At 45.8% G+C, this 136810-nt stretch overlaps 5 protein-coding genes and 1 long non-coding RNA gene across 8 annotated transcripts; 4 read left to right on the top strand and 2 right to left on the bottom strand.

The window, feature by feature from the left end:
- Nucleotides 1-8298: 8298 nt before the first annotated feature.
- LOC120702044 lies at nucleotides 8299-32615 on the top strand. 2 transcript variants are annotated; one of them, XM_039985825.1, is made up of 19 exons: nucleotides 8299-8905; nucleotides 9599-10007; nucleotides 10099-10170; nucleotides 10477-10539; nucleotides 11218-11403; nucleotides 11952-12318; nucleotides 12809-12900; nucleotides 17262-18011; nucleotides 18253-18525; nucleotides 24859-25014; nucleotides 25906-26309; nucleotides 26420-26888; nucleotides 27002-27352; nucleotides 28884-29703; nucleotides 29786-29844; nucleotides 30027-30488; nucleotides 31682-31720; nucleotides 31874-32060; nucleotides 32181-32615. In XM_039985825.1, the coding sequence occupies exons 1-18, from the start codon at nucleotides 8523-8525 to the stop codon at nucleotides 32054-32056; spliced, it is 5538 nt and encodes a 1845-aa protein (XP_039841759.1). In that variant the 5' UTR covers nucleotides 8299-8522; the 3' UTR covers nucleotides 32057-32060; nucleotides 32181-32615. The 2 variants fall into 2 exon arrangements, with proteins under 2 accessions (XP_039841759.1, XP_039841755.1); XM_039985821.1 differs by lacking the exon at nucleotides 32181-32615 and having other exon boundaries at nucleotides 31874-32179.
- A 17588-nt stretch (nucleotides 32616-50203) lies between these two features.
- LOC120654321 (pectinesterase inhibitor 8-like) lies at nucleotides 50204-50902 on the bottom strand. The gene has a single exon (XM_039931822.1). It carries the CDS (start codon nucleotides 50900-50902, stop codon nucleotides 50342-50344), a length of 561 nt encoding a protein of 186 aa, XP_039787756.1. The 3' UTR covers nucleotides 50204-50341.
- A 3596-nt stretch (nucleotides 50903-54498) lies between these two features.
- On the top strand, nucleotides 54499-54964 carry LOC120652833. The gene is made up of 2 exons (XR_005666659.1): nucleotides 54499-54569; nucleotides 54691-54964. It is a non-coding gene; the product is annotated as an uncharacterized LOC120652833 (long non-coding RNA).
- Nucleotides 54965-57153: 2189 nt separating this feature from the next.
- Nucleotides 57154-60563, top strand: LOC120702057 (U-box domain-containing protein 73-like). The gene is made up of 3 exons (XM_039985833.1): nucleotides 57154-58089; nucleotides 58537-58593; nucleotides 59254-60563. The coding sequence occupies exons 1-3, from the start codon at nucleotides 57349-57351 to the stop codon at nucleotides 60310-60312; spliced, it is 1857 nt and encodes a 618-aa protein (XP_039841767.1). The 5' UTR covers nucleotides 57154-57348; the 3' UTR covers nucleotides 60313-60563.
- A 935-nt stretch (nucleotides 60564-61498) lies between these two features.
- On the bottom strand, nucleotides 61499-66035 carry LOC120702066 (70 kDa peptidyl-prolyl isomerase-like). Its single transcript, XM_039985843.1, has 12 exons — nucleotides 65498-66035; nucleotides 65331-65417; nucleotides 63993-64253; nucleotides 63831-63905; nucleotides 63662-63742; nucleotides 63378-63572; nucleotides 62996-63261; nucleotides 62786-62911; nucleotides 62552-62698; nucleotides 62335-62462; nucleotides 62018-62138; nucleotides 61499-61922 (listed from the first exon to the last, which is right to left on the bottom strand). Exons 1-12 carry the CDS (start codon nucleotides 65853-65855, stop codon nucleotides 61716-61718), a joined length of 2052 nt encoding a protein of 683 aa, XP_039841777.1. The 5' UTR covers nucleotides 65856-66035; the 3' UTR covers nucleotides 61499-61715.
- A 41296-nt stretch (nucleotides 66036-107331) lies between these two features.
- Nucleotides 107332-108116, top strand: LOC120653009 (putative germin-like protein 2-2). Of its 2 annotated transcripts, none has more exons than XM_039931004.1 (2): nucleotides 107332-107449; nucleotides 107581-108116. In XM_039931004.1, exons 1-2 carry the CDS (start codon nucleotides 107332-107334, stop codon nucleotides 108114-108116), a joined length of 654 nt encoding a protein of 217 aa, XP_039786938.1. The 2 variants fall into 2 exon arrangements, with proteins under 2 accessions (XP_039786938.1, XP_039786930.1); XM_039930996.1 differs by having other exon boundaries at nucleotides 107332-107430; nucleotides 107541-108116.
- Nucleotides 108117-136810: the final 28694 nt, after the last annotated feature.

Genomic DNA, 136810 nt, shown 5'->3' on the forward strand with positions numbered 1-136810 from the left:
TCTTGTCTTTCGACGACAATCACTGCGCTGACCACCTGGGTCGTCGCGGCTACGTACAGAAAGAGGGGTTCGCCGTCCATGGGTGGTGTGAGAATGGGGGCGTGAGTGAGCGATGCCTTCAGCCTGTCGAGGGCTTCGTGGGCTTCGGGGGTCCACGTGAAGCGCTCGGTTTTCCTCAAGAGTCGATACAGGGGTAAGCCTTTCTCGCCGAGACGCGAGATAAACCGGCTGAGGGACGCTACGTATCCCATGACCCTCTGTACCCCCTTTAGGTCTCGGATCGGTCCCATCCGAATGAAGGCCGAGACTTTATCGGGGTTGGGTTCGATGCCCCGCCGGGAGACAATGAAGCCCAAGAGCATACCTCGAGGTACCCCGAACACGCACTTCTCGGGGTTGAGTTTTACCCCTTTGGCCCATAGGCAATCGAATGCATTCCTGAGATCGGCAACCATGTCGTCCGCCTTCCTGGATTTTACGACGATGTCGTCGACATATGCCTCTACGTTGCGCCCAAGATGGTCTCCAAAAATGTGGAGCATACACCGCTGATATGTAGCGCCAGCGTTTCTGAGGCCAAAGGGCACCGTGACGTAGCAGTACATGTCGAAAGGTGTGATAAAAGAAGTCGCGAGCTGGTCGAACTCTTTCATCTTGATTTGATGGTAACCGGAGTCAGCATCAAGAAAGGATAAAAGTTCACACCCCGCAGTAGAATCTACAATCTGATCAATTCGTGGCAAAGGAAAGGGAACCTTCAGACATGTTTTATTTAAACTAGTGTAATCTACACACATCCTACAGTTTCCATTCTTTTTCTTCACTAACACAGGATTAGCTAGCCATTCGGGATGGAATACCTCCTTGATGAATCCGGCCGCCAGAAGTTTCTGCAGCTCCTCGCCGATCGCCCGGCGCTTGAGCTCATCGAAGCGTCGCAGGAGCTGCTTCACCGGCTTGGAGTTGGGTCGGATATCAAGGGAGTGCTCGGCGACCTCCCTCGGTATGCCAGGCATATCCGAGGGGCTCCACGCAAAGATATCTGCGTTGGCACGGAGAAAGTCGACGAGCACCACTTCCTTTTTGCTGTCGAGGGTGGCGCTGATCTGCAACGCCTTGTCGTCGGGGTGGCTTGGGTCGAGGGGCACCTTCTTGATTCCCTCGGCGGGCTCGAAGCTTCCGGCGTGTCGGTGCGTGGAGTCCAAGGTCTCGCTTGCCATTCTGTCGAGAGTGGCTGTGAGGGCCTCGTCCTCCGCTTGAGCCTCCGCGTACTCAACGCACTCGACGTCGCACTCGTAGGCATGCTCGAACGAAGAGCCGACGGTGATGACGCCCTTCGGACCCGGCATCTTCAGCTTGAGGTAGGTGTAGTTGGGGACGGCCATGAACTTGGCGTAGCAGGGCCGACCAAGGATGGCATGATAGGATCCCCGAAACCCCACCACCTCAAAGGTGAACACTTCCTTACGGAAGTTGGCTGCCGTGCCGAAGCAGATGGGCAGATCGATCTGGCCGAGGGGTTGGACGCGCTTCCCCGGCGCCACGCCATGGAATGGCGACTTGCTGGGGCGAAGCTTGTTCAGTCCAATCCCCATGAGCTCCAGGGTGTGGGCGGCCCTTCGGGCCTAGCTACGCCTATCTTCTCTTTGTCATCACTTGAACCTAAAAGCCTAGAAATGTTCATCTTAACAATCATATTAGTCCAAGTGTTGTGTGTGTCATCAATCGCCAAAACATTATATTGAAATATGGCATGAGAGGCCATTTTCACTACAGCAGGGGAACGTGGAAGTCATCGTCTTTCCCCGAATCGCGGTGGTGCAGTGGTCGAATACTGTAGAAAGTACACTGTGGGGCATGACGTCGGGCGTGGCAGTCATCCTGGATGTCGTCCTTGGTCCTGCGGAGATCGCGCCGGCGTCCTGCCAACCCCTGCAGGCGGCGTGGTCGTCGCTGTTGGATGTATGGTCTTCCGTATGTGGCACTTCGTGGGCCTAGCGGGTCAGGGTCCGCGTACTCCAGCGGTGACGGGGCACGCGGCGGTCCCGGACCCCTTGGACGGAGTGCTGGGTGCACATTAGGAGGTCCGGGAGACACGTGGAGGTCCCGGATCCCTCGAGGGGGGAGGTCCGGGACTCCGGCTGCGAGTGATGGGCATTCCTCTTTGAGGGGCCTGTGGCGACACCGGACCTCCTCCCAAGCAGGAGGTGGGCCCGGGGCCATGCGTGTGATGAGGTGGATTCCGGACGGCCGGAGTTGGCAGAATAGTGCGGGGAGCAGTGTCGAGCACGCTGCGCCCCGCGTCACAGTGCTGCCACAGCGTCCGGGGATGTCGGAGCAGTGACCGGAGTTGGCGGATGGGACCCCGGTCACTGCCGCTGTGGGGAATGGCGGCCTGACGCCGTCTGTCCCGAGCACTGTGGAGGAGTGGTTGGCATTCAATGCCTCCGTATGGCGGGCGGTTGAGCGGCGGGACCGTTTGTCCCTCACACCGAGGGGTGGCCTCGAGCGAGGCGGAGATGAGTTACCCGCTCGAGGGAGGTCCGCTGCCCTCGAGCGAGGCGGATATGGTTTGCCTGCTCGGGGGTAGATTCGCTACCCTCGAGCGAGGCGGAGATCGTCCCGCGAGCGGGCCCGAGAGGGGTGCGAATGGGCCGCATGCTGGGCTTCTTTGAGTCCTTTACTTTCTTCCAGATTGGAAGGAGGCCGTGGGCCTTCGCAGGCCCAGTTGCCTTGACATGTGTTTGCGTTTTAAAGCGATCTGAGTACTCCGATTAGGGTGTCCCTAATCGTGGTACCCGACACAGAGAGACTTAAGGAAATGACAGCTTATATGATCAATTTACAAACATGAGAGAAATGATGAAACATGGTCGGAAAATGGATGAAGGAGTGCTTCTTCCATCGTTGGTGGCTCAATGAGGTTTGAGATAAATATTAATTAACATTTTCTAGTGGGATGTATCAATATTAGAAGACAGAAAGATCATAAGAGACGACGTGGCATTCCAGCTCGAGTCATATAATAACGTTCATGAGACAATAAATATTTTGTTGGCTACGTAAAGAGGTAGTGCAGCAAAAGTAGATGATGAGGCAGCATGAGAATGGAGAGAAAATAATTATGACACTTAGTGAGTTGCATCTATATAGATTAGGGCATCTTCAAAAATTTGCTATATTCTATTTGATAAATTTTGTGATTTGCCAACTCCTAAAACTATTTTTATACTATATCTATCTATCTATACTATAAAAACCAAAACAATTAAAATAGCTTCCCACCAAAAATGTTACGCCACCCTTTCAAAAAAAAAACTTTCAAAACATAAAGTTTTTAGGCCGTGTTTAGTTCCTGATGCTTGTAAACGCAAATTTTTTTGCGACGGAATCTTATCAATTTGAAGTACTAAATGAAGTCTATTTACAAAACTTTTTGCACATATAGGTTGTAAATCGCGAGACGTATCTAATGATGCTAATTAATCCATGATTAAACAATAATTAGCAGATGGTTACTGTAGCATTACTGTTGTAAATCATGGATTAAGTAGGTTCATTAGATTCGTCTCGTGATTTACAGCCCATCCATGCAAAATTTTTTATAAATAGACTTCATTTAATACTTCAAATTAGTAAAATTCCTTTGCAAAATTTTACATTTTTGCGTTTTTGGGTGGGGCCTTATTTGAAGTCGACGAAAACCCTCGCACGGAAAAAAACCCACCGATTCCACGATGTTTCTGCCTCCCCCATTCTTTTTTTTTCACCTCGCGGCGTACCTGTACCCCCCCACGCGCGATTCCCTTCCATGATTGCAGCGTCTCCCACGGTCCCACCGCGGCGTTGATCCCCTTCCTTCCCCTCCTTCATGCCTCACTGCGCCGGCCACCCTCGCTCCCCCGCCCCCACCGCGCACCCCTCTTCCCTCCCCTGTTCGATCGACTGCGCGAAGCGGCGGCGGGGCCTGCGCGAAGCGGAGGAGGGGGCCGACACGGGCGTGGGGCGGGGGGGGGGGGGGGGGGCTTCGCTGCCGTCTGCCGGCCCGCACGCGCCACGCCGGATCCGCGCTGGTGGGCAGTGGCGGAGCTCTCCATGCGGCACAGTGGGGCAGCTGCCCCACCTACCGCCGGCTAGCATTACCAGGACCCTTATCTTCCTCCCTTCCGGCGTGGAGGCGAGCCGGCAAGCAATGGAGGAGAGGTGTCCATCGTCTCCGACTCTCCGTGACGAGAGCAGAGCAGGCAAGTGAAAAAACTTTGTGACGACTCGACCTCCTGTCAACCTGTCGTCAACTCCTCTGATCACTCGCTCACGTCTGCGTCTCCGGCCTCCGCACATCCGCAGTCTGACACCACGCCGCTCGCCGCCTCCGTTGGAGCGTGGTCTCGTTTTGCTGCAGCCACTCCGACCAGAGGCACCCCGGCCGATTGGCCTCGAGCTGCGCGGCACCGGCGGGAGGCTGCTCTGATGGAGGAGGAATTGGTGGGGTAGATTGATCGGAACGATGCCGGCAAGCCGACGGCAGGTGCTGACCACCGCTGCTGCACTCCGTCTCCGCGCTCCAGCCCGCCGCGCCACCGTCCATTATTGCCAGTGCGCGCCACGCCACGCCGCCGCCCATTGCCGCAATACTCCGCCACCACGCTCCCGCGCCGCCACCCACCACCGATGCGTGCCGGCGCCGCGCCGCAGGCAAGCCTGCGAGGCGGCGATCTTGCCTTTCCTAGCTGCCCCAGCTAGAATTTTGGCCGAGCTCCGCCACTGCTGGTGGGAGTGTGCGGCGGGCGGAGCCGCGGCGGCATGGAGGCGGAGCGCCCCTCCTCCCTGGGAGCTCGCTACGCCCGCCCCTGCCCCTGCCCCCCCTGCGGCGGCGGAGCTCCATGCGCGCGGGCACCTGTCCGTCCCTGCCCCGGCAGGCGCGCGCGCAGGTGGGCCGGTGTGTGGCAGCGACGGCGGCGAAGCCGACGCCTGTCAGTTGGGGCGCAGGGCAGCGAGGCCGGGCGGTGGCGGCGGAGGAGGCCGCCGCGTCATTGGCGGCAGCGGGAAGAGGAGCAGCTCGGGCCGACTGCACCTCTCCCTCCCCCTGCCGCCGGCGGAGTGGGGCAAGGGCTCGGCCACGGCGCTTGGTGTGGATCCCGCCCAGTCGCCGCTCGCCGTCCACAGCAAACAGACCTGCTCGAGATCGGCGTCGCCGCGCGTAAGCTTGCCAACGACGCCTTCGTCCTCGGCGGCGGGCTCGGCTTCGGCACCTCCTTCCTCAAGTGGCTCGCCTTCGTTGCTGCAGTGTGAGTGCCTCCAATCCAGACGCCACATCTCTCCTAGGTTCATTTTGCGCATGTCTTACCTTAATTATCAGTTTTATACCCACTGTCTGCATTAAAAGGATAGTGTCTCTTACTTCTGCATGAGTATTTGACACTTTTATTGAAAATATATTATAGGATACAAATTTCAGTGACCCCAAATTGCCCAAAACATATTAAATGCTAATCTGATGGAATAAACCTGCTTGAGGAGTGCCGCGATCGTCGAATCCGTCGCACCCCCCGTCTTCCCGAACGTGCACTGCACCCGGATCCCCTCCTCCCCCCCCCCCCCCCCCCCCCCCCCTCTCGCCTCCAGATCACACCGCCGTCGCCTCCGCCTCCAAATCCATTTCTAGGCTGGTGCTATTGCTGTGAGCGAGCTCAGGTTGGCTATTTGATCAAGGAGCCGGTGCATTGTTTATCTGTTTACAGGAGAGCCATCAAGCCGGTGCATTGTACAAGGACATGGAAATTCTGACTCAATAGATACAGATCCTCCTGCTGCAATGCGATACACAGACCCCCAACCTGGATGTAAGTTAATTTGAATTTTGTTTACTCAGATAGCATCAGAAATATTTTATTTGCATCAGAATTATCTGAAATATTTGTTAGAACTGAATTATGTCTGCTAAGTTTGTACTTCATTCATCCCTACTAAGAATATCTTAACGCCATTTTGTCCCTAAGCACTGCAATTTATTTTTCTGGATGGGAATAAACACTAAAAAATGTTCTTATTAAACACTATTGCCTGAAACAATGAACCTCAGTATATCAAAACATTTTTATACTGTCTATTTGTCTATTAGAAAAGCTCAACTGCGGAATGAAGAAGTTCATAATGCTAATAGAAAAAATGTTGAGCCTGGTTAGAACTTAGATCCACAAGCTTATTCGCAGAAGTTATTTTGGTATCCTGTTTCATCAGTCATCTTGATGGCATCTTTCTGATTTTGTTTTTTTTGCAGGTACAATGGTTGATAGTGAGATCTGTTACCCAGCAGAATTTGATTTCTTCCTTTGCAGCTATGATGAGATCAAAGCATGTTTATATCACGGATAAAATTTAACTGTGTTCTTGAGGATTTTGTATCCTAAAGAATAAAGATTTGGTGATTATGGCAATACAGGGGCCAAGCCATCCTGTGCAGTACTTTGTGCTGCGAGATGGCAACAACTTCACAGCAGATGAAGTGTAGGCTCTCACGAATACACGTAAGCATGCTGTTACTAGCCAGTTTCCATGTTGCAGTTTGCGCTGTTTATGTGCATGACAGTTTGTTCTGTACTCCTGTTTGTCTTGGCAGTCATGCAAGCTCCACTAAGGTGATCCATGTGCAAAATACTTTTTTGTAAAGGACACATATTTGTTTACTGGTAATTGTTATTGGGTAATTATGTAAAGTTCATGAGAAGTTTTTTTTTCCAGGATGTTGTCATCTACACTGCTGATAACCGTAATGTCCATTGTGTAACCAAGGTACATTTCTGTTGTCTACATTATTTAAATGTTTCTTTTCGTTTGTTTTAGCGTGTACAAGGATGCATATGTAGCACTGTTGGTAGCTCAGAAATGCGTGAAAAGTCTGCAGAATTTGTGCACATAGCTTGCAGGTGAAGTTTGTTCTTAAATAATCAAGTATCATTTGATAATATTAAATGTTTAGTCTCACAATTGCATTTCTATCAACAGGGACTTACTAAAGGAAAGAACTGATGACACTCGCGTAATTGATGCTTTGGTAAACTATGGCAGGCACTAGGCTAAAAGACTCAAGTTTGTGGATTCTGATTCTTCTATGTGGATTGTGATTGAAGTTCACAATTTTGTCTCCATTAGACCTAGATGCTGAAATCTCTATTTTACAAAATATTTTAGATGCCATTAGGGATAATTTAGTTACTCTTGTAGATCTCATTCCACATGAGCATCACAGGTTATGGCTGAATATGTAATGGCTCATGGTCGCTGCGGAGAAGATCGGCGGGAAGGTACTCAAGGTCTGCGTCTGCAACCCGGACCTCTTCGCGCTTGACAACTCCCGGCTCGAAGGCGACATTGGCTACCGCATCAAATATATGACTATGCGCGTTGATGCTTACGGAGGGAATTCATTTCACCCGTATCAACGCACGGGTACAAGTTTGAGAATCATTATATACTTGATATAGAGTGATTGCTATAGTATCGATAAACAAGATTAATTTCTTTAGTAGTCATTTCTTGTAATGAAATTATTTTATAAATACATTTTTCTATGACACGTGCCACACATCTCCACTATCTATATAATTATCTGTCTAATTATCTGCACATGCTTCTACACATACCATTTACCTGTTTTTATAATTATATATTTTTATATTTTGTTGTTTATTTTCACCGCAATTGAGATTTTAATATTTGTTTTTATCATATATAGTTTCTAAAAAAAGCTTGTTGCAATTAAAATTTAGTGTGATTATTTTTTTACAATATTATTCTTTAAACATGTGCGTGCAGCACATGCACCCTATTAGTGCCAAGTAAAAAAACAGTTCCTTTCCAATAGTTTGCTATTTCAGACTTGAAAAAATGAAAAAAGGCAATAGGCAGCTTAGCATGCAAGCAGGGAGAAGACTTTATTTTCGTGGTCAGTACGCAGCATGCAAGCAGGGAGAGAATTTGCCAAGCCCTTTGCCGAGTTGTCAAATATGCGCGGTGAGGGAGGGTTTTTGCCAAGTTGCCATATTTTGCCAAGTCATTTGTCAAACTGTTGAAGAGGTATTTTAAGTGTTTTTTCTAAAAATTAAGGATGCCAACTCCATTTGCCAAACTTCTGGAGATGCTCTTATATAGATATGTAAAAACCCCGGGATTTGGACTTTGTTGGGTTTAGCTCCGCTAGGTTTTGTGTGACTAGCACGTTCTGGGCCTAAATTGAGTCGTTCATCGCGGACCCAAACTCGAAAGCCCAAAGCATATCGACCCACCAGTACCCGTTCATTCTCATACAGTCAGACTCACCGTATCCGCCGCGTCTCGCTCCCGCGCGGCCACCGGCGAAGTCGCCGCGCGGCCGCGGCCGTCGCCTCCCTCCACCGAGAGCCACCTCGCAGTGCCGCGTGCACTTCTCCTCCCCGATCCCATTCTTCCCTCAAATCCCCGTGCCCGATGCCGCCATAGCCAAAACCCTAAAGGCCTAAACCCCCCGGAAGGCCGAAACAATCATGGATGGGCTCGTGTCGGCGGCGCTAGAGGAGGTGTGCGCGCGCCTCGCGCCGGGGATCCCAGTTGCGGACCTCTGGCCCGCGCTCCGCGGCGCGCTCGACGCCGCGGGCCTCCCGCTCGGCCTGCCCGTCAAGCGCGCCCTGTGGGCCCGCCTCCACGCTCTCGACATCGTCAACCTCGTCGAGGGGGAGGGGATCAGGGCGACCGTCGCGGCCGGGGACCCTGCGGAGAAGGACGTGGAGGAGGCCGAGCGGCGGGGCGTGCGGCTGGTGGCGAGCGCGGCGATCAGGGACAACTTCCTCGGGATGTATGAACGCAGGTTCGCGAAAACGGAGCTGAGTGCCGTCCAGAAGGAGGCATTGGAGTGTGTGGCGGCCAGCAGGTGCGATGAGCAAATATGATTGTCACGCCTTTCATTTCAGTTTCATTTATCAGCCTCAGTAGCTAGGTTATTTGTGACTAGCAAACTCAGTTCTATGGAATGGAAGATTATATGAATATAAATTCACTTAATTTACCTGCCTATGTGGTTACCTGCAAATGATAATTTATGTGTATGTATTTATTTTGAAGCCATAGATCCCGTTACCTTTCTTCATGCATACACACTGCATAGAAATTTCTTCGAAATTAAGCACCGATTGTAGTATTTCTTTGCCTTCTATATAGTTTTCCCCAACCAATGCTCATCATCCCTTGTCTCTTTTCTTTTTGCTGGTCTCTGTTCAATTGATGTTAGTTTCATTTTGTTCAATTATTTCCATGTGCTTAGTTTTCAAATGGCCCACAAAAGATGACATGTAGGGAGCCTAACATTTATATACCTGATTAGGTGGCTCAGAAATCAGAGTTCTTAGCACGGTGCAATATGCTTATAAACACTGTCAGTTGTTTCATTCATCCACAAATCCACAAATTTGCATAACTGACACCGTCCAACAAAATGGTTATCTGCCTTTCTTGCATGTTTGTACTATTTCCAGTTTTTAATTGGGGTATGTTCATAGACAATTTTTTTTAGTTTCGCCTTTGACTATTTTATTTGCTGTTTCTCACATCTTTGCTTTTGTTATAGGAATTCTGGTGTAACGCAGAATGAGCTTTGCAAAAAATTTAAAATGAAAGGAAACAATTTCCATTTTATTGTAAAGAGTCTTGAATCACAGCGGTTAATCGTTAGACAATCAACTATCATAAAGATGAAAGATCATGGAGCTGATAGGGAAGATGCCTCACAGAATAAACAAGTTATCAATACCAATTCGCTATATCTCTCCCGATATGCCAAAGACATGAACATGACTTCACAACAACGAATTGAGATTACAAAGCCAGAGCTACTAGGGAGGAATGAAGAGACCAATGTAGATGCTTTGCAAGAAGATGGGACTTCTGGTGCTAACTCCAAGAACAATATATCTATTCATGATTATCTTCCAGCAATGAAAGCCATATGTGATAAACTTGAAGAAGCTAGCGGAAAGGTCAATTGCGCCCACATTTTCCCCTTTCAATCTCTACTGGTATTTGCTTTAGATTTTCCAGTTTGCTAATTTGCACAATTATTTCCTCTAGGCTCTTGTTGTATCAGATATAAAAGTTGATCTCGACTACAGGATGGCATATGGGCACAGAGCATGGAGAAATGTAAGCCTGCTTGAAATCACTTACGGAGTGTTTGGTTTGAGGAACAAACTTCTCCTGTATATTTTGATCAACCCACAATTTTGAAGGGATGCCATCATTACTCATTTTGTACTTGGCATGTGCTTATGAGGGATGGTAGATGAGATGGTGATGGGTGAATCAATCCTATTCCTCATACTAAACAAGTTGGTTATGTTTGGATGTTCATTCAACATTCTGCTCCTCAAACCAAACACGCCACTAGTTTACGTAATCTGTAATGGTACTCCCCCTCATTTTGTTACTGAGATGGCCTATTCCTCCCAGGTATTGCATAGGCTAAGAGATGCACAACTTGTTGAAATATTTGATGCCCAAGTTGATGATAAGGTGATGCTCATCTTTGTTGCTGTTTTGCATTTTACTTGCTACTTAATGCCACTTTCTACTTTTTTGGGGTTCATTCTCCCAGTTCCTGGTGCTTCCTGTCAGGATTGAAATGTTTAAACCTGTTACTCGGAAACTGTTGGGCTTTTAGAAGTATAATTTGTCATAGGATTTCCAGTTAACTTGAGTACTGTATACTAGCATAATTCCAGTTAACTTGAGTACTGTATACTAGCATAATTCCTTACCCTGGTTAGACGCTACCTTAAACTTTGCATATATTTTTGTACTGAAGAGGCAGCGATCTGCAATTCCATTTCTGATTAAGCAAGATTGAAAGAGTACACAAGGTGCAAGAGCTGATACTTTGTACATTTCAACCTAGATACATGGAATGTTATACCAGAGACCTTAATGAGAGAGAAAGCATAATCACACTCATCTTGTCCACCCTCCTAGCTTAGTTCTTTTGCAACTAGTTTCAGAACTGCAACAAATCTGACGCAAGATATTGTAGATTAGCTGGTTAGGCTTGTAACCACATAGATGATTCAGTCCGTACTGGTTCCCAAACAAAAAAAAGATTCAGTCCATACTGCACCATGCCTGCTTTAATGTTTTATTTTTCTGTTTCACATGCATATTGAGCAACAAGCTATAATGTTATTTTCCTTTTTTCAGGTTGTCCCCTGTTTACGTCTGCTGAAAAAATTTGATCCAAATGAGTTTCAGCCGAAAAGTACAGCGTCAAATTACAAATTTGGCAAAACAGGTCAGGCAACTGATCAAGTTCTGGAACTTCCATTAGAGAACTGTATATATGATATGATCAGTGCCGAAGGGACAAAAGGTATAACACTTGTTGAGGTACTTCTCAGAAACCTTATATTGGTACAACTCTGTGGTATTATATGTTTTTGATTGATGATATGCTACACTCCTTAGCATCTATTGGTGCTTCTATTTTTCTTGTTATTGCAATTGTGTTTCATATCTAGTTGTACACGTTCTTTTTCACCTACTATTCACCTGCACGCTCTTTTTCACCTACTATTCTTTTTCACCTAAAATCAGATTGAAGATATTTTGTTTTGCTTGTCTATCGACTTGTGGTTATGTTATTTATAGATATGGAAACATGAATAATTTCCCATGTAAACATAGAGAAGATCCTGGGGACAGAAATAGCATTCTTCTGACTCGGTATGCTTCCTAGTTGAAAAAGTAGATCCATGAGCAAAAGCTGCTGTCTTGAAGCCTACAATGTATTGATAATAGTTATCAGTGTATTGAGAAGCTTGAGTACACATTATTACGTGACACAGTTTGGTGTTTGCTTGTGTCATCTTATGTGTGATGATATTTTTCTTATTTATCTTGAAGTTAGTATAATATCTTGTAAAACTTCTCATTAGATTGGCAAACGTCTTGGACACAACAATTCCAAAAGGCTACATAAACGAGTATCATCCATGCTCAAAAAATTCAATCTGACTTGGGAAGCAGAAGTTCCAGACAAGACATCACAGTACCGAATTTGGACTTCAAAAAACTTCTCACTCTACAAAGCTGGTCCTGCTCTGCAAAGTTTTGGGGTGCTATCAGAAGATTGTGATGATGGTTCGGATTTGTGGTCCCTAGTTCCATCGAAAGAATTGGATCCTTCTAGTCCACATGACAATTTACTACTGCTTGAACAAGAGAGCCACGATGAACCAATTGGACATCATATCCAGAACAACCTTGATGATTCTGCTGGAGTTTGTCAATTAGTTGAAGAAGGTACAATGACATAGATTTGCATAATTATCTGTTTATTTTTGTTATCTTCTGTGGTTAATATCTCTGGGATTGCCATGCTGCAGTAAGAGCTTGCAGTGTTCTGATTAAACAATGACCTTTTTCGACTTTAAGATCACTAATAGATCCAGAGAGCTTTATGTTTTTTAATCCATGTAAACTTAAGGCAAATGTCTGACCGGATGCACCCAAATTGAGCAATATGATCCATTTCAAATCCTACATATCTTGTTTTCCCCCAAGAGTTCTATTCAAAATTCCAAATCATGAAGAAGGGCGTGTCCTTTAGTAGGTTATTAGATTCACAAGTATAGAAGTTATTTGGGCAACCAATAGTTATCTGCGTAATTTTTTCAAGTAATACAGTGTGTTGATTTTTCAAACTATTACCTATCTTTAGATTTTGTGCAATTTAGGTTGGAGACAAAATGTTATTCAACTCAATGTTAGTGATCACATGCTTTTCTTCTAGATAAACTTTCTTTGGGTCAGAGGAAGAGGCGACGGAGCCGCCCATTAACTTGTGATGATCAACGCCATAGAAGGATTCTGCACATGTTAAAGGTATCTTTCCAAGTATTTATTTTTCAATCAAGATTATTCATGATCCGTCAAATGCAAATGTGCTGTAATGTAAATTTATGATAGTTCTATATTGAATTGTAGCATGCAATTTACTCTATACTTTTTTCTCTATATTTGATGCACTCCCTGTTTCATGTTTTAGTTGCAGGTGTTATGGATACATCAGATGTGCTGGTTTTATTTATTATTATTAGTTTTTGTTGTTGCTACTTGTTTAGCTTTTGTATCCATAATTGATAATTTGAAACTGCAGAAACAATTTCAGTGATATTTTTTAATTTTTTTAAGTGTGTTGCCTTTAAGCCAGCATGTTTTATTAATTATTTTTTTGGGGGGTTGGAGAAAGTAGACTCTATGATTCAAGATAAATAGCCCTGATTTTTGCATATGACAGGGTGATGCGGTACAACTCCGCCTATGCTGACTGGAAGACTCTCTTCTGAGTCGTCTCAGCATAGCCGGTCCCAAGCCCGGGTAAAGGAGGAGGGTTGCGTTAGGTTTTGGCAAACCAGCATAAAAAATAGCCACTCTAATGGATTTGAAACCCATAAGAAACTCGTTGGGGCGTAACCCTCTTAGCGACGCGCTACATCGGAACCCGGGTGTGGTGATAAATGGGCAAGGGCCGGGTCGCCATCCCCCCAAGGGCGCGTTGTATCGTGACCTGAGTACGATGATAAGTGAGCAAGGGTCGGGTCGTCACCTGAATGGCGCGCTACATCTACGCCCGGGTGTAGTGAAAAATGAGCAAGGGTCTTCGCACTTCCCTTGACGGGTGCGAAGGGTAAGGAAGCTAGCCGAGCCAACTATGATTCGTATAGGTAGCTGGAACGTAGGGTCCCTAACAGGTAAGTTGCGAGAGCTAGTTGATGCAGCAATTAGGAGGCGTGTAAATATTCTATGCGTTCAGCAGACTAAATGGAAGGGCCAGAAGGCGAAGGAGGTTGAGGATACTGGCTTCAAGCTTTGGTACACGGGAGCAACTCCGGGTAGGAATGATGTAGTCATCTTGATTGATAGGAGCCTTAATGATGGAGTCGTAGAGGTTAGAAGGCAAGGCGACCGGATTATCCTAATCCGGTTGGTAGTTGGAGATTCGGTTTTGAATGTGATCAGTGCCTATGCCCCTCAAGTAGGCCTTAGTGAGAGCACCAAGATGCAGTTCTGGGAAGATCTAGATAGCATGGTTAGTACCGTGCCTACCAGCGAGAAACTCTTCATAGGAGGAGATCTCAACGGCCATGTGGGTGCGACTAATGTAGGGTTCGAGCGAGTGCCCGGGGGTTTTGGGTATGGTAGCAGGAGTCAAGAGGGGGAGGATGTGTTGAACTTCGCGTTAGCCTACGACTTGTTGATAGCGAATACCGTGTTTAAGAAGATGGAATCCCATCTTGTGACGTTTCGTAGTGGACAACACTCGAGCCAGATCGACTTTATCCTTGCTAGGAAGGAGGATAGTCGTGATTGCTTAGATTGTAAGGTGATACCTGGGGAGTGTGTTGTCCCTCAACACAAGCTTGTGGTGGCGGACTTTCGTCTTCGGGTACGTGTCCACCGGGACAAACGTGCCAAGATTGCGAGAACAAAGTGGTGGAAGCTTAGAGGGGAAGCGGCACAAGCGTTTAAGGAAAGGATGCTAGGTGAGGGGTCTTGGGAAGAAGGAGAAGACGTAGATGACATGTGGCTAAAGATGACAACATGTGTTCGGAAGGTGACCTCAGAGGTGTTTGGCGTGAGTAGGGGAGGCAAACAGGAGGGGAAAGACACCTGGTGGTGGAACGACGAGGTGCAAAGGGCTATTAAGGAGAAGGAGTGTTTCAAGCGCCTCCACCTTGACAAGAGTGCAGCTAACATCGAGTGCTATAAATTAGCGAAGAGGGTTGCAAAACAAGCTGTGAGTGTGGCAAAGGGTAAGTCGTATGATGACCTGTATCAGCGGCTAGGCACGAAAGAAGGGGAGAAGGACATTTATAGGATGGCTAGGATCCGCGAGCGGAAGACAAGAGACATCAACCAAATCAAATGCATTAAGGATGGGACAGATCGACTGCTAGTGAAAGATGAGATCATGGATAGATGGAGAGAGTACTTCGACAAATTGTTTAATGGGGAGAGTGAGAGCCCTACCCTTGAGTTAGATGACTCTTTTGACGATACCGACAGACGTTTTGTGAGGAGAATTCAGGAGGTAGAGATCGGGGAGGCTTTGAAGAGGATGAATGGAGGTAAAGCGATGGGCCCTGATGGTATTCCCATTGAGGTGTGGAGATGCCTAGGAGATAGAGCAATAGTATGGTTAACTAAGCTTTTTAATTTCGTTTTTCGGTCAAACAAGATGCCGGAAGAATGGAGGAGAAGTATATTAGTACCTATCTTAAAAAACAAGGGCGATGTTCAAAGTTGTACTAACTACCGTGGGATTAAGCTGATGAGCCATACGATGAAGTTTTGGGAGAGGGTTATCGAGCATCGCCTAAGAAGAGTGACAAGTGTGACCCAAAACCAATTTGGGTTCATGCCTGGAAGGTCAACCATGGAGACGATTTTCTTAATACGACAATTGATGGAGAGATATAGGGAGCAGAAGGACTTGCACATGGTCTTCATTGACCTTGAGAAGACATATGACAAAGTACCGATAAATGTCATGTGGTGGGTTTTGGAGAAGCACAAAGTCCCAACTAATTACATTACCCTCATTAAGGATATGTACAAGGATGCGACGACGTTTGTCCGGACATGTGATGGCAACACCAATGACTTCCCTATTAACATAGGCCTACACCAGGGGTCAGCATTGAGCCCTTATTTATTTGCTTTAGTGATGGATGAGGTCACAAGGGATATACAAGGTGAGATCCCTTGGTGTATGCTCTTTGCTGATGATGTGGTGCTAGTTGACGAGAGTAGGGCAGGGGTTAATAGGAAGTTAGAGCTGTGGAGACGCACGTTAGAGTCGAAAGAGTTTAGACTTAGTAGGACCAAGACCGAGTACATGATGTGCGATTTCAGCGCGACTAGGCATGAGGGGGGAGACGTTAGTCTAGATGGGCAAGTGGTGGTCCAGAAGGATACTTTTCGGTATTTATGATCGGTGTTACAAAAGGATGGCGACATTAATGAAGATGTTAGGCATAGAATTTCAGCTGGCTGGTTGAAATGGCGGCAAGCTTCTGGCATCCTTTGTGACAAGAGGGTGCCACAAAAGCTAAAAGGCAAATTCTATAGGACAACAATTCGTCCGGCGATGTTATACGGTGCTGAATGTTGGCCTACAAAAAGGCGACATGTCCAGCAACTGAGTGTAGCAGAGATGCGGATGTTACGGTGGTTTTGCGGGCATACAAGGAGGGATAGAGCCGGAATTAAGTTATTAGGGATAGGGTCGGGGTTGCACCAATTAAGGAGAAACTTATCCAGCATCGGCTGAGATGGTTTGGACATGTCCAACGAAGGCCTCTTGAGGCGCCGGTGCGTAATGGGGTTCTTGAGCGGGTCGATAATGTAAAGAGGGGTAGAGGTAGACCTAAACTGACGTGGGATGAGTCGGTTAAGAGAGACATTAAGGATTGGAATATCTCTAAAGAGATAGTTTTGGATAGGAGCGCTTGGAGACTAGCTATCAATGTGCCTGAACTTTGAACTTATTTCTTTCGGGTTTCATCTCTAGCCTACCCAAACTTGTTTGGGAAAAAAGGCTATGTTGTTGTTGTTGTTGTACAGGGTGATGCGGTACCTACAATCCCCTTTGTGTTTCTTATTTTTCTTCCAAATACCTATTTTGACTGTTCTATACCAATATGGAAGGTTTAAGGGACTGCATATTTATGACCATGCATATTTTTGTAGTCAACATGAGACAAGATCCTAATCCTATGATTGTTGTCTTTGATGAATTTCCACATGCATTCTTTCCCTTGTTACCCTAGGCAGTAGTGCAATACTCCTTCCATTCGTAAATATATGATGGTTCAAAAACTGTCCAGTCAAGCCTCCAACTTTGATAAACTAATTAAATAAACTGTATGGGTTGATCGTTTGGAAATGGTGTCATTGGATTCACCATACGATATGTTTTAGCAATATATAATAGTTTACAATTCTACTATCATTATCATATGAAATAACGTCCAAAGTTGCATATTGGCGGACGCCTCCCAACAGAGGGATTGATAGTGACTACTTAGATAATTCTCTTCTATTGTTTGTTTCCTATGAACAATTTTCTGTTTTCTATGTCCTTTTGTGTGCTTATCTTCATGTTAGTTCTTGGTGTGCCTTAAGCATGTCTAATCACATTTAATCATTATGTTTTCCTTTTTTCTTTTGGGCCCTTGCAGAAGAAGAAATTTGTACTAAAGGTGGAGTTACATAAATGGTTAGAGAGGCTTGAAAAGAAAGATGGAAAAATAATGGATAGGAAGACATTGACTCGCACGTTGAATAAGCTTCAGAAAGAGGGAAGTTGTAAATGTATCAAAGTTAGTGTTCCTTTGGTTACAAACTATACTCGCAGTCGTCTCATTGATGTAGTACTGCATTCTTCTGTTGGAGACTTGTCACCGGAACTTGTGGAACAGTTTAGGATCAGACAAAGGAACTTTGATACTGAATCTCGCGCAGTTGCAGCAGCTAAGGTGAAGCAAAATCAACATACGACTGCCATAACTGGTCTGAGGATTTCACGCAGAGTTAATGTTTATAAACCATTACTATTAGAAGCTATGTATGCTAATGGATTCATTGGTGCAAAGATGATTCGGGCAAAGCTTTTCCATAAATTTCTGTGGGCATATGTCAATGCTTCTCCAGATTGGTGCAATGTGTTTGGTTGTGTCAAAGAAGGGCATTATGATAAGAGCTTTAATCAATCAAACCTGTTATTTTCAATGGAAGCAGCTACGAAAGAAATGCCTCTTGAACTCTTTCTACAAGTTGTTGGATCAGCAAAGAAAATTGATAACATGATAACTTGGTGTAGGCTTGGAAAAACACTTTCAGAAATTCCAACCGAGGAATACAATCAGCTTATGGATACTCATGCCAAGGGCCGACTCTCACGTTTAATAAATATTTTAGACAAGCTCAAGGTAATGCACTCGATGTTCGTTTCTAATATTTGTAGTTAACCTTATGATAATCTAGAATCCTAGGTGTGATCCTAAAAACATTTACTGAGCACAAATCTGAAATGCTATTCATTCTGTACGTACAAGCTAATACCTGCTACATATGTAAGATAGTGGATATTTCTACATTGTTCAATATTTAATTGCATAGGTGACTAGGCTGCAGGAGACTGATGAAAACTTCTGTGGCTATCTTTGACAGCTGGTTCAGTTTTCCAAAGAATTCATAGAAGATGCTGGTGTACCTTCAGATGCCACTCCTACACATTCGATGGAGCTCAGGCCTTACATTGAAGAACCTATACCGAGAATTCTTCCGTCGGCCCAACTGAAGAATCATAGAAAAATTCGGCATGATTTTGTGCTCTTGAAGCAGGAGTTCATTAATGCCTATTGGGAAACATTGGAGTGTTGTTATTTGACTGCTGGCTTGGCTGAGCCATTGAGTGCCTTCCCTGGCTGTTCTGTTCCTGAGGTTTGTCACATCTGTCGTACATCATTAAGCATAGGATTATTACCTAATACTCGCCCTCCATTCTGACTAAATGTACTTAGAACTTGAATGCTCAAACTCCTCAACTTTGACAGCTAATATATAAATAAATAGTTAGATTTGTAACTATGAAAAGAAATACTTGACTGAGCTATGCGTGTTTGTTCTGGGGTTGGATTATCTTACTGGAACCGTGGTGGACGAGAACGGTACAAGGAAAAATGGTACCTGGAGGGACATATAGAGGAGAGAGAGAGAGGAAAATAACTTCTTACTTGCTTTATTTGTGGGTCACCAGCACTGCTCCTTATGTATAGAAGGCCAGCTGAAACAAATCAATTTAACCACTAAAGAGAAACTCCAAATCAATCTTATTTTACTGAACCTAACTCTTAAACAAATATCCAGCATCCTAAATCTAACTGTAGGAGGGAATAATGGATGTATTCCTCCAACCATAGAAGGGTGGGTATATATAATTCCTATACATGGGCCTCTAAATGGGCCTCTATACACATGGTCTCAATATACACCAACACCCCCCGCAGTCTGAACTATCGGCACAACGGTGTTTAAGACTGGACAACAAGAAAGCCAACACCCCCCGCAGTCTGAACAACCGGCGCAGCGGTGTTCAAGACTGGACAAGAAGAGAGTACAAATGGCTAATACCCCCGCAGCCACAACTAGCCACCGGCTACATTGAGGCTGGAGTGAAACTCCGAGAAGGTCGAGGAGGGCAGTCCCTTGGTGAAGATGTCAGCAAACTGGGAGATAGTCGGGACATGGAGTACCCGAACATCGCCGATGGCGACTCTGTCGCGCACGAAGTGCATGTCAATCTCCACATGCTTTGTCCGCTAATGCTGGACGGAGTTGGTGGAGAGATACACGGCGCTGATGTTGTCGCAGTAGACGAGCGTGCTCTTGGCGAGCGGGCTGTGGAGCTCCGCCAGGAGTTGTCGTAGCCAGGACGCCTCCGCCACGCCGTTAGCGACAGCTCGGTACTCCGCCTCAGCACTGGAGCGGGAGACAACCAGCTGCCGCTTGGACGACCAGGAGACCAGGTTGCCACCCAGGAAGACGGCGTAGCCGGAAGTGGAGCGACGAGTGTCTGGGCAGCCAGCCCAGTCAGCGTCGGTGTAGACCACCAGCTCAGCAGAGGACGAGCGGTGAAGCACCAGGCCGAGATCCACTGTGCCACGGACGTAGCGGAGGAGAAGCTTCAGCGCAGCAAGGTGTGACTCCCGGGGATCATGCATATGGAGACAGACCTGCTGGGCAGCGTAGGTGAGGTCCGGCCTGGTGAAGGTGAGGTACTGCAAAGCGCCGGCCAGACTCCGGTAGGCAGTAGGATCAGCCACCGGATCACCCAGATCAGCAGACAGCTTCGCCTGAGTGTCGACAGGAGTGGAGCAGGGCTTGCAATCAGTCATCCCAGCCCGCTCTAGAATATCGAGTGCGTACTGCCGCTGGTGAAGGAGAAGACCAGACGGGCTAGGCTCAACAGTGACGCCCAAAAAGTGGTGGAGCTGACCAAGATTCTTCATAGCAAACTCCTGCTGCTGAGAGGAGATGACACTCTGAAGCAACCGCTGACTGGAGGCTGTGAGCACAATGTCATCGACGTAGAGCAGCAGATAGGCAGTCTCATCCCCACGGCGGTAGATGAAGAGAGACGTGTCAGACTTGGCCTCGGTGAACCCCAATGTCAGCAAGAATATGGCGAACCGAGAGTACCAAGCCCGAGGAGCCTGCTTCAGACCATAGACTGGCGGGTGGTACACCTCCGGCTCGGCTCGAGAGGGAGCCGGAGGAGGCGGCGGCGGCGACGGCTTCGGTGTAGGCGTCGCAGGAGCCTACGGAGCAGGAGGCGGCGCCGGTGTCGGCGCCGACCGACGCCGGTACACCTGCACCGGCTGAGCGTATCGCTGCGGCGCCGGTGTCGGCGCCGAACGACGCCGGTACACCTGCACCGGCTGAGCGTACCGCGCAGGTGTAGGGGAAGGCACCGGGGCCGTGCGTGGCGCAGCGGGAGACACCGGGTCCCCGCGCGGCACGACCGGAGGTCCGGGGGCCGCGCGTGGCGCGACCGCGTGTACCGGGGCCGCGCTCGGCGCAGCATGGATCACCGGAAGCGGTGCCGGTGCTCCGGGAAAACCTGCAGGGAAAGACAAATAGGTAACGGTGGCTGAACCACCGGGTTAGTCGGAAACAGAGACTCCAGCTCGGGGTCAGGAGAAGGAGTGGAGGAGGTGGAGTAGGGGAAATCCGACTCGTCAAAGACGACGTGTCGGGAGATCAGGACGCGGCGAGAGGTGAGGTCAAAGCATCGGTACCCCTTGTGGTCAGGGGAGTAACCGAGGAACACACAACGAGTCGAGCGGGGCGCCAGCTTGTGAGAAGCGGTGGCGGAGGTGTTAGGGTAACACGCACACCCGAAGACCCGAAGGTGGTCGTAGCGAGGAGGGGTACCAAAGAGAGCGTGGTGTGGAGTGGGAGCAGGAGAAGCAGTGGACGGAAGGCGGTTGAGCAGGTAGGTGGCGGTGTGGAGGCTCTCAGCCCAGAAGCGCGGGGGCAGAGAGGCCTGGATTAGAAGGGTGCGCACGACGTCGTTCGTCGTGCGAATCATCCGCTCAGCCTTGCCGTTCTGAGGAGAGGTATACGAACAAGATATACGCAGCTGAACACCCCGAGAGAGGAAGAAGGAACGGGAAGTGGAGTTATTGAACTCTCGCCCGTTGTCACTGGACGGCCTTAACGGTGAGGCCGAACTGAGTGGACACCCAGGCAAAGAAGTGGAGGAGAGTGGGGAAGGTCTTAGATTTGGCGCGCAGAGGGAAAGTCCAAGAGTAATGAGAAAAATCATCAACAATGACCATAATATTTATAGCCAGACATGCTGAATACAGGAGATGTCCACAGGTCATAGTGAATAAGATCAAAAGCATTCGCAGCATGCGAAGAAGATGAAGAAGAAAACAGAAGTCTAACATGACGACCTAACTGGCACATGACAGAGGTGCTCAGCAGGAGCCCTAGTACATGGAACATCGGTACTACGACTGAGCTGAGCCAAAACATCGCGGCCGGGGTGACCAAGCCGGCGGTGCCAGGTGGTGGAAGAAGGTGTCACGACAAAATCAGTAGACGAAGAAGAAGTCGAAGACGGAGCAGCGGAAGCAGGGAGCCAAAGAATGTAAAGGGGCCCCGGGCTGTCACATCAGAAGAGTCAAATTCGATAGAACAGGAGTTGTCAGCAATAAACTGGCGAATGGAAAGAAGGTTGTGAACCATTTGAGGAGCAGCAAGAACATTAGGAAGACGAGGAGCAGAACCCACGGCGGTGACAGGAAGGCAAGACCCATCACCAACCATGATAGAAGGACAAGAGGGGTGTGAGGGTCGGACAGAAGAGGATACCGGCATCAGGAGTGGTGTGGAAGGAGGCACCCGAGTCGGCGATCCACTCGGTGCTGACCGGCGGCGTCACTCCCATGGTGCTGAAGGACTGCGCCAGAGCGGCCTGGTCCCACCCCCCAGGCCAGGTCGGCTGCTGGCTGGGCTGAGCGGGCGGGGTCCAATACGGCGCGGAGAGTGGAGCAGCACCGGTGAACATGGCCGCCGGCTGGAGCTGAGGACGAGGCTCCCCTTCCGGACCTTGGAACGGCCACATCGAGATGCTCCCTGACCATGGGTTGCTGAAGGATGGCCAGAGCGTACCTCCAGGGGCAGGGGCAGAAGCGGGAGTCGGCGCGCCCCGACGGCCCCCACCGGTACCGGTACCCCCAGAAGCAGGGCCACCAGTGCCACCACCACCACCTAGGGGTGGTAAAGGGCCCAACATTTTGAACTAAAAAATCTAAGGATCGGGCCCTAAAAGGGCCGGGCTCTAAACATATGTATTTTTGAACTAAAAATTTCAAGGGCTTTATTGGGCTGTGAAGAGGCCATTAGGGCCATGGCCCATTACCACCCCTACCACCACCACGTCCCCCCCCCCGCCGCCGACGTCCATGCCCCCCCACCTCCGGTCTGCCCGGCGGGAGCAGCACCAAGGAGAGCGGTGTAGGTGGACGAGGGCGATCCGGGCGCGAGACCCCTGGTGATCTCCTCGAGGGCGAGGTCGTCCCGGACCTGCAGGAAGGAGGGGAAGGGCCTCTGGCGGGCGATCCGGCTCTTCTGGTAGTCATAGGTGCTGCTCAGGCCTCGCAGGACATTGAGCACCAAGACCCGATCGGACACCGGATCCCCGAGGTCGTGAAGAGCATCGACCATGCCCTTTATCCGCCGGCAATACGCACCAACGGAGAGGTCCCCCTGCACAAAGGTGCGGAAGGCGGCGTCGAGCTGGAGGGCGCGGTACTCGGCGTTGCCGAGGAACTGCCCCTCGAGCGCCACCCAGGCCTGCCGCGCGGTGCCTCCGTGGGTTTTGACGAGATCCTGAAGATCTAGGAAGATGGTCCCAAAGATCCAGGACATGGCGACGCTGTTGAGGCGCAGCCACGCCACTCCCTGCGCCTCGATCGGCGTGTCGAGGAGGATGTGGTCGTTGAGGGCGCAGCGGTGGAGGGCGAGCAGGACCTGGTCCCGCCAGCGTCCGTAGGAGGAGGACGTCGGGTCGAGGAGGATGGTGATCAGGGCCCTGATGTTCTGGACGCCGGCGGCCTGGATGTGGAGCTGGGCGACCATGGGGTCGGTCGGGTCGTACCGGGCTCCAGATCCAGCGGGCGGGGCCTGGTGGGAGGAAGAGGCGCCGGGCTCGAGGACGTCGTGCCGGCCGAAGGAGATGCGGAGGAAGTGCTCCGCCTCGGCGACCCGGAGAGCGAGGGCGTCGGCCGTGGCGAGCTAGCGCTCCCAGGCGAGGGCAGCCACGTGGACCCGCTCCTGGGCCGCCGAAGCCTCCGACTTGGCGGCGAGGAGGGCCGCGGCGAGAGCGGTGTCGGCCTGCTGCCCGCGGAGGGCTGCGGCGGAGAGCGGCGCATCCGCAGGCGCCATCTCGAGGCCAGACCACTCGAGAGCGGGCGCGGCGGCAGCGGCAGGCTGCTTGCCCGCAGCGACGGCGTCACGGTGGGCGGCGGCGGCGGCGGCCGGATCTGCAGTCGGCGCCTGCAGCAAGGGCTGCAGGGCTGCTTGATCCATGCCAGCAGCCTGCTAGGCGGCGGCGGCGACCTGCTGTGCGGTGGCAGCTGCGCCCGCGGCCTGCTAGGCGGCAGCGGCGGCGGCGGCAGCGGCAGCTGGGCCCGCGGCCCTCCCCTGCTCGAGCTGCAGGGGGCCGGCGGCGGCGCCCGCAGCCCCGGCAGCGCCCGCGTCCCGCCCCTGCTCGAGCTGCAGGGGACCGGCGGCGGCGCCCGGCGCAGGCTCGAGGACCGCCAGGGCGGCGGCCGGCCCGCGCCAAGGGCCTGCGGCGGCGGCGGCGTGCCATGGGGCGACGGCGGCAGCAGATCCTGCGGCTGGCCCTGCGCCCCCCGCGCCGGCAGCAGAGGCGGCGGCGGCGGCTGCAGGGGTCAGCGTGCCCAGGGCGGCGGCGGTGGGGCGCCAAGCGGCCGGGACAACGGCGGCGGTAGCAGGGGAGGTAGAAGAGAGAGGGGGGAAGGAGGAGAGAGGAGGGGGTGCCGGCGGCGGCGGCTGGGAGGAGGGGAGGGAGGAGAGAGCCCTAACCCTTGGCTAATGATACCATGTAGGAGGGAATAATGGATGTATTCCTCCAACCCTAGAAGGGTGGATATATATAATTCCTATACATGGGCCTCTAGATGGGCCTCTATACACATGGGATCAATATACACCAACACTAACATGCTTATTGAGCTTGAGTCAAGCTAGCCTGCTTGTGGCGCCTAGCTTAAGTGTGGTCCCACATAACAATGTTGCTTTTAAATGGACGACTCTTGACTGTATCTTTTCCAGTTCACAGCCTCCTGCTTCTGCCATCAGGGTTTGATTTCAGTACCTTACATATCTACTATTGCTTTTAATTGACAAGTCATTTTTCACGACCAATTTCTGCAGTGCTTTTCCCAAAAATCTCACTACTGTTAGAGCTATTCGAAACACTAATTTCCAGGATCATACTTGTATCGTATTTGCTCTATTTCTTGTCTGTACCTTTTGACTATACATATTCAGCTCTGCAGCTGCAAGCATATTCATTGTTTGTTACATGTTAGAGTCGTTCTACTATCTGTTACTGAACCACATTATATTCACTGGAAGCAATACTAGCTGGGAGTGGCTAACTTATTGAGCTGTCTCTTCGATCAGAGATTTTATTTACATTGTACTGTATAATGTATGATGCTCTGTTCCATGAAGGTTTCTCATCCTCGTTCATGGAGCTCACTTAGAGTCATGACTACCGAGCAGCGACTGGAATTGCAACAGCGTATTATGAATGTCAGCGAGAAGGGTAAAATTCCTTTTAAAGACTGTGTTAGAATAGCAAGGGAATTGAATCTCTCTGTAGAGCAGGTATGTGTAATGTGTTTGAGATCTTCCCTATTTTCATTTAGTGATCTGAAGTACTATAATAATTTGATCTCATTTTGCATTTCTGTAATTCTTTAATCGAACTACGAAAGTTCTTGTGTGCTCGTTTATGATTTCTCCATGATATGAAAACTGACATGTGCAAGATTCATAAGTCATAGAATAAAAAAGAAAAGAAAAATCAGGTGCATCTCTGCTGCAATTATGCTTTTTCTCGTCAAGTGCTCTTTTCAGCAATATGAATAATTCAGCCATGCAGACGAACTGAACAGATCCATATATGGAATAGCTTAAAGCTACTCCCTCCATCTTTTTACTGGCCTTCATATATGGACAATGTCTCCAGTGTATGTCTTGATCATTACTTTTCCTGAACAATTGCAATAAAAGATATTGGAAATAGAGTTGATCTGAAGTATTTTTCATGACAAATCTACTAATAGTCTAATACTACTTCTATGTGACAAATTTTAATACTTGTTCGTATATTGGAGGTCAAAAGTTTGACTGCACACATTTGTAGACGACATATATATGAGCATGGAGTGTTAAATGGCATGGCGCAACCACCAAAATTCTCTTACAGCAATGTAGGAGTCGAGAGTGGAAATATTGCAATAACCAATTTTTTCATTTCCTGGATGAACAAACATTGTGGCAGACATTGTGACAGGACACTTCATCACAAGGAAACAGACAAATAATGCAAGACAGAGGGTTTACTACTTCACATTGTATCGTTGTCCTGTGCTCTCTCACTTTTAGATGCTCTATCTTTCCGCACTGATTGGCACTTCTATCTGTTTATTGTGTAATCTGTATATGGTTCCTTTTCAGTGTACTGATGATCAGCATGATTGGTTTCTTATGTAGGTGCTTCGCCTTTCATATGAAAGGCAATCTCGGCTTCGTGAACAGCCCAGCATTACTGCTAAACAAAAGCAGCGAAAAGTCAGATCTGGATTGACTTCTGAGAAAAGAAAGAGATCTGCTGATGAGATCACCCTGAAGTTTTTCAAACGAAAAGTACGAACTTGTGGATCTGTTGAACAAATATCGGACCAGTCTACTCTTGATGAGGAAGTACCAGAGACAATCTCTTCATCACCCACTGACCAAACAAACCAAAGTGATCAGCCAGTGTCCAGAATTGGCAGTACTTCTACACACCACGCAGATGAAGATGAGGAAAGCAGTCCAGTGATCAGTCGATCTACTATCCTAAGAAAAAGCTGCATGAGAAGTAAAAGATTCTTGTGGACATACGAATCCGATAGGTATTATATTTTTTTGGTGTGCCCATTCTGGTTTTGAAATTTATTCATAAACCTCAATACTGGAGTTTAGGTTATGCGTGATAGTCCTGATTTCTTGTTATTATTTACAGAAAACTGCTGATGATATACATCAGAATGCGTGCAATACTTGGAGCAAGATATTATCGTGTAGCTTGGAACTCTCTCTCTGACCTTCCAGCTCCACCAAATACATGTCGTAGAAGGATGGCCATACTATTGAAGGGAAATGAAAACATAAGAGGAGCTGTTATGTGCATATGTAACCTTCTTGGGAAACGTTATACTAGATACCTTGAAAAGGAAAGGATATCAAAAAAGAGAAGATTGCTTCCTCAGATTTCAGAAAGTAGTAATGAAACCAGTTTGGATTCAGATTCTGAGCAATTCAATTGGGATGACTTCGAAGTTCCAGAAATAAAGAGTGCACTTAATGAAGTCCTTGAATTAATTCGGACAGAAAAAGTGGACCAGACCAAGAGAGTTGGGGCCAAGAATGAAAAGAACAATAATAATGATAATGACGTCACGAAGAACACAATAAGTTCGCAGGAACTATCGGTAAGTAATTTCTACATTTAAGATCAACTGTGTGTGTGTGTGTGTATATATATATATATATAATTTTCCACTTAAGAATAATCATTACTTCTATTAATGATTTTCCGCTTCAGAATAATCATGCTACACGAGGTAAAACAAAAACAAGAACTCCAGTTCCAGAAAGTGGATTCTGTGCTCAGGAAAAAATCTGCAGAGACCCGAATGAAGTCCAACCAAGTGAAAGCAAGGATGTTCGCTGCAAACCTCAAGAAAAGATCATCAAGGACCACAGAAATAAGATTATTGAAAGAGGTGTACGGAAGTCATTGCCCGTTGCAAATGCATTGGAGCTTTTGAAGTTAGTATTCCTCAGCAGATCATCAGGATCAGATGTACAAGCTTCACTAGCAGCAACACTGCAGCTTTATTCAGAGAGCGAGATTTTTACTGCCGTTTCCCTTCTTAAAGAAAAAAATTTCTTGGTTAGTATTTGGAACTTATGTTTCCTTTGGTATATTTGTTCTCTAGTATGCTGTGCCCGACTTAGATATTTTGAAGTTTGACCCACCTGAACCTTACCAAATTTTGGGTCTTCTGAACTCGAGGTCCCAGGTGATGCCAAGGCATAGGCAAAGTTTGAATGTTTGGTTTGTAGGTTGTAGCCATACCAATTTGTGGGCAATGCCAAAAGAAAAGTGGTATATGTAGAGAGGTATGATTGGGGTAAACACCACACACACTAGGAGAGGGGGGTGGGGGGTGGGGGGGGGGGGGGGAGGGACAGCTATATACATCTAATACCCGCCTGCAGTTGCAGGGGTAGCCTGTCGAACACCAAGACTGGACCTAAACTCAGTAAATAAATGTACAGGAAGGCCCTTTGTCATTATGTCAGTGCACTCTATATGATTGGGGTAAACACCACACACACCAGGAGGGGGGGGGGTGACACTTGTATATATAGGCCGTATAGGCTTGAAGTACAAGTAAGAGAGTTACAAGACTTATACAAGTCAACTACAACTACATACATCTAATAGTATAGAAAGTCGTTTGGATTGTAGCCATGCCAAAGTTTGTCCAAAACAGTGAATGTGACATATGGGATCTCATACCATTTATTTTTTTTGTCGACAAAATATAGGCAGACTTGTTTTGTAGTTTTTATTACAAAGAATATTATGATGGAAACAGACCGTAAAACAGTTACGCCAGCTTCATAAGATAAATTCATTTCAAGTGTTATAACACATAACACAAAACTTAAAAAGTCTATGCAACCAACCAGAATGACAGAACCTGCCACATCATTTGCTGAGACCGGATTTATTTCCTTAATCTAAAAAAAGAACCTGCCACATCACCCACGAGAGCTCCACAGGCCGCCAGCAAAAAAACTCATCATGATCTCTTCCTCCATTTTGAGCATTGTTGGTGCTGCCAAATTTTCCATGGTAACGCGGAACTTTGGTGCCAATCCAAACTTCCAAACAGCAGCCAGTATTTTTTGTAATAGCAAACTTTGGCAAGGGTTAGGTTGGCTGTGAACAAAACAGCCCCTAGTTTATGCAGAATGAGAAATAGATGTCTATATGCTGAACTAAGACTTTATGTTCAAAGTTATGATTGATTTAATACCCAGTCCTTTTTTTTGTTTTATCTTGCAGTGAACTGTGATCTAAGTTAGGTTTTCTCAGTGCTGACACTTTGATACCAAAAATACACTTATGCTCTTATTGTAGTTTCCTTTGGCTTTTATTTTCCTTATGGTATAAGCAGTCGAACCACTTTGAAGAATCTTCTACGAATTTCTTAGGTTGTTCTGAGAGGATAATTTTTTTCCCTATTTGGCATCTTTGTTCATGCTATTTTAAATAATGCTATGAAGGATATGGAATATTTTATTGTTACCTAATCATATAGTGGAGTTGGATGTTACTCTTTTTAAGTGGCTTCTGATTCAAAGCCGGAGTTATTCTTGTATGTCCATTAATGTTTTCCCCCATTTCACAGGTTACTGGGAGTGGTGGGAAGCCATACACCCTTTCTTCAAAGTTCTTAACCAATGCTTGTACTTCACCCTTCCCATTTGGTTCAGGAAAAAAGGCTTCTGAATTTTCTAATTGGCTTATAACGCAGCAAAAGAATGCCAGAGACAATGGAGTTTATCTGTATCCAGATATACAATGTGGAGAAATTGTTCATCTTTTCTCTTTGCTTTCATCGGGAAAGCTATTCATTTTACCTTTCTTGCCTGGCGATGGAGTTGGCGAAGCTGATGAGCCTAACAGCTCTACCGTAGACACAGGTGGATTGGTTGACAGTAGTCAGAAGCGCAAAGCTGATACGATGAAACAGAAAAGCGGAAAGGCTAAGAAACACAAGCCTTTGCCGAAGATAGACAGTGACTTTTGCTACCGCCGGGAGAAAGGATTCCCTGCAATCCAAGTTGGTCTAGATCTTGAGAGAATTCAAACAAGCAATCGCATGCAAGAATTACACGATAAAGAATGCCTTGTTTTTACTTCAAGCAGGGCAATGATTAATGAGGATGTTGATTTGCATGCAGAAAGGCACAGCATGCCATCGTTTTCATATCACTCCAGTTCATACAGGCATTTATTGTCTGAATCTCACTTGGAAAACTCTTATGGTGGATGGCCTTGGGATGCTATGAAAAAATATGTGAAAGAGTTACCATCAGTATCTGATCACCAAAATGAATCATTCACATGGTCTTCTGATCTGTTCAGGAGTGCATTTTGTGTTATTCATCAAGCTGGCGAACAAGGAGTTACTTTAAGAGAATTGTCACAGGCACTGCATCCATTAGGTACTTGATACACTTATGCGCAAATATTTTTCATAGTTTCTTAATGACAACCATTGTTGTCTTTTTGTTCTTAACTGTGCAGCCATGCAATTGGTCTACAGAATTGTTGATACCCTCAAGAGATTTCAGCTGGCCATCGAGGTAAAGCTGTAACATTCAATATATGTTAGTCCTGTAGGTGTGGTTTGAATGCTACTGTTGTTTCCTCTGGTTATAAATGCATTGTAAGCATGTTACTCTATTCATGCTGCTTTCTTGTCATTTTTTTTCATTCACTTATACTCCATTAGCTAATGGGTGGGATTCATTGAATTGCTTCATAGGTCAATGCATATGACGGTGTTCAGATCATGGACTCGTTACATTTGTCAAAGTATCATATAGCCACACTTGCAGAATGCAATCCTTGCAGCTGCTCAGGTCCTCCAACTTCTCAAGTTGTGGATAATGGAGACCCCAAAAATTTACTGCAAGAGAAGCATACCATGCCTATTAATTTTCCTGGGCCTATAAAAATGCTTGGTGATGGGCACACGGTGACCATAATTAATGTTCAAAGCAAGTTGAGCTCACCTCATATTTACAGCAAAAATCCTGGGGATGACGAAAGGCCCTCTACTCCAATAGAGTACAAGGAGAGTAGTTGCTATCATGATTACGGAGGGCATATTTATCAGCCTATATTACCATGGATAAATGGTTATGGTAGCACTAATAGCTCTGTCTATGAAGGTTTAAGTCGCCGAGTAATTGGTTATGTCATGCACTATCCTGGAGTAATGGAGGTGTGTTTGCTTTTCTTTATACCTTTTTTCTTCAACAGAAAATTTATGTTTTGTTTGCTCGTGTGGTCTACAATAAGTTTTCCATTACGCTGGGCGACATTGTTGGCCACAAGATCCTTTATTTAGGAAAATAAAGTTCATTTTTTAGAAGAGTTTAGGTAGGTAGTATCTAGCGAAGGCACCAGGTAAGTTTTAAACAATTCTAGGAGTATACATGTTTGATATTTGAATTTGCATTAATCAATTTCAGCCCTGAGTTTCAAATTCAGGTTATCAAAATCAAGTTCCACACATGTTATTACCATCTTTGGAATTGTTCCAATTTTACAATGTGATGTTTGAATGCTTGAATATCTGGAATACTGAAAAATCACTTTTTTTTTGAAAATCTGATGGGAGTAATCTACTCATATTAGGAAACCAGTAAAAATAAAAGAACTAATATAATGCTTACGGATCCAAGATGGGGTATCCTTGTACTGTTAGCTGGAGGCCCACCTTTTTCCAATACAGTGCTTGGTGTTTTTGTACCTCATCAGTTTACGAGTGCTACTAATTTTTTATCACTTTATTTGTTGACAAATACTAGGCAGCATGCTTGTATATTGCATGCTCTTGAAAGATTCACTTCTGTGATGGAGATGTAATTAGTTATGAAGAGCATTTTGGTCACTCTGTATAAATATAGTGGACCCTTAGGCAACTCATATTTGCTCAAAGTTTACAAATATTCGTGAATGGGAGATTGTAGAAGTATTATCTATACCTGCTCTTACATGGGCCATATGCACCATATTTTAATATTTTATGTTGACTATAGTAGGAACAAATGTAAGCTGCCAGACAATTTGAGTTTATGTACCTTGTACTCCCTTCTCCATTGGATACTGCTCCTGTAAGCTTGTGCCTCATCCTGAAAACCTTGGCTCCACTGTTATAAAAATTTCTGGTGATGCATGTAAATGTTTACAACGCAATTATAGATACAAGACCTTTACTTGTCATGTGATATAGCTCGTTGGTCCTCATCAGGCTATCCTTTCAGTCTTGTCACTGAAAAATGACTCATTCGCAAACATTCATAGGTTATTGTTCAATTGTTCAAGTTTTTAAAATAAAATAAAGCATTTGTCATTATCAACATTGTTATTTTAAAGGTTCTAATTGTGTGCTTTGCTCTTATTGTCTTACAGGAGGATCTTATCCATCGGATGGATGTATTGAATCCTCAGGTATCTGGCCCATCCTGTACTTTCTTTTTACTGGTCTCGCAGAAGCGATGCCAACCAAATTTCATCAGATAGAAGAGAGTCGAAATACAAACATGTCCTGACTCGCTGAAATGCTGCTTCTTGTTTGATTGGCTTTGCATTACCCTTTTGCAGACTTGCCGGACCCTGTTGAAGAAGTTGTCACTCGATGGGCACCTTCACGTTGGGGTGTTTGAAGAGCCTGTGCCTACAGCTCCGACCATGCTGCGGGCCCTGTTCAAACAAGACCCCAGTAAAGAACCACCCAGCTGTAGAAAGCGCTACTTCGCTAATCCAATGAGCACATCCCTACTGTAAGAGGGTATGAACTTTGTTCCAAGTTCACAGTTGTGAGCGGGTCATGGCAGGAATGATTAGATGTTAGCCTCTCCGGAAGTGTACTATCCTTGTTGCTTACAAAACTGTGCCATCGCTTTGTCAGGTCGAGGTGTCATTTCCTCCAGTCCAGGGCCGAGCGTAGTCTCGCTCGCCCAATGTGGGAGCGAAGTATGCTCCGCGTCGGATGAGCGCACACGAGATGCCGGTCTAACGAGTTATCATCATTGCGTTAGGAGTTCGCGTAGATCATAGATGATCCCAGTACTAGTGGACATTTTGGCCCCGTAGGTGCTGGAGCTACGAGACACGTGTCAAGTGTTGAAGCGAGTCAGCCGTAACTGCGTTATATTTTGTTGATGTTCACGGCTGCTGTGCCGCAGTCGTTGGCCGCTGATCCCTGCGCCCCTCTGTGATGTCCATTGGAGTCATCACTCGCGAGACATTGTTCCTTCCCTTGGGGCGTTCCCATGAATTGGTTAGGAGTGAGGCTGGTCCATGCATAATCACAAAGTTTCCGGGTCGATGGGTTTGAGGAACATGGTACTGTCCTTGTGAGAGGTTTTTATACTGCGTGGAGGAAATTGACACCGCATTTCCAGGATGGGATTGGCCAGGATTGGCATTCCCGGATAGAATGGGATTGGCTGGAATTGGCATTCTCGGGGATCAAGGAACGGTATCCTTGACCTATTTAGAGCAAGTATTATGATGGACGGTAAGCAAGCTCATATCTACGTGGAGGAGAGAGAAATGAGGAGAGAGAAGAAGGTGGATGGTTCGCGAGATGCCTGCCCCAGTCGGCTGGGAGAGACTGCGTCCGCTCCTATTGGGTGAGCTAGTGTGGCAATAAATAGTGCTGAGCCCGCCACTGTCCTGCGCCCGCTGTAGCTAGCGGTCGCTGAAATTATAAGCCATGCTCTTATGGGATTGGCAAGCGTTTTGCATCTTCCATTAATTTTCTAAGCTTGGACCAGGGCTGCAGCCGGGACAGCCTGGTCCCCGCCACTGAGTCCCTGATCAGACGAGGATGACTACAATGACGGGCTCAACTCCTCGAGGACCTCCACCTTGCGCGCACCATCGGCCAGCAGGAGTGCCATGGCTGGAAGGGGTCCAAGTAGAGATGTCAATGGGTACTCGAAACCTGATAGATTTTTACTCTATTAGGATACGGATTTGAGTTAACTTCTAGACCTGTGAGTTTATTAATGGGCACAAAGTCCCACCATTGAGTTTATGAGCACGAGTTTGTTTCTACAATACCCCGACCTGTAAACTCATGTGCTTTTTAAATCCAATCCAACCTAATACAATTGTTATTTTATTTTACTAATCTTTAATAATCTTAGCGTCCCTTCTCTCTCACTTCTTATTTTGATGAACTCTCAATGTTTTGGCGGCGGGTAGGGTGTTGTTGCTTTGCAGTTGCAGTGTTTGTATATGCATATAATGGAACGATGGATATGTGTTGATGTTATGATCATTGAATATAAAACTTGATATTTAATTTTTTATTTTCTCTATTAATTTTTAGTGAACAATGGACTTCTTGCTCATTATGTACTTCAGTACGCTATAAATTTGATACTTATTATATTAAAATTGTTGATTATGATAAAAACTAGTATAATAAATTGTAGACCCACGGGTGACCTGTGGGTACCCACTAACCCGGGTTTGGGCACAAAGTTAAACCCATGACAGGTAATAGGTTTTTTAATGGGTCTGTATTTTATTCGCGGGCACGGGTTTGGACAAGCAAAACCCAGCGGGTTTAGACCCATTGCCATCCCTAGGTCTAAGGGTGGGGATCGACCAACTCAATCCTATGGTTGACAAGGTTTTGTATCACTGCCCCTGCACCGTTTTCACGGATTGGTTCAATGGAACGTTTGGTCAATCCTAGTCACGCCCATCTTTAGCTGTTGATTTTTTTCTTAAACACGCAGGAGATAAAGTTTATTAGACGTGTCATTTTATTAGACGAGAAATATAAAGTACAAACACCAATACAAATCCACACATGCCAACACAAACTCTTTAGCTGTCGATGACCGCTAACTTATGTGGGCCATACGGCGGGTGGTTTTCAGCCCTTTGTTGGAATGTGTACTCCCTCTGTCCTGAAATGTATGTCATTCTAAGATTTGAAATTTGTTCTCAAATGTATGTCATTCTAGGTTGAGAGTGAACCATTTTAATTGTGCATCGTTTTCGGGTCTCTCCCAATAAAAAGATGTGCATGCAACCATATAGGGGGAGGTACATGTGGGGGAGGTACATGAGAAAAGGCATGCTAGTTTAATTAGCACATTCCCAATACTTAATAATTAGGGATAGGAGAGTTTTTTCTACATAATCATAATCTGTCTTAAAAACTCTAGAATGACATACATTTCAGGACGGATGGAGTATTTCTGTAGGCTTCACAGGTGCTCATATCACATATAATAACTTGTGCGAAGACTCTGCAGATCAATGCCAAGTTGTCGAACGGGATATAAATGTGAAAACTACATCAGTAGTGGTATGTACAGACTTCTGTCAACATCGAGTTTATTTACCCCTGGTGAGGTTTGTTAATATACCCGAAAGGTTTAGTTAAGGTGATGATCAGGACATAGCAGTGCAGGAAAAGGGTGACACACGGTATGTTCTAGTTCCACTAGTAAAATTATGGAAATTAAAGCATAGCAAATTAGCAATGCAAGTTTGCTTTTGGTCTGAAAATATATGATTTATATTGTTGGTTTCCTAATCAACCACTTCGTTTTCAACCACCTAAGGCTACCTGTTGATAGAGGATCAGAGAAACTGAGATCACCAATATAAAACAATTTCTATCATTCATTGAGTAAGTAAAAAGCCACTGCAGTGCTCTCTTTATTAGTGTACGAGCTGTAGTAGCATATGTACCAAAAATCTTCCAATGGTGCACGTATGCCCATTTTCTTTATTTTGATGTTACGAGCCCATTTTCCACCAAGAGTCGGGGATCCAATCCCTACATGGGGGAAGAACTGCACGTCAAAAAAAAAATCTCTGTCTGCTGACCACTGACCAGCTGGTGGCCAATTCAAAGTCTACTCTGGTCAACTCTCTCGGTATGTGTGTGTCCATCACCCTACTAGAAGGTGACCTGATCGATCGATATGGCCACTGAACTACCGGACCGCTCACCATCCAGACGCACTGATCAGATATGGGCCTACTCTCTCGCCGTATAGGTCGCGCGTGACGACCCGGCAGGGGCGACGACCGCGTGACATCTGATTGGACCCAGGACTGAGGGCTAGACTCTGCTCAGACCTCATCAGGACGCCTTTACACTTATAGTCTCTACGCTTGCACTAAGAGCTAAAGCAAGGCTAATAATTTAGTTCATTGATGACTGCAAGTTCTTTGCAGGTCATCTCTCAGTCCACTTGTATAGTAGTTTAACTCTTCATCATTAATATATGGTCCACTTGTCTATCTCACCAATTTTTTTAGTTCTTGTGTCAAAGTTGGCTATAAGCTTACAACCCACTCTCTCCCTCTCTTCTCTTCTCTCTCCTCCACCTCATCATTCAGCCTGCTTTTAGCCCACCATAATACTTGCTCTAAGGCCACTCTCAGTGGAAATTTTATGGGCACAGTTACCTAGACTAAGAACTAGGTAACTGCGCCAGATGAGTTTTATGGTGATGAAATACTCCTCACATCTTATGAAACTCCATTCTTCTCTCTTTTTGCTATGTCAGCCAAAGTAATAGTATTTAATGTCATGAAACTCCCATCGAGACTTTACAGCGTGTTGCCTCTGAACATGTATAGTTCCCGAAACCCCGAACACCAGCAGCACGCTGACAAGCTGACTGGCGAAGCGATGAGCTCGGATGGAGTAGTAGTTTGCGCCATGGGAGATGGAGGACTACTGTGTTATCCCTTCGGCCGCCTCACTGGCTCACTACCCCTCTAGGTGTGGGAGCGTCAACATCTCCTACCCCTTCGGCATAGGGCCCGGCTGCTTCCGACAAGACTTCGAGCTTACCTGCAATGCAACCACACCACTCAGCCTCCAAAACTATTTCTGGGTAACAGCAGAACTCAGATCACTTCCATGTATGGCAATGGCTTCGTTGAGGCCCCTATGTTCTTCAACGTTTCCTCGAGATCAGGTACCAAGAACCACAGTATATCCTGGAACGCCCCAGCTAAGGGTATAAATATCTCGTCCCTTTATAATAATTTCTACGCCCTTGGCTATGATTTCAATGTCAAGTTGTTCGATCATGTGGGAAACCCCATCGGCTCCTGCATGAGTAGGTGCCGCGGCGAGGTACTGCCAAATCAAGGAGATTGTAATAATATTGGTTGGCAGCACGATCAGATTCTGGACACCCTGGCATCATCGCTTTCATGGCCAACAATTATCCTCCGCTGACCGTGAGTCCGTGACTGATCTTTTCTCAAGTTGGACAGATGCAAGCAAGATTATTCCTGGTTTGCTTGAGGTTGCCATCATGGACCAACCAAGCTGCGAAAGAGCGCAAACGAATTACGCGAGTTATGCTTGTGCCACCAACAGCTATTGTGCAAACGCGTCATACGGAGGTTACACCTGTGACTGCAACAACGACCAATTCAATCCTTACCTTTTGGACGGATGCATTGTGCAAAAAGAAGGTTCACTCCCTGCCTGCTTTCTTCTAAAACCTGAACATATTTTAACTTCAATCCTCTTGTTCTTACTCTCGGTTAATCTATTATGGAGCAGATTACAACCCCAAGCCTAAAGAACACTGCTTGAAGTCATGTGGGAAAATGAACATTCCCTTCCCCTTCGGGCTTGAAGAAGGTTGTTTTGGAAATGAAAGGTTCCAACTTAATTGTACAACTGGTAACAGGCTTTTCAGCACAGGAAGTGCACAATATCGCGTTATTAGTGTGTCAGTAGAAGATGGGACTCTGATTGTCAGCAACGGCTAAACAATGCAAGCGCCGTGAAAGAATTGATAGTAGTTAATACCGATGAACATGGAAAGTATGACATGGTGGGCCCTGTAGAAGATGTATTTGATTTTTCGATGGAATATGATATTGTTATAAGATGGGCAATAACCAACTCAACTTGTCAGAAAGCTAACCAGCTATGCATGTCGCAGCGAAAACAGTTCTTGCCTTGAAACCCATGGGGTAATATTTATGGGATATCGTTGCAATTGTTCTTGATCTGGCTACAGAGGAAACCCATACATACTGGACGGTTGCCGAGGTCACACACACTCTCTCCCTCACTCACACACACATAGTACGTGCCAAAGTACTAACATCCTCGTACCCAAAAGTTAAGAAAAATCATTCAATTTACATACTCATAACAGAGTTTTAATTTGTACACTAACCAGAAGACACCGACCGCGCTGAATACTCAGAACACATCCACAACCACTCCACTTAATTAGTACCACTCCACTCCCATTGTAATATAGAAATAAGGGAGCCTGCTGTGAGCGTCAGTCGCCTGTAAGGTAATCTACCTAGCGTGTGTAAGTGCTTGGGGTTTTCCGAAACGGAAAACCGTATGTAAGCTTGTTTGTGGAAATGGAGCAGTTTTTGCTTTGAAAATCCCTGTTTTGCCGTAGCCCGTTTATATGGGGAGAGTTTCTATGCTAAGGACCCTGTAGGAGAAACCTCTGTGTTGAGTTGCTTTCGTTTAGCCCAGGGAGAGGCGTCTGAGAGAGCCCGTGTCCATAGAGAAGTGTTCCCTTCGGGTGGAACTGCCTAGGGAGACGATAGAACCTAGCCTCGTATCACTGTGGCTTGGGTGCTGTTTGGGAAAGAATTAGCTGCTTCCGAAGCAAACTCACGGCGCGTATGGTGAGTACCGAATAGAATAGACACAACTAGCTGCACGCACGCCTGCTGAACCCTTGGCCTCGCAAGCCTGCCAAAGATCCTGAGAATCGCCCGCATACCCATACTTTACATATTCACTAATCACGCACTCATATCCACCATCCACGCAAGTCGCTATCATCGAATAGTGTAGAACTTGGGTGCCTGATCCATTCCCTGGTGAGTGCTCGCGCACTGTTCATATTCCTAATTAAAAGTTAAGCGTATACTTAGCCTATATATATTGCCAGAATACTGCTGCAAATAATAGCGTGAAAGCGACGCTTGGTTTGCTGAGAAGCTAAATATAGTGCTAAATATTTGCTTAATACTATTAAGAATAGTGCTTTACTCCTGAAGTGGTTCATCCACCTCACGAGTGGAATTTTCCTATTCATATTCTGAATTTAAATAGTACCTTGTATTTTGAATAGTACCGCGATTTTAAATAGTGTAAGCTAAATTTGAATAGTGTCATGAATAGTAACTCAAGATTTTGAATTTGCGGTTTGAATTTTCGAGTTCTTCGCTCCTGTGCCCCGTACTGGACGAGATCAACTCAACGCAGAGGTTTCTCCTACAGGGTCCCTAGCATAGAAACTCTCCCCATATAAACGGGCTACAGCAAAGCAGAGATTTTTAAAGCAAAAACTGCTCCATTTCCACAAACAAGCTTACATACGGCTTTCCCTTTTGGGAAACCCCAAGCACTTACATACGCTAGGTAGATTACCTTACAGGCGACTGACGCTCACAGCAGGCGGTTTATTCCTTTTGTCTTGTCCACTTCTGCACAACTTTTTTCACGTGATATTCTCTGGAGATATTCGGGGCTATAGTCTTCTATGCCCGAATGATTGATGTTGCAGACACAGGATCGAAGAACTCGGAAATTCGAACCGCAAATTCAAAATCTCGAGTTACTATTTATGGCACTATTCAAATTCAGCTGACACTATTCAAAATCACGGGAACTATTCAAAATATCAGGTACTATTAAAATTCAGAATATGAATGGGAAAATTCCAATCGTGAGGTGGATGAACCACTTCAGGAGTAAAGAACTATTCTTAATAGTATTAAGCAAATATTTAGCACTATATTTAGCTTGTCAGCAAACCAAGCGTCGCTTTCACGCTACTATTTGCAGCAGTATTTTGGCAAAATATATAGGCTAAGTATACGCTTAACTCTTAATTAGGAATAGGAACAGTGCACGAGCACTCACCAGGGAGTGGATCAGACACGCAAGTTCTACACTATTTGACGATAGTGACTTGCGTGGGTGGTGTATATGAGTGCGTGATTATTATGTGTGTGATTAGTGAATATGCAGAGTATGTGTATGCGTGCGATTCTCAGGATATTTGGCAGGCTTGCGAGGCCAAGGGTTCAGCAGGCTTGCATGCAGATGGTTGTGTCTGTCCTACTCAGTACTCAATATACGCGTCGCGAGTTTGCTTCGAAAGCAGCTAATTCTTTCCCAAACAACACCCTAGCCACAGTGATATGAGGCGAGGTTCTATCGTCTCCCCAGGCAGTTCCACCCGAAGGGAACACTTCTCTACGGACACGGGCTCTCTCAGACGCCTCTCCTTGGGCTAAACGAGAGCAACTCAACGCAGATGTTTCTCCTACAGGGTCCCTAGCATAGAAACTCTCCCCATATAAACGGGCTACGGCAAAGCAGGGATTTTCAAAGCAAAAACTGCTCCATTTCCACAAACAAGCTTACATACGGTTTTTCCCTTTCGGAAAACCCCAAGCACTTACACACGATAGGTAGATTATCTTACAAGCGACTGACGCTCATAGCAGGCTCCCTTATTTCTATATTACAATGGGAGTGGAGTGGCACTAATTAAGTGGAGTGGTGGTGGATGTGTTCTGAGTATTCGGCGGTCGGTGTCTTCTCTCCTCTTCTTGGTCCGGCTCCTTGAGTACGTGCGTATGGCTTCTCCTTTTATAGACAGGAAGAGCCTTCGGGCTTAAGGAAGTGCCTGGACACCCGGTGTCTTCAATTATTCTCCTTTACAGTTGCCTAGATAGCTGGACGGTGATGCTGCCTTCAATAATTGTCTTGGCTACAGTAGAATTTACTGTTTATTCCTTTTGCCTTATCCACTTCTGCACAATTTCTTCACGTGATATTCTCTGGATAAATTCGGGGGTATAGTCTTCCACGCCTGAATGATTGATGTCGCCGAATACTCAGAACACATCCACCACCACTCCACTTAATTAGTACCACTCCACTCCCATTGTAATATGGAAATAAGGGAGCCTGCTGTGAGCGTCAGTTGCCTGTAAGGTAATCTACCTAGCGTGTTTAAGTGCTTGGGGTTTCCCGAAAGTGAAAGCCCTATGTAAGCTTGTTTGTGGAAATGGAGTAGTTTTTGCTTTGAAAATCCCTACTTTGCCGTAGCCCGTTTATATGGGGAGAGTTTCTATGCTTGGGACCCTGTAGGAGAAACATCTGTGTTGAGTTACTCTCGTTTAGCCCAGGGAGAGGCATCTGAGAGAGCTCGTGTCCGTAGAGAAGTGTTCCCTTCGGGTGGAACTGGCTGGGGAGATGATAGAACATCGTCTCGTATCACTGTGGCTAGGGTGCTGTTTGGGAAAGAATTAGCTGCTTCTGAAGCAAACTCGCGACGCGTATGGTGAGTACCAAGTAGGACAGACACAACCAGCTGCACGCACGCCTGCTGAACCCTTGGCCTCGCAAGCCTGCCAAAGATTTTGAGAATCGCACGCATACCCATACTTTGCATATTCACTAATCATGCACATAATAATCACGCACTCATATCCACCATCCATGCAAGTCGCTATCATCGAATAGTGTAGAACTTGGGTGCCTGATCCACTCCCTGGTGAGTGCTCGCGCACTGTTCATATTTCTAATTAAGAGTTAAGCGTATACTTAGTCTATATAAATTGTCAGAATACTGCTGCAAATAGTAGCGTGAAAGCGACGCTTGGTTTGCTGAGAAGCTAAATATAGTGCTAAATATTTTGCTTAATACTATTAAGAATAGTGCTTTACTCCTGAAGTGGTTCTTCCACCTCACGAGTGGAATTTTCCTATTCATATTCTCAATTTGAATAGTACTTGATATTTTGAATAGTTCCCGCGATTTTGAATAGTGTCAGCTGAATTTGAATAGTGCCGTGAATAGTAACTCGAGATTTTGAATTTGCGGTTTGAATTTTCGAGTCCTTCGCTCCTGTGCCCCGTACTGGTATCAGAGTCTGGTTATTAAAATTTGAATTTTAGGGAATTCGTGATATATTTTAGAATATAAAGATTAGCCGAATATCTCAGTTGTTTTTAAAATGGAAGCTTTAGAAAATGAGATTAAGCAGTACGAGCTTAAACTAAGTAAAATTCCTGATGAATATAATACTTCTATGCTATGTGAATGGCCTGCAATTAGAGAAAAAGAAATTTATTTTATAAGAAAGTTAGCTAATTTTAAAAAGACAGCTAAAAAAAGAGAGCTAAATGATAAGAAGAACAAAGCGTTAGTTGTGATAAAGAAGTGAGAAGGTGAGTTAAACCCAAAAGATACACAGAATCATAAAGCCAAAAGGGAACCAGATACTCATAAAGGTAACATTATGATAGATAATGTGTTAAATGAGGAAAGACAACTAGAGTTTGTAAATAAACTTTTATAAAGTTATGAAGACGGGCTACTTCTTCCCTAGCAGAGTGAATTTGATATTCCCTGGATAAATTTGTATCATTCAGGCATGGAAGACTATACCCCCCAATATATCCAGAGAATATCACGTGAAGAAAGTTGTGCGGAAGTGGACAAGGCAAAAGGAATAAACAGTAAATTCTGCTGTAGCCAGAACAATTATTGAAGGCAACAGTGCTGTCCAACTGTCCAGGCAACAGTAAAGGAGAATAATTGAAGACGCCGGGTGTCCAGGCGCTTCCTTAAGCCAGAAGGCTCCTCCCGTCTATAAAAGGAGAAGCCAGATGCACGCACTCAGGTAGCCGGATCAAGAAGAGGAGAGAAGACACCGATCACTGAATACTCAGAACACATCCACCACCACTCCACTTAATTAGTACCACTCCACTCCCATTGTAATATAGAAATAAGGGAGCCTGCTGTGAGCGTCAGTCGTCTGTAAGGTAATCTACCTAGCGTGTGTAAGTGTTTGGGGTTTCCCGAAAGGGAAAACCGTATGTAAGCTTGTTTGTGGAAATGGAGCAGTTTTTACTTTGAAAATCCCTGCTTTGCTGTAGCCTGTTTATATGGGGAGAGTTTCTATGCTAGGGACCCTGTAGGAGAAATCTCTGCGTTGAGTTGCTCTCGTTTAGCCCAGGGAATATGGATATAAAAATTCCACTTGTGAGGTGGATGAACCACTTCAGGAGTAAAGCACTATTCTTAATAGTATTAAGCAAATATTTAGCACTATATTTAGCTTCTCAGCAAATCAAGCGCCACTTTCACGCTACTATTTGCAGCAGTATTCTGGCAATATATATAGGCTAAGTATACGCTTAACTCTTAATTAGGAATATGAACAGTGTGCGAGCACTCACATGGAAGTGGATCAGGCACCCAAGTTCTACACTATTCGACAATAGCGACTTGCGTGGGTGATGGATATGAGTGCGTGATTATTATGTGCATGATTAGTGAATATGCAGAGTATGAGTATGCTTGCGATTCTCAGGATCTTTGGCAGGTTTGCGAGGCCAAGGGTTCAGCAGGCGTGGGTGCAGCTGGTTGTGTCTGTCCTACTCGGTACTCACCATACGCGTCGCGAGTTTGCTTCGGAAGCAGCTAATTCTTTCCCAAACAGCACCCTAGCCACAGTGATACGTGGCGAGGTTCTATCGTCTCCCCAGGCAGTTCCACCCGAAGGGAACACTTCTCTATGGACACGAGCTCTCTCAGACGCCTCTCCCTGGGCTAAACGAGAGCAACTCAACGCAGAGATTTCTCCTACAGGGTCCCTAGCATAGAAACTCTCCTCATATAAACGGGCTACGGCAATGTAGGGATTTTCAAAGCAAAAACTGCTCCATTTCCACAAACAAGCTTACATACGGCTTTCTCTTTCGGGAAACCCCAAGCACTTACACACGCTAGGTAGATTACCTTACATGCGACTGATGCTCGCAGCAGGCTCCCTTATTTCTATATTACAATGGGAGCGGAGTGGTACTAATTAAGTGGAGTGGTGGGGGATGTGTTCTGAGTATTCGGCGGTCGGTGCCTTCTCTCCTCTTCTTGGTCCGGCTCTTTGAGTACGTGCGTCTGGCTTCTCCTTTTATAGACTGGAGGAGCCTTCGGGCTTATGGAAGCGCCTGGACACCCGGCGTCTTCAATTATCCTCCTTTACTGTTGCCTGGACAGCTAGACGGTGCTGCTGCCTTCAATAATTGTCCTGACTACGGTAGAATTTACTGTTTATTCCTTTTGCCTTGTCCACTTCTGCACAACTTTCTTCACTTGATATTCCCTGAATAACTTCGCAATTTTAGAAAGAATATATATATAGACACACACACACACACACGAAAATTCCATTCTACACTCGCTTGTAGCTACTCCCACATGTGCATCTCATCATATATTACGTATCTGACCCAACAAAGAGTATGTACATGGAGTATGTGATCATACTTGAACATCTGTGATGGTATATACATTAGGTATGTAACTATACATAAAGTATGTGGACATACTTATTTTATATACTAATAATAAGATATAATCATATATATTTAAAAAATAGGAATACTTTTGAATTTTTTCATATATATACCTTTGAAGTATGTGAGAATAACTATATGAACATACTCAAAGTGATAAATGAGTATGAGAACATACACACAATGGTATACTGATGATGAGAGAAGCTACACGCGAGTATTGAAAAAACTTGTCATATATATATATATATATATATATATATATATATATATATATATATATATAGCATTCTACACCCAGCCCCCAAACCTACCAACCAGCCCAAACAACCCCGTAAGCCCCGCGCCGAACTGGCCGGGCCGAGGCCTCCAATTAATCCCCCTCCCCAACCAGCCCACACTGCCACGTCACCACCCACCCCACACACCCTTCCCGATTCAAATCAACACGGCGTCCGCTCGCGAGTGGGGTGGGAGCGCGGCGGCCGCTAGCCGGATGGGCGCGGCGGTGGCGGCAGCGTCGAGCAATGTGGCGCGGAGGCTGCGGCATCGAGCGGGGAGCGGAGGCTGGGCGGTGTTGAGCGTCGTGGCGTTGACCATCTGCTGTTGGTCGTGCACAAGCAGGAGCAGAGGGAGAAATAGAGGTGAGACTCACATTATCTCTCCTCACCATCCCATTCGTAGAATCGTAGTTCCCATTTGTGAATCATGGTTCTTGACTTGTGAATTTTTTGGAGGCTAGTTCACAGATTTTTTGTGTTGTATTTGTAATGTTGAATTGAAAAATCATGTGCACGATGCAAGCAGGCGATTACTGAATGCTCAAGTGCATTGTATTGAGCCATAGGCTGTATTGTGTTTGGTTAGTCAGAGCATTGGAAGGCCACTACCTTTTTTTAGTACCATTGAGTCTATTAGTAGTGAAGTAGATATTGTTCCTTCTTCTCTCCCTTCAGTAATAGGGTTTAAGCTGCGGGAATCAGATTCCAAAAAAAGAAAGTTGTCATATTTACCTTAAAAATTAATTCAAGAGTTCCAGTGTTAAAGTAATTTTGTACTCCGTGAATGCAACTTCATAGTATATTAATGTTAGAAAAAGTAACTTTTTTCGATCCGTGCTTTACTAATAAAAGTAACTTTTACACTTCTTAAAAGTTAAGAAAAGTAATATTGTAGCATATTAATTTTAGAAAAAGTACTATTGTGGGCTACCACAACATATCGAATCATGCTGAATGGCACTCCAGAAAACCAATTAAACATCGCAGAGGACTGTTGACACAATGATCCACTGACCACTATCATCGATGTTATTCATTCTCGTCATGGACCCACTGCAGCGTGTCTTGGATCGGGCCATGTATGGGGTTACTACCTCCAATTGGAGTGGATCTGGTTCGCATCAGAACAAGTATATATGTTGATGCAGCTCTATTCTTTCAACCAACAATTAGTGATTAGGGATTAAAATAACGAAAATGATAATTTTCGAGTATCGAGCACCGATTTCTTTCGGATACCATGGGCGGACCCAAGGCCGGCTAGACTGGGCATCTGCCCGGGCTACTTGCTGTGCCATGCACAATGCTTCTTAGTTTCTTGATTAATGGTTGATCCAATGATCTGGAGGGAGATCAGCTGGGCTGGCTAAGAAATACTCTAGGATATTTTGCTTCAACTTGTTAAGGCTCAATTTGCATGTGTGCTCACCTTTCTTAACCTGTACTGTATATGCATATTCATGTGTACAGTGTACTAAACACCAATTTAGTTAGTTTCAAAACCCTGAGAGGCTATCAAATTTGCTTATTGGCCCAAGCTCTAAATGTTTCTGGGTCCGCCACTGTCAGATACTCACTCTGTTCGCTGTGCTGTGGCTGGTGGCTGATGCTGATTTGCTGTGAGAGAAAAGTACTGCTGGCTGACTGGTGACTGCTGCTGGTTTGGTGTGTGAGAAAAACACTGTTGGCTGGTTGCAGCGAACAGAGTGACTATAGCATTACGGGAGCTCACATCAGAAATAGACAAATAGTTTCTCAAATAGGGAGCTGATCGATCTGCCGCTCCAATTACAAATACAAACTGGAAGAGCATTCGGTTGTCCAGGGAAGGGAGCGCGCACGCGCACACACACAGCGCACACACACAATCGAATTAACTATGTGCGGCGGGTTCGCAGTTCGCCGGCGCACTCGAGGTCCAAGCTGGCAGAGCGCATCTCCGCCAGGATCCGCTCCAGCTTCCTGCGCATGTAGAGGACCCGGCAAGCGATGGCCCCGCCGATCAGGAAGGAGACGCCGGCGAGGATCCACGACATGGTCCGGTCCGACTTGGTTTGGTTGCGGACGAGGGCGCCGTGCAGGAGAAAGAAGACGCCCGCGCACATGAGCCCCGCGATCTCCCCGATGTCCCACTTGGACGACAGCCGCCGCATGAGCTCCTCGGCCTCGGACTTCATCTCCTGAAAGTGCGCCGCCTTGGACCTCATCTCCTGAAAGTAGTCGCTTTCGCCGCTGCTGTTGGTCTGTTGTGGCCCGGCTACAGCTACAGGGGACACGTATTTATAGATTCGGTTCGTCATGCCCACGCAGCAATTCAAAACGGAAGTGGAGTCCGAGCTTGAAGAACTATGCTGCAATCGGAATTGGATGTTTCGGTGACACAGCAGGGAATAGTCTGCATTGGGGAACATGTCTTCAGAAATCGAAATACAACCCTGGTGCCTTTGACAGTTCCCTTCACTAGGCTTTTGAGTTTCCACAGTTTTTACTTTCTGAATTTTTGGTTGAACCTTTGGTTTTAATTTCGTTGCTTTTATTAGTAGTATTGAAATTCAGGTTGGTCCCGTAGTGGAAAAAAGAAATCAAAATACATAACTTCTATCTGTCCATGATTTGAAGTTTACCTCGTCTCAAATAAGATCATGTTGCCGCAAACAAATTCATTGAATCATCTCTACCTTGTGATGAGTACTACTTGCCACAATTATACCGTGTTCTTAGGATGATACAACTGTATTAGGTGATTCCCCGTGCGTTGCTGTGAGATTTAACAGAGCTTTTCATAAACTATGATAAAAAAATAAAATAACTATTTAAATGAAACGCTATGGAGAGTATGCAGTAAGACAAATAAGCACTTAGATCGAGTTTGCTAAAAAAATAAAAAATTGTAGATTTTTCTAATAAAGAAAAGCTCGTATAATTTTGGTTAAATTTGAAATTTATATTGTAAAATCACCATTGAGGGGCCAGGCCCCTACCCGCCCATGTCTTCGCCCTTGCCCGCTTCCCTATCTCCGCCCCTGCAGAGGGAGGGCATAGTTGTGCTGAAGAAGAGCAAAACAATGGGGAAGATGAAGAAGGTTGCAAAATCCACTAACAACATCTCGTAGGTCAGTGCTGCCATGGCGAGGCGTAACACGAGGAAATTGAAATTGGAGGCGGAGTAGAATGGTTCGGGGGCGGATGGTTTCCGATCCTGCTCCAACGATGCAGACGTTTTATAAAGAGCTGGAAAGGCGGATGGTTCTCGACCCCGAGAACCCATTTTGTTGCCTTTGTGATCATTTATTTTGAGTGCAACACTTAATGTAGGGCAAGAAGAAAGAAAGACATGAGAATCAATTTATTTTGAGTGGAGCATTTGTTGTACGTAGGGGAAGGAGATAAGAAAGACACGAGAATTAAATCAAAGTGATTATTTATTTTGAGTGAAGCACAGAAGATGTGTGTACTACGCGCACAAACAAAATTGGTATAAAACTATTGTGACATGATGTTCCTGTGCAAGCTAATTAAGGTTTTGTTTCAGTTGCTTTGCTTCCTACGTGCATGCATGACGATACATGTGACTGTGAATCGACGTGCAACTTTCAGGCTTGATTATATTATTGCTTTGCTTCCTACATGCATGCATGACGATACATATGTGACTGTGAATAATCAACGTGCAACTTTCAGGCTTGATTATATTGATTGCCACAAGCTGGTGGAAAAAGTACATAGGTTTTGTGATCACTTATTTTGAGTACTGGAGCACTTGCTGTAGGGGAAGGAGATAAAAAGACATGAGAATTAAAGCAAAGTGAGCATTTATTTTGAATGGAGAACATAAGATGAAAAGACATAAACTAGAATGATGAATCACCGGTCATGATTAAACTTGGGTTTAAGATTCAATGGACACAATTTTGTTGATGATGTGGCGCAATGTGAGTTGAGAGAAATAGAAGTTAATGGTTTGTAGTGGGGACCAACTATATATGTTTTATAGATTACCTCTCATCACTGTTCCCTTCTCATCACTCAAAATACAACTGTACTACCTGTCATCACTGTTCCCTTCTCATCACTCAAGTTTGCTAGAAAGATCCTGATAAACAATACTGGATGTGGTGATAGATGTCCTAATTTGACTTGAGTACTTGACTGCACATATCCAACTCTATGTCTCAATCTGTGATTATGAAAACTAGAGTCAGACTTTGGATATTGATATTATTATCATGCGAACTTCTATTGTACTTGACTAGTAACATAGAAACCAATCATTATGATACTGGACTTGCTTTTAGTTGAAGATTTGAGCAAGATTAATTAATTTAAGAAGTTCTATATATAGAAATTCAATTTCTGGTTTAGTCCATGCACGACCTGTGTTTGCTGAGAACATGGCACGTCCATTGCTTCCCTCAATGGCTGAAATAGCAAACATACTCTTCCATTTGTAGTATGGTGGTATTTTACTGCTCTACCTAATTCGCACTTCCTGTGCTCAGTAGTAAACATGTTATAATACTAGTGCTTGTTTGCGACACGGTGGTGTGTCTTGACTACTTTCATCATATTATGTGTTTTCCTTTATTTCTAGTGACGCATCTTGCAATGTCACACTTCTTGATGTAAAAACATTGCACTTATTTCCAACAAATTAAAAAGAATATAATGTAAACTGAGGAAATTTGTTAAAAATTTTCCTATTTCCAGACTCAATTAGTAATTTTGTTAGATTCTGATGTGTGGTATATCAACTTTTACATCTAGTAAATGACTTGCTATGTTTAGCTAGAGTTCCACTGTAAGTTACATAAGAAAACTTGACCTCCCCGGCTACCTAGGATGTGCCACTGACAGTGAGGGCGTGCATGTGGTTGGAGCATGCTGAACCTGGGGTTCGAGCACGGGTGGGCTGGCTGCACACCGCAAGCCTTTGCCATCCGAGCCAACGCTCGGTCTCCACTATAAGTTACATTACATACATACCATTTTATTTTACGAACAAAGGTGGCATTCCTTATTTCAAACGCTTGACTATTGTCTTTTAATGGCAAAATCAATTATTACATTTCATTTGTCTAGTGAACAGACTCCCCGTTGGTCTAAAGAAGATTGTCGCTAAGCTAGATAAGCATGGAAGTACACCATCAGCTTTTGCAAAAGGTAGCTTCCGTAGTTGCCATCCTGTCAGAGTTTGACATGTTCAGGAAAAGGATACTGGATATATATATATTGGTGGAATGGAAATGCTCCCGGATCATCTGCTCAAGATTGAGAATGTTATTGTAAGGAAGGAGGCTGTCACTGCGATTTGTGGACACAGCGCAGATGAGGAAGGAAAGACAAATGCTCAATCTCATAAAGTGCCTGATTCCCTGCTGGAATGGCTTATGGTCAGTGACGAGGAAACTGGGTCAGTTACTCCCGAGGTAACTTAGGGCCACTTTGGTAGAGCTACATCTAATTCTGATTTTTTATGGAAGCTGATTCTCTGAGAAAAGTGATTCTGTGGCTGAAAATAAACTCTTAAAATCAGGATGACGAATCAGTTCACAGAATTAGGGGTATTTTTTCAGTTCCGAGCCTCTTAGTTCATTTCACAGAATCAGCAAAGAATCACTTCTCTTTGAAAAACTGTTTAACAAAACTCCTGCGGAATTCAGCAGAGAATCAGCTCCTGGAGCTCTGCAGTTTCCTTGGTTCATGCTAATTTTCAGAGGGACGCACGTAAGATGGAGCAAGTGAAGAACCTGCAGGACTTTAAGGAGCGGCTGAAGGAGCTGTCATTTCTGGTAGATTACCGATGCAGACAATGTTACATGCGGACGCGATTACAAACTATTCCGTACCGCACAGTTCTCGTGACTGGTGTGCATGGCTCCCAAACAGCCAGAGATTTACTGCTGTTTTGCTTAATTTTCTGGAGAAGTTCGAATTGTCGACTGTGATAGAAGCTTGGTGGATCACTTGAATAATGAAGTGAAGTTTCTGAAAACACAAATTATCTTGCACTGATGAAGAAATGACCTTTATTTGTTCTTGAGGAAGTAGGGCTAGCGACTAGCATTCGGTTTCCTTGGATTGTGATGAACAAATGACCTTTGTTCTTTTACTTATATTCCCAATTAATGATGTGTTTGGAAAGAAAAAAATGCTTTGTTTACTCAAATATTTTCTTCTGCACTGATGAACACGATGAATGTTGGATTCATTCAGCATTAATTGCATATGTAACATTGTAACTTCACTGCAAGAGAAAGCAAAGATCAGAAATAAAGCAATCAAAACCTACCTATGTACCATTTGCTGCTGGAAGAACCTTCCGATTATTTTGCTACAAGATCGTTAGTAAGCCTCGAGGAAAGTAAAGAGCGCATCGGCCTGTTGGCGATCCAAAATCCAAATCGTGGACGCGTCACTTCATGGACTGATGAGGAGGTTCGTGATGGCCGTGCACACGATGGCGATCTGCACGGCGTAGGCGCTGCGCCGCGCCACCGGCTCCGGCGGCTGAAGCCCGGCCTCGGCGAAGCCGCCCGTGCACCGGCGCACCAGCGAGTCGGCGTCGGCGGCCATCTGCTTCCCCGCCGTGTAGTTGCGCGCGTTGGTCTCGTCGTAGGCCCCCGAGAACGCGAGCTCCATGTCGTAGTAGAGCTTCTCGCACAGCCGCAGCGCGGCGGTCGCCCTCGCGTCCGGCGGCGGCTGCCCGGCGGCGAGCAGGGCCTCCACGTCGTTGACGGCGGCGCCGGCGTTGTTGACGCCGACGTTGGCCGCCACCTTGGCCAGGCCCCAGGCGTCGGCGCCGGGGCTGTCGCGGTGCTTGTTCAGCTCCGCCACGCAGAAGTCGTAGTTGACGCGCCGGTCGCTGTTGAACGCCGCCGAACATGTCTCCGCCACGGTCGCGTCGGCGCCGGAGAGCCCGTGGAGGGCGGCGAGGGAGGCCAGGGCCACCACGAGGAGAGCCCTCGATGGCCTCGACATGTTGGCTGCCGCTGAATGGTGGTTGTGTGTCCTGGATGAGAGATGAGCGAGGCATCCCGACTTATTTAGGGATCGGAGATGACGGCCATATTGGTTGGAAGTCTATTTTGGGCTAGTCTATTAAAAGTCAGCTAATATTTTCAAAAGCAAGTCAAATTCTGGATAAAAGGAACACCTACTTTTGCGCTAATCGATGATTTCAGAAAACACCTACTTTTTCGCTGATCGGCGATTTCAGAAGCTACAAAAACTTTTAATCACAAAAAAAAATATTTTGCACAAATTTTTTGAAGAAGACAAATAATTTAAAACAAAGAGAGTATTAAATTTTGCCGAGACTCCATCCAGTACCTGGGTCCGGCACTACATAGAGGAATGAACGTGTGGCAATTAACCTTCACTTTCTATTGAGGGCATGACGATAATACGAACGTGACGACCACCATCGTCACAAAACAGCAGATGCAATGCGGTACAGTGAATCAAAATGTGCTGGCCGTAGTGGCATTTCAGTCCACTCTTTATTTGACTATTTTGTTTAACTGTCAGGAAGAAACATGCTTATCAATGCAAAGTAAAGTGGATGGTTCTTCTGAAAAACTACTCGTAATACATAGTAGAAAAGTTATTCGAGTTTCGTTTTACACGTATTCCAGTAAAAATAAACTAATAAATGCATCTATGGTGTTGGAATTAAGGCCCCCTTCTGCCCAGCTGGTTTAATGGAGAGTGATAAGCCGAATTTAAAAAGAGGAAATTCTGTAGTTGACACTACCAAAGTTGCTTATTGCTACTTGGTCCTTGAAAGTTTAATCTTCCCTACTTGACACTAAATTTGAAATTGATTCCAATTTGACACGTATTTTTACCACTGATAGTGTTAACTCAAGGGCGAGAAGTCCATTTTGCCCCTCATGTGCACAATATAGTTTTGCATCTAATATTTTTTTAAAAAAAAATCAGCAAGTTGGTTCATATATTCTGTTTTTAAACGAACCATGCAGGAGAGCCGCTGATTATATTAAAAAAAACACAACGCTCAGACTGGACACCAAAACAACCAACATGACACTACCACCGGCCAAATGACGGCACAACTCATCTCGAACTCGATTCAAATAACACCGGTTGGATTGGAACATCAACATAGTTGCGCAACACAACTATTCTCCATACAAACCCATCACGCCACACCATCACTACCCAAAAAGAAGCCACCAAGCAGCAGACCTCACGAGTCGTCGTCCCCAATGATGTCCCGCACCAACCAGCTGCTGCCATACAGAACTAGTCGCCGTAGTTTGCTGCAAGCCAAGTAGCCACCACGATTCCTCCATCATGCCACCGTTGTCTTCATATCATGCACAGACAACTGTTGATCTCCCAACTCTAGCTTTACAATGGCAGAAGTCAGCAGAGGAGCCCACCGCACCACAACGAAAGAGCCACCGCCATGCAAGATCCCTCGCCGAAGTACCGCATCTTTTAACTACAAAATGTAGATTTCCAGAAGTGGATTGTATATTTATCACATAACTGCATCTTTTAGGCCCTTGTTTTTTCAATCTAATAGTAATTTCAGCCCTCCAATTAGGATGGTGTCCATAGAATTAATGAGGTGTCATGTAAGCAAAAAAATCCGATGCGGCATGTGATTTAAGGAAGAGAGAGAAGCAAAACACAAAAAACCGAGTCGCATGCAGGACACCGGGTCGGCGTCTCGTCTAGTCGAAAGAAACCAGAAACATTGGCGTTGGGTAGGTATCGTCGTTTCTTTCCTCGTGTTTTCCTTGTCACCTCGATCCATTGCGCCTGTGCGGCTGGACCTTTGTCCCGCCATGGCCAGTGTGCGCCTGCTTTTCCCGCGTACAAGTCCCTCCCGCCCACTGCCCTGCAATTTTTTTTGGAGCACACCCGAATCCTCTCGGCGCCAAAGGTTTAGCCCTCCATCCATATATCTGACCAACCCCAATTTTTCCCCATTTGCAAGCAGAAGAAGAAAGCTTCCAAATCCCTCGGACCCCAATTTCCATTGGCGAAATCCATCCGGAATCAGACATGCTCGAGGAAGAAATCTTCCCAGTTCCTGCGCAAGATCTGGCTGCTTTCTAGGACATAAACTGCCCTCACAGACTAACACCAGTCTTTTCTGCACACTTTGTCCTCACTCGTGCGCACCCGGGAAGAACTTTCCGGTCGGTCACCCATCCCCAAATTTCTCCGGACCAAGCACGCTTAACCTCAGAGTTCTTTAGAGATCGGCTTCCAGAAAAGAAGTTGCAACTTGTTGGTATGAGTATCCTATTAATCCTATTAAGCCCTGAGCCGTGATGTCACATACTCACCCCCTTAAGAGACCGAAGTCCTCGTCGGTCAGTCCCAAGCCAGGAACTTCCTCTCTTGGCCACGCCCCGTACGTCCAGTGCCAATGGCCCATGTGACACGTCCGTGCGTCCAGTGCCAACGGACCCTGTGCCACATTCGTGCGTCTAGTGCCAACAGCGCATCCCAGATGCCCGCGCACTGACCCGCCGCGCGCCCGTCCACATGCCGGTGGCATCTGCGCCCCCACGCGCCCGTGCTCATGCCCGTACACTTACGCCCGTACGTGCCTGTGAAACAGTGAGAGTCAGCTCTGATACCATTCTGTAACGTCCCACCTCCCCGAGGCCGGGCCTGCTTACATCTGACTGCTTTCTAGGACATAGACTGCCCTCACTGACCAACACTTGTCTTTTCTGCACATTTTGTCCTCACTCGTGCGCACCCGGGAAGAACTTTCCGGTCGGTCACCCATCCCCAAATTTCTCCGAACCAATCACGCTTAACCTCGGAGTTCTTTAGAGATCGGCTTCTAGAAAAGAAGTTGCAACTTGTTGGTATGAGTATCCTATTAATCCTATTAAGCCCTGAACCGGGATGTCACAAGATTGAATCGGCCGGATTTGAAGAAGTGGCGGTCGAGATCCAATAGAGACGTCACTGCATCGGCCGGCCTTGCTCCAGTCGCTGGTGGATCTCTCAGAGCGCACAGCGGTGCTCCAAACGCCGGTCCAGAATGGGCTATTTTTGTTAAGTCAATACGCCAGCCACAATCAGAAAAGCATAAGTTATTTGCACAATGTCAAGAAGGGAAGGGGCAAGGAAGGATGTGGAATGTGCTTTTGGTATTTTGCAATCTCGATTTAGTATTTTGAAACAATCTGCGCGTCTATATGATCAAGGGGATCTTCAAAATGTCATGCTAGCATGTATCATCTTTCACAACATGGTAATCGAAGATGAGATCGACAAGGATTTGGAGGACATCACTCTTTATTTGAATGAGACACCGAGTACTGCAACTGTACAAGAAGCTACAATATCTCAAGAACCTAACCTAACCTAGAGATGCAAGAAGTGATAGCGAGAAACACCATTATTCATGATCGTAGCACTCATAGATAACTTCAATCAGACTTGGTTGAACATATATGGCAGAATTTTGGGAATAAAATATAGTCAGGTGCATGTGCATTTAAACTCTAAGTAATTCATATTTTTCTTTTTCTAAAGCTTCTTATTTGGATATTGACATGCCCCTTTTTTTCTATTTGCAGATTGGGTCCTTACATTTTGGTTCAGTTGTGCTGGCTTTACTTAGGCTTTACGAACCACACTTACTCAGGTATAGCTCTTTTCAATCACCTTACAGGTCCCACTACCATACTCTTGCATTTGCATAGCCCAGCCCTCTGTAAAGCTTCTACCTTATTTTCATATTGATAGCCCTTATTTTCTTACTGTAGGTTGGGTCCTTCAATTTTGATGATGTTCTGCAGCTTGATGTCAAGATGCCACCTAAATTATTCTATCATTCCTGCTATCTATTATCTGTTAGCTTAAGTCTTGAAAATGAGTATTGGTACCTATATATCTCTTTTGTTGGTGTCAGCATGCTATCTAATGATGCCAACGTCCTTTTTATTGTAATGAAATTAATGGATGCTGTATCAGACTTGTCGTTATCATTATGGATGATATGGTTGATCGAACATCTCGTTGCATTTACTTGTTTTCAACGATGTGTTCTTTAATCGAATTGCATGATCTTTGGATGCATAGATGCATGGCACAATTGATCTTTCTCCTTTTACATGACATGCAAAGAGTCATTAAATTTTCTTGTCTATAAAAATTACCAAATATATTATATATTGGAAAGGTATTGTCTATGAGTGGTGTCTTAACTCTCTCTCCTCAAGACATCACCTATGCACACTATGGTTGGGGCTGGCCTTAATAACAGCATGCAAGTGCAACAAGTCAACCTGACTGCTCGCCATCGCAGCCCTGGGAGCTTGCGAACGGCCGCGACCGCCTCCCGCAGTCCCGCGGGGTCCCACGCCTGCGCATGCCCCGCAGTGCTGGCCACGCGCGTCGTCTGCGCCGAGGCCCGTCCTCGTGCCGGCGCCGCAGCCTGTCTCTCGTGGGACGCATGTCGCCGGTCGCGTCGCCGCTTGTGCTGCGCATCGCGTGGGGCCCGTGCGCCGCCGCCGCCTTGAGTTGGGGTGCCACCGCAACTCAATCTTTTTTTTTTTTGGGAACAACCACAACTCAATCTAAAGTTTTGGGGAGGTGATGTCAAAAACAAAAATAAAGTTTTAGGGCGAGGAATCGGGAGAGAGACGTGACATGTAATGAGAGCGAAAGGGGATGAATGGCTGAATGCTACACATTTCAGAAGGGGGAGAATAGTCTTTCATTCAACTTAACACCGTAAGTTGAAAAAAGATATGATAGTGTCAAATTGGAAATCAAATTTGAATCTAGTGTTAAATTGGGAAGATTAAAATTTTAAGGGTCAGCAAAGAAATGAGCAACTTTGGCAGTGTCAAGGTAGGAATTTTCTCCATTCTAAAGGCCATGAGATCGATTTCTGTGAGACCCGCTTATAGGTCTTGAAATATACGAGGGAAAAACGCAAAAAGCCTGGATTCTGCTAGCATACGAAATTAGATATTTTCCACCAGGTCAAACACTGAAGTTGTTTCTAAGGTTGACATAACTTCCATTCAACCCTTTTAAAATTCAACAAAAAAAAATAGTTCGAACAGAAAAAACCGGAATTCATGAACTCCAAATGGAATTTTGTTGAAATTTTGAATGCTAACGTACACATCGACAGACCTTTTCTTATTTAAAACTCATGAGATGTATGTAGGCAGTGCATTGCATAACAGATGCCTTTTACATTTAAATTCGTCCCAAATGTATTTACTATACAACTATCACAGAAGGTTCAACCAAAAATATTTTGTGGCATTGTCACTTCAGACATCTTTTAAAAGCACTAGTGGAGATGTACATGCCACATGCACGTATTTAATTTTTCTTCTATCAAACAATAATGTTATTTATTTTCCTTCCAAAAATAATACATGTCTTTCTTTTTCTTCCATAAAAATTATATCAATTATTATCATTCTAAAATAAATAATGCCGCGAATTATGGGTGAATGCATGTGGAAATGAAAGTAAAAGTATGTGCTAAAGGAAAGTAATATGCGGGTATAAGAGGTGGGTATAGAAAATTGCTGGTGTAAAAAGTATTAAGATTTTGGTGGAAAATATTAACGAAACCAATCTCCCCCTCTCTTTCGTCAAACATTTTGGACTGACAAGTGGGGCCTACGTGAGGGGTACGATGGGCCTAATCTTGGTGAGAAAGAGTTTCAATTATTTTAACTTTTTATAGATTGATTTATAATATATTATGTAGAAAAACATCCTTTATATATATATTTACTTAATAAAACGAGTTTGGTAACTATATTTGTTGAGAGTGGATTCTATAAAACATATGCAATTGGAGAACAAAGATGTTTACGAACATTTCATCAATTTTTATTAGAGATGGGAATATATATATAATATATCTTTTCCTCAAATCTCATTATCTAGCTTAAATTGTTCTGGTGCACACTTGATATAAAAAGCAAGATTAACTCACTTTGCCATCTGTCTCACCTTACAAATTTTGGAATTATTCATGCAAATTTCAAGTTTGCTTTGGTAATTTCAGAATTGTTTCAAATATTCGAAAGATGTTCGAAAAAGGTCTGCGGGTTTGTAAGTTTCCTTGTTTTGGGTGATCTCCTGGAAAGGAAAAAAACCAAAATGCAACTGATTAAAAAAGGAAAACAAAATTCAACTGAATACTAGTATGCATTTCCCCGGTTTACTGCTTCACTATTGATCCAAATCAGACTCGCTCCGCGCAAGCCTGCCACCTACCGACGGCATGTCAGCATGCCGTACCGCCGGCGGCGGAGGAAGCCCAATTTCCCGCCCCCGGCGAGCGGCGAACCTCGCCTTCTGCCCCCCGGACGCGGATATGGCACTTGCGCTGGCCGCTGGCGGTGCTGGCAGTCGAGGGACGGACGGGCCCTCAGCTGTTCGACGAAATGTCTCGACGGCCGCGCCTCGCCACGCCATACCATGTGGCATGGGCTAGCCTCAAACCGCCTTCGCCTCTCCTATATATTGTCCGGAACCCAACGGCGTCGTCGCCTCTTTCCCCCAGAAACAAACTCGCAAACCAAGAACCCTCCTCCACCGGACCACCGCCTCCTCTTCCTTCCCTGAGGCGAGGCGAGGCGCCGAGAGGGACAGGCGCCATGTCGGACGGATCTTCCTCGACAGGGCCGCAGCGTTCCCCGAGGGTGCCGTCGTCCAACGAGGAGAAGCTGCTCCGTGCCGTTGAGAGGGCAATAGCGAGGAGCTACGCGGCCAAGCAGGCGGCCAAGCCAGCCGAGGCCACCGCCAATGTCTCGCCGTGGAGGCGACTGTTCAGGAAGGTGATCAAGGAGATCAAGATTGGCCCTGCCACCTCCAAGAGCGCTTCCGCGCTGCCAAGAATGCGGCAAGAAGAGCGGGAGCGCCCCAAGAAGGATACCACCTGGCATCCGTCGGAAGCAGGCGCCGAGGGAGACGGCGTGCAGGTGGTGCACGCCGCTGACAGGCCTGGTTATGCGGCGATGATGAAATCCGCGTTGGCGAGAATTCAGGCTGGCGAAGCTGGCGGGGCCGAGGCCTTCGCTGAGATGGAGCAGGCGTTGAAGGGCCTCATGGATGTCTCGTTCAAAGCGCTGGACCGCCCCATGTTGCCTGCGGAGTTCATGTCCAAATGGTCTTGTGCTAATAATGTAAGTATCATGGAATTCTCTGGATTCTTGTTCCGATTCCAAGGTGTTCTGCTTTGTCTTCCGTTCATGCCTTCAGGGTGTTCTGCTTTGTCTTTCTTGGTTCTTTCTTGGTAGATTGATTAATTTCGGTAGCTTGGTTCCGTCCTTTTTGCATTGGCTTCTTGAGGACTGGAATTTATAGACAGACTAACTTCTTTTCTTTGTACCAATATAGTTCGAGATACTCATAGTTTATTTCAAATTCTTTGTGCTCCTACTGAAATAGTTCGTGAAAGAAGGCACATTTGCTTGTCAGTTGTGGTTCCTTTTAGTAGTTTCCTCTGTTTATTGCAACAGTGCCAGGAAAATTGCAGTTCCCTTTTAGTAGTTTCGTCTGTTTATTGCAACAGTGCCAGGAAAATTGGTCGAGATACTCATGTTCTTTACGTTACAATGATTTGTTTCCAGGAAAATTGGTCGCGTATGGATATTATTGCTGATCCGCTAATCCTGACGTCTGGAAATGTAAGCATCGTGTTCATTTCACCTTTTTTTTTGGCAAATTCTTGCTGTTACTTCGCTTTCATTTGGTCATATTACTATGCTGTGAGCTACTTTTCCATTTCTGTTGATAATCTGATTGTATACCGTTTCTTTCATTGAAAACCTCTTATTCCGTCAATATGCTACGGTGATATATGCCCTTTTATTTTTTCACATCTCAATATTCATCCACCATCTTTTTGGATATCATTTTTTTAAGTTGCTAAACTGATATCCACCACTTTGGTTGTTATTTGAATTATTTAACAGATTGTGTTGCAATGAAGGCACAAATAGTCGGTTTCAACATGTATTTCACTATTTTTTACCATTACCAGTGATCTCTGAAACTGCAAATATTCCTAGATATGCTAGTCTCACTGTTGACAGAATCTCCAGACTTGCAATATTTGGTTTTAATGAACTCTGTTAAGTACTCAATTGCCAGAGTCTAATAATGTTGGTTATATTATATACAATGGACAGTTCATATTTACTACGCAATACGTGTATTATATGTTATTGCTTATATTGTTGAGCCAAGGTAGTCTTCATTGTGTAATGTACTATTCTAAAATTTCTGTTCCAGTAGTTACCGATTCAATTAATGATGTCACTGAAGTTTGCCTTCTTTTATTGTAGTCCATTGACAGATTCTCCCACCAGTTGTCCTCTACTAATGCTGGCGAACGTTTACTCACGATTCCAAATCACCTCCTCCGTGATGTCATAACGGCATGGTGCCTTGATCACGCAATTCCTCCTCCATCCGCTCCTGCTACCTCAGTTGCCAGTGAAGACGCACGACCTTCAGAGGAAGAAATGCAGATGCTCCTTGAGAACCTCTCTGTGCATTCAGTAGAGCAGCGGGAGGAGGGTCTGCACAAGATCCAGCTATTATCAACATTCTCCAAAGGCGTCAATCCCTGCCTTGATCAGTGGCGAGATCTGCTCCCCAAGCTGATGGGTCTACACAAGAAGTGGAAGTCAACGTGGACCAGGGACCTGGAGGAAAAGAGGGTGACAATAATGCTGAACCTGTCTCTCCACAGTCCGAACCGGGAGATACTCGCTGAGGATGAACAACTTCCAGAAGCACTGATGGAAACCATTGAAAAGGCACTTGAGCTTGGATATCCATTAACAGTAACGTGCAAGGTATCTTCTTTAGTCGCCATCCTGTCAGAGTATAACACTTTCAGGAGAAAGGTTGTCGAGATGGGTGGAATTGAGATGCTTGGTTTGCTGCTTCGCTCAAGGGATGCCCTGCTACGGAATGAGGCCAGTGCTGCAATCCTCGCGCTCTGCACAGATGATGCTACAGCACTGAGCCATGTGCCTAATGCCTCGCTGGTGGAGTGCCTTTCAGATGGTGTGGTCACTGACGAGAGCTTACTGCTGCTTGAGCGTACTTTACATCGTGAATCTGTTCGAGATTGGATAGTTTCAAGTGTTGCAGTTCTGATGAAAGTCATCACCAAGCATGGAGTAGGGTATGTCACCTCCAGGGGCATTCAAACTGCGGTTGGTCTGATTTACCATGCTGTTCAGTGGGAGGACGGCAGGCGCAGGCTGGAGACGGCACGGACATTGCCAGACTTTGTTGAGGTTTTGAGAAACTTAAAAACAAAGGAAATGCCACCGGAGAGAGTCTTTGAGATTGACAGTATACTCATGATAGCATTTGCCGTCGCAGATTAAACTCATGTCTGTTTGAGGAATGCACATTACCGAGGAACCATGAACTACCTGCCGTGAGGATGATAGTGCAATTAGAACCCTTCTCTGCTCTGCTAACAGTGCAATCAGAAACCTTCTCAGCTCTGCAAATTTTCCTGCAAAATTGCAAATTATCACGTTTGGATACTGTAAATTTTCATATTGTTGTAAAGTTTGTGTCAGTTCACAGTTGGAATACTGCATACAAGTTGATCATGTATGCGAGTTTGTCATTTACCTGTCCAGGTTTCTGCGATTATAAATTGTCTTTTGTGATCAGAATGTTCTTAAATTTTGTGACACTAGACAACAGTTTCTCTGAGTTCAAACAAACCAAGCAAGTGATCAGTAGAAATATATTTATCTTTTGGGGGAAAATTCATCAAGTAAGTGTTGGGGGCAAGTCATCGCTAATGCAACAATTTCATCTTTTGTTGAACTAGATTATAGATTCAACCAGTATGCAGCTAAACTAAAAAAAGGAGCAAAATAAAAACCGTGACCAAGTGGTCTCTAGTTGTTAAACCTGTACCTACGAGACAATGGATTAAGAGATCATTTATAGAACTTGTACAGCACAACACTGCCAGCGACAGGATGAAGTCTTAGGCGCACGGCGCAAGAGGAAATCAATTCGACACAACCAAGCAGCAGAGTTTCTGCCCCTTTCAGACTCCACTGGTAAAACTTGGATCCAAACACCATGAAACACTGCAGAACTAACGGAGACGTGGTCCAGAGAGAGTGACGAAGGAGCTCAATTTGATTTTGGAATATGTTTTACAATTAGCTTTTGAATTAGATTGGTTTCTAGATTTAAATTTTTGGGATGTTCAGCTTTGCCCTTTTCTGCTTAGCCATCACTTCAAGTGCTGGCTTTCCGGTTGGCCAAACTTGCTTCCATTGTCTGCTGCCATTATACTACATTTTTCTGTCCACTCATAAAAAGTCCTCACCACTGCCTCCGGTTCAAATCGGATTTATTATCATTTTTTTAACAGACAGCGGTTAGTGAACACTGCCATTCTACTCCATGCTTCCTCTACATCCTGTCTTCTTTTTTCTTGAATGCTGGAACTTCTTGACGTTGGCATCGCAGCTATACTTTGCCCTATGCCACAACACTGTCTACTTTATGAACCAAAAAAAAGCATTATGATTTTATGAATTATGACTTTATGAAAGCTTCATTGGTAGCATATATAATAGTATATATATTATATATATTACACTAGTAAAGTTCACCGGTACAATTTAACAGTTCCTTTACCCTCAACCTCGCAGCTAAACAAATACTCTCGTATATATACGACGGCAAACACTTGTTCCACAAACAGCAGAGAAGGCAATAACTTCCCTGGTCAAGAAGTAATGCAGCCTCTCGATCAACAGTTAATGCAGTCTATTTCCTGAACACCACTCTGCATGTAGTAACCCACACAAATTGCAACCACTAGAAACACCAAAATCAACAGCCTCAGCACAAGCCACAGCGTGGAACCCTTGGTACCATCAGCGGTGAAGAACTTCCTAAGCAGTGCTGCTAATGGCCAAAGGCCACGCTTCTTGGTTCGCCCCTGACTTTCATGGTCCTTGAAGGAGCAACAACATCAAAAATCATGTTAGACCTATGACTGTCAAGGTAGCAGAGGTGCAAGGTGGTGCCAGTCTGGAGCAGGGAACTTACATTGCCTTCTGTATCTTCAACCTTGCTCAGTTTTGAAATCATATTGCCATACAATTTGGCATCCCTTCTTTTGTACTCCTTGACTGTCTCCTTCAGCCTCCTGTACCCCATCTTCACATCCCTGATAGAAAAAATGGATTGCTTGTTATGTGTATTAGCATTCAGGATGAGTTTTTGCATCAAAACAAATTGTGCAAGTCATAGGTGTGAATGTGCAATTGATGCCATCAACGTAAAGGTAACTTCAGTGCTGTATACGGTTAGCATGTCCAGAGCCTGTAATTTGATAGAAGTAAGTGACACAAGCAAAGGATTACCTGTTGTCTGGATCTATTTCTAGTGCTTTCTTGATATCTGCCTCTGCCAAATCAAGATCAACAAGATAGGTGTGTGCCTGTGCCCTTCTGTACAAGGCCTTCACATTTGTGCTGTCAAGTTCCAGAACCTGAATACCATTATTAATTGTCAGCACAGGTAAATATTTTCTTATCATGACTATGTAACTTCGATGGTTTTAGTTTCTGTGCATAGTACCTCAGTACACAGTTCCTTCGCTTCCTTGTAGTCTTTAAGTTTTAGTTTGCATGCAGCATTGTTGAGCTTGCAGCTTATCTTAAGTGGTTTTGAAAGTTGCTTCTCTTCTTCGCTGAAGGAACTATCGTACTCAATGAAGCTCAAAGCCTGATATAGAGCAGAATATAAGTACAATTTTTAACATAATGCAAAACTAGTGCAAAAGGTTCTTTTCAATGTGTACTTAATTATGACCTTTTTATATCTCTTAGAAGCTCTGGCATACTTGCCCACTTTAAACCACACATTCCCTTCATCTTTCTTCTTAGCAGCTGCTTCAATCTTCTCAGTATTGTTTTTCAAATCCCATGAGTCTTTTTCCTACACAAAATGGCAGGTAGGATTTAAATTTTCATTGGCGATCAATAATTGTTAAGCCAAAAAATTCTGTCATTGCACAGTAACCTTATCAAATGACACAAGCTCCACTTCATAGTAAACAGATGAGTTAGGTGGAACTACAGCCAGATCTTGAGCTGTTTCATTAGCTCCAAAGGCATGATGGGGAGGAATAGTCACCAAGGCCACTTCACCTTTCTTCATGCTAAGTACTGCTTTGTCAAGCCCTTCAATCACTTGATCTTCATCAGTCTTGAACTCAAATGGCTCCTCACCATCATGACCTTTCTTGACAAACAAGGTACCATCCGCCAACTTACCAATAAGTTTCACTGCAAAGCCAGAACATTATCATTTGCAGCCAATAGAAGAAGAATAAGAATGTTACCAAGATTCCCAATCTGAGATAATCAAGTTGAAAAACAATTCATCATATCTTATCATGTACCTCTGACAATTGCACAATCATTAGGACGATCATAGCCTTCACCCTCCTGAAGGATCTTCTTAAGGACCTTTTTGTCATCGCCTATCTCAGTTACTGTTTTCCAGGAAACCACTTGAAGGTCAATGCATAACGTAGAATTAGGCGGCACTGCAGCTTCCTCTCCAGAGGCTGGCCTTCCTTGTTCACCAAAGCCATCTGTATTTATCACGAAGTGAAAAATGTTAGCCATGCTTCCACCGTTACATTGCACCCGATATTCTTAACCAAATTGCAGCAAAACTCACACTGTGGCTTGACAGTAAGGAGGGCCTTCTCATTCTTCTTCATAGTCTTGACAGCCTTCGATATGGCAGGGCAGAAAAGCCCTGGAAGTAAGACAATATTCCTGCATGAGATACTGACCCTTGAAAGCTAGAATACATTGCAACAACTCAGAAATGGCAAGCACAGTACCATCTTTCACAGTGAACTCAACCCCATCGGATTTTGACACCACAGTTCCATCCTCAAGCCTTGCTTCATAATTAACTGTACAAAACATTGAATAAACCTTTAAAAAAATTTATCACTGAAAGGACAATGTTGAATCAAACAGAGTGAAGCATGGTACAGTACCAAAAACTTCATCAGGATCTCTTGGGTTCTCCCATTTATCTCCTTCAGATAGCACCTTCTTTAAGATGCCTCCATCCTTGCAAATGTCCTTGATACTCGCCCATGAAAGAAGCTCAACATCAAACTGCAGAGTGGCATTCGGAGGGATGACTGGTGGGGAGCCATCTTCACCATATGCAAGCTCTGGTGGGATAGTGAAAATAGCATTTTCACCCTTCTTCATGGTCTTGATGCCCAAATCCCATCCTTTTATAACTTGTCCTGTGGAGAGTAACAATATTATTTCCATTAAAATAATCATCATTTCACCAAATTCTCTACTTCAAGTACAGCTATGCATAATAAACAAGTAGAATACACTTTCTAGCAGTAAAATAGTAAGCTCCAAAGAACTAAACACACTAACCAGTTAAGTATAATAACTAGCAGAACCTCATAATACAAAACCTCACCTCATTCAGTGAAGTACAACTAGAAAACTCCCATAATACAAAAGATGAAACTTCCTTTTGAAGGAAAATCATGACGTTAGCATGGTGATCAATGAGTGACAGCAAGCACAAATGAGCACTACTAAAAGTTTTTAGTAAACGATCAACAATCTAACGGATGCTATGTGCTATCCTAAAATATAAATTAAGCATGACTCCAAGAAGTGATGTGATCAACTGATCATTTAATGTTTCCTTACCGGACAATTACAGAGATATCTCATCTTGTCTTTAGTTTCACAATAGTGATCATAAAGTATGCTCTGTCATCAATGGTTATGTGGAAAGAATGCAGTAGTGTTGAAACAATAAATCAGTCGTCCATGAAATGAACATTTGATGAACTACAGTACAGCACGTACTAAAGCACAATCTGCTACTAGTACTGCTACTTTTATTTATATTGTGTATCAGGTACATTGGATAATTCACAGAGTGAAAAATATTCATTTGAATCCAATTACCCTAGGGATTCATTCAACAATCAAGATCAAGTACAGAAATTTCAGGTCAATCCCTGCTCAAGGTACGCACATACAGATTCAGATGCAGATAACCCCATTCTAGTATTTGTCAAATTGAAGCATCGCAAGGCAATAAAGTGTGATGCTCTGTCAGTATCCTTCTAGTTGTGACCTACAAATTCGTTTGGTACTAACTTTCCATTTCCCAAAACAAAGCTTACATTACAAAATTCCACTGCCTTCACATGGTTTCGGATAACAAAAGCCCTTCGTTTGCATCACGAACTTTTACAAATGGCTGTACTAGTAGTAGTCAAGGGATGACTCATTTGATCATAGTTCCAAACACAGATAATAGATTGGCTAGGAGAGCCTGATGATACCGTGGCCCAGTGTGAACTTGAACGTGGAGTCGCGATCTCTGCTGGAGTCGAACTTGGTGCCGTCCAATAGCGTCCCCGTGTAGTGCACTGCGCGACCAGACCACAGTCAGCACGCAATCAGGTGCCATCAAAGAGCCGAACGCACCACGGAGGGAACTAAATCTCACCTTGGACCTCGTCGCCGGCGCCGGGGCGTTCCCACCCCTCGCCCTCCTTCACCAGCTTCTTCTTGAGCCCCTCCGTCCCGATCTCCCGCTCCTCCCCGACCTTCAACTCGGCGGGAGGGTGGTCCCCCTCCCCATCCCCTGCTCCCGCGCCGGCGTAGAGGTCCTTCATGGCCTCCTCGTCGTCTTCGCCGCCGCCAAGGCCGTAGTCCCCCATCCCCATCCCCATGGGGCCGCCGAGGCCGTATCCCCCCATCCCCATCCCCATGGCGCCGCCGAGGCCGAGGCCCCCCATCCCCATCCCCATGGCGGCCATGGGGTCGTACCCGCCGGCCGCCGGGAAGTCGTAGTCGTCGTCCATGGCCTCGCCTGGAATGGAAGCTTCTAGAAGGGGGGGGGGGGGGGGCGGGGGCGTGAGTGCGAGGGGCTTCTGGAATCTGGAGCGATGGAGCGTGGGCCGCGTGCGCCTCGCGGTTCCCGAGATCGATGCGCCGGCGGCGATTTTGTGAGCGCGACGGAGACTGAGCGAGAGCACGTGCTTGGAAGCGTGAGTGTTCCAGAGTGTTCTTGAGCGCCCGTGTTGCCTGTTGAGGCCGACAGGTGGGACCTGGGACCCATTCGTCGGTGAGTGAGGAGCGAATGAGGAGGAGAGCTAAGAAAAGGGACAGGACGGATCAGATGCTTCGTTTACAGGAAATGAGGAAAGCGAGTGTCGAGCAGCCAACGGTTAGCAGTTGCGGAACTCTCTCGAATCACGCTGTCAATGCCAACGGATAAACCATTTTTGCTTAAAAAAAGATTGAGACCGGAGGTCTGTTTTTTTAATAAAGATAAAAATCTGACTTCATCTCCTGACGTAGAATTAGATCAATTATTACAGCATTCAACTTACACCACCACGAACAAATTGTAAAACACTACGGCTTACGAGCAGATTGACAAATAAGAAAAGGTAAAAAAAACTATCAAACTGGACCAATCCCTCTACTAGATAACCAGCCCCTAGAATCGAAGAAGTCAAAAAAAAAAAACTCCAAAGCAGACAGGAGGTCTGCTTAGTTGGATGTTATAATATTAGCATGCTATAATCTGGGCATATCAAAATATAGGCATGCTAAACTTTTTTACTAAAACTGTAACAAATTTAGAATAGCATTTGGCTAGATGTGTTCTTTTTTTAATTTGTTGCCTTCAACCAAATTAATAAGTGCCAAAATTTGTAGGCTTGCCTATATTTTGGCATGCCAACAATTTTGAAGCCAACTCATCGGAGTCCTGCTGATGCTTGGGCTAAAGGTTGAGTGTTTAAGCACGTTGTATAAATTCATTATTCATTTACCAATACAATGCATACATATAAATTATCATATACATAATATATATAGGGTGTCTGGCAACTTATTTTCCCTCGAAGTTGCAACTCATGTGTCCAGTTGCAGCTTGAACCAAGAATCAATTACAACAGGATACCAACTAGTTGCTATATCAACTCCATACAGGTACAAAATGGTCTACATATATACCAGAAAACGGGAGGCTCCTGACGACATTTTTAGTCTGACAGGAACGCAACAGCAGGCTTTGAAAAAAATCCCCACTCGACTCCCTGTTAGGAACCAATTACTCACTCCCGAAACCCTATCTCTTCCTCCCTTGGTTGCCATTGGTTTAGTTGTCAAACTGCGAGGAATCCAAGGATAGATACAATTTGAACATACAATGCACCTTGTTGCACTTTAGTATTACCTATCATTGAATGACACGTATATGGATATAATTTATTATATATTAATTCAAAATATTTCAAAGTATTTTATTGATTGGCTTTCAAAAGTTGCTCCGTACTTCCATGAAGATTTTAATTGCTACTTCCTTGGCTCACAAATAACCACCCTTTGATGCAGACCTCAAATGACTAATTTTCACATACATGGTGCATGATATATAGGCGTGACCGTATTGTGATCAAAGAACAAAATGTCACACCGGTCAAGCTACCAGTTCACAGGTTCATCGCTCCAACCAGTAGTTCATTATTTATGCATATAATATTAATTTCTCATAACTTATTGAAAATATGAAAGTTTTCTACCATATCAGTCATAAAATACGCCCAAAAATTAGCACGTATGACATAATATATGAGGTTACACGGCAGTACCACAGTATTATATGGTCCAACAAATTAATAACTGCACGCACGAAAAAAAAACTAATTAATAACTGGTTAATTGAAAAAACCGGTTCACGGACACACCAATTCAATGACAAACTGACCCGTTCAATGGTTCGCACCGATTCAATTGCATGACCTACGTTTTGGTTGAACCGATTCGGTTGTCATGGTTCTCCGATCCAATTAATGAATGGGTTAATTGGATCCGTGCCATTATAATTGTATAAGTTTATCGATCTGCAATTACAATTCATATATTTGGAAATATGCCATTACAATTCGTTCTTTATTTGAGATATGCCATTTTGTACGTATTTGATGCTCTTGGGTCAACTTGCATGCCTCTGTTTTTTTTATGGTCCAAAATGCCCATGCTGCCTTTCTTCTCTCTACTTGCTGACAAGCGGGCCCCATGTCATCTTCTTCCTCCATCATTTCTTCCCCAACCAGCCAGACCTCAAGAGCGCTTGTCTGGCACTGGCAGTGCACACCACAGCGGCGATGAGCGGCGAGGCCGCGACCTCCTCATTGCGGTGGGCATCCATGGCTGCCAGCCTGTGCGAGCATGGGGCACGAGTGGTCGAGAGGGCAGCGCAATGAATTGAGAGGGGGAACCCCACCCACGTGTTATGCGCCGCCCCCGTCGCTGCACCCATCATCCCGGTCACTCCTCGCGTGCATCCTTTCCATCCTCGCCGAAGCTAACCGCCCCGTAGGGCTCAGCGCATGCAGAAGCCGGCCTTCTCGTTGCCGACGCAGTGCTCGTAGTGGTGGTCCGCCATCATCATGGAGAATAATAGCAGCCGTAGGTGCCGTAGAGCAGCCCATCGGTGCAGGACGTAGTCGTAGCCTCATGCAGCATCTTGACCGTCTAGTTGCTCGCTGGAGCCAAATTGGTCCCATGTCGGTGAGACGGGATGAAATCTGGCGAGGGCAATGGTCGGCCGGCGGCATGGTCATGTTGGGGAGCACCAGGGCGGCTAGCGCTACGTTTGGGTGCATACGGTGGAGGCCTGGGTGGCCGAGAAGGGGGTTGCTGACGGTGGCGAAGGCTCGGCGGCGGCGGCACTCCGGTGAGGGGAGGCGGCGGTGGTTGGGTGGGCGAGCTTCAGGAGGTCGGGTGCGAGCTAGCTATGGGGATGACGGGTGCAGGGAAGCCAAAGGGTGGTCATCGACGTGCATAGGGATTGGCGGCGACAATCGTGGCTGGCGGGCGAGCTTGGCGTGCGCGTAGGCGCTCGAGCTGGCCTTTTATAGGCGTGCGAGGGGAAGGGAGGAAGGAGTGACATGGACAGGTGCTTGGCATTGGCCACTGGGGCGGTGTGTAGGGGCGCGGCGAGTAGGGGCGCGGCGTGGCTTGCGGCCACGGCGGCGTCGTGAGGACCGGCTGATTGGAGCTGAGAAGAAAGGGAGGAAGCAGATGACGTGGGGCCCACACGTCAGCAAGTGGAGAGAAGAGAGACAACATGGGCATTTTGGACCATAAGAAAATACGGAGGTCTGCGAGTGGACCCAAGAGCATCAAATACATATAAAATGGCACATCTCCATCAAAGAACGAATTATAATGGCATATCTCCAAATAGGTGAATTGTAATGACAGATCGGTGAACTTGAAAAATTGTAATGGCACGAATCCAATTAACCTCGGTTCAGTTTTTTGTTCTATGATCACAATGGATCATTGTAGTTGCAATATATATACTTCCTCCATTCTTTTTTGATAGACTTATTTCTTCCTAAATTGAATTATTCTGTTTTGATAGTTCTATTTGAGTTGCTATCATATTAATGACACGAACAACCCTTACGATCCCGCCCAAAACAACTTCTCTAGAACGATGACATGATACTGAGAAGTTCTCGCCAAAAATCTTCCCGTTACATGAAGTAATCATTTCATATAGATTCACCACCTCATGAAGTAATCCAGCTCAACTACCTGAACAGATAAAATAATACAAAAGGTACTTCCTTAACAAAAAAGTTACAGTACTACATTGAAGAGAATATAATACAAATTACAGAATGATGCTGAGTGAACAAAATAAAATGGAATTTCACCTCATTGAATGCTCTATAATTTACCTTGAATGTGCCATATGTTGGTAGTATTTGTCCATTTGGAAAGTCTTGGCAGAGGGATGGCATCTGATGCATATGCATGTTGCATTCTCTGTCTGAACATGGAATCGATGACATCAATATAAACTAAATAGAAATAAAAATAAAAATAAAAATAGAATAAACATGGATGATACAATCTGTGTTATGTTGTGTTGGAGAGCACCAGACTACAGGTGTTCATGCTAGCCGGCTCAGATATAAAATTAACAGTTGTCGGCCATTTTCAGCCAGGAATCCATCGATCTCTATTTCTTTTCCTAAGGAAACAATTTTCTTCTTGTCATGATGCATCGTAAAAGAATCACCTTAAGCTAGTCTTCAGTGTTCAAAATTTCATGAAAAGCCACTAAAAAGTTGCTTGGGCAAGCATTTTATTAAGAAGCAGACGTTTTACAGGACACGCACTAGACACACCAAAGACTCAAAAAAGGAAGATTACAGAATTGTGAAAAAGAAAAAATGACCTACAACTAGGCTCAAAATAAAACTAGCCATCGGGGATGATGAAAAGGATATTGACCATTCCTGGCATGATCCAGCATCGTTCCTCCTCGATGACCTCCGTGATGACGCATGTGGCTGCCGCTGCATTACCCTTAATTAAACACCCTCTCGTTCACCGGCGAACCCAGGAAAAAATATAGTTGACATTTAATTTTGCGTTCGTATTTATTTATATTTATGAAAGGTTCCACGTCGATCACTAGGACATTCGATTGGGACCTAGCTTGATAGAAGAATATAGTGCATATTTTAAATCGCTCCAATTTTGTGGGGTATTCTTAAAGCATTTACAGGGACAGGCGACACCCTGATCCGCCCCTGGAAACCAATTTTCAGGGGCGGCCCACCCCCCAACCGCATCTAGAAATACATTATCAGGGGCGGTTTGGGGGGTGGACCGCCTCTGAAAATTGGTTTCCAGGGCCAATCAGGGTGTCACCCGGTCTTGTAAATTCATTTTCAGGGTCGGGTAACGCACCTGCCCCTGCAAAGATATATTTTTAGTAGTGGTATGGCGGCTGCGCCGTCCGCCCCTAGAAATAGGATTTTAGCCGCCCCTACAAATCTTTTCTGTAGTAGTGCCTCCTGCCCCTTGTTGTTATGTAACGTCATGATCGCATTTGCCATCTATCTGCTTTTCCTTTGTGAGGCTTCGTTTAGATGCACCGTGTAAAGTTTTTTTTAATTTTTTTTTCATATTTGAAGTATTAAACACACACTAATCACACTGCCAGAAAATTGCTTATTCGTCCATGGAGGTTAGTGCCGGGCGCACTTTGGCCCGGTACTAACGTGCATCGTTAGTACCGGGCCGAAGCTATAGTATCCCCTAGAGCCATTTAGTACCGGCTGGAGCCACCAGCCGACACTAAAGTGCGCCACCGACAGCCGGGCGCAACGGCTAGGTGACCACTTAGTACCGGCTGGTGGCTTCAGTCGGTACTAAATGGAGCCGAGCAATTTAGTACCGGCTGGTGGCTTCAGCCAGTACTAAATTGCGACTTCTAGTGCCGGCTGGAGCCACCAGCCGGTAGTAATTCGCCCACTATAAAATCAGCTCGTCTTCTTCCTCCCCGAGCCCGAGCCAACCATTTGACCGAGCTCGGGCTTTCTTCCCATTGCGAGTTAGAGAGGAGGTGCTGCCCCATTTTTTCAAGTTTTGTGGGGATTTCACTCAACCAAGTGCACTAAAGGTTTGCAACTTCTTCTTCTCTTGTTTGATGGTATTCATTATTTGTTTCATGCTCTGTAGTTTGAGATATTTATGTTTTTTTAGAAATATATAGAATGAGCACGTTTTCTTTGATTTATGGATGGATTTGAGATGTATAGAACCCATTACTTGAATTTGGAAATAATGTATTGGATAGTTTCAATGTGGATAATTTATTAGTATTTTTTTCAATTTTTTTCAAGTGGCATAGTTAATTAGTTTGGTATTTGTTATGCATTTAGTTGCATTATTTTGGCACTCTAATGATGTATTTATTCGGGCTCATATGGAAACCATTGAGAAGTTTAAAAAATATATGTTTCGGATCATGAATATGTCGTTAACCTTGATCCTTCGGTGAAAACTCTGCTATTCGGGGCTAGCATTGATATCCACGATGTTGTGCGGTATATATGAGGATGCGATGAAGGAGTACGGTCTTGGTCCCAATAATGAGATCCTTCATCGGATACTATTGTACCGCACTATGTCGTGGATGTCAATACTAGCCCCGAATGTCAGTGTCATCACCGCAGGGTCAAGGTTAACGACATAGACATATTTCGAAACAAATATTTTTTTCTTCTCGATGGTTTTAGAGAAAGTGAGCCTGAAACAAAGCCGCGAACATTGATTGCGCATCCCTTATGGCGTGGAACGACGTGTTCGCGTTGAACTGAAGAGTGTCAAAATAATTATGATTTATAATTTATGTTTTCATTTTAATTCTAATAGTTTGTTCAGATTTTTACATTTATTTGATTAGTATACTGAAATTAGTTTTGTTTCTTAATGAGACATATAATTGACATGTTATTAATATTACTTATTAGAAATGCCTTTGCAACATGATGCCTTTGAGCGTCGAGCTGCGGCTCGGGCGGCGGTACGCAATCAATTGGAGCGCACCGGTCATTTGCTTGAGTTCCACCCTGCAGAGCGTGTTGGTCTTGTTAGCGGTCGTATTCGTCGTTTGATTAAAAAAGTTTTTCATATATTCTCCCTTGGTAAAGAAAGCCGTAAATTTTATCATGAATTTAATGTCGAGTTACATGGTACTGATGATGATCGTGAGTTGATGGCTCGATATAATGCAAGACGTGAAGAGTCGGGGCTGGCGGAATATGACCGTTCCGTGTCAAGACTTCGTGAGGCAGTTCACGAGGCATTGGTCCAATGATCTCATGATGAGTAGTTTGTATTAGGTAGCTAGCATATAGTGTAATGTATATATTAATTTGGACTTCCATTTATCATGTTGTGTAATTTGGACTTCTATTTATCATGTTGTGTAATTTAAGCATGTAGTGTAATGTATCTATTAATTTGGACTTCTATTAATTTTGTATTTCAATGTTAAATTCGTAGAAATGGCTTTTATATTTCATTATGTTACGTGCCAAATTAAATGATATGAATACAAGTAAAATAATATTGTTATTTAATACAAAATTATAGATCGATGGACCGACAATGGATGGACGGCGACCGGTGCACCATGGCGTGGATTAATGGTCTAAAGTCTTTTCTCGATGCGGCGGAGGCCCACAAGTCATCAAAAGGTTTTATGTGTTGTTCGTGCCGCGTTTGACAAAATAAAAAGGAATACTCTAAGAGAAGCACTCTACACGCCCACATTTATGAAAAGGGTTTCATGGATAACTATACTCTTTGGATCAAGTACGGTGAACCTGTAGTTGTGATGCAAGATGGTGAAGAAGATGATGATCATAATATTGTAGATTGGGCTCATCTATATGAAGCGGAAGCCTTTAAAGATGAACCCATGGACGATGCTGAAGAAATGGACGAGGCTGGAGAAAATGCAACAGAAGACCAACCACCTGATGAATTAGGTCAGGTTCTAGTGGATTCACAAAGAGACTGTGAAACTTTACAGGAGTCAAAGAAGTTTGAGAAGATGTTGGAGGATCACAAAAAATTATTGTATCCAGATTGCAAGCAGAGGCTTAAAAAGTTGGGTACCACACTTGAAATGCTGCAGTGGAAGGCAGCTAATAGTGTCACCAATAAGGGATTTGAGGAGCTACTTGGAATCATAAAGAACATGCTTCTAGAGGGGAATGAACTACCCTCTACAACATACGAAGCAAAGAAGGTTGTTTGCCCTCTTGGATTGGAGGTACAGAAAATTCACTCATGTCCTAACGATTGTATTCTCTATCAAGGCGAAGAATATGAGAAACTGGATGCTTGTCCTGTCTGTGATGCAAAACGGTACAAGATCAGGCAAAATAATCCTGGTGAGGTCGACGGGGAGCCCGTCAAGAAAAAAGTTCCCGCTAAGGTGATGTGCTATTTCCCAGTAATACCACGTTTGAAACGCTTTTTCAGAAATAAATCCAATGCTAAATTGATGCGATGGCACAAAGAAGAGCGTAAGCAAGATCAGATGCTGAGACACCCTGCGGATGAGTCCCAGTGGAGAAATGTGGATAGAGAATTCCCAGATTTTGATAATGACCCAAGGAACATAAGATTCGGTTTAAGTACGGACGGAATAAATCCATTCGGCGAGTGGGGCAGCAGTCACAGTACATGGTCTGTGACCCTCTGTATGTTCAACCTTCCTTCTTGGCTATGCATGAAGCGGAAGTACATGATGATGCCGGTGCTTATCCAAGGCCCAAAACAATCGGGCAATGGTATTGACGTGTACCTAAGACCGTTGGTTGATGAACTTTTGCTGGTGTGGAAGGATGAAAGTGTACGTGTTTGGGACGAGTACAAACAGAAAAATTTTGACCTGCGAGCATTGCTTTTCGTTACCATCAATGATTGTTCTGCACTTAGCAATCTATCCGAACAGTCAAATAAGGGATACCAGGCATGCACTCATTGTCTAGAAAAAACCGACAACTTGTATCTAAAAAATTGTAAGAAAGTCGTGTACATGGGTCATCGTCGATTCCTTTCCCTCAACCACCCCTTGAGAAGAGAAGGAAAATATTTCAAAGGGGAACCAGAAACTCGTGCTAAGCCTATGTTCCGAAATGGGAAGTGTGTTTTCTTGATGGTTAAGGATGCCCATGTCTTGTTTGGAAAGGGTCGTGGAAGCCAACAAGATCCGAATGATGAAAACGGCCATGCCCCAATGTGGAAGAAGAAGTCCATACTATGGGAGCTCCCATATTGGGAAGTCCTTGAGGTCCACAACGCAATCGATGTGATGCACTTGATGAAGAATCTTTGCGTGAACCTGCTAGAATTCCTCGGTACGTATGGGCAGTCAAAAGATACACTAGAAGCAAGACGTGATTTGAAAGAAATAAAACAACGAGAAGACCTACGTCCTGAGAAGAGAGAAAATGGACAACACTACTTATGTCCTGCTAGCTACACTCTCAGCAAAGAGGAGAAAGAAAGCATATTTGATTGTTTGAACAGTATGAAGGTACCGTCCAATTACTCCTTGAATATGCAGGGAAGAATTAATATGAAAGAGAAAAAGTTCACAAACTTAAAGTCTCATGATTGCCACGTTCCGATGACCTAATTGCTTACAGTCGCGCTGAGGGGTATTCTACCAGAAAATGTAAGATTAGCAGTGGTGAAGCTATGTGCCTTTCTTAATGAAATTTTGTAGAAGGCAATCGATCCAAATAAGCTCACAAGGCTACAGAATGATGTGGTCCAATGTCTTGTCAGTTTTGAGATGGTCTTTCCACCTTCATTCTTTAATATTATAACCCATCTCCTGGTTTATATTGTGAAAGAGATAAATATTTTAGGCCCTGTATTTCTACACAATATGTTCCCTTTCGAGAGATACATGGCAGTCTTAAAGAAGTACGTTCGGAATCGTTCTCGGCCAGAAGGATGTATCGCCAAGGGCTACGGAACAGAGGAGGTCATTAAGTTTTGTGTTGATTTCATTGACAAACTTAGTCCGATTGGAGTCCCCATGTCACGCTATGATGGGCGACTGAAAGAAAAGGGCACACTAGGTAAGAAATCTAATATGCACATCCCTGAAAGTGAAATCCGCAAAGCAAATTTCACAAGTCTACAGAATTCATCCCTCGTGACCCCATATATGGATGAGCACATGAATATTGTCTGGTCTGAAAACATAGGGAAGTCTGAGGCCTGGATTACACGTCATCACATAGATAGCTTTGTGGTTTGGCTTAGAAGGAAACTCATGGGTGATAGCACGATTGATGTACAACTGCAATGACTTGCTAGGGGACCATCGGCCACAATCATCCAATACCAAGGGTTTGAGATCAATGGATATACATTTTACACAAGAGCCCAAGATGAAAAGAGCACGAACCAAAATAGTGGTGTGCGTATTGATGAAATAGGCCATGATGGAAATAAGGATAGCTACTTTGGTGTCATAGAGGAAATATGGGAGCTAGACTATGGGCCTTTGAAGATTCCTATGTTTCGGTGCCAATGGGTGAATCGAGTTGGAGGAGGCGTAACGACAGACCGGCATGGGATGACAATAGTGGACTTCAAAAAAATTGGATATAAAGACGAACCATTCATCCTTGCCAAGGATGTGACGCAGGTGTTCTATGCGAAGGACATGGCAAGCAAACCCAAGAAAAATTAAGGCAAGTCCGATGATGAGCCAAAATACCACATAGTTATTCCAGGAAAAAGTAAAATCATTGGTGTTGAAGACATTTTGGACAAGTCTGAAGACTTTGATCAGTTTGATGACAGTCCTCCAATCTCGGTCGATGTTGACCCCAGCATCCTGTTATCCAAAGAGGACGCTCCTTACTTGCGCCATGATCATGATCAAGGGACATTCATAAAAAAAAGGTTATCAACGTTCCATTAAACAATGATGTGTAATTAATGTATTGTGCTTTGGTGTTTATGTGACCAAATGATTGATGTAATATATTTGAAACTTATTTTGAACTCAATATGACGAGTTCAGAGCGTAAGCCTACAATCGATTTGATGTTGTGATGTAAAGTATAAAACTATTAATTTTTATAGTTACAATAGTATTTTTTTCATTTTTTATGCATTTGTATAATACTTTAGACACTAAAACATATTTGACACACTAATATAATAAATTTTGATCTCAATACGATAAATTAAGTGCTTAAATAGTAAATATATGCATTTATATAATACTTGAGACACTAAAACACATTTGACACACTAATATAACAAATTTTGAACTCAATACGATATACTAAGTGCTTAAATAGTAAATATATGCATTTTTATGCATTTGTATAATACTTTACACACTAAAACACATTTGACACACTAATATAACAAATTTTGAACTCAATACGATAAATTAAGTGCTTAAATAGTAAATATATGCATTTTTATGCATTTGTATAATATTTTACACACTAAAAACACATTTGACACACTAATATAACAAATTTTGAACTCAATACGATAAATTAAGTGCTTAAATAGTAAATATATGCATTTTTATGCATTTGTATAATACTTTACACACTAAAAACTCATTTGACACACTAATATAACAAATTTTGAACTCAATACGATAAATTAAGTGCTTAAATAGTAAATATATGTATTTTTATGCATTTGTATAATGCTTTACACACTAATAACACATTTGACACACTAATATAACAAATTTTGAACTCAATATAATAAATTAAGTGCTTAAATAGTAATTTATCTATTTTTCTATGCTTTTATTGAATTTATTGCACATAAAACATATTTAAACGAATTGAAATTTGAAATTTAGTGTCAATACTTTGAATATAGTGCAAAGACTAATACTTATTAAGATTAACGCATGTTTAACAAAAATAATATAATTTTGCATGGTGAAAATAGTACATATATCTATTTTTAACCATTTATTGAATTTAATTGCACATAAAACATATTTAGATGAATTACAAAACAATTACAAAACTGAAAAAGTCAGAATCATTTTGTGCATTTAGTACTGGGCCATGGTTGCAGCCGGTACTAAACTGCCTCCCAAAAATTTCCAGCGTGTTGGGGCAGTTTAGTACCGGCTGTAACTAGGGCCCGGTACCAAACTGCGCCGTTTAGTACCGGGCCCTGGTTCCAGCCAGTACTAAACTGCGGGGTCGCCAGTTTAGTACCGGACGAGGAGAAGGCTCGGTACAAAACTGCCTGCAGTAAAGGGAGGGATCGGGGACTTAGCCGTTTTCGATCCCCCCATTCATCGCGCGCTCGTCGTCGTCGTCGTCGTCCCCGCCGCGCCGTCGTGCCCTTCCGCCACCCCCCTATGCGCCGCCGCTCCGGGACTCTTCCTCCCTCTACGCCGCCGCTCCGACCCGTGCCTTCCCTCTGCGGCACTCGATCCGGGTCGCCTCCCCCGTGCCGCCGCCCCCGTGCGCCGCCGCCCCCCGGCCCGTCGTCGTCGATAGTTCGCACCACCACCACGCCGCCGCCCCCTCCACGCGCCGTCGTCCTCCTCGCCGTCATTCCGCCTTGGCCGCGCGACGCCACCGCCCTCCTCTGCGCCTGCCGCCGCTCGACGCCGCTGCGCCGTGCGCCTCCTCCTCGGCGCCACGCCACCTTCACGCCGTCGCTGGACCTCCTCGCCGCTCCTAGGCCTCGCCACGTCTGCCGCCACGACGGGTAACAAGCCCGCCCCCCTCCCCTACCCTCAAGATGGCAACGGATAAAATCCGCGCGGATACTAACTTCACAGATCCGCACCCGCAAACCCAAATCCTCACCCGCATCCGCGCCCGCAACCCGCTGCGGGTATAAAATGGTACCCGTACCCGCTATCCGCGGATACCCGCCTACCCGCGGGCATGCCCATGTACCCGCAAAATTTTAAAAATCAAACATATAATTCAGTTTTAACAGAAAGCAAAAACTAATATATAGCAACCAAGTAAATTCAAGCCAGCAAATAAATAGTCTGATACATCTAAGCCAACAAATAAATAGTCTGGTCCATGAATCCATGATACATCCATCCATCTTAAATCAAAGCCAGCAAACAAATAGAAGCATACAAAAATCCAAGAGTCATTGATCAACACCATTATTACATAAATTGTTCAGTTGAACCAAGCAAATAGTGGAACTCATCAGTCGGAATCAGCACTAGTGATGCAAGAATCTGCCTTCATTTCTTCTTGAATGTCTTCAAGGCATGACCAGAAGCTATTGGCCCTATCACCATCATCTACAATAATGTTTCACAAACATTAGTTGCTGCAGTTTATAGTTCTTATATGAAAAATACAACACAGTTATGCAAATACAGATTAGCATAGTACAATACTACCTTTGAGAGTGTGACGAAGCCAACTTTGCCCACACATCAAAGCTTCCAATATCTTAGGAGTAAGACGGCTGCGGTGCTCACTCAAAACCCTTCCACTAGTGCTAAAAGCTGATTCAGAAGCTACTGTTGTGATTGGAATAGCTAGGATGTCCCGAGCAATTTGCCTCAAAGTGGGATAACGGGTTCCCTCCAACTTCCACCAACCAAGGATATCAAAATAATTATCATCATGAGGAAGGGTTTCTTCATCCAAATAGCGATCTAGCTCATTCTTACTTTGAACATAGCTATTAGTCTTCTTATTTGCAGCAAGAGTTTTAAAAATTGATAACACAGCAGCTGCATCAACTGAAGAACTAGCACCACTAGATGATGTACCCACATAGTCATGTTCTTTAACTTGGTAGTGTTTCATCAAATCAGATAGCAATTCATGAGCCTCTTCCACATAAATTTCAGCATTTTCTTCACCAAAAAGGGCAATATAGCAAGCATGTAGCATTGTCATCTTAAGACGTGGATCAAGAATGACAGCAACAGCCATAAGACCATGTATATCAGTCCAATACTTGTCATATTTTTCTATCATGGCAGCAGACATTTCCCTAATTTTTTCATACTCATCATGCTCCCAAGATTTGATTTTAAGTTTGATCTCACATACTTTAGGGAAAAAAAGGTTGGCTGTCACATATTTAGTACCGGAAAACAGCTCAGTGAGGTCATAGAATAATCCTAATTTATCACAAACTGTACTAGCAAATATCCAGTCAGATGGGTTGTACCATTCCTTGAGACGGTTGAAAGATTCTTGCCACAATGCTTGCATTTGGCCTTCCATTTTCCATCAACACACACTTGGGTGAAGTCATTCCACACTTTAGAATATTGCTTCCTCTTTTTACCAGGACCAGCAGCTTGTTCCTCTCCATCTGAAATGTGCACAACATTTTCTTCTGTTGTATCAGTTGCAGCTGCTACAGCAGCTGATGCTTGGGAGCCTGGAACTTGGGAGCTACTAGGTGTACTAGTCATTGCAACTGCAGAATAATTAACATGTTCAGATCATGCCAATACGAATAGATCAAGCATATACAAGAGCAGTCAGATGGAGTAGACAAAATTGATAACACAGCTACAAAATTCTCTAGCAATGCGGTATACAAGTATAAAATTAGTCACGCTACACTTCCAATTTACAATTTGAAAGCAGATTAATGAGCACATAAAGCACACCCTACAGAGAGCTGTTTGTGCTACTCCACGCGATCCCGCATGCGCAGAGATAGCGCCGAGCAGACAAATAAGCACACCCTACCTTTGCATTACTGAATCTGCAAGCCATTTCATGATTCCGATATATATGTAAAAACTTCCAAAGGAATCAAAGCCATCAAAACCTAAACGAACAGGATCTATCAATGCTAGTTCGGCGCTGATGAACATGAAGGGCATCGCATAGCAGATCAGTAACAACCAGACTCAGCAAAAGGAATAGATCAAGTATTGGCATGATCTGAGAGTAGATCTTGTATTGGCATACGAATAGATCAAGCATATACGAATAGATCAAGCGCCGCCCGGGTGGGGAGTGCATACCGGAGGGGGCCTGGAGCGGTGGCCAGAGGGGGAGACGCCGACCGGAGGGGATCTGCAGCTCTGCTGGCCGCCGACCCGAGGGGATCTGCTAGCCGGGGAGACGCCGAGTCGAAGGGGAGCTGCTGGCCGCCGAGACGCCGAGCCCGCCAGGGAGAGTGGTGGCCGGAGGGGGAGACGCCGACCGGAGTGGATCTGCAGCTCTGCTGGCCGCCGAGCCCGCCAGGGAGAGCGCCAGCCGGAAAGGGAGACGCCGACCGGAGGGGAGAGCGGCGGCCGGAGGGGAGCCGGCGGCCCTGGAGGCCGAGGCGCCGAGCGCGGAGAGCCCGAGGGGGCGCTGGGGTTTGCGGTTGCGGCTGCAAGCCTAAGACTGGGTCACTGGGAGTCGCCGAGTCGGGGACTCGGGGACCGGGGTGGGTGAGTCCGTGAGTGGCGGCTCCGCGGCTGGGACTGGGTCACTGGGAGCCTGGAAACCCTAGAAAATCTTATATATATTCATGTATTTGGACCCACATGTCAGCGGGTATGCGGGTTTGCGGGTTCGGGTATTAAATTTTGAAATCCGTTAGCAAATACCCGTCGGGTTTGAATTCGTACCCGCGCCCGCGCCCGCGGGTACGAACCCAAACCCGAATCCGCGCCCAACGGGTTCGGTGTCCGCGGATTTGCGGGTTTTTTCTACCCGTTGCCATCTTGACCCTACCCCCGACGCCCCCGCCGTGCGCCGGCCTAGCGTGCCGCCGGCAGTAGGATGCTGGCGTCAGCCCTCTTGGGGGCTGACGTCAGCATTTTTTTTGGATAAATAATGGAAAATTATGGAAATGTAGAGAAATTAAGTAAAATTATGGAAAATGTATGGAAAATGTAGAGAAATTATGTAAAATGTAGAGAAATTGTGGATAATTATGGAAAATGTAGAGAAATTATGGAAAATATAGAGAAATTATGGATAATTATGGAAAATGTAGAGGAATTATGAAAAATTATGGAAAATTATGGAAAATGTATGGGAAATTATGAAAAATGTAGAGAAATTGTGGAAAATATAGAGAAATTATGGAAAATTATGAAAAATGTAAGGAAAATTATTGCTTAGGTATATTGTACAGAAGTATGTCTTTATATCTTGTAGTAATTATGGATATTATACAAAAATCTTGTATATTGTAGAAAACTTCATGTCTTTACGGGCTTCACATTTATTGTTTTATTTCGTATTTTTGAATTGTATATGTTATGAAATGTATATGATGTAAATTTTGTCTTGTACAGCTTTATCTATTGAATTTCTAATTTTCTTTGTAAATTTTAGTTTGCTATACTATAAACAGGTGTAATTAGTAGAAAATCTTAGAAAATTTTAGAAAATTCAGGGCATATTTTATTAAATTCTAGGGCACATTGTATATAAGATGTATATGATGTAAATTTTAGAAATTTTGTCCATGTATGTGTTGTACGGCTTTATCGAAGGTGCACTTGTAATTTTTTTTATATATTGTTAATTAGTACAAAATTGCATATCAAACATATGTTGATTCACATAGGAAACAAAATGGAACCCTTTCGTCGTGATGCCGACGAGGCCTTTCTCGAGGACATAATTGGTACGGGCACGCACCACTACGAAGAGGATGATGCCGAGGACGATGGCAGCCAATACCTTAACGATACTGGCGATGGCGATGATAACCAGCCAGGACACTGTGCAAGATGATAGCGCAGAGGTATATATAATTCATGCTTATATATATAAACATACGTATTAATTATGTATGTAAGTACAATACGTACTAAATACATATTTTTCTAGGCATCCGGATCGACTAGGAAACCAAAACGGAAACGAGGGTCGAAGAAAATCATGGAAGGGCACACTATTATCACTTCATTGCATCCTGACGGTGAACCAAAGTTTCCGAAAGGTGTGAAGACGACGGTGGTGAATCAATGTGGATGTTATGTCAGGGACCACATTCCCATTAGCTTCAAGCTATGGAAGAAAAATAAAGCCACAGATATCGATGCTGACAACGTCCCCGAGACCGAGAAAGAAATGTTATGGGCAGATGTGAAACGGCACTTCAGCTTTCTAGAGGACAAAGAACAACTGTTTAAGGATTGGGTCATGAAGAAGATGGCTATTGCTTTTCAGACATTCAAGAAAAATTTGAACAAAGATTATGTTAAAAAGGGACTCACGCCGGACTTCGAGAAAGACTTCAAGAATCAACGTCCTTATTGGGAGGCATTCGTGCAGTACAAGTCGTCCGAGGATAGCGAGAAGAAGACAGCCCAAGCCAAAGAGAATGCGAGCAAAAGAAGCACTTCCATCATCTTGGGCAAGGAGGATATGCATCGGTGATTCCGAAATGGCAGAAGATGGAAGATGATCTCGTTGCCAGAGGAATCGTACCAGCGACTTTCAACTGGCCGTTGCGAGCAAAACATTACTTCTGCGCTCATGGAGGCTCATTGAATATGGAAGATGGGTCGTTCGTCACTAGGGATGCCATAAGGGAAGCGGCCGACAGGCTCGAAGTGGCACTAAAGGCCATGTCTGAAGGCAGCTTCAAGTCGGATAGAGAGAAAGACGAGCTGACGTATGCTCTTGGCACACCGGAACACACAGGACGTGTGCGAGGCATGGGCGTAGTTCTATGGAAGCATGGCTTCAGTGGCGACATAGAGACGTATCGAAGCCGACAGAGAAGAAAGTCTGAAGTAGCAGAGAAGATGCGTGCCCTAGAAGAACGGGTTGCTTAGATCGATGGTGCACTTGCAACTAGCCAGCAGCAGCCACCAGAAGCCAGATCAACGGCTCAGTTGGAGACTAGCCCCGTTGGCTCGCAGCGTCGTAGCAACGTCGCTTCAACAGAACACCCAGCCGTAGATCGAGAGGAAATGGTTGCGGAACATTACCCCGTGGACGACATCACCGTGAGGACCCCCTGTGAGCTTCTATGTCCGCTAAGGAAAAAACTAAAAGTAGTCGCTCACGGGGTTGCTGAAGTCCCTGTTCAAGGCGGAACAATCCATGGCATGACGATTCCAGAAGGATATGCTAGAGTCATGGTTGACCATGTCGAGAAAGGATGGGAAGACTTCGACCTCGAGATCCCTGGAGGTGATGAAGAAGAGGAACTAGGACAGGCCCTCCACACTTGGATCTGTTGGAAAAAACAGTACATAAGAATTGCAGGAAGGGATCCTAGCCCGTCTCCGAGGTCACCGCCAGCTGCTCAAGGGTACCCTAGCATGGATCCACCGTCACCGGCCGCTGCCCGGGACCGCAGCGTTAGTCCATTGCCGTCACCGGCCGCTGCCCGGGACCCCAGTGTTAGTCCGCCTCCGCCATCTCCTCCCCCCGCAAAGAAGAAACAATTTGGTTGGGTGCCGCCACCACCACCTCCAAAGCCGAAGAAGACCCAAGAACGAAAGAAGAAAGAGAAGCCCACGCCAGAGAAGTCAGGTTATGAAATGACTGATGATGAATTGACTGCTTGGGTGAAAGAAGACGTGCGCAAGCAGTTGAAGCCAAAGAAGCCTCCGCCAAAGAAACCAGTGGATCCAGCAGCGAAGAAATTCTTTCTATCCATGATGTGCCAACCAAAGCCTCCACTAATGTCGGGCTACGACCGCTCGATCACAAAGTAATGGGAGAAGAAGAGTAACCAGCGAGAGAACCAGAGAGTTCCCCAGCTCGGAGAACAATCCAAAAAAATGGTACCCCATCTAGTAGTGCTTTCAAAAGAGGACGAAGCTACTGCTGAGTTTGTCAAGGAAACAAACCTCGCAAAAGCTCAGCTCCTAGGTCATGAAAAAATCCAGGTTCACCAAGGGGCAGGAAGAAAGCCATTTGTAATGGGGGAACCTCTTATGTGGCCAGAGTTGATTGACACCCTACCAACAAGAATGTGTGAGTTCCATAAGTGGTACTTGAAAGCATGTGCAGAGGGGTATATAATGATAGCCGCTCGAATGAAACATACCCATTTCTATCGGGGGATGGATGACATTTGGATTGATTTTGACCATTTTTTGTTTCTATTCCATCAAGACGCCCTAGACAAGTCCCTCGTCAGTGTCAGACTCAGGACGACGGGACTGCCCATGGGTATAGAATGTTTTAGAGTAGGGAGTAGTACATGGTTATGCCCTACCTCTTTTGTATTTGCCAGAATAGGAGTAGAACTAGTCGACGGTCTCGGGGACTAGCCGAACCTCTCGGACTAGAATCCTAACAGAACTCGGCTAGGATTTCCATGTAACCCTGTTCCCCTAGACCATATAAGGGTGAGTAGGGACCCCTCCAAAACATCGAACAATACCAGAGGGAATACAAACCACCACACAAGATGTAGGGTATTACGCTCCGGTGGCCCGAACCTGTCTAAATCCTTGTGTTCCTTGCACCATCGCGCTCTGATCTCGGCGAGTCCCTACTCATAACCACTCTCCTCGGGATACCCCTCGGAGAACTCGACGGTAAAACACTGACAGCTTTCACCCACCGTGGGGCCTCTCGCCAACAATCGTCAAAAGAACTCGATGGCTTCTCTTGACGACACTCCGGTGCTCGAAAAAGGCACCTCCCTTCGCGTTGGCTCCTAGATCTTCATCGCCGACGGATCAGGCAATTTAAAAAGCTATTCAATCAATCAAGATCCCCCAGAAGTTTCAAAAGCTGCAAAATGCCGTGGATTCGACGAATTCATCGATCAACTCGAAGAAATCGGATTTTCGAACCTCAACAACGAAGCCCGGATTCAATCTGAATTCGACGCAATCAAAGCCAAAACACTCTCCGAATTGGAAGAGGAGTTGGAAAAACTACTGGAAGATTCCAAGCAAGAAACTGCCACGGATGGAAAGACATTACCTGCCAATTGCCTCCGTCCCGCTAAACCAAGTCCTCTGATGAAAAAGCCATAGACTAACTTCAAGAAAACCACTCACAAAAGGTAGCAGCCAAAAACACCTTTTCAAACATCGATGATATCGATGAAAAGATCGAGCACTGCCTCCAGAAAGCTGAAGACACGTTCAACATCAACACTCTCAACTCTGCAGAACTGGAACAAGATCAAGCTTTCATCAAATATCTCGAAGAATTGGATGAACCAATTTCTGAAGACGAACTAGCTGAATGGTCACACGACATTGACCTATTCATGGAAGGATTAAATAATCCCGACAAGCTTGAAGCTCTCTGGGAGAAGTCCAAAGCGAAGAAGCTGTGGGGCGACTCGCACAGCTCACTGGATCAACATTTATCACAACACCACCCTACAGAAGACTTTGTATCAATCGAAAACTACATGAGTCGCTGGTGTAACGTTGTTCAAACTCCAAATTCCCCCACCCCGCAAGAAGATCACCGCATGCCGCAGATGAGTTCTTCAAAAAAAGGGACCATTTGGACAAATACAACAAATTCATAAACAAACTATCAGTTCTAGTCGAAGGCGGATGGCCCCCAGTGGACCACATCCCACACGACGAAGACCTTCTGTGACATACTCTCGGACTCCCTCCCCGAGTCAAACAAGACAAGGAAACCTACCCGGTTTCGGTTCAAGACATTAAAAGAAACCGACTCGCACCACAACCCGATTCGGACAAGAAGACTGAATCCGACAAGGAGTCGACTTCTACAGCCACTACAAAAATGAAACTGCAATCCTTAGAGAGGCAGCAACTCTCAGAAGATGAAGAACTACCATTCCAGCAAGGTCTCCCGCTCAAGGAAGACAACATCAATTCAAAAACTTGCAGCCACAATCACGAAATTTTTATAGCTTTCCTTTCGGACGCTACGAACCAAAAAGTTGATTCCACAGCACTGGAAGACTTGAACTACGATGAATTCCTCTCTGAATCGGAGATAACTGAAGCAGCTAGCTCTGAAATCCCACCTCCTCCAGGAATCACGGTCACTGTCCACTTGGACAACAACCCTAAGATGATACTCAAGACAGAGCATCATCAACAACTCGGCGACTCATTCGACTACTCCAACAGTGACTTACACAATGTTATCAATATTGGCCGTAATGCAAAACAAGTCGTCATCAACAAAAGGGAAGATCATGAGGAAGTCGAAGCCTACAGTCCAACATCTAATTACCGGATACCTGATATCTACGGGTACAACCCGCAAAAATGACATCGCAACAAGGCAGCACCTTCTTGTCAACCAAAGCAGTCGACAATTGACTCTACTCAACAGAAAATCCATTCAAAGTGCTTCCTGCATCCCAAAGGAAAGCACTCGAGTTTTCAATGTAGCACTCTTCGCAAAGCACTCGGAGCACCTCCAACTTCTGCCAACAAAGACAACAAAAAAGAGAGCCAACACGAGCAAAATCCTTCCCAATGAAGAATTAAGCATGCCAGTTACTCAAACGAATCAACTATTGGGCTTACCCCCGGTCTTACACCAAATAAAGGCTAGGATGGGTTCGCCCGAGCTCTGACTCAACCCCAAAATTATTCGCACTGGCAATCGAGTCATCTATTGGGCTTACCCCCGGTCTTACACCCAATAAAAGCTAGCATGGGCTCGCCCGAGCTCTAACTCAGTTCACTACTCGTGTTGACAGAAGGCAAATACTAAAATGAGTCATCTATTGGGCCTACCCCCAGTCTTACACACAATAAAGGCTAGGTTGGGTTCGCCCGAGCTCTAACTCGAGTCATCTATTGGGGTTACCCCCGGTCTTACACCCAATAAAGGTTAGGATGGGTTTGCCCGAGCTCTAACTCAAATCATCACTCATGTTGGCAAAAGACAAAATATTCAGGCTGATCCCCGGTCTTATATCCAATAAAGACCAAGATGGGCCCACCCGAACAAGACTCCGATATAAAGAAATCGAGTGCTTCAAAACTAGATGAAAGAGAAGATTTCGTCACCGGAGCCATGAGCTCCCCCCTCCGAAGGGGTTACTTCTTCAGGAGTCGATACCCCATCAGTTATTCCGAATACCAACCTTTCCTTGTTAAGTTAAGGTCAAAGGCACGGTGAATCGGGTAGCTGGGGCTAGGGGACATGAGCTTCACGGCCCAAGAGACAAGTTCTCTACCATCTTCAGGAGTAAAACCTAGAGACATGAGCTCCCCCTCCCCAAGGGTGGTTACTCCTTCGGCTACCTTGAATACCAACCTTTCTTTGTTCACTCAAAGTCAAAGGCACGGCGAATCGAGTAGTCGGGGCTAAGGGACACGAGCCTTACGGCCCTAGAGACAAGTTCTCTACACTATCGTCCAAGAGACGACAACTGATCGACTACTACGGTACTCGATGGGGCAAGCTCCCTATTTCCCAAGAGGAACTTCTCGTCCATGAGGCGACAAATTATCGACTACTTCGGTACTCGACCTTCGGATGGGACAAGCTCCCTATTTCCCAAGAGGAACTTTTCGTCCAAGAGGCGACAAATCATCGACTACTTCGGTACTCGACCTTCGGATGGGACAAGTGAAACAGACCGGGTTCCCGAAAGGTGAGCCCGACTCCCTGTATCATCGTGATAGTCCCTGGATCAGTAGCTATCACATACAGAACCCATTTCAATCGAGAATCACAGACATAACTCACGTTTACAACATCACACGGGTTTATTTAATACATAATCCAAAGGATTGTAATACGAATCTCAGAGTACAAGCCCCTTGGGCTAAAAGAAAACAAACAGAAAGCGGAAACAATATCTAGTCTTCTGGGAAAACTTCATCTTCACGAATCCTCTCCACAGGCAGCTCGGAGTGTAGCTCGGGCCATCCTTCACGTCATCTTCCTTTGTCGTCATGTCGACTCCTTCACTCGGATCCTGCATCTATCAGGCTATCCCCAAGGACGGGATACGTTCACGTCACCGTCCGTATGCAAGCTTTTGGTGGATGCAAATGGTATAAGAGTAATGCCAAGGATAGGCTATATTTTTCCTATGCAAGCAATATATATATAAGTCATCCAAATCTCCTTCCGACGCGGGCAGCTCCGGCATTCCGGACTCCCGGTCTCCTATCTTCCACTACAACTATCTCAACCCTGTTTCGGTGCGGGCACTCCCTCTCCCCGCACCTCAGCTGCTATCTAAGCAGGAAAAGTGGACTAGAGAGAGGTAAAAAGGTATATGTGGATCTAACTACATTTGTGGGGCCAGATCCAGAGTTGTACATAACCGAGTACGTGGCTATACGTATAGTTTTCACCCTGCAGGGGTTGTACACCTGTACCCACTCGCCCCATCGCCCGCCGATCCGTTGACCGACTGACTCCGGGGCACCAGTCAACGAAACTAACGGCTACGGCACCATCCTGCTCCCGGTCTGGTGCGCATCCTCCCGCAGAAGGTCACCCGGGGCTGTGAAGCAATCTAGAATGGAATCTCCATGGATCCTGCGATCGGGGGCGATAGGGTCCTGCCGTCTCCCCCTGACACTGATACACTATCCTCCTACAGGTATGATGCCGCGCATAGCTAGCTCGGGCTGGGTCCCCCCTCATAAAGGATAAATAGTATGCACGTTTGACATAGTTCCGTCTCTAGGGCCACAAAGTCAAGTCCTTCATCCAGCCGATGCGAACGTCTTCGTCCAATGTAGCATTCCGTCAATACGGTCTGCAATCGATACCCATCACAAGTATCTCCTCCGCAACTACTCTACTAAAGTTCCCACCGGAACAGTCTTGCACCCGCCATAGGTGCTCGTCACCCATTACAGGTGCTCACAGGATCGTGCCCAACACACAATCCCTAGCTCCCGATCCGAATATCAGAGAAAAGGGTCTGCGCGCCCCCGCCGTAACCTAATCACCATCTCCTATATGTGATCTTCCAGCAAGCAAGGACTATCATATCATATATATTCCCAAACACAAATCTCACTCATAGTAGCAATAGCATACAACAATTCATTACTAAGTATGGGAAACAAGGAATATGGTAAATAAATGGCCATGCAAGCTCATCTCATCACACTCAATTTGGGAGCGTAGCGTATCTAGCAAGCAATGCCTAATAGGTATTCAATCGTGAATGGGCATGAACCTGATTGGTCTTCGTGGTCTTCCTCGGCCTCTGACGTCTTCTGGTCATCCGGTATGTCCTTCTGGATCCTCCGGGTGTTGGGGTAGTCTTTCTGGATCCGCAGATTGCTCGGAACGTCGATCAACTCCTTCTCGTTAGGACCTAGTCATAATTACGTATAAATACAGGGGCCAAAGTGCAAGGATGAACAAAACAAGCTCAAATAAGATCCAACTCACAGCAAAACCTATTCTAATGCGTAGATCATGATTTTAGAAGAATTATGAAACTGATTTCATATTTTTCGGAGGTCCGGTTGAATTACTGGGAAAATTCTAAAGCTAAAGCATTTTCTGGAATTATTAAATGATTATCGAAAAAGGAAAAGCACAGAGGTGACATGTGGCAGCACCAGAGCGTGCCACGTGGCATGATGACGTCAGTATGATGTCACCAGGCGGTTCAGCTCTTGCTGACGTCAGCAGTGGGCCCTACTGACGTCAGCGTTGACTAAGTCAACATTAACCGTTGACTGGTCAACCGGGTCAGTGGGGGTCCGCAAGTCAGTGGGTCCCACTGTCAGTCTCACATTAGACACTTACAAGTGGGGCCCGCGTGTATGGGTTTAACCAGAAAAAGAAAAAAAGGAAAGGTGTACGTCGTTGTCGGGCCGAAAGTGTGCAAGCGGCCCAACAAGGCTCGGCTTGGGTTATTGGGTCAGCTCAAGCAGCGGCTTGAAGGCTAGCTTAGGTTTGGCTCGATCTTCGACTCCATTTAACAGGCCGGCTCGGACTAGCGTCTTGGGCGATGAGGGGCCGGCTCGGTTTCAGCTCGTTTGGGCCGGAAGCGGCCCAACAGGTGGCGCTCAGCCCTCACTCTCTCGTCCTCTCTCTCACTGGCTCCTGGGGCAAGGGTGTCGGTGCGCTGCTGCCACTGGCAGGTAGGGCCTGCGCATCGGCGGTGCGGCGGGATCGCGTGCGGCATCGTACAGATCCGGTGCAGCTGTGGCTTGTGCGGCCGTGCGCGCGGGATGAGACCGGGGCAGAGGCGGCGGAGCAGTGGGGCTCATCGGCGGCGGTTCGGCTCAGGTCTCGGGCAAGCGCGGTTCCAGGGCTCTCTCACGCGGGTACCAGTGTTCCCTGGTCTGCGGCGGCGGCAGGACGGAGCGGCGAGACACAGCGTGGCGGCGACGAGGGTGCGACGCAGGCTCGGCGGGCGGTCTGTCCCGACGGGGCTCGTCCTCCTCGGGCGTCATCACCTCCTCCTTCCTTGGCCCCTAGTCTTCTCGTGGCGGTGACCGGAGATGGCTCCTCGGTGGTGGCAGGGACGGGCGGCGTCCGTGGCGCAGGGTCGTGGCTCGGCAGAGCTTCAACGGCGGCAAGGTAGCGGCGTTGCGGTGAGGGACGCAGACGGCGGCCAGGTAGAGCAAGAGTGGGGGCTAGGAACGGGCATGTTAGGTCGACCGTGGCATCGCGGGGATGGCCGAAGGGCACGGCGCAGAGCAGGCATGGCGAAATGCCACGGGTGAGCAAGGCCCTCACGGCCTGGCCGGAAAGGGGTGAGCGCGGCGCGAACGCGACGTCGCATTCGCATCGAGCAAGGAAAGCGCATGGCGAGCCGTCCTGGTGATGGTGCCTAGTGCGCACACGCGCGGATGCTCAGGAAGCCGAGACCGTGGCGTGGCGAGGCAAGGACCAAGAGAAAACAAACGAGTTTGGTGCTCGGTGAGGTTTTCGTGCACATTCGCTAGCGAAATGCGGGCGTTCCCGGTCCATCGCGACGCGGTGAGGGCCAGAGCAGGTCTGGGGTGTCGAGGCGGAGGTGGAACACGATGGTGGCGCAGCAGGCACGCCATAGGCGTCGCGCTAGGTGTGCGTGGGCCTGGACTGGTGGCTGCCCGCAAGGTGTTTGATGAAATGCCCAAAAGGGCTGGCCACGGCGCAAGTGCGACGATGCGGCTGTGTTCGTGTCCAGGAGGCTGTGGCGAGGCTTAGCTTCACTACGGCTGTGCGTGTGCGTGTCGTGGGGCCAAAAAGGGCGACCTTGGGCGGTTTTCACGAGCGTGCGTGCCGGGCATGGCCATGGCAAGGCCATGGTGTGGCCACGGCGGTGGTGCAGCGCCACGAGAACAAGCGACGGCGGGCTGCGGGTTCGGAACGCGGCACGTCGGGCTCCTGCACAAGAATGAGGGACAGGGGATCCTAGGGCCAGCTACTGGAGGGTCCATCAGTGGCGCACAGCTCACTGGCAGCAAAGGAAGAGGGTGAACGGGAGGTGGCCATGGCGCTCACCGTTCGGGCATGACGAGGGAACAGGCGTCGCGGGGATGGGTCGTGGCCGCGGCGAGCTGGTGCCGTGCAGGCAGTGCGCGAACGTCATTGTGGTCGTATTGGGCGCCGGCGCGACGTCGAGGTACGGCGCTGGCGTCTCTGGTCCAGGGCGCTGGAGCGAAGCCGGGGTGCTGGCGGCGCTCCCCTTCCTTCCTGCCGGCGGCGTCAGGTTCCCGCGGCGGTGGCACTCCACGGGCGGCTCCCCTCCTTCTCTTCTCTGCTCCTTGCCTTCCCTCCCTCTCCTCTGTTCTGTGGTGGTAGCGCACAAGGAAAAGGACCCGAGGGGGTCTAGGGTTTCGATTGGGGCCGTGGAGGGCTTTATAGGCGGCAGCCGGGGCTCGATTCGGGGCACGGACCCCGATGGGCGGCCGAGAGAGCTCGGCGCGGGCTCGTGGACGCGTGGTCAAGTTGCAGGCGGGGCGGGTTACGGCTGCCCGCCCCGCCGTCCGCATGAGCTGCTAGTGCCGTCGCGGGCATAAGCGGCAACCCGCATAGTGCTGCTTGCCTTTTGCGGCCTTTGCGGCCGCCCGCATGTGGCCGCCAGCCCCATGCGTCTGCATCGCTGAGACGAGCTGATTGCTATACAGGCAGATAGATTTTTGCTGCCGCTGCTGCCGGCGACCGCGATCTTCACTACGTATGGATTTACACGGTGACTAACTGAAAAGGCAACAAATAAAATTACATGCTGGAGGCTAATCTTTGGTTAGTTGCCGTGTATACTGAAGACGTCTGATCCAATCCATGCAAGGAACGCAAGCATTGCAATACAACTTAATCACACAAAGCCTCTTCTTCCTTCAAAAAAGGTGTAGCTTCAAAGCTTCTTGTTACTTCAAGCACATCCTTTCTTCTAATCTGGGAGTACATTGAAATCAAAAGAATTATCATAAACTAATAGTGAAACAAACCTTGAGCTCTGCAAACTTGAGTTTGTACTGCTACTGACATCTGAACCATATAGCAAAACTAGAAGCTAAACAATATTATTATCAACAATTGGTAAACAAATACTTTATTATTGAAATTATGAAATTGCTGAACTCCTGGTTTTATTGAGCTGCAAGAAGCTCCCTGAAATATAATTGGTGGGGATCCTCCCCATAGAAGCAATGTTCCCGGAACATTGGGAACGTGGTACGGGAACATGGAACGTGGAACATTGTTTTCTGAAATCATGGTACGAAGGGGTATACCTATTCCGTATGTTCCAATCAGAGATGGAACACGTTCCAAGTGTGATGGGAACGATGTTCCCGGAACATTGTTTCGGAACGAGGAATGTGTTCCAAATTATTTAGTGCTGGGTCGTGAGTTGGAGTCCTTGCTGTTTTTTTTTTGCTGGTCTTTTAAGTCATGTGAATACTTGTCCATGAGATGCTGATGACTCAAATCCGGCCATCAGTTACTACGAGTCACAAACAGAAAACCCTATCCTCTTCTTCACCCGTCCGCCGACGGAGTCGAACTCCATGGCAGCCGCTGCCGTGCTGGCAAAGCTGACACGCCAAGGTCGAGCAGGCCGTGGGCGAGGGCGAGCCGCGCTTCTTGTTGAGCCATTGCGAGGAGCACGATTGCCGCCTGCGCCCCTCGGCCGTGCGCGGGGCTGCGCCGCCGCGGACAACGGCGGCGGCAAGCGGCGAGCTGGCGATGGCGGACGGGCGAGGGCCGAGGCACAAGGGCCAGGCGTGGAGCAAGCTGCCTCGTGCTATCGCGTCGCCGGAGTCCAGAGCCCTTGGCGGCGGTGCTGGCCGCCAGCAGCTGACGCCCTTGAGGCATTGACTGAGGTATGCCCGGCTTGAATCTTCTTCGAACCGTCTTCAGGTTCCGGCAGCATCGAATCGACGTTCCATTCCTCGATTTGGGACGCCGTTCCCGCTCGTCCCCATTCCTCGTTCCGGGACGAAGTTCCCGGAACACGGAACATGCCTACGTTCCGCGTTCCCGGCTTGTAAGATCCTCCCCACTCAAAAAAAAAGTGCGTACAAAAATAATGATTGAAGGACTAATGATCATCCTCTCTACCTGAAGGCAGTATATTAGCCAGCAGCTAGTCCTCTAACTGAATGCAGTACATTAGCCTGCAGCACTTAAATCTAAGTAGTCAGAAACATTTTTCCATAGTCCACAACATTAGTAGTCTACAAGCCAACATTTTCAGAGGCAAATCTTCCTGAAATCCAAGTAGTCATAAACAAACTTTTTCTGCTGTAAGATATCCCAAACCTTGGCTTGGGAAAATGACCTGAAATTGCAATGTTTGAGCTGGATCTTTTGTTTCCCAAATCGTACTTCTCGTGAGATTCAGGTCATCGCAACTCAAGGGGAAGCACGAAATGTGCAGGCAGTGAAAAAAACACATCTGAGAAGTTCAACCATGGATCAATCACATTCGCGAGCATCTAGATGAGCAGATCCAGCAATCACCTTTGGGGAAGAGGGAGGATGCGCTGGACTGAGGCCTCAGGGCCGGCCGACGCTGCGGGTGCCGCGAGCGGGCACCTGCGGGGAGAGCAGCCAGAGGTGCGCATGCTGGGAGCCTGGGTGTGCACCGCTCCCGGGAAGATAGATGGAGCAGCAGAGGAATGCGACGGTGGCGGGCAGACTAGAGTGTGACTGTGGTGAGGGTTTGCGAGAATGCGGGTTCTTACGGGCACCTGCGGACTTGGTAAGGTGGACAGCATAGGCCCACAACCATTTTGCAGCTGGGCCGTTTGTGTCGCGAACGACGATTTTGCGGGGCGGGTTTGCGGGCTCGTATAAGAACCCGCCCCGCCTGCAACTTGAACGCGTGGCGACATCCTGGGGCGCGCGTGGGGAAAAGCTAGGGTTGCAGGGGCACGGTGCGGGCAGCGGCGTCCTCGCCTTGTCGCGATGCTGGGCGGACGGCGTTGGCGCAACGGGTGGAGTGGAGCGAGCCGGGGCGGACGGTGTCGGTGAAAAAGCGACGGAGATTGGGATGAGGCGTGGCGTGGAAGAGGAACAGGGGTTCCTCACCGGTGGGGTCCACCTTTAAGTGGCACAAGGATGAGGAGGAAGGGTGGCGGGTTGGGCTATGGAGCTGGGCTGCGTACTGGGCCGGTTTGGGCTGCAGAGAGGGGTGCAAGGCAGGCCAAAAGGCCAGCCGGGTCAGGTTGTGTTCTGGCCATATATGGCCTTTGGTTTTTGTTTTGCAGCTGGGTTTGGATCGGGTTTTGGGTTTGGATCGCAGTCCAGGTCACGGGGGTCGGAACTTGGGTTAGGATCGAGGGCTTAGGTCCGAGTTAGGGCAGAGGTTTTGGATTTAATTTGAATGGTTCGATTCAAATTAAATCCCACACAAAAGTTAGCACACCTCAATTTAATTTCCAAACAAATTTTCAATCAAGAAAATAAATCCAAATCAATTTCGAATAACCAAGGTAGAGCCAATAAATCCAAATGAATCCAAATGTTTTCGCACTAGCAAATAATATCCTTAATTCAAAACAAAAATTTTAATTACTAGGAATTTAGAGAGGTAGAATTCCTACTTAAGTCAATTACTCACAGCACTACCACAAAATTTTTTGAAATTTATATTTTTCGACTATTTAACATTCCGGGAAAAATCCGGGATGTTACAGTCTCCCCCCCTCACGATAATCTCGTCCCCGAGATTGAAGGGTTACTAGGGTTCCGAAAAGGTGAGGGTCACTGATCCCTTTGATTCCCGTGTTCCAGGTGCGGTGATTGCGAGACGTCCTCTCATATCCATCTCTTTTTCCTTTAATATCACTGTGTTTCCCAGACGTATATCTAGTTTTCTCCACTAGATATCTCAAAACGTTCCAAACGTTTCGAGTACATCGGGGTCCGGTTCTCCCGATGACTTCTACTTGGCCAGATATCTAAGCTTGTATCCTTATACCAACTGAGTCTCGTCCAATCCATCTTGGTTATACGTTAGGCAATAGCCACAATCTGGTTCCAAGAGTTTAACACCCATAACGATCCTGTACTTCTTGGGTATCCATGGTTAACCTGACACCAACTGGAATTAACTGTAATTACCTGAAACGGACCATTGTCTTGGGGCTTCGATCCTCATGTTTTTCTCTTCATATTGCATGATCAGGGTCATCATTGTTCTTTCGTCCTTGTTATCGAGAATTTCTAGCAATCTCTCTTTATTCCTCTTGAGGTGGCAACGCCACGAGAACGAACTTCCTTTTCATTCAATCATCTATCCCATTGTTTGATTGCTCACAATACTTTAAGGGCGTATTACTTTTTGACCTTCCAATTTCAGGTCGGTAGGGATTACCATAAACTTCGTCCTTTACCGAGTTCTCTCGATTTCTAGCTCCTATTTCTCCAATTCTGGGGCTTTACCCATACGTCCATATATCCATATTTCCATCTCTGGCATGGGAGTAAGTATCACTCCTTTTCGAGATGTATGGCTTCCCATGATCATCTAGTGATTATGCTTGATAACATCTTTATGGCAGGTTCTTCGATCCAGTATAGCCCTTATTCAGAGAATTCGGGGGTTCGCTTCTTGCTCTTCATGGAACGTTTCTCATATTCTAGTATACACTCCTTTTCTCCGCTTCCTAATGCGAGGTCTTTCGGGATGGTCAATTGTCCAAGTCGGGTACTTCTCGCATAGGAAGCGTCTAGAGTCCATAATTCCATACCAACCTTTCGTGTTTACTCAACTTAATCCATGCGTTTGTTTAGCACACATGGGGAGATTCTTACTCGGTGCTAGTGTCATCCAACATAACTACCCATCAATTCTTCTTGGTAGATGAATGGTCTTTCTCGTTGCTTTCCTTGCAGATCCAATGTTCGCATCACGTTCTTATCCTCCATATCCCAGGGTTAAAGGTTTGCTGATCCTTATTGTTAGCTGCGATTTTTAGCAAATCCTATTATCTCACTCTCCTATTGCGGACGAGTTGTATTCCATTCTTTGACTGGCATCTCTTCCTTACTCTCTTCTTATCACGGCAAAAGGTGTTTTATCCATTCAGTTTAGTAGTTCCGGGGGTAATCAGACTTCCTCACTCCAATATCTATTACTTCGTGGAATACCTTTCGCCATTGGGTTGGCTCCAGCACAAGGTCACTCCCGAATACCTTTATTTCATCCTAATCTCGTTCGGGTGACAGCTGGGTTTCACTTCGATTCCTTTCGTCTTCCGAACCATTACTTGGTAGGATGATCTTGTAATCGTGCTGAGAACGTTGTTCTTGATCTCGCAGGTCTTCGTTTGGGTGCCAATTCAGGCAATTATCTCGGATGCACTTATTGTTATTCTCAATCCAGGGCACTCCTTTGAGTATCTTCTTTATCCGGTTGTACGATTCTTGTACCCGATGTACGTCCTTGGGCTTCAGGGTTTCCATTCCGATTCATTTCATCTTTGGGGGTTTTTCAATGTCTTGTGTGTTGATTCGAAGTCTTGAGTTGGTGTTGCTTCTGTTATGGTTGGCTCTCGACGTAATGGTGCTTCTTGTTGGCGATCGTTCTCGCTTCTGCTTCTTGACACTATGGAAGGTTGAGTATTGATCTTTTCATGGATTTCTTTCGCATCTTCTCCTTCGACCATCCGTCTTCTTTGTCCTCTCCTTCATCCACCTATCCAAAAGGATCATGGGGAGCTCCAGCAGTCAGGACTGCGCCTCTGCCTTGCTCTGTAGGTGGGGTCAGATGCTTAAGTACGTTCGCATTTTGTGATGGCTGCTTCCTCTTAAGCGGCTTCTTCTAAATGTGCTGTCAAATGGCTGGATCTTCGAACAGGCATCTTCTTCGAAGGACAGACTAAAGGATCTATCTTGTCTAAGGTCTGTCACTCACGTCAAGGTGGGTAGGTAGCAAATACACACAATACAAGTTCACTCAATAGGAAAAAGCAAGTAAAACCAATAAGAAAGCACATTAAGATCCAAGCATTCATTCAGCATTACAAGCCTTACACTCAGGTCATCTCGGGGTTACATCAAACCTTACAGACAACACATCTACCGATCTAGGATTACATCGTGAAAGCTTACAAAAGGGGTGACTCTTAGCGTAGCAGCTTGACAACTCTGACGGACTTTACTCAACTGGAGGCTACTTAGATGGACTCAGCCGGCATGTGACATCGGCTCTTGACTCAACTGACGGAGACCTACGCCGGAATGGGACATCGGCAGCTCGATGCACCTGAACTCTTGCCGGAATGGGACATCGGCATCCTACTTATATTACAGCTCTACTTTCATTCCTAGAACCTCATCACGTGCTCTATTCTTCGGAGCGACGGGGCTTCTTGTGCAACTGCACCATCTGACTCTCTCTTGGGTAGCCCTTGGGCGAGATCTCATCGGAGGTGGTGTCGGTCCCTAATTCCTCCTCAGTTTCAGCTGATGATGGCAGTTTCTGAAGCGGGCATTCCTTTGGGTGAGACTTTGGCAGAGTCGATGATGTGTCCTCCTCCCTGATGGCAGGCTGGCACTCTTGGGTCTCGTTGGCTGTGAGGCATGTTTCCTCCATCTCAGCTTGGCGTGTCTTGACGTGGACTAATTCGGCCTCTGCTTGGGCAAACTTGCTTTCCGCGGCTTTCCTTAGAGTGATCTCGTCATTGAGCTTCTGAGCTAGCACGCTCTGTTCCTCTCTAGCACGACGGGCATCCTCCGTTGCTCGCTGAACCTCCTCGTGCAGGGTCTGGTTGTGCTGCGCACAAACTATGAGTTCCTTCTGCAGAATACGGTGATCTTTCTCCACATCTCTCAGCAGGCAGTCCGCGTGGAACAGGTGAGCTCCGGTGGTGTGAATCAGGACCTTACTCGTTCCTTGTACGCGGCTCGGGGCTACAACAATTGCTGCGTGGCTGGCCGTTATATTCTCGGTGGCGAATATGGCCCTGGGAATCAACGTGTAAGGGCTGTTCTTGAACTTGGTGTTCCAAAACCAAGTGATGATCCTCTTCATCATCTCTTTGGCTGCAGACTGGACGGCCGTGGCGAGCAGAAGTCCTGAATAGGAGACCATCTCTCCGGGAAATTCTGGCATTCCTGGATCAGGCATGACAACCAGTACAGCTGTGCAGCTGATGTAGTATGGGTAGATCTCTTTCTCCTTAGTAGAGAGCTTGACACGCTCCTGGCTGATGTCGGTTGTTCGTAGAACGCGTTCCATCTCGAGGACTAGGTCTTGGCGATGTCGAGCGTACGTCTCTGGCTCATGGGTCACCTTCTCCAGCATGTCTCTTGCTGTTTCGTCCTTCATTCTACACACACATAAGAGTGTAGCATAGGTAAGAGAATCAAGCAGAAGTAGGGAAAAGTGAGTCAAGAAATAGGTAGAATATAGTTCAAGGCAGTATAGCAAACAGACAGAAGCGTTTAGAGGGTCCTATGTCTAACGACCATTTCTAAGGCTCGAGCTACGGTCTGAGTATGCTCTGATACCAACTGAAACAGACTGGGTTCCCGAAAGGTGAACCCAACTCCTTATATCATCGTGATAGTCCCTGGATCAGTAGCTATCACATACAGAACCCATTTCAATCGAGAATCACAGACATAACTCACATTTACAACATCACACGGGTTTATTTAATACATAATCCGAAGGATTGTAATACGAATCTCAGAGTACAAGCCCCTTGGGCTAAAAGAAAACAAACAGAAAGCGGAAACGATATCTAGTCTTCTGGGCAAACTTCATCTTCACGAATCCTCTCCACAGGCAGCTCGGAGTGTAGCTCGGGCCAACCTTCAAGTCATCTTCCTTTGTCGTCATGTCGACTCCTTCACTCGGATCCTGCATCTATCAGGCTATCCCCAAGGACGGGATAGGTTCACGTCACCGTCCGTATGCAAGCTTTTGTTGGATGCAAACGGTATAGGAGTAATGCCAAGGATAGGCTATGTTTTTCCTATGCAAGCAATATATATAAGTCATCCAAATCTCCTTCCGACGTGAGCAGCTCTGGCATTCCAGACTCCCGGTCTCCTATCTTCCACTACAACTATCTCAACTACAACTATCTCAATCCTGTTTCGGTGCGGGCACTCCGTCTCCCCACACCTCAGCTGCTATCCGAGCAGGAAAAGTGGACTAGAGAGAGGTATAAAGGTATATGTGGATCTAACTACAGTTGTGGGGCCAGATCCAGAGTTGTACATGACCGAGTACGCGGCTATACGTATAGTTTTCACCCTGCAGGGGTTGTACACCTATACCCACTCGCCCCATCGCCCGCCGATCCGTCGACCGACTGACTCCGGGGCACCAGTCAAAGAAACTAACAGCTACGGCACCATCCTGCTCCCGGTCTGGGGCGCGTCCTCCCGCAGAAGGTCGCCCGGGGCTGTGAAGCAATCTAGAATGGAATCTCCATGGATCCTGCGATCGGGGGCGATAGGGTCCTGCCCTCTCCCCCTAACACTGATACACTATCCTCCTACAGGTATGATGCCGCACATAGCTAGCTCGGGCTGGGTCCCCCCTCATAAAGGATAAGTGGTGTGCACGTTTGACATAGTTCCGTCACTAGGGCCACAAAGTCAAGTCCTTCATCCAGCCGAGGCGAGCATCTTCGTCCAATGTAGCATTCCGTCAACACGGTCTACAATCAATACCCATCACAAGTATCTCCTCCTCAACTACTCCTCTACTAAAGTTCCCACCGGAACAGTCTTGCACCCGCCACAGGTGTTCGTCACCCATTACAGGTGCTCACAGGATTGTGCCCAACACACAATCCCTAGCTCCCGATCCGAAGATCAGAGAAAAGGGTTCGCTCGCCCCCGCCGTAACCTAATCACCATCTCCTATATGTGGAGGCAATCTTCCAGCAAGCAAGGACTACCATATCATATATATTCCCAAACCCAAATCTCACTCATAGTAGCAATAGCATACAACAATTCATTACTAAGTATGGGAAACAAGGAATATGGTAAATAAATGGCCAAGCAAGCTCATCTCATCTCACTAAATTTGGGAGCGTAGCGTATCTCGGAAGCAATGCCTAATAGGTATTCAATTGCGAATGGGCGTGAACCTAATAGGTCTTTGTGGTCTTCCTCGGCCTCTGACATCTTCTGGTCGTCTGGTACATCCTTCTAAATCCTTCGGGTGTCGGGGTAGTCCTTCTGGATCCGTAGATTGCTCGGAACGTCGATCAACTCCTTCTCGTCAGGACCTATACGTAATTACATATAAATACAGGGGCCAAAGTGCAAGAATACACAAAACAGGCTCAAATAAGATCCAACTCATAGCAAAAACTATTCTAACGCGTAGATCATGATTTTAGAAGAATTATGAAACTAGTTTCATATTTTTCGGAGGTCCGGTTGAATTACTAGGAAAATTCTAAAGCTAAAGCATTTTCTGGGATTATTAAATGATTATCGAAAAAGGAAAAACATAGAGGTGACACGTGGCAACACCAGAGCGTGCCACATGGCATGATGATGTCAGCATGACGTCACCAGGCGGTTCAGCTCTTGCTAACGTCAGGAGTGGGCCCTGCTGACGTCAGCGTTGACTAAGTCAACATTAACCGTTGACTGGTCAACCGGGTCAGTGGGGGTCCGCAAGTCAGTGGGTCCCACTGTCAGTCTCACATTAGACACTTACAAGTGGGGCCCGTGTGTAAGGGTTAAACTAGAAAAAGAAAAAGGGAAAGTTTTACGTCGTTGTCGGGCCGAAAGTGTGCAAGCGGCCCAACAAGGCTCGGCTTGGGTTATTGGGTCGGCTCAAGCAGCGGCTTGAAGGCTGGCTTAGGTTTGGCTTGATATGCGGCTCGGTTTCAGCTCGTTTGGGCCGGAAGCGGCATAGCAGGTGGCGCTCAGCCCTCACTCACTCGTTCTCTCTCTCACTGGCTCTTGGGTCCGGGGCGTCGGTGCGCCGCTGCCACTGGCAGGCAAGGCCCGTGCGTCGACGGCGCGGCGAGATCGCGTGCGGCATCGCACAGATCTGGTGCGGCTGTGGCTTGTGCGGGCGTGCGCGCGGGATGAGACCGGGGCGGCGGCGGCAGAGCAGTGGGGTCATCGGCGGCGGTTCGGCTCAGGTCTCGGGCAAGCGCGGTTCCAGGGCTCTCTCGCGCGGGTACCGGTGTTCCCTGGTCCGCGGCGGCGGCAGGACAGAGCGGCGAGACACAGCGTGTCGGCGACGAGGGTACGACGCAGGCTCGGCGGCAACGGTCTGTCCCGCGGGGCTCGTGGCGTGGAAGAGGAACAGGGGTTCCTCACCGGTGGGGTCCACCTGTAAGTGGCACAAGGATGAGGAGGAAGGGTGGCGGGTTGGGTTATGGAGTTGGGCTGCGTACTGGGCCGGTTTGGGCTGCAGAGAGGGGTGCGAGGCAGGCCAAAAGGCCACCCGGGTCAGGTTGTGTTCTGGCCATATATGGCCTTTGGTTTTTGTTTTGCAGCTGGGTTTGGATTGGGTTTTGGGTTTGGATCGCAGTCCAGGTCACGGGGGTCGGAACTTGGGTTAGGATCGAGGGCTTAGGTCCGAGTTAGGGCAGAGGTTTTGGATTTAATTTGAATGGTTCAATTCAAATTAAATCCCACACAGAAGTTAGCGTTTTGAAATTAAATTGAGGGGCACACCTCAATTTAATTTCCATACAAATTTTCAATCAAGAAAATAAATCCAAATCAATTTCGAATAAACATGGTAGAGCCAATAAATCCAAATGTTTTCACACTAGCAAATAATATCCTTAATTCAAAACAAAATTTTTAATTACTAGGAATTTAGAGAGGTAGAATTCCTACTTAAGTGAATTACTCATAGCACTACCACAAAATTTTTTGAAATTCACATTTTTCGACTATTTAACATTCTGGTAAAAATCCAGGATGTTACAACAAGCTCCCTATTTCCCAAGAGGAACTTTTCGTCCATAAGGCGACATATCATCGACTACTTAGGTACTCGATCTTCGAACGGGACAAGCTCCCTATCTCCCAAAAGGATCTCTTCGTCCATGAGATGATAATTGACCGATTACTTCGATACTCAATCTTCGGACGGGACAAGCTCCCTATCTCCCAAAAGAATCTCTTCGTCCATGAGACGATAATTGATCGATTACTTCGGTACTCGACCTTCGGATGGGACAAGCTCTCTATCTCCCAAAAGAATCTCTTCGTCCATGAGACGATAATTACTTCGGTACTCGATCCTCGGATGGGACCAGCTCCCTATCTCCCCAAAAGGAATTTTTTCTCGTCCACGAGACGGCAATTGATCGATTACTTCGGTACTAGATCATCGGATGGGACAAGTTCCCTATCTCCAAGAAGGACTTAGTCATCCAAAGAGATGACAATTCATCGACTGCTACGCACTCGACTTCTAACTCCTAAAAAGGAACCCTTCGTCCTCAAGATGACAACTCGCCGACTACCACAGTAATCGACCGACGAACAACCTCTCCTTTTTCTACAAAAGGAACTACTCGTCCACGAGATGACAAGAAAATCGACTACTACTGTACTCGAAGAAATGATTCAAGCCAGCCGATGACAAGCTCCATAAAAAAGGCAACCAACCAACCGGCCGTCAAATAAAAGAAAAAAGTACTATACATCAGAATGTTAAAATTACTCAAGAGGATTCACATCCACACAAAAACCAAGAGGATATTACAAAAACTATTCAAGCCTCTGGCGCTGGCTCCAAGCTGCTGATAACCTTATCAGCAACGGGCAAATAGTACACCGCACTGTCACCTTTTTAGAAGATTCGCTGCAGCACTGATGATATCAGAAAGATCGCAGAGGACATGATAGGATCTCCTAGACCCTTAACCCCAAATCACAAATTCGAATTCAAGGCTCGGGGGGCTGCGGGACACGTATCATAAAAAGGCAACTTTTTCAAAGATATTTCAAGTACTAGAAGAACACAAAAAACTGAACCAATCCCCAGCTCGATTCATCGAATCAAACTAAGGCTGGGGGGCTACTCCATATGGAGCGCGAGTACATCGCGCACCATATATCAGGACAGACTCGGGGCTTGAGCACCTCATAGCCTCGATGCAGCAGAAGAAGCACTCGGAAGACTACTCGAAGGACTCCAAGGATGGACAACTTGCCCTAGAAGCACTCGAAGCGCTCGAATGCACAAAAGTCTAGAAGTTCCTCGAAGCACTCGATGAACGTCTTCGAAGATGCCTGGTGTCTGCAGGACTCGACTACGAAGAGCTCGGGGGCTTGTCAGACCCGGGACGATGGGACTGCCCACGGGTACAGAATGTTCTAGAGTAGGGAGTAGTACATGGTTATGCCTTGCCCGAATAGGAGTAGAACTAGTCAACGGTTTCGGGAACTAGCCGAACCTCTCGGACTAGAATCATAACAGAACTCGACTAGGATTTCCATGTAACCCTGTCCCCCCAGACCATATAAGGCCGAGCAGGGACCCCTCCAAAACATCGAACAATACCAGAGGGAATACAAACCATCACACAAGACGTAGGGTATTACGCTCTGGCGTCCCGAACCTGTCTAAATCTTTGTGTTCCTTGCACCATCGCGTTCTAATCTCGGCGAGTCCCTACTCATAACCACTCTCCTCGGGATACCCCTCGGAGAACCCGACGGTAAGACAACGACAGTCAGTGTATGGTCTATGTAAGTGTTTCTTGTCAATTATTTAGATTTCTCATTCCCTCCTTTTATTTGTAATCGTGCAGGATGAAAATGTAAGAATGCCGGAAGAGCGGGATTTACAACGTTGGCTTCATCAATCTAAATGTTATACATGAGGAGAGTGTATGCTAATATCCTAATCGGACCGAGAATAATATACTCATGTCCTTGGAAGGGCAGCACGATCGCACATTCATTCTGTTTCCATACAACTTTGAGTGAGTTCTTTGACTTTTTGAGTCACTTCAACTAGGCAATAAGTGTATATATCTAACATTTCTTGTATCCATATGTATGTATCAACAGTTTCCACTGGATCCTACTTGTGATCGAAATCGATCGGTCCCGAGTTACTATGTGGGACTCCTTGAAGAAACCACCAGAATTATATCCAAATCTCGTAGACATCATGCAAAGGGCATGGTCTCGGTTCCTCAAAACACAATTAGGAGTCACGTCAACACCGATTGAACTTGAATTCAACCATAACAAGCCGGTACGAATATCGCACATCTACTTTCATTTATTCAAACATCATGAATATTTCATAACATGTATATATGTATATAGTGTTTGATATAGAACCAAGGAACCAACCTCTGCGGATACTACGTATGTGAGCACATGCACTTTTTTTGCAGAGATACCAAGAGGGTGACACAAGAAAACTTCGAAGTACGTATAACATTAGTAACAATTTCTTGTATCTAATTCCATGCAGGTACTGAATTAAAATATTAATGTTTATTTGTTGTTGACCGATTTGGAATATGAAAAAGAACCTCATTGAACCGGAAAGAATCAAGGCAATTCAAGAAGCACTATGTGGATTCCTGTTGGATGAGGTGATAAATTCAAAAGGTGAATTTCATTCCGATCCAAGGATAAGTGTGGCTCGAGCTGAACAAAAGAAACGCTGCAAGAAGGATGCCAGTGCCGATGACGATGAAGATGATTAGAATTATTGAAGAATTTGTCGGAAAAAACTTATGAGCATTCATACTTGTAAATATTATTGTCTTTTATCCATGTATGTATATAATTTCTAAGATTTCTTTTATCTATGTATGTATATAATTTCTTTTATTTGCTTTGCTCCATATACAATTATGAATTCTAGATACGAATATGAGTACGAATACACAAACCGCTGCGAGTATGACTACTAATACTAATTAATTGAAATCGAAAGGAAAAGAGAATAAATATAAAGTATCAAAAAGAAAAAAAACTTCTTTAGTACCGGTTGGTAACCGGTACTAAACTGCTCGGCCTAGCTGCTGGCGTGGCCAGCAGTTTAGTACCAGCTGGTGTTACCAACCAGTACTAAACAGGCCGTTTAGTACCGGGCGGTCTGACTGGTACTAAGTGTACGCGCACTTAGTACCGGAGGAGCGGTACCGGGAGGGAAACCGGTACTAACTGGGGGTTCCCGCTCGGTACTAATAAGAGTTTTTCTAGCAGTGTCATAAAACTAATTACAGAACTCATTTGTAAACTACGAGATGAATCTAATGAGCCTAATTAATCTATCATTAGCATATGTTTACTGTAACTTAACTGTAGCAATTTAGTGTCTAATCATGACCTAATAATTACGTTCATTAGATTCATCTCGCGATTTACAAGCTAACTGTGGAATTAATTTTTTATTTTTCATCTAGAATTAATTCTGTATGCAGATGCCGCAATATTCTTTTAGAATTTTTAATTTTGAATCTAAACAAGGCGTGAGTCAAATTTCTCCTCTCCCTCGCTTGGGCCGTGACCCACCAAAACAATAGTTAGGCCAGTCTTCCTTGGCCGGCTTCGACTCGGGAGATGACCAGGTCACGCCGCCAAGCCCCTACTTGGGAACGGATGCCCAGGTCGGTGCAGCCCCTGTGCGGCTGTGACCCAAAATAATCAGTTTCAACTAATTCATAGGAGAAACCGTTCGTTTTGGCGTCATCTTCTAGGAGTTTTTCAGTATTCATGCTACCCAGCTAATTATTTTCAACCATTTCCATACAGCATGGTGCTCGACTGTCTCCCCACCGCAAGATGGAAGTTATTGAACGTTGTATGATTGGATATCTAATCTCTAAAATCTATATAGAAGCTCCCCACTTAGGATCATTAACTTTGATTTCTGTCAATGCATGTGGCCGTCGCTGCACTACCCTTAATTAAACACCCTCTCGTTCACAAAAAAATATTTAGAAGGGACTGAAAACCATTACCACACCCCTACAGCATGTACCTAGGACCAAAAATCCAAGAAGGGGCTCCATTGCTCCGGTGGCAGTAGTGGAGGCTCGAGACCTCCTAAGCACCCCTGGTTCCGCCATTGCTCTCGTTCGGCTGCAGCTAAATCTTTCGTACTATGAGCATGACAGAGGAATCAAAAGACACTAACGTTAATAAAAAAAAGTTAAGGCAAGTTACTTAGCAGAAACTTTAGACGATTAATATACTGACCCAAACTAGAATAACATTGTTCTTACGGTGATCAATGTTAATAAGTAGTACTACTTAGAAAAACAATAGTACATCATACTGGAAAAGCTCGTCGATCAAGCTGCGACTACTTCCACCTGGGAATCAATAGTTTGACACATATATTATGTATGTATGGCCTAGTAAAAAAGATGGCTTAATCCGCCCAGAAACAGCCCTTTTTTCTCTAGTATATCTGGAGGCGGCTAACGCACCTGCTGAGAAGAACACGGCACGACACATTCCTGGAAGACCTTTTCCTGCCGAACCGCACGTCAATTCGCCAGGCAGCATCAGTCCTAATAAGGCAGGCCGGCCAGCCTTGGATATCTCCTTATAAATACCAATCTCCGATCCTCTCAAGCAGCAAAGCAATCAGCCATATAACCGACACTTTCCTGGTTACCAAAGCACCCCAGCAGCTTCGTTCATTTCCTTTAGTTTGAGTTGAGTAAAGTGGAACACCACCGAAATGGCCTTTCGCGCCTTCCTCCTTGTGGCAGCCCTCTTGTCTTTGACATGCTTTCATGCCACCGCTTCTGATCCAAGCCTTCTCCAGGACTTCTGCGTCGTCGATAAGATGTCTAAAGGTATGTCTTTCATCACTGTAATTCTATACATAGGTGTCCAGTATACATCTTATATATATAAGTTTAATTTGTAGTAGCTGCCAACCACCAGATAAACAACATGTGTGTAACTTATGATTTTGTTGATGCAGTGCGTGTCAACGGGTTCCCATGCAAGGATGCAAAGGATGTTGTGGCTGCAGATTTCTTCTTCTCCGGCCTTCACTTGGCTGGCAACACAACTAACAAGCAAGGCTCCGCTGTCACACCAGTCAACGTTGCTCAGATTGCCGGGCTAAACACCATGGGCATCTCTCTTGCTCGCATCGACTATGCACCATATGGTCTGAATCCACCTCACACACATCCGCGTGCAACTGAGATCTTAACCGTGCTTGAGGGCTCCCTCTACGTAGGCTTTGTCACATCGAACCCGGGCAACAAACTGTTCACAAAGGTTCTTAACAAAGGAGATGTATTTGTGTTCCCTCAAGGGTTGATCCATTTCCAATTCAACTATGGAACCAAAAATGCAGTGGCACTTGCAGCATTGAGCAGCCAAAACCCTGGGGTGATAACCGTGGCAAATGCTGTATTCGGGTCAAAGCCATCCATCACAGATGATATCCTTGCCAAGGCATTCCAAGTCGACAAGATGACTGTGGATCGCATCCAAGCTCAGTTCTAGAGAACATGCAATCATATTTGTTAATTAACTAAGAGTTATGATTCTTTTATTCTTATTTTATGTTATGATCATTATTTGAATTAATGTGTGTTGCATATTATTGTCATCTCTCAGTATTTTTTGGAAGAAATTAAATATCTTGATTCAGAGAAATTCCAGGAATATTCTCTCTTGTTTGGACATACGTGATAATCAGTCATATATTGTGCTACCTTGTTACTTCTTCCACCAAAGTTTATCTTCTTTTCTTTTTGTATCTTGAATTTTATCATAAATATAGTATAAAATATCACACATATATCGTAGGATTCGGGACACAATTATTTAGAAAATAGAAACATATTTTCCAGCTTTTGCACACAGCGCTCAGCGCCTAGTTCAGTTGGCATCTTTGAAAAGCACAATCATTTATAGTCTTTTTTTATCAAAAGCACAATCATTTAGAATCACTACTACAAATATGGTTATCAATAGGCAGTGATATAGACTTCAACTGCCCGTTCCAACAGTCACTATAGCCACCCTACACATGAACCTGGAGGTGAAAACTCAAATGACCATCAACACCGCTACGTAATAAAAAACATTGGTGATAACAATAGTAAAAGCCCCTACCTCTTTTTAAATAGAATACCTGCCCATTCGCATGAAAAAATTTATAACTTTTCATAAAGAAATCAGATAAAGGTAAATCTTATATCAAAATTATAGAACTCTTTGCATCTAAAAATTTAATTAAAATTTATAAAAGTTAGTATAAATGAATAATATCCGATCACTAGGCACAAGTGACTGTGTAGAATAGTGGTATGCAGGGGTCACGCGATGCATGAGGTTGTAGGTTAGAATTTTTATTATGGATGCATTTGGTAGCGTTCCCACCGCTCTAGGTAAGAATCGAAGCATGATTGATTCATCTGAGTCCACATAAGATGAGGAGCGGAAAAAACCTATTTCCCTCACGCCCACTGGCACACGTCTCTGCCTACCATCTGCGTGTGCCTGACCACCTACCCACCGCCGGCCATGGTTCCCCACCTGCCCGTCCACTGGCCATGCATCCCTGCCGGAGATCGGCCGAATGTCTGATCCATTCGCGTGCGTAGGAGCTCGATTTGCGTCCACCACATGTCGATTTGCTCTGCTGGAGGTTGCTCGCTTGGAGTAGGAGCCTCACCGCAGAGCCACCAAACAGGTTATTTTGGGAAGCTAGAGTGTTTGGAGCGGGAGTACCTGGAAGAGAGGAGCCAAGTGGAGTGAAAGGATATCGGATGTTGCCTAGAGGGGGGTGAATATATTGGCGTTTTAAGAAATTATGCAATTTACAATACTTAAACAGAAGTTAGTATACTGACCGGTCAGATTGGCAAATCGGTCCAACACTTAGTCAGTGAGCCAATTTAACAACCGGTCAGACCGATTGGAGTGACTAGTCGGACCGGTCACAAGCAGAACCTGTACAAATCAGAGTTATTCCCCGTCCTCGAGCTATAGCACAAACACAACTTGGTGTAAAGCTTCTGCCGGTGATATTAAGTATATTTGAAGTTTCTACACACATAGAAACAACACACCAAAGACGAACAATACGGAATTACAAATATAATGCTAGAACTCAAAGTAGTAAGGCAAACCACAAAGGAGACACAGGGATTTGTTTCCCGAAATTCAGATTCACCAAAGTGAATCCTATGTCTCCGTTGAGGAACTCGTTGGGTGCGAGTCTTTTCAACTTGATCCCGTAAGTTGGGTCTCTTTCAACCACTTCCTTCCTTTCACTATCTTGGTCCTTTCCACCAAGTAGGCAAGATCATGCCCGCATAGACTTGCCACTGCTCACCACACCATCGGAGCTAGCCGACGACGCCTAGCCGTTTAGGAGGCTCACCTCCAGGAGTAACAAATGCAAAGTTGAAAGCTTTGATGGATTCAAGAGTGCTCAAGCTATGGTTGCTCGCTACTGCTAAAAAATGCAGCCCTCACAAAGCTCACAAAGGGTGCTCACACACTCAATCTCTCAACCCAACTAAAGATATCAAATCTAGTTAGAACAACTCACAAAGAGTGTTGGGGAAAGCTTGCTGGTCAAAGAAAAGCTTTAGGAAGCTCAAGAATAGCCAGGAAACCAGCAAACCTCGAAGGAGATGGCTGAGGGGTATAAATATCCCACTTCTAAAAACTAGCCGTTGGGCGTACAGACCGGTCCCCAAACCGGTCAGACCGGCCAGGCCAAAACTAGCTGTTACACCCTTGGACCGGTCAGACCTGTCTCCCAAACCGGTTAGGCCGATCCCCTTCTGAATTCTAGCCTGTGTCCGGATACACCGGACAAAATTCAGACACCCAATCCCCCATCCCAAATACTCCGGGCATAGGTTCGGATATTTCGGACTAAATTTCGGACACCAGATCCCTCAAACCGGTTAGACCGGTACCCTGACTGGTCAGACCGGTCAAGGCCAGAGGACCCCAAACCCATGTTATGGTGATCCACTTGGTCCACCAAGTTAACATTCGATCATCCAAGTAGCATAAAGTTACTTCTCTGGGATTTTCTCTCAGGATTCTCACTTGGGTGACCTATGAGCACTTTTGACCATGTCAAACAACCAATGTTACATCTCTCTTGATAGTATGGCATTCCTATACTAAAGATAAAATGTAAATCACTACCCAACTACTTGAGCTCCGAAATACTTCAGCTTTGCCATACTCTATCACCATCTGTTTAATTCAAACCAGGGGGGTATACTTTCACCGCTAGTAACGAAGTAGGTGGCCGTTGGAACTGGCAGTTAAAGTGGCAATCACCACCGGTAGTGAAAGTTGAAATGGCCATAACCGCCGGTTCGTAATACTATCCGATGATGATAAGCGAACAAAATAACTAAAAGTCCCACCACCCTCGTTCTTCTCTTCCCCTCTTCACCGAGTTCTCCTCTCCCTCAATCCCTCTTTCCCTCCTTGCTGCCTGTAAGGAACATGTCCCCCATTAGGCCATTTGTTTGTGATTTTGGTGATTGAGTGACAACATAATCAATGGGACTAACAAGTTTGTGAGATCACATTTGTAGGATTTTTAGGTTCCATGAATGTAATTTGAGATGTCCATTCCGCCATTGAGATATGTCAAATTTACCGTAGAGATGCCAAGTCACAGTGAAAGACCAGAGTTGGAATATATTTGAAGTATCCAAGTGCAGCAGAATTAGCTGCACCAGTTAAACTAAAGTAGAAGCATCGGTCAATCCGATGGTTGCCGGATAAACCAATGCACAGCCATCAGTGCAATGGATAGTGCATTTTGAAGATAAAATGTTGAACTCAAGAGACACCGATTAAACCAACGGTGCACAGAAGGGCGTCGGTGTATGCATACTATTACCCAGAGAGCATGTCAAGAGTGCAGGAGTCAAGCCTTCAGCACCAGTTGAACCGACGAGCGTCGGAGCAATGCATTGGTGCAGTGATGTCATTGCTACTGAGAAGGGGAGGAACACTTCTTCAACACCGTTTGAACCGATGAGGCATCGATGCATATCATCGGTTTAACCGATGGTTCTGCAGGCATGTCAGGAGTGCGCAATGGCTAGCTTGAAGTTGTGAGTGACCGGTTAAACCGATGGTGGTCACCGATTGAACTGATGCCTACGCAGAAAAAGGCATAACGGCTACGAATAGTTAGTTCAAGATGGTGGCCTATATATATGGCTTCCCCGGCCATTGGAAGCTATGCTAGAGTCCAAGTGAAGTCCTAGACACATTGAAGAAGTTCTCCAAGCTACCCAAGTGCTTAGCAATCAAATCTTTAGTCCTTGCACATCCTTGAGAGTGTTAGTGCTAGGTTAGCCTGTCACACCCTGAAATAATTAATTTTAGGATGTGATTATCTTTTAGAAAATGTTTATCCATCGTTAAGGTTCTTCGAGAATTTTCCAGATTTTTCTGGAAATTTTTCTGATAGTTCTAAAAATCTTTTCATGAGCTCCAAGTATTTTATTTGGGCTCTCGTGTCCCGAACTACCTTCAGTGGACTTTTATGAATTTTCGTATTGTCAACATACACTTTTCATTGTTTAAAATATTTATCTAGACTTTTCTAGATTTATTTTAATGGTGAAAATATATTCTCGACAAATGAAATCCTTCCTTTTTTTCTTTTCATCTCGTGCTGGATTCAACTCATTTTGGCTCTAGTCCGCCCTAAATCCTAGAATCGTGTTGTGCACAAGCTTGAGCTTGGCCACCAACCTGATCTCGCCGTTCGTTGCTTTTCCATTGAGAAAAAAAATAATGTATATCAAAAGCTCTCGTCGGTTGATGTATTGAAACAAACACCCTTGTTCTCTCCTTTTCGCCTTTCCTTTCTGAAGCTTAAATAACTCATCAAAGTTAGCTGACCGACAATCACCATCGATCGTTTTTCTTCACCAGGTTGGTGTTATCCAGAAGTTTTCCCATGAGATGATGAAACTACAAAGGACGTTTCCCTTTCTATCTTTTTCTCATCCTGATGCTCTCGATTTCTCATCATGGTCGGACCGATCATCCTCTCTTTTTACTCTGTCATATCTATCGCATCGAGTTACTCGTTTTCCAACCTTTCTCCCCGACCAGACCACGCTTGAAGTGGAGTCATACCTCAATTTCAACGTTTTTCGATGATCAACACCGTCGCTCTAAAACCTAGGCCCGATCGACCTACCTTAAGATCCCAATCTTTTTGCCTATCTCTTTACCCTACTCTCTGCCACATGAATTCTATCCACCAGCCCGATTCAATCGCTACTTTTCTGTAATGTGTGTGCCATGACTCGCCGGTCAAGTTTGGTACGAACACGCATGCCCGACCATGCCCGTAAACCACCTACAGTCCAAACTAGTTGGTTGTCCTGTGCCATTTTAGTTTCATGCGAGACCGGATGGCTCACGTTGTCGTTCTTGGCGTTAATCCTGTCAATCTACATCGTATAAGAAGTTTCATCGTGCCCGACGAGTCTCCCTTTCTTTCTTCGGTTCGTGCTCTCGAAAGGCCTGTTTGGCTTCACCCAAACTCTTCTCTTTCTTTATCTCTTTTTTGTCGGCTCATTTTCTGGATCGACCCAGGACCGAATTCACCTCGACCCACACGAACTTGTTGTTGCCGGACTATCCCGATCCCTGCAACTCAGTGTTTTCAGGCCGAGCTCGCGGCACCCGGCCGGCCCAGCCCAAGCTGAAAACCAGGTTGAGTTCAACCCGGCACGCCGTCGTTGTGGGCGTGCATAGCACGCTAGGGTAGGGTCCCGAGTGGGCGATAAAGGCGAGTGCCCGAGCCCCTGTGCCCCTTCTCTCCCTCGCGTTCTCTGCTCGCCGCCGGCCCTAGGCCTCTCCAACACCCCACTCGCCCCTGCAGCTGCGTCTCCTGTGCACCTGCACCACCCCTCTCGCGAGCACGCCCTCACCATTACCCACGCGCGAGCGAGCAGCGCCGCTCCCAAGTCGCGTCTGCACGCCCTGCTCAGCGCCGCCAGCAGAGAGCCACGTGCCAAGGTCTCCACCGCTCCCCAGCGTCACATCCTGCCGCGCCTCGCCTCCTGCAGGTCGCCCCGACCCCCACCTGCGTCGTCCTCGTGATGCTCAGCGCTGCCATCACGAACAGAGCCGTCGCCGCCCCTTCCGGGATGAAATCCGACCACCACCACGATGCATCTCCACTATGGGTAAGCGGTAAAACGGAACCCCCTTGTCGTCCTCTTTCTTTGCTCCCACTTCCCAAAGTCTATCGTGCCCCAAATCGTCGGAATTTTGGTCCTAATCAAGCCCCTGATCGGCAGCCATGGTGATGCCCGAGAATTTGCAGATTGGTCCCTAGAATCTATGTGTTTTTCGTGCATAGGTCCCTACATAACTATTAGCCCGTAGAACCACAGTTTTAGATCCGTTTCGATCCGTTCTTGTTGCGTTACCTTTGTTTTAGCGTAAGCTATCGTGTTGCAACGTTGTTGTGTCGCAGTTCTTGTTTCAAAATTAAATATAGATTTAATTTGATTAATGCTCTCTCATCTAGTTTTCCTAATTAAAAGTTAATTAGATGTTTACCTTCGGTTTTCATAATTAAAGTTAACTTGATTAATATCTACTCAAATGTGGTTTCAATTTAATTTGGTTAGTTCAACATGAATCATATAAAGTTGTGTGCTTAGATGCTCTCACATATTTCTTTCTAATTAATTGTTTCATTAGTATAATTTATACATAGACAAGCACATATAAAATTTGGACTAATTTCTACTTCGCCTTTGCAAATAAAAATATAATATGAGTTAATTAAAATTAAGGATACTTCTTTTAAATACCCTTTACATGTGTTTTCTAATTAAAATAAATAAAGCTTATAGTTCTTTTGTTCAATAATAATACAAATCTTTCTATAGCTGTTTCTTTTGAAACCGTAGCTCTATTTTTCGCGTTTCTTGCGCTCTCGTAATCGTAGCAGCAAGTCTTATCCCGTTAGTACGCTCTTTTAAAGATTTTCTTTTGTTTTAGTGTATTGTTCTTAGTTGTACTTTTTGTTTGCTTTGTATGGTTGCCTGATAATTGCTTCGCGTTGAAGGTTCGCTGTTCGAAGATTGAAAATCAATTTGCCAAGTGAGCAAAAGCTGAAGAGAAGTAAGAGTAACTTTTCATTGGAGAAAGGCAAGTGACCTTAACCATCTTTCTATCTATGTTTATTTACAAGAGTATTATGAATTAACTGGAACATGGAGAACCACCCAAGAAAATAGTACAACCATAATACTATATGGCTCTCTGGTCTTGGCTGATTAATTAGAGACTCTAACTTGTGACAATCTTGCTGAAAGCGCAAGAGGGGATGCATCGACAGGTATAGCTCGGTCCTCTTGAGGCTTTGATTTTTTTTTATGGTTCTTGGCTAAGGTACCACCTCATTAGGGAGGGCTATGACCGCTTTGGCTTGAAACCTTAGCGGGTTGTCACATGTTAGGGAATCTTTATAAAGACCTCGTAGCGTCCCTATGCAATCACACCTAGGAAGTATGATATTGTGCCTGATCAGCACATGTGTGGTTGGGTACAAAGTTCTTAGGAACTTTTACATGAATTGTAGTGAAAGTGTACAACCTCTACAGAGTGTAAAACTAATATATCAGCCGTGCTCACGGTTAAGAGCGGCTTAGACCCTCACATGATTAATAAACTTAAAGATGAGATTAAATCATATTCTTGTTATTTCTTGTGGCCTTGCTGATTACCAACCATATGTGTACTCGCCCTTGCTTACTGCTGCTCGGAAGAAAAAGTTATTGTGATATCTTTTGAAGATGATGCTGAGTTCTAGGCGTACGCAGCCCCCAGTCGATTGCCTGTGAAGTTTGAAGTCTTCATTTCCAGGATAAGCTGTATAACTCTGATAGTCTTATAATTGTTCTATTTCTCTTTTTCGTGATAATATTACTGAATATTCACTTATAATGTCACTATATGTATGAAACTTGATCCTGACATATATATAGTTATGCATTCGATTTTGTTTTTAAAACCGGGTGTGACATAGCTCTTAAGTGAGTGAGAGAGAAAGATGTTACTACCTTGTATGCAGATTCTAGAATGAACCACTCCTGTATCTCGGTGCGCTATCCACCAGCCCGATTCAATCGCTACTTTTCTGTAATGTGTGTGCCATGACTCGCCGGTCAAGTTTGGTACGAACACGCATGCCCGACCATGCCCGTAAACCACCTACAGTCCAAACTAGTTGGTTGTCCTGTGCCATTTTAGTTTCATGCGAGACCGGATGGCTCACGTTGTCGTTCTTGGCGTTAATCCTGTCAATCTACATCGTATAAGAAGTTTCATCGTGCCCGACGAGTCTCCCTTTCTTTCTTCGGTTCGTGCTCTCGAAAGGCCTGTTTGGCTTCACCCAAACTCTTCTCTTTCTTTATCTCTTTTTTGTCGGCTCATTTTCTGGATCGACCCAGGACCGAATTCACCTCGACCCACACGAACTTGTTGTTGCCGGACTATCCCGATCCCTGCAACTCAGTGTTTTCAGGCCGAGCTCGCGGCACCCGGCCGGCCCAGCCCAAGCTGAAAACCAGGTTGAGTTCAACCCGGCACGCCGTCGTTGTGGGCGTGCATAGCACGCTAGGGTAGGGTCCCGAGTGGGCGATAAAGGCGAGTGCCCGAGCCCCTGTGCCCCTTCTCTCCCTCGCGTTCTCTGCTCGCCGCCGGCCCTAGGCCTCTCCAACACCCCACTCGCCCCTGCAGCTGCGTCTCCTGTGCACCTGCACCACCCCTCTCGCGAGCACGCCCTCGCCATTACCCACGCGCGAGCGAGCAGCGCCGCTCCCAAGTCGCGTCTGCACGCCCTGCTCAGCGCCGCCAGCAGAGAGCCACGTGCCAAGGTCTCCACCGCTCCCCAGCGTCACATCCTGCCGCGCCTCGCCTCCTGCAGGTCGCCCCGACCCCCACCTGCGTCGTCCTCGTGATGCTCAGCGCTGCCATCACGAACAGAGCCGTCGCCGCCCCTTCCGGGATGAAATCCGACCACCACCACGATGCATCTCCACTATGGGTAAGCGGTAAAACGGAACCCCCTTGTCGTCCTCTTTCTTTGCTCCCACTTCCCAAAGTCTATCGTGCCCCAAATCGTCGGAATTTTGGTCCTAATCAAGCCCCTGATCGGCAGCCATGGTGATGCCCGAGAATTTGCAGATTGGTCCCTAGAATCTATGTGTTTTTCGTGCATAGGTCCCTACATAACTATTAGCCCGTAGAACCACAGTTTTAGATCCGTTTCGATCCGTTCTTGTTGCGTTACCTTTGTTTTAGCGTAAGCTATCGTGTTGCAACGTTGTTGTGTCGCAGTTCTTGTTTCAAAATTAAATATAGATTTAATTTGATTAATGCTCTCTCATCTAGTTTTCCTAATTAAAAGTTAATTAGATGTTTACCTTCGGTTTTCATAATTAAAGTTAACTTGATTAATATCTACTCAAATGTGGTTTCAATTTAATTTGGTTAGTTCAACATGAATCATATAAAGTTGTGTGCTTAGATGCTCTCACATATTTCTTTCTAATTAATTGTTTCATTAGTATAATTTATACATAGACAAGCACATATAAAATTTGGACTAATTTCTACTTCGCCTTTGCAAATAAAAATATAATATGAGTTAATTAAAATTAAGGATACTTCTTTTAAATACCCTTTACATGTGTTTTCTAATTAAAATAAATAAAGCTTATAGTTCTTTTGTTCAATAATAATACAAATCTTTCTATAGCTGTTTCTTTTGAAACCGTAGCTCTATTTTTCGCGTTTCTTGCGCTCTCGTAATCGTAGCAGCAAGTCTTATCCCGTTAGTACGCTCTTTTAAAGATTTTCTTTTGTTTTAGTGTATTGTTCTTAGTTGTACTTTTTGTTTGCTTTGTATGGTTGCCTGATAATTGCTTCGCGTTGAAGGTTCGCTGTTCGAAGATTGAAAATCAATTTGCCAAGTGAGCAAAAGCTGAAGAGAAGTAAGAGTAACTTTTCATTGGAGAAAGGCAAGTGACCTTAACCATCTTTCTATCTATGTTTATTTACAAGAGTATTATGAATTAACTGGAACATGGAGAACCACCCAAGAAAATAGTACAACCATAATACTATATGGCTCTCTGGTCTTGGCTGATTAATTAGAGACTCTAACTTGTGACAATCTTGCTGAAAGCGCAAGAGGGGATGCATCGACAGGTATAGCTCGGTCCTCTTGAGGCTTTGATTTTTTTTTATGGTTCTTGGCTAAGGTACCACCTCATTAGGGAGGGCTATGACCGCTTTGGCTTGAAACCTTAGCGGGTTGTCACATGTTAGGGAATCTTTATAAAGACCTCGTAGCGTCCCTATGCAATCACACCTAGGAAGTATGATATTGTGCCTGATCAGCACATGTGTGGTTGGGTACAAAGTTCTTAGGAACTTTTACATGAATTGTAGTGAAAGTGTACAACCTCTGCAGAGTGTAAAACTAATATATCAGCCGTGCTCACGGTTAAGAGCGGCTTAGACCCTCACATGATTAATAAACTTAAAGATGAGATTAAATCATATTCTTGTTATTTCTTGTGGCCTTGCTGATTACCAACCATATGTGTACTCGCCCTTGCTTACTGCTGCTCGGAAGAAAAAGTTATTGTGATATCTTTTGAAGATGATGCTGAGTTCTAGGCGTACGCAGCCCCCAGTCGATTGCCTGTGAAGTTTGAAGTCTTCATTTCCAGGATAAGCTGTATAACTCTGATAGTCTTATAATTGTTCTATTTCTCTTTTTCGTGATAATATTACTGAATATTCACTTATAATGTCACTATATGTATGAAACTTGATCCTGACATATATATAGTTATGCATTCGATTTTGTTTTTAAAACCGGGTGTGACATAGCTCTTAAGTGAGTGAGAGAGAAAGATGTTACTACCTTGTATGCAGATTCTAGAATGAACCACTCCTGTATCTCGGTGCGCCGACCCCTTGGAGCATTGGAGGTTGGCCGGCACGTCAACGACTCTCCGGATTGGTGTGGAGCGGCGTCGACAACTTTGTGCGGGGACGTGGAGACCCCCATCCTTCGTGGGCAAGCTCTTTAGTGAAAAGCGGGATTAAGGTGATCGTGATTGTGTTCACGGAAAAGACTTATTGCCGGTGCTCAGCCTCCACCCGGTACTTCTCCCTTGAAGCGAACTGTTCAATTCGTTTGTTTTTTCCTGCAGCAAGACCTCACCTTTGAGGAGTTCGAGTTCAGCCTTCAATTCGGCATAAGCCCTCTTCAGAGCTTCAAGGGCAGGCCCGGCCCTGAGGGGGGTCGAGCTGTGCTGACGCCCCGGGCCCCCCAAAGCCAAGGGCCCCTCCCCACGTATAGAGACTGGCAGACTGCAGGTGTGTAGTATAGGCTAAGCTGTAGTTTAGAGTTTGGACTAGCACAGCAGCATCCGGACAGCACGGGGCAGCAGGCCTGCACGTTCATCCACAACACAAGTGCGTGACTGGGTGAACTCCTATAATCCCTTAGATTTATTGCCGTATCAAATCTAATCTCCTGACTCCCTCGTGACTCATCACATCTAATCCAAACAAACGACGGCAACTCCATTTTCTCCTTGTCTCCGAGAGCTCGACCACGATCGACTGCCGAACAAGTAAAGGCAATGGAAATTGCCTCTATGTCTGATATGTGAAATTCAAAATTCATCAGTATGTCTTATTGCTTGATGCGCTATTTTCCATCTGTACAATCTTCAGAGTTTAGACTTGAGAATCCATTGTCCATATCTCTATCAGGGGCATTAATTTAGCCAAGCGGTTTTGACTTGATAATTTACTAGTTTTGTGGAGTTGATCATGTATGGCATTACGTTTAGTAAATTACTAATTGTATTTTCAAAAATTTTAGAACTGTCATGTTGATAGAATGTACTCCCTCCTTCCCTGTTTATAAGGCATACACGTATATCAAGATTCAAACCTTTTAATCTTTGACCAATAATTTGACTATTAAATTTTTATTTTTATAATGCAAATTTCATATGATTGGATTCATAATCAAATATATTTTACAATGATTATAAGTTTATAATAAAAAATGATATAAATATATGATAAATAAATGGTCAAAGTGTTGTTTAGAAGACCGTGTCATGTTCCACCATGCCTTATAAACGGGGAAGGAGGGAGTATGTGTTAGAGCGTGCAAAAAGGGAAAAGATGAAATAAGTACTACTATTATTAATCTCTATCTCTACTATTTCTAAGATAAGCAATGATTTATTAGCCCGTCAATTGATATCTCTTCTATTTCTAAAACAAACAACAAATAATAATGTATGTATTAATCTTGAGCCGTAGCAACACATAGGTATATTTGCTACTTAGTAATATTATTGTTACAGGGCCTCTTATTTTAATTTCGCCCCGGGCCACAAAAGTCTCAGGACCGGGCCTGTTCAAGGGTGGACTGTGCCTTCGCCTTCTCATCCTCGAACAGATTCCCATCGAGCGACGCAAAGCCTGACTTCCCAGACAAATGCACCTTCAGCTTGTCAAGGTCTGAAATAAGCATCACGAGATCATCCGGATGAGGCTCCTCAAACTCCCTCATCCATTTTCGAGTTGTTTGCTCGATGTAGTGGATGAGACGTGGCTTGTCAATTGGGGCCTGCTTCAGGAGCGTCTGAATACGACGAATGTCCTGAACAACACCATCTAAACGGAAGCTCGTCTCATAGTCCCCTTCAAGGCCGACGGGGAGATGGAGTGCCTGTTCATGCTTCTGATCCTCGTGGGGGTTGAGCTTGTATGGTGTACTGGTCTATCTCGGGCTCCAGCAGCTTGAGATGCCCTTCCATGAGAGCTTTTAACTTCACAACTTGTGCCGAGCACAACTCGGTCGCGACAGGTTCAGTGACTAAGAAGGAAAAACACGTGGATGAGAGACTTCCTAAATGGGTGAGCACACATAAAACAAATGTTAGCTAGTGGCAAATCAATTACCTGGCAGCAAAGGAGCGTTGCTGTTGCTTTCCTCACCATCATTCATCAGCGTATATGTCACAGAGGACCCCTCACACTTCTTGATAGAAGGATGTTTTGCTGATGAGGACACTGGTGTGATGCTAGCATCTGTTGTAGCCACGTTTGGCATGGCAGCTAAAGTTTCTTCAAAATCCCTATCTGACATGTTTCCAATGTTGTTTAACGTTGTCAGTACCTTCGAATTAACCAATGTCTGCAAAATGGTAATCGAATTATGCCATGTAAATAGAGAGCCTACAAAAAAGTAATTACAGGGAAAGGTCACAACGTGTGATACTTCATAACGTGATTTCACCTCTGTACTTTCTTACGCCGGAGCAGTTTTTTTTTTAATTCTGACAACATGCTTGGCGGACGGCACATTCTTATGCTGAGGAGGTGGCATGCTGGATGATGGTGGACCCCTGATCATCACCTCTGGTGAGCGGCGACGCTTCTGGTACCGCCTACTCTCTAGTGGAGACGGCGGGCTTCTTGGCGATCTTGATCCGCGGCTGCGGCGAGATGAAGAACCAACAATTTGGATTTTAGTCCGAGTCTTCACCTAATTAACTTGGGACAGCGGGGCGTGGTCACTATCATCCTCTGATGAAGATATGGGAGACGGACCACGAGAATTTTGCAGGATGATGGGGCTGCTGGCACGGGCGCGCACTGGATGTTTCGGCGCCTGTTCACCACGAGCAAGTCTTCTCGGTGCATCCGGCCTCCCGGTGGGACGCCTCCTGAGGTCCTCGTTGCCACGCACCATGGTGATGCAGCGAATGAGAAGCCTGAAAGTGCAAAAGATGACAACAAATAGGTAAAACAAGATGACATAGGCCTGGTAGCGTACTCCAAGATGAAGAGTAGATAAAATCTGAAGCGCAGACTTTCACCTTGGCGTGGACGACAAAAACAATATTGCGCATGATGTGACTCCACGGAGGACTGGGCTCTCCTATTTATAGTGGCCTGGGTCACACACAAGAAAGAAAGTGATCATGTAATTTTGGAAGGTAAATATATGGAAAATGGGATTATGGGAGTGAGGGAAATGATCAGCATGATCATGCTTTCCTAAACCAGCGACCCGTATAATCTTCAGAAGGACATCGAGGTGCGTACTGACACCTCGCCGGGCGTGGAAACAAAGATGCTACCCGAGAAGAAAAAATGTTTCGCTAATTAAGCTAAGCCCGATTGGCCTATGCAATCATGCTTAACTTAGCGAGGGGGCATTTGTTTGATGGATTTTTGTACATCTACACGGCCAGCTCCCCGTGATTAGCCCAATAACATGAAGCTAGCATGCAAAGTGTTACGTACAAGCACATGCTACTGGTGGTATGAAATTCGTACACGTTCAGGCCTCTTTGCATTTTGAATTGCAGAGTTGACCAAGTTGCCCGGCACGTACGTACTTAACGGGATTCATGTGCTCGCACTCCAGGCAGGCGCAGGCGTATACGACCGCGTATCTGGCACTCTCCATGGGAGCATTGTACCTCCGTGCACACATCTAAATATGAATACTAGTGGTCATGTGAAAGAGTATTAAATAGTGATGCACGGCTAAGCCTGTACATACATACATGACGAATATGTGTCTACACCAGCGTACGCACGATTGCATAAAAGTACTGGCCATATGGGTGGCCTGGAAATAGAGGAAAGGGCCCGCATGACAGCCAGGGCTCTTGTTTGACGACGCTGCCACCAACCGCCTCCTGCAAATGGAAAGTATTTGTAATTTGTATTAGCTCCATCTTGTATGGAAACAAACAATTCTGTCCAGCAGGAATGATGGAAAGTCCTCACCCGTGATTTGGTCTCTGCTAGCAAAAGGAAAGGTTGCGTGCATAGCAAAGGAAAGCCAATCTACGGAGATTTTGCCGCCAGCTCATACTGCTGGCCAAGAGCGTCCTTCGTCAGCGCCAAATAAGTGCTAATCAATCCACCGACCGCCTTGTCTTGTCCTATAAAAGGAGAGCTGGTCATTCACACACACGGGGAGGGGACAGACCGAGAGGCAGACAGCGAGAGCAAGGCAGGGAGAAGGCTTGCTCGTCGCCTGCACTACTTCCATTGCCGGAAACCATCTAGCACATACAAGCAAAGAAAAGAGAAGAAGTCATCGCCACCTCGATCCAGTGCATGGCGACGCCTCGGGAAGAGCGCCAGGGGCAGTCAGTCGCTGCCGCACGGAGGAGTTGAGCATGGACGGCACAGGTGGTTAAAAACACTAATCATTTTCTCTCTGACTCTCTCCGATCCCTCTCCAGTTTCATGCATGCATGGCCAGCTAGGGAGAGCTTAAGGTGAAATATAATCGCTCATGCAACCTGTGAGTCGGAGATGCCGTCATGGAGTATGACCGCCCCCGCAGCCCGAGTCGCCGCCGAGTCGTGGAGGTCATCATCATCACTTGCAACGAAGGCGTGCGTCTAGGACGGTTCAAGACCTCGTGGCGCCTTGGTCCGCCGTCTACCTGGCCCCTAGCCCGTGGAGATCGCGACGACATCAACGTGGACGCCGGGCAGCCGTGGCCTAGCTGCCGGCCGGACCTTCACCATCCTTAGCATCTTCGGAGTGGTGCCGGAGTCCATCACGTTCAAGGAGGGTCACACCGGCAGCTACAACATCGAAGCCGGCAACGTCAGCTGTGGCCGAGTCACCGGAGCTTCTTCATTCTTAGCATCTTAAGAAGGGCTATGCCACCAGCGATGGTGTTGAAGCCAGCACCAACGCGGCGTTCGTCGGCCCTGAGCAAAACTCTTTGGAGATCGGCCAACTCGACGTCCGCAGCGGCCGCCGAGTTCACCGCGCCCCGTGGAGTCGACGGGACAGCAGTGGAGCAGCTCGGGACTACTGCAAGAGCAGGAGTGATGGTTTGCCAAAAGATAGCCCCGAGTCACTGTTGGTATTTCTTAACTCTTACAAGAAGCCCGCAAGCGCACAGAAATACTGTTGTAGCACTTCACCCAGGAGTATTCAAGGTATCGTATTTTCCACGAGAAACGGGTGTTTAACTGTCTTCTAACTAGATTACCCCGAAGAAGTTAAGAGATAGAGAGACCTTAGGATAAGTGTGGTTCTGATCTAAAGATGGGTTCATGGGAAGATAAACTTATGTTTTCACTCGCTCACTTCAGGCACCGGTTTGACCCTAGTCTGCCAGGGACCTCCAGTATTGCTCTATGTCGAACCCAGGCGGGGGGAGGGGGGGTACACTAACCACGCAGACTATCTCCGTAGCGGTGTTGGCTTTGCCGTGACCGGAGTCGGGTTTCCGCGGGCCACCGGAGTGGACTTGGTGCGACTGGAGTCGGCTTTCCGCCGGAGCGAGCCACCGGAGTGGGCTTTGTGCGATCGGAGTCGGCTTTGTGCGACGGTGGTCGGCTTATTGCTACCAGTGTCGGCTTTGCCGCCGGAGCGGGCCACCGGAGTGGGCTTGGTGAGACCGGAGTCGGCTTTCCGCCGGAGCGTACTTTGGTGTGACAGAGGTTTCCACTCTGCCTGCCGAAAGTCCCTCGCAACAGCTTCATGTAGTTTTCCTTTGCAATCTGCATTCTTTCATCAAAAGAAAGCATTAAAATTCTTTTTTCTGGGATCTCGGGATCCCAGCCGTAGTTTTGGCCTTAGTGTGATAAGAACTTTTTCTTTTCTGTTAAGTGCTTATCCCGGGGTAGCCACTTGTTCACTACTTGAGCCGAGGAGTGGTAGGAGCGTAGGATTCTTGACAGGCCAATGATGCCGGGGTCCAAGGACTAGGCAGGGAGTCGAGGTTCGCCGGGAAGAGCCTGTGGAGTCCCCAGTCGACGTACCGTCCCGGGCAGGGTTATTCTTTTAAGATCGCTAAGTGTATACCCGCAGGATTTTGACGAGAGAGTTTGCATAAGAATCAAAAAGGAAGACAAACATTAATGCTGTAAATGAGGGCGGTGGTACCCAGGTGGGAGCCCCCTATTCGAAGGTTGGCCGTGCTCACCGGCCGCGTGCGTGCTCCTGGCCTCCTGGGGCAGCAGCAGTCCCTGCCCCAAACACCTGGAGACACCACACGGGCGGACGTCTTGGGGGGCAGCTCGTGTGCCCAAGCTCGAGGAGGAAGCTGCTCGACGCCGCTCGAGGCCGAGAGTACAAGTCGCGGCACTGTCCAATAAGTTCGTCGTCGTCGTGCGGCGTCTGGCATCACCCGGGGGCAGCATCCGCCGGGAGTACCAGCATATACATGTACCCCGGGAGCATTAACGGAGATCGGGGGTTCGAGGTGGCGACAGCACACGCCCCGGGATGCGCCGTGGGTGCCCCCGGGGTCTGGGGTAGCAATGGCACATGCGGTCCGGGTGGCCATGGCTCCCAAGAACAGCACCTGTGCTGCACTAGCGGTCTGGCACGCCGTTGCTTGGGAAGGCTGGCTATTAGCAAGCAGCATACGCCAATGGAGCCCCCAGTCTGCACATTATTATTTTTAGATAATGGGAAAAAGTACCCGGCCTTGACCTAAAAAGAGGCTACAACCACTTATTACAAAGCTTGCAGCTCTTCCGTCTGCCATCACAATGATAAAAGTAAGAAAAAGACAACAAAGCAATCCAAAAGTTCGATGAAGACGCTTATTGAGGACCAATCCTATTTCTAAATCTACATCCATGTTTGCCAAATAACTGCATGACTAATACCTCTATCACTACTACAGAACAGGCCTTTGTTCCAGGTCATTTGTCCCGGCTGTCTTTGGACCCGGGACAATAGGTGGCTTTTGTCCCGGGTCCAACGACAAGCCGGGCCAGCGGGGAGACAGAGGTCTTTTATCCCGGTTGTAGGTACCAACCGGGACAAAAAGGAGCTTTTTGTCTCGGGTGGTGCCTCCAACCGAGACAAAAGACCCCGTGGCCTTTTTGTCCCGGGTGGAGCCACCACCCGGGACAAAAGGGAGCCTTTTTGTCCCGGGTGGAGCCAGCGCCCGGGACAAAAAGCGACCGACGTCTCCCTCCCTGCCGATATTTTTTAAGTCGTTGGCTCCTCCTCTCATTTCTCTCCCTCTCCTCTCTCTCTGCCTTATCTTCTTCCTCCCGCCCCCTTCCTCAGCTGCCTTCTCTCCTCCCTCCCTCCGGCCCTCAGCTCCCTCCCCGGTGTGGGTGGGGCTGGCGAGCCGCAGCCAGGGCGCGGCCAAGGCGCGAGCACCGGCAGGGGTGGCTCGGGCCCGTTGGAGCGCCTCCAACCCAGTGGCGTCGCCGGCGCGGGTCCGCGCCGCGGCCAGGCCCCAGCGGCGGCAACAACTCGGCCCGGCGGGGGCTGCTCGGCTCGGCGAGGACGGTCGCCAGCGCCGGTCTGCGCCGCGGCCAGGCCCCGGTGGCGGGCACAAGCTCGGCCCGGCGGGGGCGGTTGCCGGCGCGTCTAGGCCCGGCGGGGGCGTGCGGTTGCCGGCGCATCCAGGCCTGGCGGGGTCGGCTTGGGTCCACGCCCCAGCCAGGCCCTCGCGGTGGTAGCAGCTCGGCCTGGTCATGGCGGGCGCCGGCGGGGATGGCGCCGCCAGATCCAGGCGGCCGGCTCTGTTGTTCTTGTTTTCTTTTTTTTTGTCAAATATGTATATGTGAATGGATTAATTTGTGAAAAAATCGTTTGTAGTTGTGATAATTGATTTTGTGAATGATTGATTTGTGATTGTAATTGATTTTGAGATTGATTTTGAATTTGGAGAAGCTGGCTCCCGTACGCTGGAGCTAGCGACCTAATTTTTTTTGTTCGCGAAATTAGCATTTGTCCCGATTCGATAGCTTCCGGGACAAAAGAGATGCACGTATTTATCCCGGACAGCCAATCCCGGTTGAGGAACCGGGATAAAAAGCAGTTGTAGACGGGACAAAAGCCCTATTCTGTAGTAGTGTATGGTTTAATATGCCTTCTGTACTGCCTCCTTGTCTTCGTCACACCTTTGTAGCTGTGCCCAGAATCTGAGCCAATGGGTTCCTCGATATAGTACCTATAAATAAGTTTTAGTTGGCGATTTGTCAAAAACCACATCATTCCTACTAAGCCAAATGGCCCAACACAAAGCAGATGCTCCTACTAACAGCTGTCTTTTTAACTTGGTTCCAACCCCTCTAAGCCAATTACCAAACAGATGAATAATGCTATGAGGCGGATTTAAATCAAAGGCAAACTATACGGCTCTCCATAGAAACTTGACTACATGACAATCAATAAAGAGGTGTTGAATAGTTTCACTTGAACAAAAGCAACACTGTTTGTTACCATTCCAATTCCATCTTGCTAGATTGTCTTTAGTAAGAATAACACCTCTCTTTAACTACCACATAAATATTTTAATCTTCAGGAGTATTTTTAATTTCCACAAATAAGCACATCATGATAAGGAGGAAACCACGCAGGATGCATGCAACAAGCAGGCAAGGCAAGCATCCTATTTGTGGGTATGTATATTCAAAGCGTATGAAAATAAATCACTTTCACCAACAGGTAGCAATGGGCAGTACTAGCAGCTGCACTAGCACGATGTGCCAACTTGGGGAAGCGGAACGCCTCGTCAACCCAGATGTGCCTGGGCTATCGAGCAGCCACCGACACCGCTCACCAGCGCCGGATGTCGCCGCATCATTGTCGTTGCAGGTGCGTCGCCCAATCCGGTGTGGGCCGTGGCCACCTACGTGCTTCTTGCCCGAGCATCGTCGACGTGCCCGGCCGTGAAGGTGCCACCTGACCCGAGTGTTAGCTCACTGAGCTCCTGGTTCATATATGTGCCTGGGCAAACGCACTCGCCCAATCGAGCCATCAGGTGCTCATCACAACAAAACAATAAAGATGCGAATTAGATATCTTCACACAAAATAACTTCCCTGTTAAGTAAATATGAGCTTCAAAGGAATCAGTCGGCCTTGCTGGCTGAGCGCTCCAGGCAATCACGCACGCAGTAGTAATGCGCAAGCGCGAGGAGAAAAAAGGCACATGACTCATAAATTTACGGGAGAAAGTAATGGTGAATAGCACATTAATGGTGAAGGCCTCAGGAAGTTCTTCTGCTAGCAAACGTGACCAAATGTTGGCCAAAAAATGTCGAGGTTGCATTAGAGAGAACAACACCACATCCCTTTACCTAGCACGCCAGCTGACGGTGGGTGAGTTCCGCAAGCAGGGATTCAAGAGAACCCTCGTTTAGAGATTCGGCCAGGGGATGAAAATATTGTGAACTCCCCTGTAATAACTCGTGAGAGAATAAAGAGCACATGAGGAATTTTTACCCAAGTTCAGACCTCTCAGAAGATAATAGCTCTAGGTCCTGGCTTTCTATATATTTTGTGGTTGTATATAAATCAAAGAGTACGTGGGCAGAGCTCCTCGGGTCTGTCCTTCTATAATACAGTCTCCCTGTGAAAGACGGTGGCCAGGGCGCAGGTGACGTGACCCTGCTGAAGATACGTGTCTTCCATGCACCCGGCTGCCGGTGCCACCTCTTCTTGGGATGTACTCCATGTCAAGTATGGCCCAGTTTGGTTACCCGCGGACTACTAGTAAATTTTGGCCGCTAATTACGATATTAAACAAAATTATTTTACAAAATCAAATCCAAAACTCTGCGCTAGGAACTCTGAAAAATTTAATGAGATTTTTGACCGCGTGATTAGAGAATAGTTATTGTAACATCACTAAAGACAATTATTGATTAATTACTATCATTAGATTGGTCGCGAAAAATTATATCCATTTCTGAAAAAATTTTATAAATAAACTTCATATAGCACTTCATGTATGTGAGATTCTTTTCTTAACTTGTGTGCACTATGAATTCAAGTGTGAACTAAACAAGAGCATGGCGAGCTCCCTTTCTTCGTGGGTACATGCACATGCGTGCCGCATGCATGTATGCATGCCCGGCTCCATTTCCCTTGCAACTTGGGTGTGTTTAGATCCCACAAAATTTCCAAATTTTTCAAACTTTCCATCACATCTTCTATCACATCGAAATATTAAATATAGCAAATAACCTATGCATGGAGTACTAAATGTGGGGTCAGGTGAGTCCATCTCGCAGGTTACTTCTTCGTGCATCTTGCCAATTAAGCCTCTCCATGAAACACCTGCTAAGGATACCCCCGTTCCCTGTATGTCGACACAAAGTTTCTAACTTTGTTTAGATTTGATATACACAACAAAAAATGTTTTATTTTTATTATTCATGTGTTTTGATCCATGAAATATATAATTTTCTACACATTTTATTTTTCATTTTGACCATGCAAATATGTATTACCTAATTGAAATGTTTCAAATTATTGGTTTTCCACAGGAAATGAATTTTCTCACCACATTAACATTACAAATGAGTTTTCCATAAAACATATGCCTTTTTATGGAAGTAATGAGTGTGCCTGTGCGCGCTCCGTTTAGTTCGCGAAAAGTTACTGTAGCACGTTTTGTTGTTACTTAACAAATAATGTCTAATCATGAACTAATTAAGTTTAAAAAATTCATCTCGTACTAATCAGTTAAATTATGTAAGTAGTTATTTTTTTCAACTATATTTAATACTCTATGTATATATCTAAAAATTTGATGTGATGGGTACTATAGGAAATTTTTTAGGAACTAAACGGGCCAAGTGTGTGTGTTTGTGTGTTGGAAAGAGAGAGAGTAGGGACCACGAGCTGCCTACGGGCGGATGTCAGGTGCACGGAGGTGGCCAGCGGTGGTGCCATTCCCGTGATCCCATCGACAAGACCTGCTTTGATTTTTGTTCAATCAATATGCTTTTGGTCCGTTAGATATCCACGCTGGTTAAGTCAATTGATGCCGTAGCTTTTTGCTATAAATTTCATCTAACTCTCGACTGGATTCCCATGATTTCTGTGACAGTGGTTATCATCAAATTGTATGTCTATATTCCAGGTTGGGGTAAGCATCGTTTTTTCATTTTGTCACACAATGTCCATGTTTCTGAATTTTTTTCTTTTTCCATAATGTGGCTGATTCGACCTATTATTTTTTCTATAATATAGAAACCGTATTGAATGTTTCTGCAAAAAAATAATTTTTCTTACCAAATATTTTGCTTACCCGCCTGCGCATACCCCTCCAAGCTCGCCGACATGCAAGCCTGTCTCGCTAAGGTCAGACCGAGCCTTGCGAACGGCTCGCGAAGCTCCAGACCCTGCGAACGGAGGAGTACCTTAAGCTTTGGGTGGCGCGCAACGTGCCGACCCGGGGCTAGCTCCTCCGGTTTCGGCAGCAAACACGGGCCAGCGCCGCGGAGCGACAGGCGCACTGAGGTCATCGATCTCTATGACAGCAGCGGCGACAATGGCGACGGGGACTGGGAGGAGAGGGATTCCCCCGGACGAGCTCATATTCATGGGCCGTTCCTCTTGCAAGAACCCCCACGTACGCGGCGCCCCTTCACTTTGTGAGAATATGATAGAAAATCCCGCTGAGCTAGCTTATGAAGAAGAAGAGACGGGGAGCCTGTGGCTAATCGTGTGTCGCACGTGCGTCTATACTAGTAAAATAAAATAAATAAATGTTTTACTTCCACAATTTGAGAAATGGATTCCGTGAGGAAAATAACATTATTAGCCAAGTACATGGTCAAAGAATCTATTACTCTACACAAGGAGCCATATATTTCGCAACGGATCATGACATCATGTGCTATGTGAACCCAGAGCTCAATGTCACTTGCTTGGGCTCCAACCTTATTTCTGATGAATTTAATTTGTAATCTAAAAAAGAATTCAATTTGTTGTTCCCACTGTGTTGACCAGATTTATGCCCCCTTGGTGAGCTTCGCAAGTCAAAAAGTAAGTACCAGAACATGCTTTAAGTATACAAAATTACACAGCAAGCATTGGCTTAAAATAATGCTAAGAGCAATATTCAAATATCGACCATCTCTACTCTCAAGCGTCTTGCCAAACGTTAGGATAGTATTTCTTCAAGTATCTTTCATTCAATACCCTCGGTATACATATTTGACCAGCACTCTACACATGGACGGACGGGTCCAACTTCTCCAATGGCCTGACATATTTGACCCACAACCCTGACATACGTGGTCCAACACAACACACGTGGCAGCCAGGTAGACATGTTGGACCAGTCAAACGGGACCACACGTCTCAGCCATGTCGGCCTGCAGTGCTTGCACTCGTGCACGACGATGTCAACATGTGGACCTACTGGTCCGGTCAACACATTTGGCTGCCATATACATACTGGACCGGCAAGTGCAGGTACGGTCCCTATACGTGGCAGCCGGTCTGGTTCTATGACGAATCGCTCTCATCACAAGTACGAGGAGTTGATGGTGCACTGTTGTCACTACTAGAGAACATAACTTTTGTAACACCAACTTGTGTTACTATAGCTTAATAAATGCATTACTAGGTCTTCTAGTAACACATGTTCATTAGTGTTTCTATTGTTGATGTTACTACTATCTGATCTATTGTAACATAAGACATGTGTTCCTTTACATAAAAAATGTTACTGTTTAATCTATAATAACACAAGATATGTGTTCCTTTACATCCAAAAAAGTGTTACTACTTAATCTATTGTAACACAATACATTTGTTCAGCTACATCCAAAAAAGTGTTACTACTCTATATAGTACACAACTATAAAAAAGTAAAAAAAATTTACCCACTTGCCATACCTAGGATTGGAACCTGCAACCCCCTTTTTGCACATTGCCTCTCTTACCATCCCATTGCAATGTGTTTCTTGTCAAAATTACTATAGATTTTTCTTTTAACTATTGTTTGCAAAATTGATGGTGAATATTTGGAGAACCTAAGTGACTTCAAATGAAATAATTTTAAACTACAACATTGTAGATCTTGTGGTGACCTAAATTTTTTATATAATTATTTTTTCTCATCCAACAAGTCGTATAATTTTTTTAATTTCCTTGTATCTCACTATAAACTTGCAAACTGACACATACTTTTCAACAAGCCAACTTACATAATGCATATGTTAGCTTAGTGATCATGATATTTTTATTTGTGGAGTTCAGCACTTCTCTCTAGATTATACTTGCATCATAAATATTTCATCTTATATAGAAATAGTGCCATGATGGTTTGTTTTGTATAAATATGTGCTAATCTTTCTTTTGTAATTAAGCATTAAATATAGTTACTTAGCCACGATATTGTATTGTTTATCCTTTTGAAGTAATTTAGAAATGGTTACCCTTTTTCCATAATGTGATGTCCATTGTGTCTTCAGTAAAGTTTGTGCTGCTCATAGTATTAAAGTCTCGATAAACATAACACATGTGTCACAACATTAATGCCACTGAATAAATAAATATTTTATGGTTACTTTCTTTATTTTAAAATCTTGAATAATATCTTTTTTATTAACTTTAAATAAAAAGTATATAAATAATATATGGAAGTTAATCTCTACTGATAACAAATATGAATAGCTGGAGCAATTGCCTACACATATCTTAGATTCAGCCCTTCTCTGTAGAATTTTTTTGCCAATACTAATATTATTTCTGGTAAAAAATTATTAATTTTGAAAAAAAATAGGACACAAAGATATGAAACTTTATGAATAAACTATCATCATTCAATCACAACAAAAATAATATGTTAGTTTGTAACACTTTAAAAAATATTATTTGTATGTGTTACAAAATATTATCACTTTGTAATATTTTAGGTGTAACATTAATTTTGTCTTACTATTTTAGTTGTTTGTAACACAATTTTATAGAACAAGAGCTATGTGTTACGGTGTTTACTGTAACATAAATTTTTGTATTCCTAGGATTCTTCTTTGTAACGCACGGATGAATGTGTTACAAGAGTGTGTTATAATATCTATGTTTTATAGTAGTGTGTTGTGATGATATGAAATGTTGTTCTCTGACGTGTGTTTTACTTTTGTCATAGTTCCGAAGGGGTTGAGGGCTACGCCAATGAACTGTGACTAAACCTATGTTATTTTGTGACATGTTTTTTACTTTCATCACAGTTGCGTAGTGTCCGAGGGCTGCCGCCAAAGACCTATGACCAAGCTAGGATTTTCGTTGTAGATGTGGACTGTTCAATAACGAAGTTCGAAACGTCATGCGGAAAAACATCATGGAAGCTACTATTTCTATTAGTGTAAGCTGTTGGAGGAAGTTGGGGGCACTTGGAGCCAACATGGGCTTGGTTGAGCACCTAGGTCGGCTGACGGCCCATGGGGCCCACTTTCTTTCCCCTTTGATGTGACACTCTCTGATTGGCTCAGAATGGCAGTTTGACAAGGCTCGGCTACTGAAGCTCAAATATGAGAGGGTGTGAGAATAGAAACATACCTCAAGTTGAAGCTCATGCTCTCTCTCTCTCTCTTGTTTAGCTCTATAGGTTAATGGAGTTTAGGCTGAATTAGTTAGTCTTTGGGTCCCCGAGGTTGCTCGGGAGTTTCTCTCCTTTGTAATTCTTGGATATTTGTAATAGACATATACTTCAAGATTAGTTTGTATGCTTAATCTTTGCATGATTTGTCAATTAGTTTTAGTACATCAGTACCCATTCCAGTATTTGTATGTTTGCTCTACTATGATGTTTGTCCATTCGAAGGGATACTAGAGTATCACTTATTAGCACCGACGTGGTCACTACAAAAAAAACATTAATCATGACCTTTAAAAATAGCCTCGAAAGGAGGCACAATTTTTAACCACCTCTGTTAATGCCAGCATTAACCGAGGCGGTTTGTGAAAACCGCTTCGCAAAATAGATTAATTGAGGCAGTTGTCTTATTTATCGAGGCGGCCTATGTTAATCATTTACGGAGGCGAACATGTATAAGGCGCCCGCCTCCAAAAATTAGGCCCAGCACATAGCCCACTCAGGCCGGATTAATAACTTTGAGTATATATAGAGGCCTCTTTAGGGTTTCACTCTCACTCTCCCAATCTCTCTCCCTCTCTCATGACCGGCGGCAGCCAAGGCGCGGCCCTCCCTCCCTCCTCCTCCTCCTCTCTCCCTCCGACTCCCACCTCCCTCTCCTCACTTTCCTCACAGCACAATGGGATGCGGCGACGCGCGGGGCATGGCGGCGGCCTGGAGCGAGGGCGCCGGCCGCCATTGCCGGCCCCTTCCTCCCCCGACACCGCCCCCCCGGGGACACCAGCCACACCTCCTCCTTCACCAGCCGCGCCCCTCCCTTTGCCAGGTGCCCGCAGTGCGGCGGCGGGGGGGGGGGGGGGGGTGGCTGAGGCCGAGATCAAGTCAGGGGCAGGGTGGATCCAGGGCAGTCGTTGGCGGTGGCTGAGGCCAAGGTGGCGGATCCGTGGCGTCCGGCAGGGCAAACCCAGTAACGACAAGGACTGCGGCAGCTCCACGGCGAGGGCGGTGCAGGCGAGCTCTCCGGCGGGGAGGCTGGATCCAGACTAGGGGCTCACGGATCCGGCCTCGGGGCTCTCGGATCCAGCCTTGGGACTCGTGGATCTAGCCTCGAGGAGGTGGATCCCGATGGAGCGGAGGAGCGGCGGCGGCGGCTGTTGGCGTTTCTTATGCCTAAAAGAGTATCAATTCCGCAAGCGCACAGAATGACCACTGTAGCATTTCACCTTGGAGTACTCCAAGGTATCGTAATTTCCTCAGGAAATCACTATGGATAAAGAGTTTCGAAGAATTGAATGACAAACTTTACTAGAGATATCATCCGACTAACTTAGTGGCGGTAAGCCTGATATGATACATAAGATAATGGCCAACAATGACTGTCTGACACAGGAGACTCTAATTCTTAGAGAGGTAAGTATCTGGGAGGACAACGAGCGAGAGAAAGACTCCTAAAACACCTCTAAACTATCGAGCTAGCCTCTCTAGACTAAACCTTGCTTCTAACTAGTTATCGGAAACCTAGAGCTTACTTCGGTGGCTGGAAGAGGAAGGACTTCAGAAAGGGTTGAGAGGGGAGTCCAATAGCAACCTGCAACTACTGTTATGAAAACACCCGAACGTGGTGGACTACAAGGGACAGACAGGGCTGTTACCACCAGCCGCCTACCACAACGTTACTATGGGGTGGAACACACTTTCTAGCTAACACTAAGCTCAGACACCACATCCGTACTTGGTGTTAGGATTTCTCTTGTCGCGAACAAGAGAAATTCCCCTCAACCTAGGGACCTAACTTGAGTTCCCTAGTCCGGGCGAGAAAATATGTAAGGTAAGATCCCGATAAACAAGATAGATACAAAGCCTAAGCTAGAGGAATTACTTCTGCGCATAATCAAGATAACTTGAGAAGATAAATAAATACGGAAATTAAAGCTGACTCGAAAAGATAAAGAAGATAACTTATATTGATAAATGTCAAAGGAAAAGACACAAGAGCTTATACTGACTTCCGATGACGACTCCGGAATCCCTAGATAAGCTCGACTCGACTCTAACTCCTAGACTACCTAACCTACTCTAGAAAGTAAAAGTGAGAAAAGAGAACACCTTTGGTCTGTGCCTATTTATACTAGCTAGAGATTGGTGTTTGGCCGATGCGTCATGTGTAAGCAAGAGGGTCGGTTGACGTAGCTTCCATGCAAAGATGAGCTCGAGACGCTGCAAAGTGGGGCCGGCCGAGCTCTCCTAGGCCGGCCGGCCTGGGATTTTCTCCATTTGGCGCCGACCTTCTCGTGGACGCTCCTGATCTTCTCTAGATGACGGTGGATGGTTGCGCTGGTTCAAAGCTGAAATTTGTAGGCTGGCCGGCCTAGGGTTGGCACGTCTTGGCCTCTCATTTCACCTATATCTTGATCAAAGGGTGCATGAAGTCCATAGTCGTGCTTCGGGCCAAAAGTTATCGGTAAGTGCTGTAGACGGGTCCTTTAATCCATGTGCTAGGCCTTTCGGCCATATATTTTGTATTTGCTTGTATATCCACTGCATAGCGATCCATTGGAGGGTCCCTAATGGTCTTGTGGCAAGGAATGATGTGCTTGGCAAAGGTGTCGGGCCGGCCGGCCTAGGTGAGGCCGGCCAGCCTGCAGCCTTTGCACAATACGAGTTCGGAACTTGTAATTTGCATAACTTTTGCGTCCGGACTCTGAATTGGGTGAACCAAATGTCCAATTCGATCATCTCGATGAGCTCTTCAACATGGAAATGTAAAATTTGGTATTTGATAATGTTTATAATGGTGTCATATTATATCCATATTTTACCATCCTTGTAGATACTCCATTTAATATTGTTTCTTGCATATTCTGAGCATAATCCTGCAAAACATCTCAAACCACCAAAACTTGTGGAATTTGTTAGAAATAGGTAAAATATGTATAGAATATGGTGCAAAGATCAATTTATTCCCGAGAGGTTGATGGCCAAAATGGGAAATAATGGCCGTCAACAGGTGCGGCCTCCCCGTTGATGGGCTCGGCGGGTCTGTCCACAGGATTTCTACTTTTTTTGTTTTTTCTATTTGATTAACTAAGGCAGGCAAGCCACTGCCTCGGAAAATGGGTTATTTACTATGACCCTAGGTCCGAGACGGTTTCCAAAAATACCTCGGTTAAGCGTTTTTTCCCCGCTCAGTTAATGATTTTTGTAGTAGTGGGTGTCTGGGTTAACTAAGTGTTGCTGATGTCGTCTTTTCCCATGGTTTGTAGAGGTAGCCTGCAGGTAGTATCAGTCCTATTTTGTGTCATCAAAATCCTCCACATTCGGATTGGGGGGTGGGGGGGTAGGAGGTCCATAAAGTACCATGATGGCTTGGTCAGTTTATCTGCCAGTCATGAACAGTGTCCCAGTAGTACTAGGTTGACTAGAGCTAGTTTGATCATGTGTATGGTGTATAGTATCATATAAATGATATAATTAACTAAAGTACATGAAACCCGAGCGGCTAACTCCTTTTCTCCCTACCTTTATCTTATCTTGAGTTGAACATGAAACTTGTGTGTCACACTACCTCTATCTACCACTTATCTTATCCCTTCTTATGTAATTGAATATCCAATTAAGATTAGTTTATCAACTTGTCTATACTTTAACCGCCGTCTTTCTTGCGGAAATATAAATGACACCTCGGAATACTTTCGGGTAAAATACTACAACTGTATTCCATGCACTTACAGATTCATTTGCTGCTTAGGAGCACTAAACCT

Source organism: Panicum virgatum, chromosome 1K (genome assembly GCF_016808335.1).
Source record: "Panicum virgatum strain AP13 chromosome 1K, P.virgatum_v5, whole genome shotgun sequence".
NCBI classification, from domain to species: Eukaryota; Viridiplantae; Streptophyta; class Magnoliopsida; order Poales; family Poaceae; genus Panicum; species Panicum virgatum.

Excerpts from the sequence above, each read along its gene's own strand:
- LOC120702044 (XM_039985825.1), top strand. The coding sequence starts at position 8,523 with ATGGATGGGCTCGTGTCGGCGGCGCTAGAGGAGGTGTGCGCGCGCCTC. Across the intron at positions 10,008-10,098 it reads TTGAAGAAGCTAGCGGAAAG|GCTCTTGTTGTATCAGATAT; the intron begins GTCAATTGCGCC and ends TATTTCCTCTAG. Across the intron at positions 31,721-31,873 it reads TGGATGTATTGAATCCTCAG|ACTTGCCGGACCCTGTTGAA; the intron begins GTATCTGGCCCA and ends ACCCTTTTGCAG.
- LOC120654321 (XM_039931822.1), bottom strand. The coding sequence starts at position 50,902 with ATGTCGAGGCCATCGAGGGCTCTCCTCGTGGTGGCCCTGGCCTCCCTC.
- LOC120702057 (XM_039985833.1), top strand. The coding sequence starts at position 57,349 with ATGTCTCGACGGCCGCGCCTCGCCACGCCATACCATGTGGCATGGGCT. Across the intron at positions 58,090-58,536 it reads AATGGTCTTGTGCTAATAAT|GAAAATTGGTCGCGTATGGA; the intron begins GTAAGTATCATG and ends ATTTGTTTCCAG. Across the intron at positions 58,594-59,253 it reads TAATCCTGACGTCTGGAAAT|TCCATTGACAGATTCTCCCA; the intron begins GTAAGCATCGTG and ends CTTTTATTGTAG.
- LOC120702066 (XM_039985843.1), bottom strand. The coding sequence starts at position 65,855 with ATGGACGACGACTACGACTTCCCGGCGGCCGGCGGGTACGACCCCATG. Across the intron at positions 63,262-63,377 it reads TGATTGTGCAATTGTCAGAG|TGAAACTTATTGGTAAGTTG; the intron begins GTACATGATAAG and ends CTGGCTTTGCAG. Across the intron at positions 62,912-62,995 it reads AGCTTGTGTCATTTGATAAG|GAAAAAGACTCATGGGATTT; the intron begins GTTACTGTGCAA and ends CATTTTGTGTAG.
- LOC120653009 (XM_039930996.1), top strand. The coding sequence starts at position 107,332 with ATGGCCTTTCGCGCCTTCCTCCTTGTGGCAGCCCTCTTGTCTTTGACA. Across the intron at positions 107,431-107,540 it reads TTCTCCAGGACTTCTGCGTC|ATAAACAACATGTGTGTAAC; the intron begins GTCGATAAGATG and ends GCCAACCACCAG.